General features: G+C 40.0%; 2 protein-coding genes and 2 long non-coding RNA genes across 14 annotated transcripts; 2 read left to right on the top strand and 2 right to left on the bottom strand.

Moving 5' to 3' along the window:
- Positions 1–510: 510 nt before the first annotated feature.
- ANKRD17 (ankyrin repeat domain 17) lies at positions 511–97881 on the top strand. 10 transcript variants are annotated; one of them, XM_065061661.1, is made up of 34 exons: positions 512–1197; positions 45925–46075; positions 46688–46844; positions 49564–49711; positions 49998–50145; positions 51236–51469; positions 53421–53515; positions 58704–58941; positions 59359–59550; positions 59971–60080; positions 60912–60999; positions 62607–62734; positions 63217–63360; positions 63931–64033; positions 65554–66303; positions 73099–73244; positions 74470–74581; positions 74758–74903; positions 76923–77065; positions 77807–78020; positions 79178–79353; positions 80152–80314; positions 81063–81158; positions 82362–82478; positions 84706–84877; positions 85654–86101; positions 86502–86657; positions 86869–87018; positions 87515–89169; positions 90961–91158; positions 92274–92522; positions 94454–94629; positions 94971–95135; positions 97016–97881. In XM_065061661.1, the coding sequence occupies exons 1-34, from the start codon at positions 841–843 to the stop codon at positions 97073–97075; spliced, it is 7785 nt and encodes a 2594-aa protein (XP_064917733.1). In that variant the 5' UTR covers positions 512–840; the 3' UTR covers positions 97076–97881. The 10 variants fall into 10 exon arrangements, with proteins under 10 accessions (XP_064917735.1, XP_064917733.1, XP_064917734.1 ...); XM_065061662.1 differs by having other exon boundaries at positions 73096–73244; positions 91042–91158; XM_065061660.1 differs by having other exon boundaries at positions 73096–73244.
- On the bottom strand, positions 48397–57302 carry LOC110359947 (uncharacterized). 2 transcript variants are annotated; one of them, XR_010472343.1, is made up of 3 exons: positions 57084–57302; positions 56052–56162; positions 48397–48578 (listed from the first exon to the last, which is right to left on the bottom strand). It is a non-coding gene; the product is annotated as an uncharacterized LOC110359947 (long non-coding RNA). The 2 variants fall into 2 exon arrangements; XR_002415513.2 differs by lacking the exon at positions 48397–48578 and adding an exon at positions 54779–55123.
- Positions 97882–101268: 3387 nt separating the features above from the next.
- On the top strand, positions 101269–107346 carry LOC102095185 (cytochrome c oxidase assembly protein COX18, mitochondrial). Its single transcript, XM_021289995.2, has 6 exons — positions 101269–101614; positions 103123–103223; positions 103727–103890; positions 104995–105107; positions 106142–106249; positions 107027–107346. The coding sequence occupies exons 1-6, from the start codon at positions 101321–101323 to the stop codon at positions 107198–107200; spliced, it is 954 nt and encodes a 317-aa protein (XP_021145670.2). The 5' UTR covers positions 101269–101320; the 3' UTR covers positions 107201–107346.
- A 2098-nt stretch (positions 107347–109444) lies between these two features.
- Positions 109445–112559, bottom strand: LOC135579374 (uncharacterized). The gene is made up of 2 exons (XR_010472342.1): positions 112324–112559; positions 109445–110375 (listed from the first exon to the last, which is right to left on the bottom strand). It is a non-coding gene; the product is annotated as an uncharacterized LOC135579374 (long non-coding RNA).
- Between the last annotated feature and the right edge of the window lie 9326 nt (positions 112560–121885).

Below are 121885 nucleotides of genomic sequence, written 5' to 3'. Positions count from 1 at the left end.
AGACTGTGGGGCTGGACAACGCCAAGTCTTACCGCTCTGCCAGCATTTAGTCTGATCATGTGACTCAATATCCCGCACACATGAGAGGCCTGGCCGCCGCCTCTCTCCGACTGAAGCTGCCCCGCCAAACCAGCTTCTCTCTTCGCCGGGGGCAATCGCGGGGTGCCAGCGCCCACCATGGAAGCGGGGCGCGGCAACACCCCCGCCCTTTCCCCTTGCTCTTTCCCTCGGCAGCAGCAGCAACCCCGCGGGAAGGGCAGATCGCCACCCATCCGCTGATTGCCGCCCCGCCAACTGCCGCCGCATCGCGCGCCCACGTGTCCTCACAGTCGTACCCCTGACAGAACTGCCCAAACGCGCGCACGCGCGGGCGGGGTTGGGGAGAGAGCGCGGCGCGAGACTGTCTGCGCTGGGGGCGGGGCGAAGGCGGTGGCGAGCAAAGAAACGGCCGCACGGTGCCGCCGCCGCTGCGGCGGGTGATGATGTCATTGGCACTTCCGGCGCAGTGACTGAGGCACGCACGGAAGGGGTCGCTGCCAGGAGGGAGCCGCGCCGGAGCGGGCGCGAGTCTGGGAAGGCAGGGTGGGAGACCGAGAGAGCGCTGGGCTGAAGCCGCGCGAGCCGGGTGGCGGCGCGGGGGGGGGCGGGCGCGAGGCAGAGGCGGCCGTTGCAGCACGAGAGGCGCCCGTCGCTGTTGAAGGCGGCGGCGACGACGACAAGTATCGCGAGAGGTGGCGCGGCGCCGACGCTAGAGGTGACCGAGACAGCGGCGGCGGCCCCGAGTGCCTCATCCTGTTTCCCGACCGGACCGCCGGCTCTGAGCGAGGCGGATCGGCGGTCATGGAGAAGGCAGCCGGCGCGGCAGCGGTGGCGGCGGAGGGAGGTGGTGACGGCGGCGACGCTGGGAGCGCCACAGCGGGGCCCGGTCCCCCTGAGGGGCTGTACGGTGGCGCAGGCATCTCGCCGCCGTCGTGCCCGCCTGGGGCGGCGGCGCCTCGGGGGCTAGTGAGGGTGTACGACCTGCTGCTGAGAAAGAAGGTGCCGACGAAGGCAAAGCGGAGTGGGCGGGCGGGCCGGCCGGCCAGCAGCAGCGAGAGCGGCGGCGGCGGCAGCGAGAGCAGCAACAACGGCAGCGAGGAGGAGGAGGAGGAGGAAGACGAGGAGGAAGAAGAAGAAGAAGAAGAGGAGGTCTCTGAGGTACTGCGGGGACGGGCGCCCCCCGGAATGGGGAGAACGGGTCTCCGGGGGCCGTGGGAAGGCTGCGGAGAGGGGGCTGCGCCGCCTGGCCGCTGGGTGGGAGTGTGAGGGCTGAGGGGAGGCCCTGGGGGTTGCCCTACTGATCCGGTTTCATAATTCCTCCCTGCTCCCGCCTCCTCCGCCCCCGCCTCCCGCGGGGATCTGCCGCAGAGGCAGGAAGGGGGCAGCACCGCGCCGCCCCGGGGAGGCCTCGTGGCGGGGCGGGACCAGCAAGCGGGCACTCGGGCACGGTGGGGTGCCGTTGCCCAACCGGGCCTGGTGGGAGGCTATGGCCCGCTCCCCGTCTCGGCAAAGGCGGCGGGAGCCGTTGCCAGTGCCCGCCTGCACCGCCTCACCTTGTGTCCTGTAGGGGGGAGGGGAGGCGGGGGGTGTCCATTTGGTGGGCTGTGGAAAGGATTCGGGTTTGCCCCGGGGCTTGGGGTCTCCCAAGGAGCCTCTGCAGGCAATGGCCTTGTCTCTGGTTTTAGTCATGTGTAGTTTTTGCTGGGCTGTGCTGAAGGGTGCCCCTCAAAGTGCCATATTTTAACTGGGAGCAAAACTGGGAGCAGGAGGGCTTGACCATGGGGAATGAGCCAGGAACACCGGGATTGAGGCTTTGGAGATAAGCCTGAGCTCTGGGTGTGTTGCTAGAAAGCTGTTTGCTCTCAGAGTCATGGGAATAGATCATCTTGAATAAAAGTAGGTGAATTTGCAGCTGAAGCCAACGCTGCCTTAGAGTCCTGGGTATTTTGCTGTCACCCAATGCATTCTCTGAACCTGATGGCACTGTTTCATTGCGATGTTGAAGGAAGCATTGTTCACTTGCTCTCTCTGTTAGGTTTTTCAGGTAGGGATTGCTGGAAAAGGCCTATAGAGACTTGAAGCCCTTTTCTTATTTGCATATATAGTCATACAGTTGCTTTGCTGAGATAGTTTTAATTCTGTAACCTTCTAAGCTGAATATTTACTTCTGCTTTTTTTGAATAGTGTCCTTTAAAAAAGTCTGCTTCAAGCTTGTAAGCTTTTCTTTTAATTTCATTTATTTAATAATTTCATAAGTTCAGCTTTTAAGTGGTATATCTACTTTTGTGTTAGAAATTAAAAAGAGCAGGAAGAAAGAGAAGGAAGAGTCTGATAGGTTTAGGAAAGGGCTGGGCTATGGTGGTGACAGGTTTTTCCATGGTTAAGAAGCACTCTGTTTTATTTCTGCTGCAGTTGATGCAAGAAGTGTTTTATCTAACTTTGGTGAGAAAGATTGCACAAAGTGAGCACGTCTCAATTAACAAGTAGTTATGCCTGGTGTTTTGTTTCTGTAATATTTATTTTTAGGGGAGAGAATACCATCATTTAGGTAAAAGTATTTGAAGTGTAGGACTTGTAAGATGGGCAGCCATGGTCACGGATGTCTTGGACTGTGCCATATAGCAGTCATGTGGATACTTGAAGAGCTCTGTTACTCTTGAATAGAGTCTGAGTTTTGCTGTGGCAGTGTGTTGTGAAGGGATGAAGGCCCTCTAATGATTTAGCAGATGCATTAGTTGACAGTTAAGCATTGAGGTGAGTTGTATGTGAGAGCAACCTTCAACAGAATTTGTGTGAAGTGCAACTTTTAGGCAAAATCTTGTGCAGATTTATTTTCTTGTCCATATCTACTCTTCCAAATGGTGCCTTATACTGGTGGCTTTCGAATGGTATTGCGTATGGCATGATGAGAAACACAGAGACAGCTGAGGAATATGTGTAATTGTAGGCAATGTGAGCCTTGGCTTGTGTGCTGTGCCTTATGTAGCCATAGGTACCTATTTAATATGCTTTAAGAAATGCAGAATGAAAAAAAGTTGATCATTAAAATGTCATGGGGCGGCAGAAGAACACTGAACTTGTGTTTGATGGAATGATATGTGGTTTAGATACTGATAGTTGGGAAGGCAGTTTTGGCATCTGGAAGCTTCCCTGCCGTTTTTATCTTATTCATAGCAAGTGAATTCTTTCCTAGTCTGGATGGTCTGCAATTACATATTAAGCAGGGTTAACTAGTTGATAAAGAAGTTACTGTTAATTGAGTTAATTAAGTTCAGGATATGTGAAATGTGTGCTATCTGCTTCATTTAATAATAATTCTTTTTCTTGATCATTCAGGTTGCTCATAAAAACTGTTCTAGTCTTCCACTGACTTCAGGATGAAATGATGCAGCTTAGTGGAATAGGCACAGCTGAAATCAGTTTTCAGTAATGTGAACACGAGGATGGCCTGATTAATGGTGTGGAGGAGCTAACTTCAAAGTAGTTCACAGTGGGTCCTGGGAAGGAAATGTGTTCTGAGTGTTCTCAGTGAAAGGGAGTTTTCCTTGTCTGAAAGCAACCTGATGTTTAATTTTGGCTTTTAAAAGCTTAACAAAAAATTAGTTTGTGCTTCTGCTGTGGAATTTTTGTTTGGATTTTTTTTTTTTTTTGTTTGAGTTCCAACTTGACATATGCATAGCCTGTGTAGCTTTCAGCAGTTGGATTGTGGTCTTCTGACCACTAGCAAGCTGGAAGGCACACAAAATTAAAAACACACAAAAATTTTTTTGTTTTTCTGTAAATGGAAACTATTGTGGAAACACAGCATAAGATGGTGTTCCCTCTGTCATGGTAACTAAGCCCCAACAGAGCTGCTTGCTGACTCCCCCCCATTGCAATGAGGGAGAGAATCAGAAGGTTAAAAGTGAAAAAAATTGTGGATTGAGATAAAGACAGTTTAATAGGTAAAGCAAAAGCTGTGCATGCAAGCAAAGCAAGGAGTTAGTTCTCTGCTTCACATGGGCAGGCGGGTGTTCAGCCATCTACAGGAAAGCAGGGCTCCGCAGTGAGTAACAGTCACTTGGTAAGACAAATGCCATAACTTTGAATATCCTGTCCTTCCTCCTTCTTCCCCCAGCTTTTATTGCTGACCATCATGTAATCTTGTGTGGAATATCCCTTTTGATCAGTTGAGGTCAGCCATACTGCTCATGTCCCCTTCCAACTTCTCGTGCACCTCCTGCCTTCTCACTGCTGGGGTGGTGTGAGAAGCAGAAAAGGTCTTGACTGTGTAAGCATTGCTCAGCAATAATAAAAACATCTCTGTATTATCCAGAGTGTTTTTCCCCAAATCCAAAACATGGCCCCATAGTAGCTACTCTGAAGAAAATTACCTCTATGCAAGCCACAATCAGCACACCTCCCAAACACTCAGTTCGTTATCTCTGTAAACTTAAGACAGTTTGTCTTAGGCTACTTTTTGCCCTTTACGTGCTTAACACATAAAGAGTTCTTCAGTGTCTCAAGTGAAGTACTTCTAGATTTGACTACTAATGAGACAGCTTTTAAAACTCAAGAGTATAGCAGCAGCAAGTCAAAGGAGTTAAAAACCTGGAAAGACCGTAAATCACAAAAAACCCATAACTGTGAAGACATTGTTTGGCTCAGTTGTTGCTGAGCTGATAGAATGGAATAAAAAGTTGTAATCAGATATTTTCATCTTGGTCAGTTTCTAAACTCTGCTAGGTCTCAGTGTGGAAGCATAAGCACTGAAATTAATTTCAGCTAAACTGAAATTTCATACCAACAACTTAATGAGCTCCTGCTACAATGTTCCTGACAACCTTCAAGGTTGCTTTTTGAAATTGCAGCAAATTACTGTTCGCCAAAAAACAACATTCTAGGTAGCACAGTCCAGTATTGTCTGTAAATGGCAAATTGTCTTTTCATTAACTGCCCAATAATAAAAAGGATGGCAACTCTTTTCAGCACACAGGAAGAAGGATCTTAAGGTAAGAGAAAAATTACTGTAGAAGATCTATACCAGTTTGCATGCTTCCTGGCAGAATTCTGGACTTAGTTTATCAATGATTGTGTACAACAGGCAAAATTGTTTTGTTTTCCTAGAGGTAGTCTCATAAACTGTTTGAAGAGCTGTATTGTTAAATAGGACTGTACTGCCACTTTGATCAGGTGATAACTCACAGAGTCTGTGCATTCAGGCAGTGACATCTTAGATGCTTAAGACTGAGATGAAGGGGCACCTCTATTCTTAATCAGAATTGTGTGAAGAGTGTTGTTGAAGATTACTGTATTCTTGGGCCTGTCTTTTCATTGCGTCCCTCATGGGAAGATGCTTTTACTTCTTAGTGAGGCTTTGTACAGTCTACCTTCCACCACAATTTATCATAACTGATTATTACTACAAAAATACGTGAAAAAAATACACAAAGGTTGAGACTTCCAAGCTTCTTAAAAGAATAATTTTCAGGAGACAAATCGGAAAACCCACACAAATCCCACCCAAAAAAACTGGGGCTGGGAGGAGCATGTTAGATGAATGAAAGTTGACATGCAATATGGAGCTTGAGAACATTATTATTGTTTGAGAACTTTATTATTTGCTCTCTGTTGTGTGGGGTTTTTTTGTTTGTGTTTTGTTGTTGGTGTTGTTTTTTGTCGTTTTGTGGTGACTTTTGTGAAAACATGGTTTAGCAGTTCCTCTGAACAAGCTCCAATAAAAAAACATGCATATTGCAGGCTTCTTGATAGTGCTCTTGTATGTACAGATTTTGTTCAACATCTGTATTCAATAAAGATCAAGTACAAAAAAGAGAAGCCCTAGTAGCAAGTTGATACTTAAAAATCTGATGTCTAGGGTGCATTAGGACTTCTCTTATTAAACATGGAAAGGTGTAATTGTATAATAATAATAATCTGTTTACAAGCTTATTTCAAGTATTTGAATTTACAGAATGTTTGCTGCTGGCAGTGAAGTTTGTAATTGCCTTTCCTAATATATCCGTTTTAATAGTTTGTAGGTTCTGTTTTTTCCTTGAGCAAAGAGTTTTGTGACGATTAGATGTAGAGTAGTCTTGGATTTGTGTGTGTTTCCTTATGTCATTTCTGTAATTTTTTCTGACTAGTGTATTTTGTTACTGGATTCTCATATGACATGCAAATGAGCTTTCCTAAACATAATCCTCAATAATGTTAGTCATACCTGAAAGTGCTACCTTATGCAAAGAATGTTTTTTAGACTTCTTGGCTGTTTATTAAGCCTTCTTGGTTTTACTTGGACCTCATGGCTGCTGCAAATAAAAGTTCAGGGTTTTTTTCAGCTGCATTTGAATTAGTAATTAAACTAAATTAGATTAAATGAATAAAACAATATGCTACTGGTCCTTGAAAATTTCTTTGTGCAGAAGAAGGTACTCTTAACTATTTTAGCTTCACATATAAGGTGTTAATCTGAAAATATGGGCTTACTGGTGTGATTTCAAGAACGTCACAGGCACATGGTTGTAATACTTAAATTGTAAAAGACTTTAACAGCTTAAGTGTTAACGAAAGATGTTATTTTATAAGTTGTTGGGTTTTTTAATCCCAACTGTCTTAATTAGAATCCTGGAGTAAGGCTTTTGGCTTCTGCTAAAGAGCCAGTAAGTCATGCTTGACCACTGTATGATACATGCTCTGTGCTACCATTACTTTCATCTTCTTGGGGTCTCGTCTTGTCTTGGGGTCTCGTCTCGTCTTCAAATACAAGACAGAACACACAACTAGTTGGGCTCTGGCCTTTTTAGTGTGTGACATCCTGGTACACACAGTCTCATATTCTGACTCGTTTATGCTGTAATTCTTATGCTGTAATTTTTGTCTGACAGTTTTTTCCCCGTATCATTTTGTTTCTTCCCTTCAAAACAAGAAATAATAGTAAAATCCTTTAGGGAAAAAAGCAAGCGTGTGTAAGACCTAAGGTGATTTTGGCATTTTCCTCATCAATATAGTTAGTACAATGTATAACATGGTATAGCAATATTTACCATACATCATTTGAACTGACATGACTGGAAAAACAGATAAGGCACAGGGGCGTTCATGGCAGACTGCTTTTCCATCGCTAGAAATAACCTTTTTGTGACACTTCAGAAACCCCAGTCCTCACCTCTATATTGTATACTCCCAACACAAAGCCCACTCTTAGAGAAAATATTTTAACTAAGTAGGTCCTTCAAGTGAGTTTTTTTGTTTTACCTTGCGTGAGGGATGTGGTAAGTATTATATGATGTAATATAACTGTTAGGAGTTTAGCTGTATCTGAAGATGAGTAGAATTAGAGATTGCCTGGAAACATGTGGAGGATGCTTCTCAGAAATGCCTGACTTAACAGGGCTGAGAAGGCTGTTGGTAGGTGAATCCTGCAACCATATTTCAGAACAGTGAAATCTGCTGTAACTGACCACAGGAGGCATTAGCCCAAGATATTTAATATCCCTTCCTTCTTTTTCACTAGAGTAAGTTCCAGCAAAATCAGCTTGGAATACTGGAATAATGATTTGGCTGGCTTTGCCATTCCTGGCTAACCATCTTTCAGTCATTATTGGCATCACCTTGTAGATGATATGGCCTCTTATCTAAGGATTTACATTAATAGAATTCATATGCTAGTTAGGAGATTGAATGTACTGTTACTGGCTGAGGTGCTAAGCAAGATTTAGTGCCTACATGTGCATGACCAAGAATCTAGGTATGTAGAGCTAGTAGATGATGTCTGGTTAGACGTAGCATATTGTAGAATAAAAGTGTGTTTTGTGGTGTTTGTTTTTTTTTTTTTTGTCTACTCTACTTAATTGAAGTTATTAATGAATATATGGGTTTAAGAAGTCCCCTGCATAAAATGACCATGTCAGAAGGTGGAGTTGGATATTGGTGGTACCATGTCAATTTGTTTACTTCCTCAGATATTTCTTCAGGAAATGTCCATATAAATCTAACTTCTGTGTGCAGGCAGGAGCCAAACACCCAGTATTTAATGTTAATAATTTAATTCTTTAATTATATTGCTGGAAAAGATTTAGTGGAGATGAGAGAATTTCCTCATCTGTCAGATTTGAAGGCAAATGGGATTATGCATGTTTGTTTTTTCCTCTGTCTGCATTTTAAAAACAAAGCTACTGTGCTTGTTTAGGATATGGCTGATTTGGAAACTGAATTTAAGAATTGAAAAAGTCAATGCTGCATATCCAGGATCAGTAAGAAGGCTTTCTTTTCAAAGTTAAAGAAACAAGGCCTTTTCACTTTGAGTTAAATAATCAAATTGCTGTTGGTTTTTTTTTTTTTTATAGTCTATTAGACCATTTGAGGCAGCATTGGTGGTTGCCTTGGTAGGCTTTGTATTTTTTTTTTTTTTTTTTTCTGAAATGATGTGCTTCAGGTTTCTTAATGGTATGGTATTTTAGTGACTAAGTTGAAATAGTGTCATAAACATGTGCTGTAACTGTAGAGCTTCTGCAGCTGTGTGGGGTTTTTGTCATGTCAGTGATTTTTGATTTTTTAAGAATAAATGCTAAGTGTGTGGGTGGGGGAAGGACTTAATGCTAGCAAATAGTTTGGATAAGGTCATTTAGGGGGGGAAAAAAGAAGTCTTCCTTAATGTGTGGTTAGCTAATAGTTGTGTACCAGGCTAAAAAAAATCAGCAATGAAACCATGTCTTTAAAAAAACCAAACCAGTATGTCTTTATTATATCTATCTTTGTGCTTGCAATATTTTCTTTTAGGCTGAATATTGTAACTATGATTTTGTTTGCGTTACTCAAAACAGGTTTTGACAAATTCAAATTACTGGTCTTTGATGTACAGGTGTTTTTCCTCTGCTGTATTTTAGCTGAATCCTCAAGCCTTAGGAGTATTATGGTGTATTCTAGGAAATAAACAAAACCTTGTTGGTTTTTTTTGTTTTGTTTTGGTTTGGTTTTTTTTTTTTGTTTTGTGTTTTTTTTTTTGTTTGTTTGTTTGTTTTTTGGTTTTGTTTTGTTTTTTTCTCCCCCCCCCTAATTTTCCTGCCCTTCCACAATATCTTACCTTGAATTAGGTCTCTGTGGTGTTAATCAAGAATGGATAATGTGTCCAAATATGCAGCTATTCAGATGATAGAAGTGGAACTAAAAAGAAGTTTGGAGTATTAAGAAGTATAATGAAATGTCGCTATTTAGAGTATCAGTTTGGGGTTTTGACTTCCATTCTCCTCTAGTTCAACTTGAAATAGTTAAGAAGTTGAGTGTCTGGATTAATTGTTTTAGGTTAAAATTAAAGGTATCTTTAACGAAGTAATGTGACTTCTTTTAGGTGACAACCAATGATAGGACAAGGAGTAATGGGTGCAAACTGGAACAAAAGAGGTTCCAGTTAAATTTGAGAAGAAACTTCTCAGTGAGGGTGACGGAGCACTGAAACAGGCTGCCCAGGGGGGTTGTGGAGTCTCCTTCTCTGGAGACATTCAAAACCCACCTGGACACCTTCCTGTGTAACCTCATCTAGGTGTTCCTGCTCTGGCAGGGGGATTGGACTAGATAATCTTTCAAGGTTTCTTCCAATCCCTAACATTCTGTGATTCTTTCTACTGCTGGGGAGGTTACCTTGTCTTTGGGCTCAGATTTGTTTCCACTTAGTGAAAACAGTGATTGTTTGTAAGCCTGTACATCTGTCCTTCTTTGCAGGAACTGTTTTGTGGAATATAGCCTCAGCAGGAGAACATCTGAAACCTCTCTCTAGGGAAGGGAGTGGTTCAGAGCTAACAGAAGGAAAGTCATTTTTATCCTCCCAGTTTTTCCAAACACAAGAATAGAACTAAATACTTTTTAAAATGAGAATTTGGAGGTCTTAAGTACATTTGTGTCTGGCACGTATTGGGTGACTCACATGCTTTCCTGTGTCTGAGCCTTTACAGTTTCAAAACTTTAGGTATTCCTCTCTGTTTCAGTCTTGTCCTGGAATTTTCCTTTTTATGCTGTTCTGCAGGTGTGAATTGTTCTCCTCCACAGAACAGTGAACAGTGCTTTAATGAAGTTTAATTTTTAAACTCATTATGTGACTTAGCTTTTTTCCTGAAGTGTTTGTTGTTGTTCAGCTTTTGTGTCAGTGTGCATACTAATCCCACTGAAGTTGGAGGAATCGTGCTTCTAGGAATGTTGCAGTCAACACACTGCCCCTCCCTCCTCTCCAAAAAAACCCCACAACAAACAAAAACAAAACAACAGCAAAAAACCCAACCAAACAAATAAAAACCCCAAAACAACAAAAAAAGCCCAACATTCATTGCTCTTCCCGGCCACTTGGGAAAAAATCTTGTTGAAAAAAGCTCGGCAACAGAAAAAACATGTTTATACTCAATCAGTTCCTTGATCCAGTTTGTCAGACAGTCGCACAAGAGCTTCTGCTGACACAGGGAAGAGCCAGGAGCTATTCATTTAAATGCCTGTCAAATAAATACTTGTGTCATCTTTGAGGACCCAAATTTTTGCATGAAAGTGATAAGTGGTCCTCTTGATGGTTCCTTTGGATCTTCTGTTTGAAAACACCTCATACAGTCTTGGAAAGATAAATTGCGTAGAAATTTCTTTTACATGCGGTTTTAAAATTTGAAAGCTTCTTGACATCAAATCAGCCTTGACTCTTTCTTTGTCTCTGGTATTTGTTAAGGTTTTTGAAAGCAGCATATTGAGGATGGGGAGAAAGAGGAACAAAGCAGTATTTTCCTAAAATGTCACCATACTTTTAAGTATCACCATCACTGCTTTTATGTCACTTAGTGCAGTGCAGCAAAGGAGTCGCATAGTATGCCGTCTAGCATGAAATAGTCACAAAACGTGGTTGTCATTGGTATGGTAATTGTAATATGAACAACCAAGCTAGTTTAAAGAAAGAGCGCTTACCATATTAACAGTCCGCTAGATAGATGAACATATGCCTTCTGCCCACCTAAGTCACTAACAAAAGTGAAAGTTGGCATAACAGCATGCTGGTATTTTTGTGAAGCATCAGCTTGATGAAGGATCTCCTCAGTGATAAATACAGTGGCAAACTTCATGTGCTAAACTTTCAAAAGGGCTTTTCTGGAGCCCATGTGCATGGGAAATATTTGTGCTTCTACAAGAACTTATGTGTAAAATCACTGTAAATTTATTTGTGTCTTTGAATTGAGGTGGGTTTTCAGAAAGGTGCTAGTAAGTGCACTGAAGTTGGATTCTGCAAAGATATTTAGGATACAGGATGGCATAATTAGTTGATCTCTTAACCTAGCTCTGTTAAGAGTGGGGAATCTCTTCCTTTGAGCTATTCCCAGCTGTGTATTTACACTGCTTGTGTTTTGCCAGCTGTCTTTGGAGTGGGTCATTGGCCTGTGATCTGTCTGGAAGGTAGTGAAGTGGGTACCAAGGGGGAAAGGAAAAGAGCTGTGTGGAGTTTTTTGTTTGATTAGTTTTTCAGTCTGGAACTGAGGTGTTATATCAGGTTGGGACATGCCTTGTTCGCTTTTATGGGGCTTCATAGATTGTCTTCAGCCAAGCATTGATGAAACAACTCTGCCAAGCACAGCGTTTGTTATATAAGTTGATATAGATGCTAATTCCTTCTCTGGTTTGAAACTACTGTGTGCTGTCCTCTCCCAGCATTGCTTAGTTATGTCAGTGAATGACCAAAGCCTTGATTAGCTTGCAGATTATCTTCATTAATTTCATGTACATTACTGGTATTGAAGAAGCTCTGAAGTAGTATTACCTAGTTAGCACTTGCTGGTGTGAAATAGACTTGGAATAAGCTTAGCAGTAGTATTCTCAATGGACTTAATGTAAATAGCCCCTGTTTTTATGTATTAAAAAATCACCAGAATGTTTTTAAGACAGGCAGATGTCTTTGGTGGTGGCTTTCATTGGTATCCTGAGATGGATATTACAGAGTATGCAGTCTTTCCAACTCATTGGAATACTTATTAATGGGAGTAACTTCCGCAATGTATGTGGTAACACAAGTATTGGGTACACAGTCTGGGACATATTAAAATTTTTTCTTAACTTTTTTGAACTTCCAAAGCATTTTTTAAGATTTTGTCTTAGTAGAATAATGCCTTTATACTCTGTGTGTATGCTAAAATTTAAATACAAACAGTGGAGTGTAGGAACGAAATAAGGACTCAGCAAAACAAGTCGATTCAATGTGAATCACGCTAAAGCCATTTATTACAGAAACAAGTCTCCTTATATGCGTAACTATATTTTAATCACGCGTCCACGCTCCAAGCATGGATTCACTAAATGAGTATCGTGGGCTGTCCATGCGCTGGAGTCTCACTGATGATATGTCCGATGATTCACGCCACGCCAGGACCCCGGTGATTGAGGAACGCCCCTCTCTCTCACAGCAGATTCTGTTCTCAGCTTCTCTAAGAGGCCTTGAGATTCCTTTGAGCCTGACTAATTCAGCAACAAATCTTTATCTATCAAAACCCCTCCACAGTGGAGGAGAGGTTCTGCTATGGGAGGGGGTGCATGTGTGTTGGATTGAAAGGGGAACTCATCCTCAGCAGTCAGGGTGGTGAGTGTTGTCTAGCTGTGCTGCTGAAGACTGCCAAAGACTCTTCGGTTTTGGACTCTTGAAAACCTTTATGGTTAGTTTTCAGCTAAAATCAGGCTCTTACTACAAGTGCATCTTGAATTGAGGAGGGCAGATGTTTGTGATTTCTTAAATATTCTGGTAATCTAAGATGAACTGAATCTGTGATTTTATTTCTGAAGACCCAGCAGAGCTGGGGAACAAGAGGTATTGAACTCCAGTGAACAAGCACTGTTGAGCTAGAGGTATTTCAGGCTGGCAGCTGGTTAAGCTATGCTGTGCAGTCCTCTGTGTTTACTGTGTTCAGGAAATGCTGTGTATTCCACTGTGCAGTCTGCCGTCTGTGTTGATCTTCCAAGTAGCTTCAGATGAAACAAGAAGTGAACAATCATATTAAAATAATATAGTGAACACAGAAGTCTCTCATTGTTTTTATTCAGCTGATATATTTCTCCTTCAGACTTTTGTAACAGCTGGTTCTCTGTTATATTCTAGGTTTGGTATTACTGTCAATTAGTGAAGTAGGTATTTTGGTGGGTTTAGTCCATGAACTTGAAGATGCCAGCAAAGTAACTGATTATTGGGAGCTTTGTAAAAGAAAACTTGTTTCCATGACGTTAGCATAGATCTCAATCTGATGTGAACCAAGTCCAAATTCATTATGAACAGCCCACCTGAAAGCAGAGCTGTTAGAACAACTGTCTGGTTTACAGCTGGGAAAATGGAGACAAGAGCATCCTGATACAGCAGATTCTGGATTAAAATTTGACATAGAGTTACTTTATATCAATGTTCTTTTGGTTAGGTTATTATGCATAGAAGAAAATGATGGATTTAGCCACTTTAAAGGGGGATGAGACTTTGATCTAGAAAGTGGCTTATTCTGGTTCAAGGCTTCGTAACTCCTTGTGGGGAATGTAGTTGCACTTAAACTACTCAGGAACTTCCAGTGGCTTACAGCTGTTGACTGTAAAAAGTGCTTAGGTTTAAAACATCAGACAAGTTCCAACGTGTTTTCACAATTGAAGAACTGGAAATAAGGAACTGGCTGCTTGCATGTTGCATTCAGTCCTTTTTATGGTTATAGAGTCTTACATTATTATTTGTTCAATGTGTTCTGTGAGTGCATAGCTAAAATTGCCAAAATAGGTCATGTTAGAGCAGGTATAAGAGAGAACCTCTATATTTTGGACCTTGCTTACAAATATTAACCAGGTGAAAATAAAGAACAACTTTGCCTGAAGTAGCTGTGTTCTCCTACTTGTGTACCAAAGAGTGTCCAGATATATCATGTGTTCAAAGAGGATGGTTTTGACATTGTACAAAAATTCTCACATGCTAATGTAAAGATTTCTTGCATTAGTACCTAGCTTAGAATTCAAGAAGCGCTAGTAGGGATGTTGTTGAACTGTATGTGACTCCCACATGTGAGAAATTTTTATTCTGTTTAGAGGCCATACAAATACTGCTTACATTATACATCACATTCCTGTCACCACTATTTCACATGTGAAGTGAGAAAGGAATATATTTTACTTGATTTGAAGAAGGATCCTCCCTGTCCCAAATGGCTGTCTTTGCTGAATGTGTTTGCTGTCTTTCATGTGTTTAGCCCAAAGCCAGATTTCTTCAGTGCATTGGAAGTTCTTGGACTAAAGGCTTGGAACATTGTGTTACCTACTGAAAAAATGGACTACTTGAAGTGAAGAACTGAAAGGAATTTCTTACAGGAAGCTCCTTTTAGATAAGAAATTGTGCCAATAATTTTACACTTCAAATGGAAAACACTTTTTAAATGCTTAGTTAATGCTATGTAAGTTTGTCCCACTTCTGTAGCTTTGTGTCAGTTTTATTTGAATTTGCATGGGCAGCTCCCCCTTAAGGAAATTGTAGGGACTTCTCTAATAATTAGATAGAAAATGTACTGGATAAATAAGGAGATGAATCTGCAGGAATATTTCTTGCCCTACTTGTTTTTTAATGATATTCTAGTTTAGTCCATCTTAAGGGCAGTGCTATATTTGAATAAAGATATGTTCTTACCTCCTTCTTCCATGTTTAGGTTTGCCTTAGAGAATTGAAATCCAAAATAATAGGGCTGATGTAAACACTTACTGGGGAGGAAGGCTCTTAGCTGATTAGAAGCGTTTCTCTTACTCTGCCAGCATGCTGCTTACTAGACTACAAAACTCTATTTAGGTGTTGGTTTCATTTATGCATAGATGAAGACTCATTTCAGAAATATTTTTGTTGTGCAGTGGCCTTCTGTTTAGAGATGGATGGTGTAAGGACAAGAGGCTGCTAATAGAATTTAAGACTGTTAACTTGTGAGTCTTGAGTGTTGCAATCTCACTTTAGATAAAGCTAGTTTTTGACATCACTTTTTTGAGAGTTCCTGGAAAAAGTGCTGTAAGCTGGATGCGTTTTCTTTGAGCTTACAGCTGCTTTTGCTGAATCTTTATAGTTTCCTGATCCTTCCTGGCATTATGTTGCCAACTTTTTTCAGTTGTGGGAGTGACTGCCTTTTTTTTTTTTTTTTTTACTGACCCTTGAATGAGAAATCTTTGAAATAGTACTGCAGTGTGAATGCCAATATCGCTCGACTACTACTGGGAGGAGAAAATAGCTATTTGAAAAGGGTTCTCTCTGGATGTGGAGTCATCATCTTCCCTGATCTTACCAGAAACTGATAGTGCATGCAGGCTGCCAAGTATATTTTGCTAGAATAGTGCTTCTGTTAAGGGAGAGCAGTTCTGAGAAGGAGTGTGTGAAGGAAATCAGGCAGCTTTATCCCATCAGACAGGTTATGAACATCCAAGTCTGTCAACAGTCAGTCTTAATAGCTTATGTTTTTTTTTTTTTTTTGTAGTCTTCTAAATTGACGTACAAAGCTCCTGGTGCGTTTATCTTAGTACCTTTAGAGGCAGTATAGTACAGAGACCTTTCAAAGATACTAGTTTACTTGGGGCTGTGGGAAGCCTAGGTCTCAGGAGTACCACATTAGGGCCTCTTGAGGAATACAATTTCATGCTGTCCAGCTCTATATGCTTAGCAAAATGAGTAAAATTTAATGAACAGAAAACAGGACAGTCTCAAATGCCTTGGTAGGCAGGGTAAAGAATATGCTGGACAGAAATAAAAATAAGTCTTGGGAGAAAGCTTATTTTTTCTGTGGGAGCCTTGGACAGTAAAGAAGTTGTTATATAGTTGTTTCAGAAGAAAAACATGCAAATTCTTTATAGAAAGGTTTGCTTATCTGGGAGGAGATAACAGCTGAAACAAGGGTGATATGATAATAAGGATAGGCAGAAAGAATCATCTTTTGATTGTAAAACTCAGTGCTTCACTGCAGTTTTTGGCAGAAAAGTTTGAAATGCCCCCCCGCCAAATTATAAAGATAAGAGAATAAAGATAAATTAGACTAATAGTGTGTATTAAAACTGGTAGGTTTTATCAGGTTAAATTTACCTCTCACAACAATAAAACATAAAGGAATAGAGTAGATCTCATTAGTTTTAAATTCACTAAAGCACCTACATGAAGGATCTTGGAAATACAGTCTGCCTGACAACTGTGAAGATGTGATAATTGGAAGAAGTGAAGTAAAGGAGAACAAGATGCTATGTGAAATAGTTAAAGCATGTGATGGTTGTGACTTCCTGAGGTTTGGCTTGAGACTGACTTGATTTTATGTAATCACTTATGACTGAGGATCAAGAGTAAGGAGTTTGAATCTGTCTGGAGAGACAAATGGCAACAATATGTTTAAAGCATTTTTTTAATATTGGCATATAAATGAGGAACCTTAGAAAATGCACAAAAATATGACTATAAACTACTACTAAGTAGAGGTCATGCTTTTATAGTTTAAAATATTTTAAATTAAAAGTAAATTGATATCAGAAGTAGCAGAGTGAAGAACATGCTTAGTGTCTTAGTGGTTATCTGAATTAGCTAATAGAGTGGTGAAAGGTGTGTGCACAGACGAGGATATGGTTCCAAATGAAGGTGGATAAATATTAGTGGAATTTTACAAGGCATTGAGCTTATCTGGGGGAGTTATGTACCCTGTTTGGGGAAACATTAAATTCTGACTTAGCAGGTTTTGAAGAAACTTCTGTTTTTACTCTCAGATCAGATTGGAAGACCTTGGCTAAGTCCAGCAAAATGAATGTGGGTAGGAGTCTCATCTCTAAAAAGTGAAGAAATGGACCAAACACAAGTCTTAAGGCTAGTATTAGCAGGAGGAGGAGGAGATCCACCAGTAGGTGGTGTATAATTGTGTGTTATTTTGAGTTGTTTACTCGTTAGTTATGTCTCCAGATAAGTTAGGTTTCTTGCCTTTTTTTTTCCTCTTCTTGTGGTAGTTTGAAGATGATTACAGTGACTGCATTGTATTATTTAGTATAGAATAGAATCATAGAATCATTTCGGTTGGAAGAGACCCTCAGGATCGTTGAGTCTAACTATAACCTAACCTAACTCTAGCACTAAACTGTGTCTCTAAGAACGCTGTCTAAATGCCTTTTAAACACCTCCAGGGATGGTGACTCCACCACTGCCCTGGGCAGCCTGTTCCAATGCCTGTCATGCCTTTCCATGAAGAATTTTTTCCTAATATCCAATCAAAACCTCCCCTGGTGCAACTTGAGGCCATTTCCTCTTGTCCTGTCACTTGCTACTTGAGAGAAGAGACCAGCACCCTCCATGCTACAGCCTCCTTTCAGGTAGTCATCCACAGCAATGAGGTCTCCCCTTCCAGCAGCCACCACTGTGATACGTTTTTGGGAGACACATGCTCCTAGATTTTGATAAGGTTGGTTGATTTTACGTGCTATTTTGGTGATCTACTTTTGCAACCTCTAAGACAGAATAAAGTAAGTCCAGACTACAAAAAAAAAAAAATCATCTCTTTGGAGTGCGATGACTTGTGAAGACATTGGGTTCATTTTGTTGTTTACTCTGTAGGTCACTTCTTGTCCTACACAGGTTTTTGTTGCTCTCCCCTTAAGCAGTAATTGAAGTGCTCTTCAGCTACCAGCGATGAAGCTTGGGACAGAAGCTATAAAAGGTTGAGTTCTCTGTATTGTATCGCCATATTTACTGTTTTCCTGCTGTTGACTTGGATGTTCCTCTTGTCCACATAATCCTTCAAAGAGAAGTTTGAAGCAGCCTTAGAAAAGCTATCCGAATAGTAGTTGTGCCATTGAATGCTTCTCTAGCATATAAACAACTGCTTATGTGTCTTACGTATTTTTGTTTTGTGTTAGAAGAGGAAACTCGATCATTTGAGAAGTTTTAATAATGGGGTTTTCCTTTATGTAGACTGCTTCTTTATGTCATGGGGATTTCTAATCCATGTGAACTAAGTCTTCTCTCTGCAAGTGTATCATGTCATATTCAACACTTTCAAATGTATTTTGTTTGCGGTAGGTGCTTCAGTTTTCAAGGTATTTCAGTAGTGGGTTTTTTGCATCTTGGTGCTTTACACTTAGTGGAAAGTAGGGATGTCACAAAATTTCTGTTGGAGACCCACCCTACTTTTTGCTCTGAATGCTCTGGGCAACTTAACTGATTCTATCTGAGGTCGTCTTTTTAGGGCTGTCTACTTACTGCTGGAAAGAGAAATACTTGGGAAGGTCATGCTGAGGGCCATAACTGAATTATACTTTATACTGTATTTAAGGGCTATTTTAAACTCTGTTGCCTTCTCAAAATGATTTGGGGTTTTTTAGTAATTAATGCACCTCATGGTTCTGCTGAATAAGGTGTTAGCATCTGTGTTGGACACAGTTTAAACAACCCACCCTTGACACTGAGCTCTGTGACTCTGAGAGCACACAAAAAGTGTGTTTATATGCTTTGGGACAGTTGGTGACCAGTACTGCTTGATCAGCTGTAACTAGATAACAATGTGCTTTTGTGATATAAGTGTGGGAATCGTCTGATCAATTGTTTAAATGCTTATATTTCTGAGTGCCAGAATCTGTCTCGGATCAATTGTCAAAATGCTGGTGATTCAGGGTGATGTAATCTGAGTGATGCTATTTCAAGTTTAGTGGTGGCCTGTGAAGATACTAGAAGATTGAACTAGGCATTAAAAAAAAGTCTGCTAGGTCTTGAGCGTTTATGTACTTTATCCTGCATGAACAATTGTGTTCTAGTGGATGCTTTTATTCTTTGGTCAAATTGTACAGTTTTCACTAAGCTTTAGTTACAAGTGCTATATCGGGAGCATAGCATAGAGTAAACCGAACTTGATTAATACTTGTCCCTGGCTTTGTCTTTCAGTACTATCTCAGGATTCTCTTTGGTCTAACACACTTCAGTGTATTGTGAAATAGGGCTTTTTTCCCCCTGTTTTTAAGCAGTGCTGTGCTAAGTTTGTCTCTTCAAGCTGTACCTCTCCTGCCTTCTGTGTGTGGAACATAAGGGCTTTTCTGTGGTTTAGGCTTGCAGAATGTAAGGGATGGTAGTAAAAAAAACATGGATGTGCATGCCTTGGACAGCTGCTTTGTTTTAAGGTACCATGTGTTCAGAAGAAAAGGCAGCTTTTTATTACTGGATAGTAGTAGATGAGAATGCTTAGTAGATCATGCCCTTCGTAGCAATGCAAAATAAAGGTAATAAGCTGTCAAATAGAAGCTGGGATGGTTCTGCAAGATAATTTTTTTTTTTCCTAAAAACAGCTAATTAAAGCAATTCATAGAGCTGGGCTTGAAAGCAAGGTAAAAAAAAGATTTGTGGTTACTTTTGCAAAACTTGAAAATATGCTTATGTATCTGTGTTGAAGACCCAAAATAACACAGTAGAAATACAAGAGAAATTAATTGTGGACATCTAAATAGGGTTTTTGTTGGTTTTGTGTTTGAGGGTTTATTGTTCATGTTTTGGGTATTTGTTTTTCTCCTCCCCTGCTGATACTTTTCTTGCAGGAATGGAAGCCTGCATTAAAGTCTTTATGTTTTACTGAAGTTGGGAATGGGCTTTTTGGAACTTGGTATTCCATGCTACAAATAATTTTTAATTACTAAGTGAAGCGGTGGATGCTAAGTGGCAAATGAATGGTTCTTCCTTAGCCTGAACCAGAGGGCTGCAGATGAAGGTCAGCCAGGAGAGAGGAGGAGATGAGGAAACAGGAGCATAAATGAGATTTAAGTATCAGGATTTTTAGTGTGACTAAAACACAGATGTTGAGTGTGACTTGCTTTCAGTGGAATATTTAGCTGGCTTAGGTTTGCCCTCGTTGCTCACATGTAGAACCTGTCTACTTGTGGTGTTTTTGATGGTGTTAACACAACTTGAGAAGTTCTGAACTTTTGGTTATGGTTTTGTAAGTTAATTTATGTTGTTGCAGACAGAACTCTGCCATCTTCCAAGTGGGACTGGAGGTGGTTCAGCTTTTGAGGCGAGCTTGTCTCTTCCTCTCATCTTACATTTGTTCTGTAAAAATTGAGTTTGCCATGCAAACCTAGTATACTGTGTTATGCTATCATTACATTTGAAAATGTTTTCAGTGTTGTCGTATGTAAAGTGTCTTAGTGCTGAGTTACCTGTTTTCTGCATTTTCTGTGATAGAAGGTATTTGTTAATTCTTTCTGATACTTGAAAGACTGACATTTGTGTATAATTGCTAGGCTGTATGTACACAGGATCTATTGCAAGGGGCTGCTAAGGGTTTTACAGATGCTGACCTAAAAGCACTTATTGAAAGGAACCGTGGAATTTTGTCCTGCGATTCCTTGCATGGAAACCAGTTTCCCGTGGAAAGCAGGCTGTGATATGTAGTTGTATGATGCATTTCCCTCAAGGCAGCTAAGTCTTCTGTGAATCTTCTTGACTATGTAATGCAAGATTGCTGAGCCTTCACTTTCATAGGTAGACGTGCCCCTTAAAGTTTGATGGGAAGTCAGGAAGGCACTACTGGAAGTGATCCTGCATAAAGTACCATTGTTAAAACAAACCTGAGTGGATTGAGGTCTGCTGTAAAGGTTGGCAATTTTCTTCTCCTTGGAGGCAACCTCTAACAAGGATAAGTCATTAGCTATTTTTGTGTGTCTGTGTTTGTGTGGTTTTTTTAAGAACTTTTTTTTTAAAGCCAACAGCTGGCTGAATAGCAGATAACTGATAAATCCAGCCATTACTATTTTAACTTGTCCAGTGTAATACCTCTGAAAGAAAACCTGACCAGCTGGACAGGCAAAATGCAAGCAAGAGTTCAGTAAGGTATTTGATGAATGGCATAAAATTCTTCTGTGATGTTAATTATGTAGGACATAAGTTCTGAAAACAGGCTCAAGACAAGTCAGTGTCAAAAAGAACCCATAAAGGAGATGCTCCTTGAATTAATTCTAGTAAAATAGTGTAAAATCTGAGGTGTTTCCTAAAGTGGCAATGTTCATGGACCATGTGGGCAAGTGTAGATTTTTTGTAAAACTGGGGACTTTTTGGTGAGTAGGTCGTATTTCCCATTTTTTTATTTTCTATTAGAGAACATGATTTTTTAGCAGTAGAACATAGCTGTAGCTAAAATCTAGGCTGATCAACTATAGATTCTCTTTGAGATGTTAGTAGTTGATCTGGTCAGCTGACAAAAACTTGCTAAGAACATTCTTTCTGTTGAGAAAGTATTCGTCCAATTAGAACACTTTTTTTTTTCCAAAAATGATGATTAAAAAAAAATTACTACTAGCATTCCTTCAAGTCAAAATGTGAATTTAAATTCCTTGTCCACTAGACCCATTTATGCTCTGCTGAAATGAGCTCATGAGGGAGAAAATTTTTGCAGGGTTGACAAGATTTATTATGCTGTATTTTTTTAACTGAAAATTAAATATTCTGAGAGCTGCAGGGAAGATTGGTCAATGATTTTGACCTGTTATGTGCAGAATGGCTATCACTGTCACCTAGTGTTTTAAGGAGCTACCACTTGATGTTTTGAGTGAAGCAGAGAAATGTGGAGATGATGATGGTTCTTGAAACCACCCCATGGAGATCTTATTTCATGTGATCAATACCTTGTTATTAAAGCTGATGGTGCTTGGGCAGGACCACAGTTGTAGTGAAGCCTGAGGAACAAGGGAGTGGGGATCCTGGCTGATCTGTCTGCTGTCACTTTCCTGTCATGCCTTCCATGAGGACGGTCTTTCCTAAGGTGCAGGCCTGTTTCTGAAGCCCAGAGATGTCACTGTCTCTGAGGCTCTGCAATGAAGTGAGGCTTGGAGATGTTGTTTGGAGTGGTGTGTGGGGAACCTTTCTTAACTGACTACCAGTTCACTTGGGTGGAGCTGGCTTGTTAGATTCTAGTAGTCTCCATGATGTGATGTTCATAATGTTACCTGAAAGTGATTCATTTTTCTGTTCAATGGTGACTTTACTGTTTTCCTTTATTATTGGATTTGCAGGCTGTTTCTAGAATCCTTGGCCACCCTGCATTGCCCTCAAGCAGTAGAGGAGAAAAGGATGGGGTGGTTGGAAATGCAGTAAAATAGTTGATGGTGCTGCAGTTAGGATGGGTTAGTTGATTTAGGAGGTTTTGCTGTAGTGGTTTGCCAGATCATAGCACAGAAAAAATGTGGGCCATGCCATAGAACAGCTTAATCTAAGAGCTGGTGTTCTTGAACAGATTTGAAGGGTTTGTTTTGTTATCAAGAGCAGTTAGAATAGGATGGCAGTAAATAGACTCAGGGAACACCACCCAAAGTGGATTTGTGAACTTTGAGTCAGAATGAATATGTAAAGTGGCTCCAGCAATGCTGATGTGTCCCCAAATGGTCTGTCAGACCCTCTCAACATAACATGACTGGCATCAGGCCTGTGTACTGGGAGGAAACATTGTGGAGCTCCAGCTGGGAGATCTACCTCATGGATGCAGCTGGGTGAGACTGCGCTCCCAGTTTTGGTGGCCACTTGGGCGAGTCGTTTGAGACCTCTGCAACACTTAAAAGCTCTTCCTTCTGTGTGTTTGTGAGTCAGGGGGCTTTGGGCAGGCCCATTGTGCTGAAACTGTGGGTGGCAGAGGGGGTAGATCAGGAGAAGCATCAATCACTGAATTAATGACTAGGGAAGGGTGGTGAAATGTATTATTAAAAACCTACAGGGAAGCTGGTTTCGTTAGGGATTTTCCTTATTCGTTCTTTTGGGTTTTATTTTTTTAAATACTCAGGTGCGCTTTGGAAGACCCAAGCAGAAGGTGGAGGCGCTGGCTGGGGGCTGCCGGCGGGGCGCTCCCTGTGGTGGGGGGAGCGGGACGGTGCTGTACCGGGGCCGCCGCGGCATCCTCCGCGCTAGAGTGGTAGGTGCCGACTCTGCGCGGAGTGGAACAGTCCATTTCCTGTTCCCGTGCGGGCAGCGGCGGGGAGCGAGCGTGCTGCAGCCGGCAGCCCATCCGCCCGTCCCAGCCACGGCGGGGGCCGGGAGGGAAGAAGGGAGTCATGGCCGGGCGGTGAGGCACGGCGGAAGTGGCGGCTTCCGTGATGGAGGCGTATGTGTTGGAGGACATCCTGGAGGTAGGGACGGGCGAGGGCTCCAGAACAAAGGGGTGTGCGGGGTCGGCTGGGTGAGGCGGCGGCCGAGCCCCGGGAAAGCACCCGGCCGCGGGGCCCCTGCCGGAGGCGAGGCTGGGCCGCGGAGCGGGGGCGCGGGGACCCGGGGAGCCCGGCTGCCCGCTCTCTCTCCCGCCGCAGGGCAGGCGGGCCCCTGCGGCCCCGCAGCCAGCCGGGAGTTGGCTTTGGATGCAAATGCTCACTTGGGGCCTAGGTTGGAGCATGGTGCCACCACGACAGCCGCCCACCCCTCGTCTCTCAGGGCTTTTCCCAGCACGGTGTCTGTGGTCGGTTTTTAGCTGGGTGGCTGAAGGGGCTGAACACCGGTGCTCCACGTATTCACTGTGTGTGGGGGTTACATTTACTGGAGTGTCGCTGGGGGAGGAGAGAGGCCTTCTGTGCCTTGTGGAGTGCTGCATGATCAGTGAGTGTTAACTGGAGTCCCTGTGTGTGTTGGAGCTGACATTGCAGTAAGATTGCTACAGCCTTTAGCCTTCTGCAAAACAACTCGTTGTCATAATTTTTTTTTTTTTTTTTTTGCCAGTGCTTCTGCTTCTTGCACTGAGTATGTGTTAGGACTGTATAATTACTGTGTTGCCAATATGCTTAAGTACAGTCTGCATTTACTTCCTCTGCAGTAGATCCTGCATAATGGCATTTTTCCTTCTTGAAACTGAAATTTGAAAATTTTCAGCCAAATGATGGGAAACTGCCTAGGAATATTAAAGTGGAACTTCTGTTTAAAGTGAAGCAGATCTTGATTCCAGATTGTATTAGCAGGTAGTAGCTGTAATAGTTCAAGGAAGTCTTTGCTGCTGCTGTGTTTTTTCTGGTTTTGCAAGCAAAAACATGTTTTCATTGCCAGATGACTTTTCAAAATATTTGCATGTAGTCTTTATGGTGACAAGAAGCTGCTATCCTACTAGCTGCTGTCAAAATTCAGACAAAACAGTGCTTTCAGCAATGCTTATCCTTAGTTTTTTAGTTTCCTTAATGATCATACTTCCATTGCTTTTATGTTGTTCTGAAGTATTAAAGTAACAGAGGTACTTTAGTGTTGGTGTTAACTTCCTTGTGAACATTGGAACTGTTTAACATAATTACATCCAGAATGTTTATACAACTTCTCAGTTTGTGTTTAAGAAACTGATACAGATGGATGAATGTTTTTTACCACTTTCTACCTGTGTCACTAGGTGTCTGGTGAGTTAGGAAGCCCAAAAACAAACTGGGCTTTCTGCCATCAGACCAACATTTTGGTGCTTCACTTGTTGAATGTTGAAAGCTTTTTCGTCTTGCCTGCTTACGGACTCATCCGTCCAACTGTTCCTGTCATGTGCAGCTCCATAGTATGTAAAAATAGTAAAATACTTGGTGTTTAATGTTCTTGTTTGGAAAGGCAACTCACAAATTAATTGTGTCAGTATAGCAGTATTCTGGGTTTGTGTATGTGAACTAAGCAATTCTGTCTTGCTTCTTGAGGTAGGATGCAGTGATTTTGATAATTTCATCACACATTCTTTTCATGGTCAGAAGACCAGTTGTAGTCACGTAAAACACACTTAAAAAATCAAGTTACCATATGGCTTGTCTGACTTTAGATATATTTAAACTACGACTGAATTAGTTGTTCATGAATCTCTGAAATACTCTGATAGCAGTAGAGGCTGTTCATAATTTCTGAGTGCCCTAGTAGAATTGGAATTGTCTAGCATTCCTGGTGGGGATTCAGAAGTAAAAATTGATTGTCCCAAGGCTCGTTTCTATTGTACCTTAAAACACACACCATGAACACATTGTTAAATTTTTCTATTTTAGGACTTCTTTTTCCCCAATATTTCTTTATTATCAGAAGATAAAACTAAAATAGCTCTTCAGGAAGTTTAAAGCAACTGCAGGCAAAAATGGTCCTTAGCCAAGAGGATTTCATGTGGTGTCCTGGCTGCTGTGTGTTTATGCCATCTTCGAAGAAGGTGTGCTTAATGGAGAATTTGAGGTGGCTTTGCTTCTGTCTGCTGAAGATGAACATTGTCTTGGCTATGTCACTAGAATCTGGCATGGAAAATAATGCATAGTGATACAGTTGAGTAAGATATAAGTTCTGTGGGGTTCATCTTTAGTTAGCTTCTGCTCATTTGGTTCTTCCGATATGTGTATCTTGGCCATACTTCTTTGATTTGTAACCGAACTGACAACAAGGCCTTTTTTTGTTGGTGTAACTTGTCAGTTTTTGGCTCATACATGTTAGTGGAGGAGTGATTATGTTACGGGAGATCTTAGTGTGGTATTCAAAGAAAGGCATAAACCTGGACTTTTTTTGTTGCTTGAGTTAGTAAACATAAAAATTTTCTCAGCTGGGAGAAAAGGAGGTGTGTTTTATCCTTACAGACGAGGATATGGTCTGTATTGTGCTGAACTTAGAACTGACAGTGCAGAAAATAGTTTAGGAAACTTACGAATGTAGAGGGCTGTATTTATACTCTGTGTGTTGATTTGAGACTTTTGAAGAGAAGCAGCCATGTATTCTGACCTTCAGGTTCTTTGAAAGCTTGTTTGTGCTTAAGAGAAATGGACTGAAGTGTAATACAGGTCCCTCACATGTGGCAGTTTATTAATGTCCTTAACATGTGCATTTAAAAAAAAAAATCCTTTACCTTTCTAGCTTAAGTATCTTTCATCTACCTAGAACTGAAACTCAAAGTCATTGTGAGCAAACCTGTATTTCTTATTGTGATATTAGGAGTATTTCCTACCTGCAGAAGTGTGTTATTTGGTGTTGTGTTTTGTTGGTGTGTGTGTGTTTGTTTGGGTTTTTGTGGTTGGTGGTTGTTTAGTCTTATTGTAGAGTAATGGGGAAATTTTAATAACCCCTGAGATATTACCTTGGTTGCTTTGTATGTAGCAGCCATTGTCATCAGTAAGAGGTGAGGTGGTATGAAAGGATCATCTGTTATACCTTCAGTAGTCAAGTTGCAGAGGATCATCGCTTATATGGCAGAGACTACACAAGACTAATGTCTGTAGTGCATAATCAAGGAGGCCTCTGCAATGCTGGTTGTTTTTTTTAACAGGAGGCTTTTAATTATTTTTTTTTTTTTAATTTTTACTTTCTCCATGATGCAGCTCGTCTTACTGAGAAGCTGATACTGGAGCTATGTTCATATAAACATGGAATAAATATGGTAAAATACCTTCATGGAACAGAAGTGCTGAGAAGCATTAAGGAGAGAGTAGAAACTGAAACTGGAGTAGTGATTTGAAGACACTTGGCTTTTTTTTTTTTTTTTTTTTTTTGGTAGTATTTGTAAACTTTGCAAAACTCCTGATCTGAAGATTAAAATCAGGTTTATTCTACAGTATTTCTGTTTAAGGCATTAGTAAATTTCCCACAATCCAGCTCTTAAGCAGGCTAATTCTTTCCCTGTTTCTCATAGTTTCTCTTAGTAATCTTGTCTTTCATTTTTAACCTGTTTTCAGGTCTTTCAAGAGTTTGCCTGTATGAAGACAGCACTGGTTACTAATGTGCTTCAGGATTTCCTAGTGATTCCTTGCAGTTGTTCCCAGGTGGTTTGTCAGAACAACTTCATGTGTTATTTTCAAGTGAGTTGGAGCACTGCTGTATAATAGTATTCCTTTTATTAAGGTGTCATTATTAAGTTGGGTCCCTAGCCAGGTGATGAATATTGGAAGCTTATGTTCCTGACTGGGTCCAAAGGAGTAGAATTTCTGAGTTTTGCTCCTGTGAAATCTTGAACCAATGCTAAGAAGAGGACCCCCACTTAAATGCTGTGAGGATGCCTGTCTCAACGATGCTGGAAAGTTGAATCGGGTGGCAAGGCAGCAGGAATGCAATACAGAGTGCCTTAAGTACATCAAGAGGTGGATTTAATGTGGTGTGGCTGTCAAGTTGTGCTGTTGTCTGATAGTCTGAAGTAGAAATGAGCTTTACTGGGATGCATGTTCAGCAGAAGAGTAGGTATGACCTTATGTTCAGTTAGTCAAATGCATCTGATCAGTGTTGATACACTTGTGTCGGACAGTAGCTAGCTGATCACGCCATAGTTGCCGTTTCAAGGTGTGGGACTAAATTATTCTGAGGTAAACGCATGTTCTAGGAGCTCTCTCTGGGTGAATGAGAACTCAGTGTAGCTGAATGTGCTTTGTCTGAAATGTTGTTTGGGAAGGAGGACTGGCAGAAGGACAAGTGAGGTGAATATTGTAACTGAAGAAACTAAAATCCATCAGCTGTCTTGTATTCAGGAGGTGGCACTAAGATCCCTAGCGATCTTCAGTGAAGATGAATAGGAACAGTCTTGGTGAGGTTCATCTCATAAGGAAGATCATGATGCTAGAACTTGTACCATATCCATGTTTGGCTGGTAGTATCACATAAGGTGTTTGTTTTGGTTTTTGTATGTTGGTTTTTCCCTCTTGTATCAGCTGGAGGAAAGAGGAGTCCATTTCTGAAGTCTTTCTGAGCTTACTGGCTGAGATATTTACATAGCTTACAGATCTATGCAGCTATTTATGTAGCAAGAAACTCTTTGTGCTGCCACTTGCTTCTCCTGGCAGGGTGGAGTTGACAGAATGATGTCAGCGTGACTGCAAAGTGTGACGGCAGTTACCAAAGCCCTGCTAGTTTGCCTGTTTGCAGCTTCATGAAGGTGAGTGCAAAGCAGACTGACGCTTCCTGGCTGATTCCCTAACTATCTGTATTGCCTTCAGACAAAATGTAAGGCAGTTCCCCTGCTTTTGAAAGTGCTCTCCCTGTAATCTGCTTCGGCCCATTTGCCTCTTGTGTGAGGCAAAGAGATCAGAACAAGCGTGTATATTGAGTCTTCTAGAAAAGAAAATACTAGGTTTGATTTCTGTAATTAAATAAATAAATGATTTCTTGGCATTTGTTCCTGACAGTTTTTGGTAAGACTGTTCTGCAGGGCAAGGAGCCAAATTTTCAGCTGCTGGATCTGAGTTCTGTGACAAGCAAGAAGTAAAAGGTCTGCAAGGGTCTCTTCTAACCCAGACTATGCTGTCTTTTAAGCAGCTGGCTTAAATCAGGTACTTCATGAAAAAACTGAGACATGTTTTAGACATCTTAATTTATTTTAGACTTTTCCCCCATATGTCCCCTCCTTAAGCTTATGTAGAAATACATAAAAAGGTTATTTTTGTGGCTGAGGTATTCATGCCTTTTTTCCTACATTTGTATAAAATATCTTCAAGCCTTTGCCTTGCTAGAATTTGCTGGCTGTGTTGTCTGATAGGAAATCATGCTCTAAAGCTGTAACCCACACTTGGAACAACCTCTTACACTGCCTCAGCATCAAAATAATGCAAGAAGGAAATCTGAATAACCTTATGAGCACCACCTCCTGTGCTGCACAGGTTGTGCCTGGTTTCTTCAATTTTCCTGCACTTAAATGGCAACATCTTTGCTGGTAGTTGATGGTCTTGAATATCTTATGTGGTGTTTTAGGAAGAAGTGTGTTGTTCCTGTCTCTCACTGTGGACAATTGTGTTCTAATAGGAAAAGTAATTTTGTACTAGCACTTTAGTTTGTGGTATCAGTGTAGCTGAATGTAGTTTGTGCTCAGGGGAGGGAAGGAGAGGAAACGACCCATGATACAGTTGTCTTACTGAGAAGCTGATACTGGAGCTATGTTCATATAAACATGGAATAGACATAGTAAAATATCTTCATGGAACAGAAGTGCTGAGAAGCATTAAGGGGAGATTAGAAATTGAAATTGTGATTTGAAGACACTTGGCACATAATTTTTATAGTTAGCATTTGAAGCAAATAGTGAAAAGGAAGGACTTCATTTAAAATTGCTTTGTTCTGCCATTAAACCTTGATTTTTTTTTTAATAAGACCTCTTTTGATAAGAGGGAAAAAAGATATGTTTGGATTTAGTCAAATACCTGTGCATTGCTTTTGCTAGCTTCACAAGTCTGATAATTTGCTGTATTTAAAAACTGCCCAGATCTCTTGGATATGGAGATGCTTTCAGTTGGGTGTGGCAACCAGAGGGGGGAAAAAAAAGGGGTAATTCATTTATTAAGTATATGTATCAGTAGTTTGTATTGAAGGAAAATTTGGTGACTTTCAAGTTTGTCTAAATTTTAACCTAATGATTTGAAGTTGTTAGAAATAATTCCCTCTGTGATCAGTTCCCTAGCTGTTTACAATAGGAATTCTAATCAGATACTGAACTAGACTGTCTCCTCCTGTAACCTTATCCTCACTTCTCATCAGAAGAGAACATTGGTAAACTAGACCATACCAGTTCCTTTTTTGAAAAAAATAATTCCATTGTCAATGCCAAAAAAGGAAAGGAAATGAGTATAACATTTCATATTTTTACTTGGCTTAGTTTTTATGTTCATAAGCGTGGACATTTGTTTTGGGACAGCTGCATAGCTGTTTTTCCATTTAACTTTATACAGTGAGAATGCCAGTAAACAAAACTGGAATGACTTGAGTAATTTCAAATATCTTGGCCTAACTACTCGTATCTTGCCAAACTATTTTTGCTTACCTTCATAGATGTCCCTACATAATACTTGGAATTGGTTATTCTTCATGATGAGCAACAATGAAGGGTGATTTCAGCAGAACAATTACATGTAGTAAAGCAGATGACCTCTAAGGACCTCTAGATTTTACTTTGCCTTTACTGATGAGTTAAATAGGCTGCAGACGGCACAAATTCTGAAGGCAATGTACAGGACAAGTTCTTTAATGTCATCTATGCAGGAACAAGAAAAAAAATATTTCTACAGTTTGTTATGCAATTCAATGGCATATAGCATTTGATATGCTTGGGATGAACCGTTTTCTTGGTTCTGATCTGGACTTAAAGCATTTCCCTTAAGGAGCCATTCTTCTGGCTCTCCTGTGCTCATGGATTTTAAGCAGTAGCAGTGTGTCTGGTCTTTTTGCTCTTTCCTAGTTTTGGAAGCTAGGGTAGAAGGGAATGGCAGCAAAACCTGTCTTTACTAAACAATATAGCAATTTTACTTAAACATTGAGGAGGTTGGAAACAAAATGCAAGTGTCTGCTATGTCTCAATCTCTTTTTACTAGTAGAGAAATGCTTGAAAACTCTGTCCTTCTAGTAAGTATATAGTTTTCACTGTATTGTATCCTTTTTCTTGTTTCTAAGGTGCATTAGTGTCATTGTGTCTTATCTGCTGATCACTTAATGTAACATGGCTTGACTAAAGGAACTGTCACCTACCATCAAGACAGATTAATTTTGGGATGTGCATAAGAAGTCTTTTTGATTCTTTTAGTCCCTGGAAATGGGACATGGTGTTAATACCATGAAGAGAGGGATGGAGTTGTTAGAGTTGTACAGTGGACTCTGATCCTCTGATCACTTTGATGATGGAAGGGGAAGTCTGTGGCTAAGCTAAGCTTCACATTGCATAGCTTGAAGGAAAAAAAATTGTTGTAGTGTTTCTACGTTTTGTTTTACATTCCCTCACACAAGTTGTTATTGTATTGCTGTGAAGAAGCAGATGCACAGGAGTGTTTCATTCATGCATAGGGAATTCTGAGTTGGACTGAAACAGAATAACTGTTCTTGCATTCGTCCTGTCCCTCCTCCACATGTTTGTGTTCTCTTCTGCTCCTTCATACTTCATTGCAGAACACTTGGTTGCTAGTGTGAAGAATAGCTAATGAAAACTACTTACAGAAGGGAATGATTTCCTGCCAAATTTCTGTGAGAAAACACGTGGGCAGCTTAAAACTATTTCTGTTTCAGAAGCAACCCGTGTTATGCAGTTCAGGTCACTTGCTCACTATATTTTATGTTTGGTAGCCACAGTGAATGACAGAATAAACTTGCATTTCCTTTTGGGGACTGTGGGCCTGATGCCTGAAATGCCCATGTTGGAGGACGTGCAAGAATGATCAGAACTGATAATCTTAGAGGGTTTGTGGTTTTTTGTTTTGTGGGTTTTTTTTTTTGTTTGTTTTGTTTTTTTGTTTTTTTAGCAGGAGCAATGAGGAATAAATAGACTGTTTAGGCGAACAGGAGTGGTAGTGCTGCTGAGCTTCATTTGTTTATTGAAGGCAGTGGAAATGCTGTTTAGATAAAAGTGTTTGTTAGCTTTGATATTTCAATATTTCCTTTCAAGGCTTTTATTCCCTTGTGTTGTCTTAGAAGAGAAAAATAGTTCTGGAGGGGAATATAGATTGTATGTAAGGGATAAAACAGGCAGACTGGAGTGGGAGGCAAACAGCTTTTCTTTCTTGCTGTGCTGGCAGATATGTCTGCCATTGTCTGTCTTTTCTCCTAAAGCAAATCTTCATTTTTGTGAGTGCAAGTAAAGAGACAGTCTGTTGCCATGGAGGGCACAGATAGGAAGGGCTTAGAGTGTATTGTGTGACAGTATCTTCTGTAGAGCACAATAGTGTTTTTTCAGTCCCTAGTGGTATTTTAGTCTCTTGGTTTTGGTGTTTACCCTTTCTAACATTGTGGCAGAGAGGGCAAGGAGAGAGCTGGTGGGTCCAGTGAGGTATGTACCTCACCTGAGGCTAGGAAGGCCTCTGCCCTGCTTTTATTTCCTATGCTTCATCAACCCACTGTGCTACTGCCACAGAATGCTGATTTACTACCCTGAGGCTGGTATATCATCCTACAAACAGTGAAGTTCAAGTTGGCTGTGGTTAGTGAACCTTTATACTAACTTCCATATAGGGTTCTGTTGTTATAAAAAAAGAGAAAATGGGATGCTTTGGGGAAAGCTTAAGTCTTGTACCCTTTACAGCTCAGTATGTTCCATTCAGAAATGTACTTTTTTTGGTATGCAACATCATTACTGTGTGATTTGGTAAAAAGTCTCTCAAGGTTATATACTGTGGTATCAGTATAACTGCCCCAAGCTTCTTTTACATGTTGCCACAGCTGATGTAATCAAGGTGTGCACTTCATTATGTGTGTTCAGTTAAACCCCAAGCACCCTAAACAGCATGTTAAAGCAAATAACTGGAATTCTTGCAACATAATGCCACTAGTGCTGGTTTGTGAAAAGCATCTCTGAAAAGCTGACCGTTCATGTAAACCCTTGGTGCATAGAACTGTTCTGTGCCTCTTCTGGACAGGTACTCTTGCAGTACTGCTTCTGGTTCTCCTTGAAGGGAAGTTGTTTTCAGGTGGGATGCTATTGAAATACTAAGCTTTTGCTATGCTTTCTCTGGGAAGCAGTTCATGCAAAGGTGTGGTATATATTATTGATCCAGAGCAGGAAAAAAAATGTGGGAGGCGAAGCTGTGAGAGTCTTTGCTTAAGTGATGCTAGCCTGATCTTGTGCTAGGGTTTTAAAAGCTTTGTGGCGCGGCATTTGGGTGACCCCCCCCCTGCAAGCTGTTCTGACTGAGGAAAACTCACCTGGTGGTTTTTATACATGAGGAGGAGTCTAAGGTGCCACCAAGAAGAAAACTTCAGTTGTTCATGCAACTGGGAAACTGGTTTTCCTTAATTTTGCTGGTAACTGAACAACTTTCTGATGGAGAAAGTGAGGTCTCTTTAGCATTATTTTTGTGTGCACCCTGACCCAAATTCAGTAATAGAATTCTAAAGCAAATTGGTGTGATGCAGAGAGCCTTTTAAGTGTGTTGGATTTGGCTGGTCAAAACCATAGCATTGTGGATTCCTTCTCTCGTGACAAGAATATGTGGTGTTCATCATGGCTGTGGAGCTGAGGACAGCTGGTTCTGCTGGCTGTGCAGCCATAGGTGCATGTGCACGTGGCCCTGGGTCTGGGTTTCTACCAATGCTGTCAGGGGGAGGGCCTCCTTCCAGCAAAACAAAGCTATTACTTGTGATGTTTTGGGGAGGGGGGTAATTTTAGAGATGGGAGACATGGTGTTCGTGTTAGTGAAGTGCATTAGGTGTTCTGAGGTTTAGTCCTGAGGGTAATAGTAACTTGTGGCATAATGCAAGCTATTTAATCCCTTATTTTCCCTTATCCCTTATTTCTCTTGTCCTGTGATCTGATCAATCTGTATATTTCAATATTTGTGTTTGGGATTGAAAATACATGGACTAACACGGATCACTTGCCCTCTGATGTTAAGTAAAATTCTTTTGTCTTAGTAGCTTGTCCACATGTGAAAAATTTCAGAGAATGGAGGTTTTCCTGTGCATGTATATTGCAGCAAGTGCAATGGAGTGGTCTGTCTTCTGTTTGGAGATACTGTGGTATAAATGAGCATGTGAGCTGCCCTCTGTTTTGGGTTAAGTTAGGCTTTAAGATCAGAGTTGGGAAATGTGAAGAAATAAGTCCTTTGACAACAGTTAGGGAATAGGAGTTAACTCCTGGTGGGAATTGTAGCTGATTTGCCACCACTGTAGTCATTTGCAGATACAGGGAGGAATGAAGCCAAGCTGACTAGGCTAATTGCTGAAAGTCATAATGACTGGGAAATGCTTTCTGGCAGACTTAGCATAGCAAATTTGAAGCATCTCTTAGTGAAGACTGGGCAGGTCAGTGGTTTTCCTCTTCTTAACCTTACAAATGGAGCATAATCTGTCAGTGAAAATTTACCATGTGGAAGCTTTCTCTTTGGAAACTGATTTTGCATGGCTGTAGAATTGTGGTGTTTTAAATGACAGATATTAAGAGATGAGAAGCTGGTCTTGCATATGATTGGCATGAATATATATTGATGCCTGTCCTCTTCCTCTGAGTCTACATAGTTTGTTACATTCAGCAACTTCCTTGGCATGGACTACAGAGAACCTGCTTTGTGTTATTTGAGGCCTGGCCTCATTGCAAAAAAACCAAACATGTTCAAATCCAAGAGATCTCCTCTTGTATTTACAGGTCTAAACTATGCTGTTACAAAGTCTGGGTGAAGGCAAGGCCCTGCAGCATCTGTCTTTATTGCTGCTAGCTTTGTCTACCTAGAACTAAGATGTTGTGTTTCCATTGTTGAGCTGTGCTGATCTACAGTCCTTAGAATAACAACTTATTTCAGCTGCAGATAGGCAGGTGTGCACAGTTCTGAACTGAAGCTTCAAAGAATCTTGGGCCAGTGAAATGAAAAAGGTGAAAAATACTCCAGGGAAAATGTGCTTGTGAGATGTCTGGTCACCTTTAGTTGTGCTAAGCTGCTCCAAAATCCCTTCTCAAAGGATTACCTAAGGGTCTTGATCTGTTAGAACAAAGCCTGAGAGAGTGGAGAAACAACTACTCATTGAGCTGTGAAAAGAAGGCTCAAGATACTTCTTGAAGAATCTGCAGGCAACAGAAAAGCAGACAAGTCACTTGAAGTTAACCAGTGATAAAGAGAATAAATTACTGTTGGGATTTCAAGCTTGTATCTTACAGAGATAGCAGAATTCAAACAATGCATTTGTTTTTCTGACAGTTCAGGATTTTATTTTTTTTTTTAAGTTTTCACCTTAAGTGTAATTTTAAAGGAGGATACTTCAGGGTTCTACATGAGTTGACATGGATCTGTCAGTGTAGCAAGGTGCTTCATTGTGGCTTGGAAATGCTTGTCTTGAGAATGCATCCATAAAATTTATCCTTGTAGTATATAGTCAAGGCAAAAGGTGAGGCTGGTGGAAAAATAACATGACCGATTGTTAGAGGAGGAGTTATTTCTTATGTACTCACCTTCCTTGAACAAGGCTTAAGAGAATAATTTCTCCCTTTAAAGTAGGCCAGCAAGGAGTAGCATGTAGCAGTGCACAGTAGGTCTGCTTAGGCCTTTCTCAGTAGTGCAGATGATGTTCAGAGATGCAATTGTTATTGTGAATTGAGGTGCTATTCAGGTAGATGTCCAAAAATATTTTTTTTTTTTTAAGGGCAGGGTCACACTTAATGTGCTTCCTAATTTTTATGTACTCAAATACAAAACGAAAAGAACTTTCATATAGCTAAGCTGTTCTATATTCCTTGTGTTCTCTGTATTTCTTAGTTCTTACTATTAGATCCATCAGAGCTGGCTGTGTCAGTGTGGGTCTGTGGTGATGGTACTCAGGATGTGTGTTAAGTGCAAGTTTACTCAGAGAGACTTGGAGTCCTTGAACTGTCCTTCAGGAGGAGGAGAGGTGGGAAAAGGTTAATATGCCATTTACAGAGCCAGAAGGCTTGTCTTAACAGAGCCTGTAATACAGCCTGGTTGGAGAAATGCCTGGTGGTCAGAGGCAGCATAACCCCTCTGAGCTTTTTACAGCAGCTGTAGAGAGTAGGCTTTGGTTTGTGTGGCCCTGTAAGTAACTTGTTAAGTAGCTTAAGTGATGTTTACCTCAGATACTTGAGAGAGAGTCTTAGGGGCTGCAGTTGTTGGAGTGTGACATTAGGGTTTTAGCACAGAGGGTGTTGGTCTCTTCTCACAAGTAGGAAGTGATAGGATGAGACAAAATGGCCTCAAGTTGTGCAAGGGAAGGTTCAGATTGGATATTAGGAAAAATATTTTCCTGGAAGGGTTTGTGAAGCATTAGAACAGGCTGCCTAGGGAGGTGATGCAGTCACCATCCCCGGTGGTGTTTAAAAGATGTGGTGAGGCTCTCAGGGACATGGTTTAGTGCTAGATTTAGGTGACAGTTGGACTTGATGATCTTAAGGGTCTCTTCCAACTAAAATGATTCTATGATTTGGGCAATAAGGGGAGAGGGTGATTCCAGAAAGCTCAGTTGCATCCATTTTTCTCTTCATGGTTGTTACATGCCCCCTTGGCTGTGTGTTTCTGATAAACAAACATTTTATTGTTTGGGAAAGTGTGCCAGTTACTTGCTAAGGGCAGCAAAATTTGCCTGTGCAGGGTCAGGTTGTCTGTTTACTATCCTTCGGTTGTCAGGGTTATTTCGCACATTTTGATTTTGTGATGTATGGGAACAGCCTTTGTTACAGGTGTTATTTGTCAGTGGCTCTGACGGAGACAACCACATCTCAGGTTTGGTCCAGAGGCAGCAACAATCTGAATGACTTATTCGTAGGCTGTCATGAAAGTTTTGCTTGCTTATATGGACAGTTGTTCCTAAGCCTGCGCCAAAAGAGGTCATTTATATCAAAAGTTATTGTTCAGCTTTTCTGTTGGGAGTTGGCGGGGGATAAAAGATGATGCATACTTGTGTTCAAATGGTTGGACTGTCAATGTGTCAGTTTTCTTACTGTTAATGTGGAAGTATTATTTGAAGCTGAATTTTCAGAAGCATGATGGCAGGTAGTTTTAGACTGTTTTGCTGATTTTTTTTTTTATTATTATTTTTGTGTGTGTTTGTTTTTTTTTAATCTTGTTATTCATGTCGCAGGACAAAATTTGTGGGTTTTTTTTTCCCCACATAAATGTGAAACTGAAACAGGGAACTTGATAAGATAACAAGTTGAGCTGTTGTTATTTTTATGTTGGCATGAAATCTTTCTTGCACAAACAATTGCGGCTGAATACTGGTTAATGCATAAATTTGCTTAAAGTGGAAGTATGCCAAGTGTTTGGAATGAAGATCTGAAATGGAACAAAGTCTTTCCTTGTAGTTCCACAGCCTTCTTGTAGCTATACATATCAGTCTGCCTGTTTCTCTCCTTTTATGGTGGTTTGTAATGCTGGGGAAAGGGAGTACAGAGGAGAGAATTCTCATGTGAATACATCAGCACCTGTCTTGTATCCAGAAACACACTGCAGTTATAATGCAGGTGTCCCTGCAGCAGAAACTGATGGTGCTGGTCATGAGGATGGTGTTATGCCATTTCAGCAGCATGGCCGGTTATTCTTCTTACCATTCCCTCTCCTTACTCCTTTTAATTGTTTTTAGCAGCAGCAAGAGAAATGGGGTGTATGGAGTAAAATGAAAGACAACACTGTTGAGATGTTCCACCTGCTGGACTTCAGATTTCTGCTGAACAAGGCATTTAGGTTTGGGGAGGGTTATTGCATGTCAGAAAGACAGCGAATGTGATTATATATCCAAGATAACTGGAAGTAATCCTTGCTGTATGGGAAAGGAATGCTGCTGTAAGACTTTGTGTCTGCAGTGACAATGCTGCTGTAGTAGCTGGGTAGGCTAATGGAGAATCATACAGCTTGTTCCTGGTTCAAGACAGATTTTAAGAAAAAAAAAAAAAGCCACAGAATCTGTAAGGCTAAAATTGAGTGAGCAAAATGGTCTGTTTCACTTGCTTTGGTGTCTGCTTTCCCTTTCAGTAACCAGGAAGCTGATGTTTAGATAAAGAACATGGTGTCTTGTGTAAAAAAAAAAAAAAAAAAAAAAAAAAAAAAAGCCAGTAAATCATGACTTCAGAGCTATGTCATGCAAATTAGGTGGTTGTGCTGTTTTGTTGTCATAGAAATGACAAGTAATTCCAGAGGCTTGTCTGCATTAAAACTTAAAATGGAAATTTTTATTTCATATGTACTAATGCTATGAAGATTGACATCTTAAAATGGCTTCAGACCTGTGTTAACTAAGTGTCAATTTCACCTGAAAACATGTAGCCATAGCTGAACCATATACCTGGCCTCAAAGTTTTGTTGGATAAAGTCAAAATCCATTTCCAGTGTTTTATTTCAAGATGTGTTTAAGTTGATTACTTTGGCTCAGTGTTTCAGATCAGTCTTTTTTCCATTAAGATGAGTTTCAACTGAGATGGGTTCTTGTTCGTTGAAAGTAAAAGAGGTATGCAGTGAAATCTTAAGTAGTTATTAGTCAGAGTTGGACTTTGTTTTATTTCCTCTTGTGTTTTCCAGTTGCAAAGTAACAGTATAAAAGCTGCTGTTCTGTGTAAAACAGACTTGTAGTGTATTAATGAAGCAAGCAGTGGAAAATTTTTTTTTTAAAGAAATACTAATGAAATTTGAATGAAAGACAGTTGTTTTATTGTTTGTTTTGTTTTGGGTTTTTTTGTCTTCTTTGTTTATTTGTTTTTTGGGGCTGGGTTTCTTTTTTGGTGCGGTGTTGTGTAATAACTTGGAACAATTTCACAATGATCCCCAAGGCTGTAGGAAGTGATCGGCAGATCTTCAGGAAAAGGTTTGTGTGCTAATCAAGTGTTCCCTTTGCAGCCAAAAATACTTGGGGACCTTTTTTCATACAAGCTCAGGCAGAAGAAAATCCTGAGGGGTCCCGATCCCAGACACCAAGGATGTTTATCAGCTTGTCTGTGATCTTCAGGAAAAGGTTTGTGTGCTAATCAAGTGTTCCCTTCTTGCTTGTGCAGTCCTGCACATTCAGTTTGTGAGATGGAAGTACTGTAGATCCAGGTCTCAGTAAGTAAATGATATTGACTGTAAAAACAATCTGTCTTGAAGAGAAGGGACAGAAATAATGAGCTCTCTGCCATTGAGGCAAAAGCTGTGATTATCCTGGATCTGAGTTGCTAGGGTGCAGGGGGAAGGTAGTATAACTGTGAGTCAGGCTATGCTGTTGACATGAGGAGTTCCCCATGTAAATCTGAACTAAAACTGTTCACTGTATGGGAGTTGTTTTAGCTGAGAAGGTGAAGACTCTGAAGTCTCCTTGTTCTTCAAGCTGGTAACTTGTCAATGTAGCAGGACTGAAGTTTGACTGACTTAGTAATGATTGCCATTTCAGTCTGAAGATGGCTTTGTAACAGGTGGCAGGCTTGAAATACTTTTGAAGTTTCCAGTTGTCTTCAGAAACCTTTTACTACTCTTTAAAAATTTTGTAGCTGGGAACAATCAGTTATTACAGCTCTTGCAAATTGGCAATAAATCCTTTTGTATGCAAATAAAAAATACCCGAAAGAGACTGGTTAAGGTCTGTTTGAGGTGGTCGGGTTTGCTATATGACAGTCACTAGCTCTTGCTTGTATGCCAGGTTCCTCAGAAAAGCTTTGTACGAGTCTTGGTTCTTATAGGATCTGTTTGGCAACCTCTGGGTATGAAATACCAAAGGCCCAACTGCCAAGGTAAAAACTTAGGAAATTCTAAAATTGTAATTGGTGCCTACTATGATGAGTAGTTAATGGGAGTAATCTGGCAGAAGTTGAGAAAGAAATCTTCTGTTGCATTTTAAGCCTAGAAGATAGAGGCTACCTTCAGCCTCGAGAAGAAGAAAAAACCTACAGAGAATTTTTTTTTCATGAAAGGCATTTTGGGGCCTTTCAAAACACTTGTCTTGGGATAGTTCATCCAAATCTGTTTTCAGATGCTGTTGTTTATGAAGCTTAAAATGTTCCATCCTGTTATGTTAATGAGTACAACTTGCTGTTTCACAGCCTTCAAGATTTGTTGTTTGCAGCCTAACTGCTAGACCCTTAAACTGGATTTCACTGTTTGTTACTTTAAGAACCATTTACTACTTTTTTTTGAGCATGTCTTCATGTGAAGCTTCAAGGTTGTGAAATAGTATATACAATGAAACACAGCTAGAAAGATGTTGCGGATGTTTGTCCAAGGGTGTTTGAGGATATTTGTGATGTTTTTTTGAGTGAGTGTTGTGGCTGGTTTTATCACACTGTGTGCTGAAACGTACCATAGAATTAAGCAACTGTTTGCTGCTGCCCTCCATCTCCATACATCTGCTTTCAGATTGTCCATGTCAGAGTAATATGGTGTAAATTTTAATAATTTATATGGAATGTGGGGTTTTTAATGTTTACTCTTTGTTAATTTCTGACTAAATGCTGGAAAGCAGCAGCATATAAATACTGTGTGGGTGCAGGATGCCCTTAAAGAAGATTATGGAATGGAATGGGCAAAATTCACTCCTAGGCTCTTGAAATCTGGTGTGGAACCTGAGGAGGGAAGGAGAAAATGGCTTTTTACAGCCTTTTTAAAATGCTTCTGGGTTGTCATTACAACACAGCTGTGGCTGAGGACAAACTGTAAAACTGGTAAACAAATGCTAGAGATTCTCTGTAGATTAATGACCAGAGGTATTCATGGCAGTTATATACTGATTAGATGGATAAATAAGTGACTTTTGTCTTTCTGCATTAAGTTCCAGTAGGTGCTGGATGTTGGAAAATTAACTGTTGTCTGCCATTGTTTGTAAGTGAAGTTTTAAATAGTTGCTTTTATTGTTCTCTACTGTTGATAAAATTTAGCTCATCATAAAGCTCTCCGGTAATGCTTTGTGGGCAACTGTATTGATATAAAGTGTAAATATTACGAAGTGTTGTATGTGGGAAGGTGACCTCTTAATGGTACCAAAGCTGTTTGTGTAACAAAAGGGCTTAGTTTTGCTCTTGGGTTCTTCTGTTACACTGCAACAAACAATATTAAAATTTCTTATCAATGAAATTCATACAGTATCACTGGAGTTGAATTGTGTAGCGTAGTACTGGTTTTTTATGTTTTAATGTGTATGAAGAGCTTTCATACCAAACCGCAATTATGCGGTAGGAAATTCTACTGAGACTAAGATTAGAGTTTGCTGTCCTTTCAGACTTGAGGTGTTCATTTAGGTATTGTGTTCCAATTTTGGTAGTAAAGTAACTTTACTAGTTGATTATGTGGTTCAAGAGGAGTTGTTTTGGTGTTGATTACTGGATTTCTATTTCATAAGTGTGGAAGATGTGAAGAGACAGTTGTTTGTAGGTGAAATTGAGTATTTTCTTCTCCCCCCCTTTCTGGCTTGATATAAGATTTGAAAGACTGATCTGTCTGTAGCCTTATAAGTAGTAAAATGGAAATCTGTAGGTGACTGACTCTGTTTCTTCAAATCCTTAATGGTTTTTTTGTGTGTGGTGTGTTGGGGTTTTTTTTTGTTTTTTTCGCTGAGGGAAGCTATGTGAGTTTGTTAGACCTTAGCTTGCATCTATATGAGGCCATATGGAGGCATATGTATGGATTTAGAAGACACTGGTGTGGGGATATGGGAGGACTTATCACAGTATCACAGTATGTTTGGGATTGGAAGGGACCTCAAAAGATCATCTAGTCCAATCCCCCTGCTGGAACAGGAACGCCTAAGTGAGGTCGCACAGGAACATGTCCAGGCGGGTTTTGAATGTCTCCAGAGAAGGAGACTCCACAACCTCCCTGGGCAACCTGTTCCAGTGCTCTGTCACCCTTACTGAGAAGAAGTTTTTTCTCCAATTTAAGTGGAACCTCTTGTGTTCCAGCTTGGTCCCATTACCCCTTGTCGTATCATTGTTTGCCACCGAGAAGAGCCTGGCTCCATCCTCATGGCACTCACCCTTTATATATTTATAAATGTTAATAAGGTCACCCCTTAGTCTCCTCTTCTCCAAACTAAAGAGACCCAGCTCCCTCAGCCTTTCTTCATAAGGGAGGTGCTCCACTCCCTTAATCATCTTCGTTGCCCTATGCTGGACCCTCTCCAGCAGTTCCCTGTACTTCTTGAACTGAGGGGCCCAGAACTGGACACAATATTCCAGATGGGGTCTCACCAGGGCGGAGTAGAGGGGAAGGAGGACCTCTCTTGATCTACTAACCACTGCCCTTGTAATACACCCCAGGATGCCATTGGCTTTCCTGGCCACAAGGGCACAGTGCTGGCTCATGGTCATCCTGTTGTCCACCAGGACCCCCAGGTCCCTTTCCTCTACACTGCTCTCTAATATGTAATTTCCCAACCTATACTGGAACCTGGGGTTGTTCCTGCCCAGATGCAGGACTCTACACTTCAACCTTGTTGAATTTCATTAGGTTATTCCCCGCCCAACTCTCCAGCCTGTCCAGGTCCCGCTGGATGGCAGCACAGCCTTCTGGCGTGTCAGCCACTCCTCCCAGCTTAGTGTCATCAGCAAACTTGCTGATAGTACACTCTATTCCCTCGTCTAAATCGTTAATGAATATATTGAATAATACTGGCCCCAGCACTGACCCCTGAGGCACTCCACTAGATACTGGCCTCCAACTAGACTCCGCACCATTGACTACCACTCTCTGGCTTCTCTCCTTAAGCCAGTTTGCAACCCACCTCACTACTCTATTGTCTAGACCACACCTCCTCAACTTAGCTGTGAGGATGCTGTGGGAGACTGTGTCAAAGGCTTTACTGAACTCAAGGTAGACACATCCACTGCTCTGCCATCATCCGTCCACCTTGTTACATTCTCATAAAAGGCTATGAGGTTGGTCAAGCATGACTTACCCTTGGTAAAGCCATGCTGACTGCCCCTAATAACCCTCTTATCCTTGATATGCCTTGAGATGGCACCAAGGATAAGCTGTTCCATTACGTTCCCAGGGACAGAGGTGAGGCTGACTGGTCTATAATTACCCGGGTCCTCCTTCTTACCCTTTTTGAAGACTGGAGTGACATTTGCTTTCCTCCAATCCTCGGGCACCTCCCCCGTTTCCCAAGACTTGGCAAAGATGATGGAGAGCGGTCCAGCAATGATTTCAGCCAGCTCCCTCAGCACCCGCGGATGCATCCCATCTGGACCCATGGATTTATGCATGTCCAGACTATTTAATTGCTCCCTAACCCAGTCCTCATCAACTAAAGCAAACTCTTCCATTCACCTGGCTTCATCTGGGGTCTCAGGGGTACAGGGCTCCTCAGGACAGCCTCCAGCAGAGTAGATAGAGACAAAGGCATCATTCAGTAATTCTGCCTTCTCTGTATCTTCTGCCACCAGGGCACCCACCCCATTCATCAGTGGGCCTACATTGCCTCTGATCTTAGTTTTATCTGCTATGTATTTGAAAAAGTTCTTTTTGCTGTCCTTGACCCCTCTCGCCAGCTGTAATTCTAAGGAGGCCTTGGCTATCCTAGCTGTCTTCCTACATCCTGTAACAACAGCCGTATATTCCTCCCAAGTGGCCAGCCCCTGCTTCCATAACCTGTAAACTCTCCTCTTCTGCTTGAGCATACCCAACAGATCCCTATTCAACCATGCAGGCCTCCTGCCTCCCTTCCTTGACTTCCTACGTGTGGGGATGCTCTGATCCTGAGCGTGGAAGAAGCAATCTCTGAATGCAATCCAGCTATCTTGGGCCCCTTTACCTTCAAGCAGTCTTGCCCATGGGATTTCCCCCAGCAATTGCTTGAAAAGGCCAAAGTTAGCCCTGCTAAAGTCCAGGGTTGCAATTCTACTTGCTATTCTGTTCCTGCCACACAAGATGCTGAACTCCACCCACTGCAACCCAGGCAGCCCTCAACTTTTACCGCTTCGACCAGACCCTCCTTGTTAGTGAGGATGAGATCCAGCAGCACTCCTCTCCTAGTTGGCTCCTCCACCATCTGCATGAGGAAGTTATCATCAATGCACTGGAGAAATCTACTGGACTGTGGCTGGCTGGCTGAATGGTCCTTCCAGCAAACATCAGGGAAGTTAAATTCACCCACAACAACCAGGGCCTGTGACTGTGAGGCCACTCTCAACTGCCCATAGAAGGCCTCATCAACTTCCTCAGCCTGATCTGGTGGCCTGTAACAGACGCCCACAACAGTGTCACCCCTGCCAGCCTGCCCCTTGATCCTGACTCATATACTCTCAACTCGCTCGTCATCCACTCCTGGGCAGAATTTAGTACATTGTAGTTGCTCTCTCACATAGAGAGCAACTCCACCACCACGCCTGGCTGGCCTGTCTTTCCTGAAAAGGGCGTAGCCATCCATGACCACATTCCAGTCATGTGAACTGTCCCACCATGTTTCCGTAATTGCCACCAGATCATAATCTCCCGACCGAACACAGATTCTAACTCCTTCTGCTTATTCCCCATGCTGCGTGCATCGGTGTACAGGCATTTCAGGGAGCGAGCAGAGCACACCAATTTCTCCCTAGGGGCATAGGAGGCCACCCGGTCCTCATCAGTTTTAGAATGCTGCCCCACTGGGACAAGCCCAGCTACAACCCCATCCCCCTTCGAGCCTAGTTTAAAGCTCTCCAAATGAGCCCAGCTAATTCCTGCCCCAGCATCCTTTTGCCCCTGCAAGATAAACCTTTCCTGCGTGACACTGTCTGGACTGGTGTCTTATAAAACCAACCATTATCAAAAAATCCAAAGCCCTGCCTGTAGCACCAGTCTTTGAGCCAGCCATTTAGAGACTGAATTTTCCTATTCCATCCCACATTGTCACTTGGAGATGGAAGGAGTGAAGAGAAGATCACTTGAGCCCCTGAGTCTTTCACCATCCTTCCCAAGACCTTGAAATCGTTCTTCATTCCCCTCAGACTATGGGAAGCAGCTTCCTCCCCATCTGTCTGGAAGACCAGCAGCGGGTAGTAGTCTGTCGGATGCACCAGTTTGGGGAGCTCTCTAGTGATATCCTTGATCCGGGCTCCAGGTAGACTACAAACTTCCCTAAGATGAGGGTCAGCTCTGCATATTGGGCCCTCTGATCCTTTCAGAAGAGAATTTCCTATTGCAATCACCCTTCTTTCTTTCTTATCAGAGGCAGTCTTAAGTTGTGAAGTCAACCGCGTCTTCCTATGTGATCTTGTAGGCAGGCTTGGCACCACCTCCTCACCTACCTCTTCTTCAAGATCCAGGGCCTCAAACCTATTATGGAGGGGCACCTGGGGAGACAAAGCAGGCAGGGAGGGGGGCTGCCCGTGATGCCGAACTGGAATACGCTTCCAACCCTCGTCGTGTTTTAGGTCCCCTACCTCTGCCCGACAGCAACGAGGGTGGGGCCATCTCAGGACTTCCACCTCTGTCTGAGAGGGCAGGAGGTCCATCTCCTTCTGGGGGGTACCTCCCTGGGACCTTTCTGACTGGCACGTCAGGGTGTTACTCCACCAGTCGATCTCCCTTTCGCGCTCCCTGATGGACCTTTGAGGATGTTAGAGCTTTATGAGGGGGTGTTTAGACTTCATCTTTATAATCTAATAAATGGTTTGATGTTAGGTCATAGACTTAGGGGTGTGTTTATGGAACTCTCAAAGGAGTGTTTTCTCTAAACTGCTTGACCCAGTCTTCCTTTGACAGGCAGTAGAAAACAAACGTGTATTAACGGCTTTTCCCTCTAAAATATTGCTCTCTTCCTTAATTACTACGTGTTTCACAACGACAGAAAGTGGAGAACACATGGCAATAGGAACTTGAAAAGAACTAAGACCACTTGGTATCTGTTTTCTGGAAAAAGCAGATCAAATGGGTTGCAAAATATGTTGATAATGTTTTAAATAAGTGTTTTCTTGTGAAACCCTTGTACGTTGCATATGAGTTGATCATACCTGGAACATGTTGCTGGTCTTTTTTTCTTAACTTGGATTAGGAGACATCAGACCTGAAAGAAGCAAAACAGCAGAGAATTTGTCTGCAGGTCAGAAGAAAACAGTTGACAAAAAAGTAGTGATGACTATAAGATTTTTCTTTTTGTGGATTTTGTTAATAGAGTTGAATGCCATTTGAGGGCAGGTTATTCCTTTGGAAGATGACTGGCTTGTGTGAAATAGAAAATTCTTTCTTTGTTATATCTATATATTTTTTTTAATTCTTTTGGGAGGAAAAAAATCCAAACTGAACAGCTTGCATAGAAACTCATAGCAGCTACTACCTTTAGGCCGTCTGGAGAGGTATCTATTTCACTTTTCCCTCCCTGTGTTAACATGGACTTGAAAATTGTAGAGTGCAGTGGGGAGATGTGAAATCTATCTTAAACTTTTCTAGTACAACATGTGGCTTCTACTCCCAGAGGAAATAGACAAGATGGTAGAAGGTACATTCTTTGTATGTGGTTTTGAGATGCCTCATTGCTTTCATTGGTGAAATAATACCACTTTGTGTCAACTGAGGATAGTTCAGCTAATAAAGTACTATAAAGGCAAATGCAACTGTGGGGGACTTTTGTGTTTTAAGTGTATTTTGGTCACTTATTCTTGAACCAGATCTGTTATTTTTCAGGTGGAATCGTTTATCTTAGATCAAGATGATCTTGAAAACCCTATGTTGGAAACGGCTTCTAAATTGCTTTTGTCAAGTACCGATGGCACTGACCTGAGAACAGTAGATCCAGAAACTCAGGCAAGATTAGAAGCATTACTTGAAGCTGCAGGTAAGTCCTTGTGTCCTACACAGGTTTAATCCTGAAGCCCTTACATATAAGACCATACTGGAACTGCTTGCTTAAGTCTAATCCATAGGAGCACGATATAAATGCAGAATATAAAGTGGTTTGAACTTGTCAAGGTTGTGCAAGTCATTGAAGAGAAAGAAATTAATTTAAAGCATTTTGAATTTTGGAAAATCAGAGTTTCATGTGAAGGCTGTGCTTCCAATCAGATTCCTCCTGTGAGATTTCTAAAAGCCTGCATAAAAATTGACACCTTGCCCTGGCTTGCAACCTTATGTGAAAGACTCAGCTGCTCAATGAGACTTTTTATATAATAATAGTTATAAAACAAAGCTTTACTAGTTGCATATATGAAATAGCTGTAACTAGTTGAAAAACAATGCCTTCTGTGGATTGGAGGGTTTCATTCATGTGTATCACATTAGAGTGCAGTTTTTAAGTTACTGTTGTAAGGAGTTAATCCCTTTGTTTTGGAAGCTGTAGTTTATTACTCTTGGAATCTTTCTGCCAACAGATCTCATAGGCTCAATTTCAACTTCTCTGTTTTCTCCTTTTCTGGCACGCATAATAATTTGTTGTAAATTGGAATGAAAGGAATAGGTAAGCTGTCTACAGCTGATGGTAAAGCATTCGCAGATCCTGAGGTGCTTCGCAGGCTGACTTCTTCGGTCAGTTGCGCGTTGGATGAAGCTGCTGCTGCACTTACCCGGATGAGAGCAGAAAGCACAGCAAATGCAGGGCAGACGGACAAGTAAGCAGAAATTTAAATTGAATTTTTTCTAGTCTTTTGCCACTTGCCAGGCAGCTTTTTATCACTTTTGTTTACAGGACAGTGAAACTCTTACTCAAGTGGAATTAGCACCAAGTTGTCACCAGCGATTCTTCCTAAAAGTTCCTGGACTGTTAAGTCTTGAAATGGGAAGTGAAGTAGTTAATATTGCTTAGTACTCAGAAATTGTGCTCCAAATAATTTAACTTGACAAACTATAGAAACTTTCTAAACTCTATTAAATAGTGTGACTTGGAACTGTATGAAAAAATAGCAAATCCCAAAATGAGTCATTCAGTAATAGCATGAAACTAGCTTTGGGACTGAAAAAAAAAGTTTCAGAGAACTTCACAGTGACTCTTTTATTGAGGAAAGAAAACGTTCTTGAGGAACTTGAGCCCTCACGATGGTGTGCAGGTTTCCTGGGTTAGGTGGGAGTTTGGACAGAGCCTCAGCCACAGAGTTGTTACTTTTTAACTGGACTTTCTGGCTTTATTTTTACTTCTTTTCGTCTTACTTATGTCTGCAGGAACAAAAAAGAAAGTTCCCTTCTAGGTTGTTGTTCAGCTTCGATAAAACAAACACAGTGTTAGCAGAAACAACTGAAGTGCTGCTGTGCTAGTTTGCAGTTTGCTCCTTGAATACTGAGTAACTTGAAAGAAACATTTATTGGTGTATTGATCGGGACATGTGAAGAAGAGCAGAATTGTTTGGTATTGCCTCTGCTTGTGTGTGTGTGTTCCTCCTTGTGCCCAGCTACTTCTTTTCCTGTGAACATTAGCAGTTGCCTAAGTTCTTACCTGGACAAGAGGATATGGGAAATAAAAACAAAGGTGGGAAATACAGTGAATAGATGTATTTGAGAAGTATTTCTCCATATATTACAATGGTGTCTGGCAGCACAAATTAAATATTGGGTACAATACACAAGTATGAGGTAGGCAGTCCTTACAAATATCCACTTTCAAATCTTGAGTATTGTAAGAATTGTTCTTCTTCATGTTGAGTAATAATACAGTTTGTAGAAGTCTTCAATCAGAGCACCTCCCTTATGAAGAAAGGCTGGGGAAGCTGGGTCTCTTTAGTTTGGAGAAGAGGAGACTAAGGGGGGACCTTATTAATGTTTATAAATATATAAAGGGTGAGTGCCATGAGGATGGAGCCAGGCTCTTCTCGGTGGCAAACAATGATAGGACAAGGGGTAATGGGATCAAGCTGGAACACAAGAGGATCCACTTAAATTTGAGAAAAAACTTCTTCTCAGTAAGGGTGACAGAGCACTGGAACAGGCTGCCCAGGGAGGTTGTGGAGTCTCCTTCTCTGGAGACATTCAAAACCCGCCTGGACATGTTCCTGTGCAACCTCACTTAGGCGTTCCTGCTCCAGCAGGGGGATTGGACTAGATGATCTTTTGAGGTCCCTTCCAATCCCAAACATACTGTGATACTGTATTTTTCATTCTGTTTTGAGAGAGTTCTGTGTTGATAGGACTACTTAAATGAAGAAGAGATCAAAGGACAGTGACTGTGATGAGGCCAGTTGTTTATTATTATTGATCCAGTTATTTGGAGCAGAATAGGGAAATATGTCAGACTTGAATTTTAGTTGTCACAAAGCAATAATTTTTTTTTAGAATGAAGGCAGTGTAGACAGAAGATAGTATCAGAGCAATTGAAAATGGGCTTCCAGTAGACCTTTTATCATTCAGTTCTGTTCCTGTCAAAAAAAAAAAGTGAAGAACTCATAAAATGACACAAAAGCTACAAGTACTCTGACTTACGCTTAACAAACCAGAGAAAATTACTCTTTTCTGCTCAGTTGACTGAAGGTCACGAGTAAAACGTCAGACTGCGCTAAAAAATTCAGGATCTTCCAGGACAGATGGGAAGTGATGTATTTTGTTACAGGAAAACAGTGATGCAGGTGATTTGTTTTAGCTTAATTTACAGTTACAGTACTGAACATAATTGATTTGTGAAGGTGAACAGACTATTTCCTTGTCCTCTTGTCCTGGGGCAAAAGAGAACATGAATGTAAATCTGAGTAGCGGTTGCTGATTTGGAAAGGAATACTCATGGTGTTATATTTACCTGTGCTCTGATAGTGTCTCCTTTACTTTGAACCTTAATTGAGAAAATGAGCAGGACAAAAGCTGTGTTTTCAAACTGAACTATGAAGCAGGAATAGACTGAGTCTGTATATTATATAGAAATTAGTAACATAAACCAACAGTGATTTGTTTGCAGTGCTATATGATAAGCCTTTCAAAAGGGAAATTTATTATTTCTCAGATTCTTAAATTATTACTAAAAAAGTCTTTGTATTTCTGTATGACATAATGCCATGTTGCATCTATGGTGTTGAGCAGTAAATCATGGTGTTTTAACAAGTTTTCTGCTTCAGTTTTATGTATTACATAATTTGATAAAGTTAATGGTCATCCTGCAGATATTTATCTTTTAATCTTGCTTTAAAAATTGGTAACAGGAGTGGTTTAGCAGGCACATTACTCAATTTTCGTAAAAGTGAAGTGGCAAACCTCAAGTGTAAAAATGGCACCTCTTTAATTAGCAGTTTTTTAGATAGTGTGTTCTATTTTGTTGACTGCATTCTCATGGTATGTTGGATTTTTGCTCTGCATGTAGAGCAAGTATTTGAAGCATAGTCCATTTTCACTTTTAAATGCTTTCTATCTTATTAGCCGCAGCTTGGCAGAGGCTTGTTCAGAAGGAGATGTAAATGCTGTGCGGAAGTTGCTAATTGAAGGACGGAGTGTGAATGAGCACACAGAAGAAGGGGAAAGCCTCCTTTGTTTAGCCTGCTCAGCAGGATATTATGAGCTTGCGCAGGTTGGTTTCCTAGCTGTTTGTACTATGTGTGTGTTGTATAAAAATAAGTGTTGAATTAATGTATTTCCAGTGTTAAGGTAGTGGAAAATGTCAGTTAATGGGCAAATGAAGATCTAAACATAAGCTGAGTGTTCCTGCTGCATTTTTTTGTGCTTAATTTCTTTAAGTGTAGATAACACAAAACTGTGTGTATGTGAAGGCGGGGGCTTTGTGCAGCACTTCAACCATCTTGACATGCTGATCTGTCACTCGCTTTGTTACTTGTTGCTCACCCTTCTGTTCACAGGTTCTTCTGGCAATGCATGCTAATGTGGAGGACCGTGGTATTAAAGGAGATATAACACCTTTAATGGCTGCTGCTAATGGTGGACATGTCAAAATTGTAAAGTTGCTGCTAGCTCATGGTGCTGATGTGAATGCACAGTCATCAACAGGTAAATAAGTGGTTTTGACCTTGTTGAAAAGGACTGAAAACCTGAGATATGCAGCGTGCAGGAAGCCTTGGAAATTTGGGAGGAAAGGCTCTCAGCCAAGCAATGCCAAATACTTGCTTGTGGTTTTAATATTTAGCTTCTGTATTTTATGAAGCTGTAAAATATTAGTTGTTTGCAGACATGTAAAAGGTGGGTAAGGTCAATTAGTATCTGAAAGGTAGTTGCATACGTAGGGTTTGTTTGTCATGCAGCATTTTAAGCATTAAGCATAGTTTGTGAAGTTTCTGTGTATATAGAAAATTATTTAGTGTCAGGTCCAGGAAGCCAAGGGAAGATGGTAAATAGGAGATGATGCCGCTTCCTGCCCCCGCCCCGCTCTACCGTGGCACTTTGGTAGGCATTTGGGTTGATGTGACCAAATGGTTTTGGGAAATTTTCTTAATTTATGTGACCTTGAAGTGGAGAGATGCTGTGTAGTCAACAATCATTGACAAATAAATTACTGACGCTGAATGACGAAGAAGGTTGGAATACCAGAAGACATGTCATTTTTGTTTTTTTCATTGGAGTAGCTCTGAATACTGCTTTGACCTTTCACTTTTTTCAAGATATCTTTCATAAAGGCATAGTCTTTGACTTATATTGAGATGTTCTTGTAGGTTTTCCATGGAGCTTGTTTTTATCTCCTTGTAAAGACAGTGGGCATTTTTTTTAGAAGCAGCAGTTGCTTCTGCTCCTTATTTTGAGCTTTTATTTTTACGGCATACTATTTCCCTGCTGATTAACAGGAGAAGGGATGGGTTTTTGTGACAGAAGCTGGGATTAGCTGGGAGAGAAGTGGGAAGAGGAGTGCATCAGTACAGTCTTCATGCATGTGGAGATAGTCACTTGGTTGGCACTGAGCTACTTTGTGCAGTTACTTGCGTTTTTTCCTCTCCCTATAGTTCTTGGTCTGTGGCTAGAGAAAAAAACTTGTTTCATAAGGTAGGGAGGTAAAAGCGATGAAATGGAGCGTAGTTGAGGTTCCCAATGTAGAAATGCTATCAAATTCTAAGTTATGTTTTCAAACCTTTTTCTCTTCTGGCTTTAGGCAATACAGCCCTTACATATGCCTGTGCTGGTGGCTATGTAGATGTTGTGAAAGTACTGCTGGAATCGGGTGCTAGCATTGAGGACCATAATGAAAATGGTCACACTCCTCTGATGGAAGCTGGTAGTGCCGGCCATGTGGAAGTGGCCAGAGTGCTGTTAGAAAATGGAGCAGGCATAAATACACATTCCAATGAATTTAAGGAGAGCGCACTTACGCTGGCTTGCTACAAAGGTATAGTACTGAATACCAAACTTGTTAACAAAGGTGTGAAAAGTGTGACAGGTGTGAAAGGTCTTTTCAAACATGTATTGATTTGGCTTTGCTGTCTAGGACAAAATGAACTTAAAGGCTAGAAATAGACACTTTCTACCGCTTTTGTCCTGGCTGTGATAACACACAGCATTTGGGTACCATACGTGAAATGATGATCAGTGTGAAGAGTGCAGGTATCAGGATATAAAACTTCTGTTAGAGTCTTTACAATTCTTCACAAGATTTCTCTTTTTTCTATTAAATTAGTTTTGAGGTAAGGAAATAACACACTTCATCATAAAGTAAGTATGGTAAGTTTTCTGTAATCTTACTAGATTTTACAAGATGCATTTGCTAGGTTCAGAAATTACTTAAAGAACTTAGCACTTGGAAAACACAGTATCTAGGACCTTGCCTTTTAGGTGTCAGTGCTTAGGTAATAGACCTTTCTTGCCTTCCTTAGAGTATTAGGCAGCTATCTTGCATCACCCTAGCAAGTTGTTTAGTTAATGTTTAATTAATAGGACAAATCTGTTCAAACAGCTGAGAAGTTGCTGTTACAGTCACTTAGGACTTGTTTTGGTAGGGCTATTAGAATGGTTCTTGGCATCATAGAGTAATTGATGTCGGCAGCAAAGGTGTTTCTTGTGGAACATCAGAAGATGGCCTTAGTCTTTCATGTGTTTTCTTTTACCTACCTTGATAAATTCAGTGCTGCCAAATGCCCTCAGAAGCCATCATAATTTCCTTTTGTGGTGGCTATTGGAGCAAAGTCTGTGAACGAGGGAAGTGAGACACCAAAACATTCCCTCCCTGAAAAAGTGCTTGGGCTCTGAATCCTGAAGTGAGGTTGGAAAGGAGAGATGAAAAATTAAATGTCTGTAATAAGTTAGTTTTGATATGGGACAGAACAGAAGCGAAGATGTTCAAGCTTTTATGTTTTTCCCCTTATCTGCATATGTTTTGTCTATCCCTTTTGCATCTGTGTTTCTCCAAATCTCATGTTTAGGTCATAAAAATATACTCTTTAACGTTAGGCTGCTTTCTTCCTGTAGTAGAAAAACATGTGGCTTTTGGGACCAAGAGGGTGCTGACTTCTCCCAAATCTAGTGGGAAGGGTGAAAAGGCAATGTAGCCTCATATTGGTCAGTACCTGTACTAATCATGGTGGTGTTAGGTGTATTTTTAGTGTTAAGGTTTAGCTGTGGTCATGCTGACTTACAATACAGCAAATTTTTTTTTCTTTGACTTGGATTTATATGCTTGCATGTTTTATTGGTCTTGCCTGTATAGTGAAGTTGGCTGGACTTGGCACACATATGAGATGCGGTGAACTATAGTCATAAATACACGGAGTGTTTGAGAGCAAATACTTTCAAAAAGCTGTTAGGTGTCCTTATCTTGGGAGGATTCTTACAGATGGTTGAATCACAAGAGTATACTTGGAAGTGTGAAGGTCTGAGGGCTGATGTGAAGTCAGGGACTGGCTAGAATGCCAATTATAGAAACAATAACCCTAAATCCTTAATGTCAAGCAAGAAGAGGGGAAAAAATATTCTCCCACACCTCTCTAAAAACAACAAACCAACATGCTGTAGATGGAAAAATCCCAATATCTCTGTACATAATAAATCATCATGAAAAATTTCTGGAGTGTGTACTACTCAGATCTAATATCACCTCAAGGAATGCATGTAGTGCAGATGAGATTTTAGAAAGTAAGTGAATTGGACTGTATTTATAGTAAATACACTATTAAGCTTCTGTGTATGTTGAATGCATAGATATGAACATGACTTTTGGGAGTGTTTCATGGGATTTTTGTGTGTTGTAAGATGGCTGTTACCTTAATTATGTACTGTAGACGTTTTCTCTGACTTGTGAAATGCACTTGCTAAAGTAGTTTCTGTAAAAAATTTTCTCCATCCAGGCCATCTGGAAATGGTGCGATTTCTGCTGGAAGCTGGTGCAGACCAGGAACACAAGACGGATGAAATGCATACTGCGCTCATGGAGGCTTGCATGGTAAGAGATGTATGGCTTTAGCAGCAAGGCATATGTACTTTCTCTTTCCTTCCTGAAGATGAACGTGAAAATTGCTTTTGGCCTCTTTTTGGTACACAACCTAACCATGTGATGTTTTGGTACTCTACTTGATGGCCCTTTGGTAGAAGAAATTAGGTGGGAGATGGGGAGAAATACGTGGCTGAAAAAGGGTACTTCCTAATTCAGCAAATTGAACTTGTCCCTCCTATTGCTAACAATGTAGTTGAATTCTTAGGAGACATAGGCTAAAACTTTCATCATGTGAGCATTGGCAGGAGAGGTCTATGTACCTGTCCTTTAAATAACTAGGTTTCCTAATGTCCAGCTGCACTTGTATTTTTTTCTCAAGCGGCAGAAGTCAGTGAGCAAGGCTGTGCTCACTTGTCCCAAAGCAGCTTCTGTAGGCTGCGTCTTTCCTTTTGTTATATGAGATTTGATTTTTGCCCTTCAATAGTCATGGAGGCCTGGTTTGAAACAAATATTTTTGTTATCAGAGTTCAGAGACATCAGTGACTTGAAGAGATATCAAGAAGTAAATAATAGTAAGTTATTTGAACAGAACCTTTTTTCTTTTGCTCTGTGCTCTGGGTGAGCAACTTTCAGTTGGTAAAACGGTAAAATCCTTTATTAGGGGAATCTCCAAAAAAATAACTTGAAGCAGAAGATTCTCAGTGGCTGTTGAAATGCTTTTAACAGTTGTAATGTGTGCTAAACATAGCGAATATGGTCATAACTGGAATATTAGAGTTATTTAACCTACCTATGTCACATTTAAGGGATTTGTAAGTGAAATTCTGCTCTGCCAGTGTAGGTGGTTGTGTTTAGATGTTGTTGTGCAACTTGTTTCTGTGTGGTTCACGTGGCCACTTACTCCTTGAAAGCACAGGTTCAGAAACTGTTTGGGAAGCAGCTAGGAAATGGTAGAGGAAATAGTTAACTTTTTACTAATAAGAGGACTTCAATGTTACCGCTTTGCACATCTGAGGCAATTGTAAAATGACAGCATAAAATAGATTACCTTTTTGTAAAAATGAGTGAGATTCTGACAAATCTGATTTTTGAATTACACTTCTCATCACAAAGGTTTCATTTGAGTACTTTTTAATACTGGAATGGTATAATTGATGCCAAACTTGGAATTCTTCCAGGCTTTCATTGTAAAGAAAACTAGCTAAATCAATGGCTTCAGATAGCTTTTTCTGTTTGAAGTACTGTTAGGCTTGAACAGCAATGTAGGTGGACTTGGCAGCATTGGTTAATGGTTGAACTCTATGATCTTAAAGGCCTTTTCCAACCACAATGATTCTGTGATTCTATATCTGCATCATCTTGAATGCATGTATCTAACGTGAAATCTGTTTCCTACGTATACCTGAGGTAAGAGGATTCAATTGTTTTGGCCTTTTCCTTTGGAGATTTCTTTTGATGATGGTGTAAATGTGCCCATTTATTCCCTTTATGTGTTCTCCAGGAATTTTTTAGACTTCAGTACCTCCTCTTAGGGAAGTTAATACACTGCCATGAGTTTATGAATGCTGGTCAAGACGAGAGGTTGGCAGAACTGAGAATGTTGTGAAACTTTTCCTGCTGGAGAAAAGAAAACAAACCAAAATGGAACAGGAATAGGCATCCCCCTATTTTCTTTGTTACCCTGAATTGCAATAGGCTGTTGTGCAATGCTTACTGCAGGTTTCCTCTGCTATTCAGGTTGCATAGCTGCAGCATGGGTATGTAGGTCAGTAGTTTGTGCCTTATGCCAACATATTCCAAATCATCCTTCTGAATATACACTTCAATGTAAAACTGAAAACTTGTGTTTTATGTTTCCTTCTTACCCACCACTCTAACTAGATTGATCATGGGTTGTTTTTTCCACATCATAAGCCTTGTGTAGTGTCTCGTGGATCTGTGGTCTTAGGGGAGTGACTCAAATCCTTATTTAGTCTTCCCTTTCCTGAAATAACTCTTAACATTCTAAAAATCAGCCAGTTATATCCATTCAAGGAAGTTAATGGTTTCAGATAGGGAAATAATTAGCAGAAACCATTACACTTCTCAGAAAGTCATTAGAAAGAAAGGTATATAGATAAACAGGACTTTAGCTTTTGTTTATCTCAGTCTGAAATCTTAATAGATTAACGATATAAATATCAAGGGTGCTGTCCTTGCAGTGAGTTCCCTGGAAGGTGACAATATTATTAACTTGTTTGATGTTACAGTAGCCACCTCCTTGGGATGGCTTCTTCACAGATGAGAAATTTGCAGAGAAAGCTGCTACTTCATAGTCATGGAGCAAGCCTTTTTTTTTCCTTGCTACCTTCTTCTGCCCTCTTCCCTCCACCAACAGACTAACAGAAGTCCATAAGACTTGCAGAAATGTTGAGATCCTTTTCTTATTAAAGACTTACCGAGCAATGGGGAAAAAAAAAAAAAAAACCTGCATCTCTTATTTCTGCAGGAAACTATTGTGATGTAGGAATTTCCACAGTGCTGTTCAAGTTGAGAATCTCATTACCTTCAGCTCTGTTTAATAGAAGGGAGCAACTTCTGTTGCAGTTTGATGTAGAGCAGGGCAGAGGTTTCTCATCTGGGTATGTTCTTTTCTGCAGAAACATTTGTTGCCTTTCTGTAACAGAAGAAAATTGCCTTCTCTAAGGTAGTGTTGAACTTGAGTAGATGTTTACAGAACTGTTTGTGTGTCTCACCCTACAAGCCGGTGAGACCGCTTAAACCTTGTCTTACAAGGCATTCAGGAAGACTTCTGACTAGCAGCTTTTTTCTAGAGGCAGCAGTAATACTGGTCTAATGCACATGAGTTGCTGGGCAATATGACTTGCCTTGTGGGAGCTAAAAGCGGGCTGTATAGTTTGCACTTCCTCTTTCTGAAGTAACTTCTGCAGTGAGGGCTGAGTACTGATTGCCCACAAATGGTTGATCTTTAAAATATGACTGGTGTACTTTTGCACTTTGTGATCAAATAGCATTTACAAGGCTTTTTAAGCTGTTGAAGAGCTGAACAGTACCACCCCAGTGTGAGGTTTGTTGAAGCAGAGGTAGAAATTACTCATGTGGCTAAGCAGTGGCAGTTATTCTCAAGGCCGCTTGGCCCATGTGAGAAACTTTGAAGCAGACCTTTATACTGCCATTTGCCATACTTGTCATGATTCAGGGGTGATTAGTGGGCTATCTTGCCAGAGCCTGATGGTTCAGATACCATCTCTGCATTTCCCTGAGGAAAATGGAGTCTTTCTTCATGGAGTCTTAAGAGCTTTTTCCCTAGAATAGTATTGTCATTTCATGTAATAGATGGATGTGTCCTAGTTAATAAGTCCTAGATACTTTTCAGAGAGAAGATCATGTTTTGCTCCCTCAATATCAGGAGGAGGCATAAAACACTTAAGAGAATGAAGCCTAAAAGTGTCAGATGCTGTTTTGTATTTTTCCTGGAAAAGAACTTTTGGGAATTGTAATTTCTACCTTGGCAAGGATGGCAATGACTACAATTTGCTGCCTCTTACTAGTTCACCTGAAATCAAGATGTATTTACCTTGTTCAGTGACAAATTCTGATAGCCTCCCATTCCTGGTAAGCTGCTGCTTTTCCTTTGCAGCCCTCCTGTGTTTTGTGTGTCAGGCCTTTTCCTGTTACGGTTACTCCAAGTTTGCATGATGACTACTTCCTCACAGAGAGAACCAGCTTGGAGAGTTTGTGCTGTTGTTGGACCGCAGAGACCAAGTTGGTTTCTGCCTCTGTCTAAACAAAAGCAGAACTGAATGGCAGTTGGATATGTCACTGTAGGGCTCCAGTGTAAACATATAGCTGAAAAGCCGCTTCAAATAGTTCATGAATTTCTAACATACTGAAAACATGGCAAAGACCACGTGCTCAGTTTTTTTCTTTGTTTCTAAACTATGTTGTGGTAAAATGAATTTGAGGATGTGACAGTGGTACCTGGAAAAACCTGCCATGATCCTGACAAGGGAAGTCTGTTGTTTAGGTGGCTCCTGTGATATATGAGGAATCCCAGACAAATGGCCTTGTTTTGGCTTTTCTTAAGGAAGGAGAAAGTGAAGACTTGACTCTGCTGTTTATTGGAGCAGTAGGTGAAATAGTTTTGCAGGAGCCAAGAGACAAGCAGTGTAATCGTGCACAACTATTTTAAGAATGGAAGGAAGCAAAATTGTTAAACTTCTAAACCCTATCCTCTCTTCTGCTTCCTTCCTCAAAAGCTGGTAATACGTAACATACGTACTGCATGGATGTCAGGGTGAAGTGTATGCCTGACTTGTGTTGTTTTTAAAACTAGTGATGAACTGCATTCTGAATGTTTTTTTAAAAAACAAACAAACAAACAAAAAAAAAACAAACAAACAAAAAACAAACAAACAAACACACCGCACAAAACATTGCCCTCTTTTTGACTGAGTGCATTGAGTGACTTAATGAAAGGTTTTGTGGTTTTGGAAAGAATATCAAAACATCTTGGAATGTCCTAGAAAAAAGGGGGTTGCCTTTTTTTTTTTTTTTTTTAATTGATTTAAGCTCTTCTAATACTCCTGTATCTTTTTGAGTACTTGTGTTGTTAGCTGTAAGTTTGGAAGAACACAAGAAGAAAGACATTTAAGTGGTAGCTTGATTTTTAGCATTTGTTTTCTTTGGCTAATGTGGTACTCTTCTGTGTCTACAGTCTTGAATGAAGAGGAATTCTGGGTGTTAGAGGGTTTTGGTACCATTCTTGTGGAGAAAGCAAGCTTTTAAAGTAGTGTTGAGCTCTTTCTTAACTACTTTTTTACTTTTTTCCCCATGACTAAGTTGTTCCCAAACACTTGAACTTGAGCCTGATATGAAGAAGTTGACTAGCTTGTTACTTACACCATAGGCAGGAAAGTTTGATTAGTGGTTCACAATATTTCAGTTTTAAATTGAGCATATTCAGTAAAACATGCTCAAAGTTTCTTCAGGTGTCTATTCAATACTAGATTTTTACCCTTTATCCAAATACTTAGGTAAAAGATTAAGCAAGTTTCATTGTGTTTTTGGACTTGCTTACTCTTTGCTTCCTGTGATTTCTGATGGAATTTGACTGGGTGACTACTTAAAGCTTTGGAGAATAATAGCAATTTTTATATGTTGACTGTCTTTGGATCTTGTTTTTTTGAATTCCTAGGATGGCCATGTGGAAGTGGCAAGATTACTTCTGGACAGTGGAGCTCAGGTAAACATGCCTGCTGACTCTTTTGAGTCTCCGTTGACCTTGGCAGCATGTGGTGGGCATGTTGAACTGGCAGCTTTGTTAATTGAACGTGGAGCTAACTTGGAAGAGGTAAACGATGAAGGATACACACCACTAATGGAAGCAGCTAGAGAAGGCCATGAAGAGATGGTGGCGCTGTTACTTGGTCAAGGTAACTACAGGGCTCCTTTATGTGGACTATAGTTCTTAGAATCATAGAATACTTTGGGTTGGAAGGACCTTAAAGCTCATCTAGTTCCAACTCCCCTGCCATGGGCAGGGATACCTTCCACTAGACCAGGTTGCTCAAAGCTCTGTCCGCCTGGCCTTGAACGCTTTCAGGGATGGGGCATCCACAGTTTCTCTGGGCAGCCTGTTCCAGTGCCTCACCACCCTCAAGGTGAAGAATTTCTTCCTTAGATCTGGTCTAAGTCTACCCTCTTTCAGTTTAAAGCTGTTAACCCCTTGTCCTATCACTGCATGCCCTTGCTAACAAGTTCCTCTCCACTCCCTTGTAGGCCCCCCCTTAGGTATTGAAAGGCTGATACATGTGTGGTTTTGGTGCTTTGTGTTTTGGTTTTTTTTGAAGGAGCAAACATCAATGCTCAAACAGAGGAGACACAAGAAACTGCATTAACTCTGGCTTGCTGTGGAGGTTTTTTGGAGGTTGCAGATTTTCTTATTAAAGCAGGAGCTGACATAGAACTTGGTTGTTCCACACCTTTGATGGAAGCTGCTCAAGAGGGTCATTTGGAGCTAGTTAAATATTTATTAGCTGCAGGTATGGAGTAATTTTGTTAACTGTTTTGTCAAGACTTAATGTAACCTTAAGAAAAAAAATATCTTTTTCCATATTCATTACGTGTTCATTAGCAGCTTCTTGAAGTTGATGGCAAAAGTTTGTAGAACCTTAAGTAGTTTACTAATTAAGCTATTGAAGATAGAGTTGATGTAAGCTCCCTTGAAACTGAAATTCTAGGTGTGTTCTGTGTGGATTTTTTTTGTTGTTGTTGTTTTGTTTTAGTGTTTTGTGAGTTTTATTTATTTATTATTCCTTTAGATTTAATTTACCAGTTTCATAGAAGTTGGGTTGGAAGGGGGAAGTTAAGTTTTTATCTGATCTGGTAAAGATTATGAAGAAACTTGCATATTTTCTGTAATGAACTCCATAAACCTTACATGCTCGTTACTACTGCTTCAGGGGCTAATGTGCATGCAACAACAGCAACAGGTGACACAGCACTGACATATGCCTGTGAAAATGGCCATACTGATGTAGCAGATGTCTTACTTCAGGCAGGTGCAGATCTGGTAAGCCATTACCTTCTTAAAAAAATATAGTTAGGAAATAAAATGATGCATCTGTTTTTTGGTTTGTGGGTTTTTTTGGTCCTGTATTCATTGCTGTAAATTTACTGCATTGGCTGTTATTGTTATAGTTGTATTCAAATTATCCTTTAACCTTTTCCTTTTAACTGAGAATTAGTGATGTTTTTCTAATGCATTTTAGACTGTTTAATTACCTGAATATGCTGAAATGAGATGCAGGACTTGGGTGCTTAGATATCTAAAGTATTCTCAAGCCATTCAAGATTTCTTGTACAGAAAAATGTTTGTGTTTGTTTGTGTTTTTTTTTTTTGTCATGTGCAGTCCTGAATGGTATTCAGTTGGAAATGTTGCACTGATTATGGGTTAATATTAGGACCTGCAAATTTTGGTTCCTTAAGCAGCAAATAGTTGATAGTTCTGATGTGATCTATATTGTATACTTTAATGGAAATAAGATAATACAGGTAAATACATTTTTACATTTCAGTAGGGTTGTATGTCAGTATGTTATCAAAAAGTGAAGTTAAGCATGGCAGAATGCATTTTGTTTAACTATAGTCCCCACCATATGCTTGAATGCTTCTTGTTTCATACCTGTACAAAGGTGGGTAGATACTCTAGTTTATCTGCAAGAGACACTCAGTTGAAATGTTATTGCAATTTTGTTGTCTGTAGATTGTAAAATACTGAAAATGGATCTTCCATTTCTGCTGTCTTTCCATTAAAAAAAAAAACCAAAATGGCAGAATTGCGTCCTTTTACATGTGCTGCTTTTGAATTTTCAATTTTAAGCCTGTCTTTATCTGCTCTAGGAGCATGAATCAGAAGGTGGAAGAACTCCTCTCATGAAAGCAGCGAGGGCAGGTCATGTTTGCACTGTTCAGTTCTTGATTAGCAAAGGTAAGCGTGTGAAGAGGTTTTGGTTTTCCTACTGTAAGAAATGCATGAAGTTAAGTATGTGTCAGTACTAATAATGTGACTTCCTTGGATTTGTTTCAAATAATTTAACTTAAGTAGGTTATTGCTTCCAACTAAGCATGTAATGATCACCTCTGGATTCTGGTGAGATTAGTGGGAACTGCAACTACTTCTAAAATAGCTCTGTTTCAGTCTGTAAATTCCTAGTAAAAGCAGCAACAGTAGTAGTGGTTACTGGATGTTAAGGAAGCTTCTTTTCCCTCGGTCGCATGCAGCAAAGACTCAGGCATGAATTCCGTAAGTTCTTCCAAAATAAATAATTTATTTGTGTGGTTCTGCATAGAGCAACTTCAGCAACTTGCCTGGGTCCCCATCAGTAGAAAAAAAACAACTTGGACAATTATAACCCCACAATCCAAGCCCTCACCCCCCATGTGTCATTCTGGGCTAATTGCAAAATTAGTCTGGGGTCCCCCGTTCTTCATTGAACCTTTTCATTTTTGTCAGATGGACTATCAGTTAAAGTTCTGACCTTCAGTTGCTGTTTTCAACCCACCGCTGAGGAAAAAAAATTTTTGGTAGTCGCCAAAATGTGCTTCTGTTAGATGCTGCTCTGTTCCTTATCTCTGGGAACACAGCTTCCCTTATCTTCTAGCTTGAAGACTCTGCCACCTTTTTTACATAATGAAGCAGAAAGTTCAAAGGCTTACTACTTATGCTAAGCGAATTCTATATGAGCAGTTTCAAACCAAGTTCTGTAAGTGGTATACCCAATAGTTCAATAAACTGAAGCAGTCTGTTCCCTAACACTGTGTGTCTCCATGCTCTTTCTGTAACTTTTGAGAACTGTGTTTGGCAAAGTTTAATTTCAAGTGCCTGTTTGCTTCAAAGTTTTGACTGTAACTTGCTTTATGTTGTCAGAACTTATCAGCTTCAGCCAGTGGCACTGTTGAATGCATGGAGTTGATACAGATCTCAGAATCACTGTTTTCTTTCTCTTGAGCTGATACTGAACGGTTTTTCTTGTACCTTGTATGGAGCGGGACTGGCCTAAAGCTTCCAGTGTGATGTAGTTTTCCCTATGTAGATTGTAGACTAAAGAAGCAGAGCTACAACTAGTCATCTTCTTGCTGGTACTAAGATGCATGGATCCACATGTTGGATCTTAGCACTTTTTTTTAGAGTCATGGTTCTGGCACAATTGCTGGCAAACTTCAAGGCAGTAGGTTCACCTGCTATGTGGCGTCGCACACTTACCACCATAGCCATATGAACAGTGGGTTTGGAGTGCTAATCCAGGTAGGGTTGCCCTTTGTTTTGGAGCCATATGTGCCAAGAGTTGAGTTACCTTAAAACTATTAGGCAGCTGGTAAGACCTTGGGTTCAGTGACTGTGACATGTTAAATGTTCCAATGCTAGTAACAATTGACTGTTCAATTTAATTAATTTACCAGTTTTAAGATGGCAGCTGTAGAGAACTAGGTTTTCATATTTAAGAAAAAAGTTAACTTTCTGACACTTACGGTAGAGGAGATCAGGTTGAAGTTTTCTTCTTTTTCTACATCATCTTTCCCCCTCTGTTTTTGAAGGAGCAAATGTGAATAGGACCACAGCTAACAATGATCACACAGTATTGTCGCTGGCCTGTGCAGGAGGTCATTTGGCAGTTGTGGAGTTACTGCTAGCTCATGGTGCTGATCCTACACACAGATTGAAGGTTTGTCACTCAGCTACCTTACTTTGCTCTGAGATGGTCTTAAAATTAATTATATCCAAGCCAGTTTGCTCCCTTTATATTCTGTGCAACTAACCCAACATGTCATGATTTAAGTAGGATTAAGATCCAAACCCTAGTATTGCCATGAGCAGGCATTTTCCTCATGAACATATTTATAGAAGTTTGATTAGGAGTTCTGTGTGTTGATTACTGTGAATGTAAAGGTTGCACTCCAGTTACAAGGCTGTAATTGTGGAGAAGGAAGGAAAATTTTAAGTAGTACTAGGTTTTTTTGAAATTATATTAAATATTTCAATATTTCTATATTAAATGAGTCCTTAAACTGAGATGTGGACTTAATGCAGATTGAATGAATAGTTATTAAAGTAGTCTTACTCTATATTGTGTTGTGTCTTTTGTACTTTTTCAGTGTTACGTTTTGATGATACTGTTTTCTAAATCTGTCATCTTTCCCTCTTTAGGATGGATCAACTATGTTGATAGAGGCAGCAAAAGGGGGTCATACCAGTGTGGTTTGTTACCTTCTAGATTACCCAAACAACTTGCTTTCTGCTCCTCCACCTGATGCTACTCAGCTGACCCCACCATCCCATGATTTAAATAGGGTAAGATTTAAGGGCTGTGGATCTGTTGGTCTTTTTTGCATTTCTTCTTGTGGCTTACTCAAGAGCTTACAGATGAGGAGTCGATCATGTCATTTCATGGACTGCTGAGCTGTAGGTGAATACAATGAAAATTGAGCTGTCATGAAAATGGTGAAGACTTTTTGAGCATCACTGTGTAGTGCCTTTGTTGTTCTTCTTACTGCTCTATAACTATTATTGGAAAAGATGAGGAAAAAAAATCCCAGCAAGTGAAAAGGTCTGCTTTAATGAGGCTCTTAAGAACTACATTTGTATCCAATTGTGGCTTGTCTTTGCTTAACTTAAGTGTAGCACTGTACCATACCAAGATGAGTGTTGTTTGGCACTTAATTTCCTAGGTTAAAAGTGCAAAGTATATGCAACTCAGATGATAATATGGTTAAGTATTGAACTCAGTGTATTAAAAGACTGTATAAAATGTTAGTAGTTACCATGAAAGGTTGCTTTTCAAAGAGGTTTTGCTTATCTTCTGTTGAATTATAACTAGATCGGTGTATGAGAAAAGTAATCTGTTAGTATCCAACATTTCAGGCTCCTCGTGTACCAGTGCAGGCGCTGCCAATGGTCGTCCCACCCCAGGAGCCTGACAAACCCCCTGCTAATGTCGCTACAACCCTTCCCATCAGAAATAAAGGTCAGTCTTAGTTCTGGAGCTTATTTTCTAAATATCCTTCCTTAGTAGAAGATAGAGGGTTGCACTTCTGGCAGAGTAGTTCCTGTGAAGAGTGTTTATGGATTCAGTCAAACAAACTGTAATATTTTTTTGAGGATTGCTTATCCACCAAATATAAAGTATCAGTCATTTAACCCTGTGATCATAAAGTGTCAAGAAATCTGCCTAAGTAAATGTTTAATATATGTATTAGTCTGACATACTGGACTAATGCAAAGTGTCACCCAGAAGCCTATAGAAATTTGATCACTGAAGTTGTAAAAACAGAATTAATCTCCCTTTTGTAGCTGATTTGGAAGTTGTGTTTACTTAGGATAGCAGTCTTGGAGCGGGTTTGACTGATTTGGTTGAAGGTGGAATTTCTTGTACTACAAAATAGTTAGTCTGATGTGGCTCAGTTCCTCCTAGGACTAAATTTGCATCCATTTTGATATCAACTTTTTGACATGTAACACTTTCTGTACTTAAGAATTCTCTTCCAAAACATTTTTTATCAAGGATCAGCAATAGTGCAAATACAGGCGTGCATGTCATAAAATTAATACTGTGTGTGCACTTGTATTGTTCTGGAAATACAGCGAGGATGACTGGAAGAAACTGGGCACCTCCACTGACTCAAATCCTTGGTTTTGATTTGCCTTTCTCCCTTCAAAATTAACCAATTGTTCCTTCTCCAACTGGTATGGCAGACTATGTCAGCTGTGTTACTGTGGACTTCTTCATAAAAGATGAAATGGATTAGTCCATCGCTCATTCTTAAAGGAAGGCTGAAATATTTGCCTTGCCTGGGCAGAGAGCTGAGTTTTGACACAGGCAAAATCATGTCTGCTAAGGATAAAATGTAGTGGCTAAACATACCCTGTTAGATCATGTTAAATATAAATGAGTCTCCTGGTTTCTAGCGTTGTCAACTGAGCAAAGCTGAATACTTGTAGTGAAAGGATTCAGTAGTCCTAGAAAGTGTAGTTCTTCCAAAAATGTACTGAGTTATTCACAAAACTGGTGGCTTAGAACAAGTCACCTGTCCCTCAAGATGCTTTTGCATCACTTTTGCTGTGCTTCAGGGCTGTAACCATGTTTGTTTTAACATGATACCAGATGCAAAACATCAAGTAAAGAGACAGCATTTCCTTTCTTTTTTTCCCCACTTATCTTGTAGCACCACTTTTTAACAGCGGCTCTTATCACTTCATTTGACAAAAGGGTAACAATTGTTGGAGTAAATATGTCAACACAGCACAGGGTTATTTGGAATGTATGTGCAGTAATCTGTAGCGTTAAATTGCAATCTGGCTGCTGTATTAAAAATTGATAGTGACAGATACGGCTTTCTTTGAGGGCCTTACAGTGCACGCTGACCTTCTATGGATGCTGTGTCTTGGTGCACAACTGGCCATTTAGCATCCCAACAGTAGGTCTATAATGAGGATGCCATTCATATGCACTTCCATTGGTTCTGAGGGGGTTTCTTTTTCACACAGCTGCTTCTAAACAAAAGTCCAGCAGTCATTTGCCAGCAAACAACCAGGATGTACAGGGTTACATCACCAATCAGTCTCCAGAGAGCATTGTAGAAGAGGCTCAGGGCAAGTTGACAGAGCTGGAACAGAGGATAAAAGAAGCCATAGAGAAGAACGCTCAGCTGCAGTCCTTGGAATTGGCACATGCTGACCAGCTCACCAAAGAGAAGATTGAGGAGCTGAACAAAACGAGAGAGGAACAAATTCAGAAGAAACAAAAGATTTTGGAAGAACTACAGAAGGTGGAGCGAGAGTTACAGCTGAAAACTCAGCAGCAGCTAAAAAAGCAGTACCTAGAGGTAAAAGCGCAAAGAATTCAGCTCCAGCAGCAGCAACAGTCTTGCCAGCATCTGGGACTACTGACTCCTGTTGGGGTAGGAGAACAACTCTCAGAGGGAGACTATGCACGATTACAGCAAGTCGACCCCGTCTTACTTAAAGATGATCCTCAGCAAGCTGCTGCACAGACGGGTTTTGCACCAATTCAGCCTCTGGCCATGCCACAAGCTTTGCCTCTGGCAGCAGGTTCCTTACCTCCAGGGTCCATCGCAAATCTTACAGAACTGCAAGGTGTTATAGTTGGACAGCCAGTGTTGGGCCAAGCACAACTAGCAGGGCTGGGGCAAGGAATACTGACAGAAACACAGCAAGGGTTAATGGTAGCCAGCCCTGCTCAGACGCTCAATGACACGCTGGATGACATCATGGCAGGTGGGTTTATATTGTTATGAGCAGGTATAATATTTGCTTGAACAGTTGAGGTTATGTCCACTTCTTTATGTGTATGTGTTTGTGTATTTCTGCTAGCTCTACAGCAAGTACCACTAGTCTTCTGATCCTTGTCTTTAGGAGTTAAGAAAACTAGTTTGAACTTTTTGATTTGCAGGGTTGCCTTTCCTTTTGTTTTGTTAACTGGTGCATGTTGGTTAGGTTGTTATAACAGAAGAGGCATTTTAAACTCTTTGTAGTTTGGGGGGATGTGCTAGAGTCTAACAGTTCTTTTTTTTTTGTTCTGTGTGTAGCTCAGGAGCAATGTCTTGACAATAGTTGTTGTTAATACTTTGGACGAGCTAACTGGGAACTGAGTTGGAGCAGTTGAAGTGGGTTTTGAGCAGCTATAGCACTGCATCAATCCTACAGTGTGTAAGGAACCTTGTAGGTTTGTCTTTTAAATGAGAGCTGCTCTGCTTGGACTTGAATAGCCTACCCATTGTAAGCTTTTACTTCTGCTTGGGAAAAAAAAGATGGTAATACTATGACTTTTTAAAATGTCTACTCATAAAAGTGTCTGCCTTGCCAATGAAAACCAAATTTTGCCTTACAAATTCTTTAATGCTTTGGAGATTTCTTTACCCAGTTACATCAGTGCTTTGCAGCCTTAAAAAGTAGTAAAGGAAAATAATTAAACAGGTTTTAAATACCGCAGGACATGTGAAATGTTAGTGTTCCTTTCTTTTACATTTGCTTTCGTTGCACGTAATCCTTTGTCTATGTTAAAGTAGTTGCTGAAATAATCATCGTGACTGCTTACTTGAATACAGATTAACTGTTAGGAAATATTAACAGTCTCATCACTAAATCAGAATTTGCTGAGATGCTCTTGGTTAAGCTGATGAACTTTCATTTTTAAAAGTGCTATTTTGACAAGTCTGCTTTGTAAGGCATGTTAAGATGAGTGTGTGTTGGAGGAAAGGCAGGTCTCAGCAAACATTTTTGCCTAGAAATGCAGAGGTATGGAGCTGTGTACTGCAAGAGTTACTGGAGTACAAGAATGTTGCAGAGTAAATAGAAGATATGGTAATAGTTAAAAACACCAGGTGGTGTTTGTTTAAAATACATGGAACAACACTTTTAAAGCTGTGCAGTTGAAATTAGGCACACAATGAAGTAACCTGATGTTCAGGAAAGCCTACAGAGATTCTCCTCTGAAAATCTGGTGTTAGAGTTGAAGTCTAGACATACAGCTTGAAAGCTCTTGGTGGATAAAGAACAAAGTGGATGCATTAGAAAGTACATAACATTACATCCATCATGCCTTGATAGTTCTCTCACATGGAGCTGCTGAGGTACATATCAATACTAGCCACTTGGTTCAAGAAATGGAACAAATACGTTTCTTGGTTACTTAGGAATCTGTGCGGTGCACTTCAATTGTGCGTAAATATAAGTTTGAGTTAAGGTATTTGTAATGTGTTCAGCTTCATATAACACTGTGAGAATCTCTGGTTTTAGGTCATCTGATGAGTACCCAAGTGCTCAGGTACATCTTTTTGGAAAAGGTCAGGTATTTCCAATGTACATTTGAGTGAATGTTTTTGTACTGCTTTGTCTCAGTTCTTATTGTATGCATGCACATGTACAATTGGGAATGAGGTCAAAATTGTCTTCTAGAAGGCATTTGTGGCAAGTCTGTTAAAAACTGTACAGATGCAATTTTGTATCTGCTTTTCTGTCAATTTTAGGGTTATTTTAAGTGAGAGCAGGCAGGCCTGAGTATACAATTTAAGTGCCAGCTCAAATCTACATATTAGAATTCAGTGTGGAGGTGTGGTAGGCTCAATGTAACACAAAACATTTAAGCAGCAGGTATGTATTTTATTGGTAGCTTTGTGTATTGCATTAATTGGAACCCTGTAGAATATCTCCATTGACTTAAATCTCTGTTCCTGAGATGGGTTTAGTTCTATCACAGGGCTGTGTCTTGAAGCACTGGTTACAAAAAGAAAGCTTCGCCTTGTGTGCAGACTTAATCTCATGTTCATCTCTGGGCTTAATTAATTGTAAACAATTAGTTTGATTTTTGCCATTTTAAATTCTGGTTTAGAACAAAGCCAGGTGTGCACATGCTGATACTTGTGAGAAGCTAGTGTTAAGACATCAGTACTGCTCTAGAGGTCAAGTGCTGTTGGTAGGTCAACTCTGAGTGGATTTCTTGGGATTAGAGAAGCTAATTAGTGTTTCCAGAGCTCTGCACAATTTTCCTGGAAACACAGTGAGAGAACGTACTGAGTTAAGGGGTTTAGACGTTATTTTTAAGAAATAAATAGGGTGAGTTGAAAAAGTAGCAAATAATATTTTGGTTATAACTTTGGACTCTTTTCTGATCCTCATGAAATTCATGACAAGGAAATGGTTTGCTTGTCAGCTTCAAATGTTGGACAAGTTCTTTGCTTGCTTGGAGGCTAGTGAACAGAAGTATTTTTTTAGGGTTACTTATTTAACTTTTGAACTAAAACATCGCATATATTAAATGATGTGTTAAGGATATTTTTAAAATAATCATCATTTTTAGTAGCAAAGTTCTCTTAAAAATAACTGTTAAAAGGAGTGTGTCCAGTAACAAAGCCTCACAAAGAATTTCAGGATTTTTGAAGCACTTGATAAGATCAATTCCTGGAAGCTGTCTGTGGGAGGAGTCAGTTAAAGTGTAACTGTCTGAATTAATACATAAGAAAAAATATGCTTTGACTGCAAGTTCTTCACAGAAACTCCAGTACTGAGAAAATAAGGACAAAACACCAGCATCACAGAAAAATCAGTCTTGTTCCACTTGTGACCTGTGCAGGAGCTGCAGAAAGCCAAGAATGCAAGCTTTTTTGCATTGGTGTAACTACAACTGGTTGTTGGCAGTTCTTATGCTGTTCTTGGAAATTTAGGGTAAATGCATGTAGACTTTAGTCCATGGCATTCTAAGAGACTTTCATCTTTTGTTAGGCAGATGGTTTTGTATGGGACTGAGCCTGTGATAATCCGCCTTTCATACTGTAATGATCATCAAGACGACAGGCATGTTGTGGTTTTCAGGCTCTGCTCAAGGTGCTGTAAGTGCACAGAAGTAACGCTGTGTGTCTGTATTTGAACTCAGAACGTGACTTTGACTCTTACAATTCAAGGCATGTTAAGCATCTGAAGTGTTCTGTATTGGTTTTAAGCATATGTGGCAGCAACATAGTTTATAATAACTTGAGATACTGAAAGAAATTGGGAGCAGAGGAGAAGCAGCCAATGTGGAACAAGCCTTTTGAGCTGACTTGAAAGAAGTTGGAAAAATCTGAGGTATCTGATATGTTTCTTGTAATGTTTGTTGGTTGGTTGGTTTGTTTTTCTCGTTCTTCATCTTGGCTTACTCCAATGTAGTGTGAAACAGTGCTTTTATACATCTGCTGTTGACATTACAGGAGATAAGGAAAAAATGTCAGAACTATGCTGTGCCCACAGTAACACAATACTAGTAAGAAACTTAGTGGTCAACATAAGGATGAAATGGGATTATAAAGATGCTTGTTTTCTGTAACTTTGGACTTATTGAAAACACAAAAATATTCAAGGAAGCAGCGAACTTGGAACAGTGTGACCAACCCTTTCCAAAATGTCAGGTTTTTTTTCAGACACACCTTATGACATGTAGATCAGCGAGGAAAAAAAAATCCTGTTGGCTCAGATGTTAAGTATCTTGTGTTTGTTTTCATTTTTTGTTTGTTTGTTTTGGTTTGTTTTTTGTTTTTGTTTTTTTATTATTATTATTTGTCAGCTTGACTGTTTTAGTTTGTTTCCTGATACGAGGGCTTCATTTGTAAGCCAAATGCTGGTCTGGATGGTGGAGCTGCTGGGCTTGTGGGAGAAGGTAGCAGCTGTGGGGTTGTCCTTTTTTAATTTAAGCCAAGAAAAGGTTGAGGTGTCCAGAAAGAAATCAGTATGAAGAGCAGGTATGCCTCTAGTATCAGTAAGCACTGAGTTGGTTTCCAAACAAATGCAAAAGACTTGCGACTGGAGTAGTCAAACAGTGCTAGGAATTATGTATTCCGACAAAGAAGCTTGACCTTGTCTTATAACGTGATTAAGACCAGTTGCCTCATCCCATACTGAGGCATGTATATGCTAAAATATTCTAATAGTGAACTGGCTTTGAAGACTTCAGTAACCCAGGCATACAGTCATGATGGTTTAATGTCGAAATACAGACATCTAGTTGAATTTTGCCACTGGTCTATTAGAGTAGGTGGAAGAGTGGCAGAGGGGAGGATGAAGCTGTGACTGTCAGTGCTTTTAGATTTGATGACCAAGCTAGTTGGTTACTCTTTTCACTGCTCAAGACTGTTGTGAAAACCTTTTGGCTTATTGAACTTTTACTATTTTGGTTTGGACACCGTAAAGATTCTGTTCATTGCCCTTGGCATGGTCATTAATGATCTCTGCATAAGTGATGTTGAAATAAATATAATCAGAGTCATTACCTGTGAAAATTGATGTCTTGTGTTAGTAAAACATAGTGTAGGGAAATGAACTATACTTGTCCATGAATTATTGTTGACGCCCACTTGAAATATACTTCATGTGAGAACTGTAAGTCGACATGCATGTTCTCCTCTACTGTCATGCATAAAACCATTTTTGTAGGGGTTGTACAATAAGGCTTTGCTTTCTTAGACAAAGAGGGATGTTGGTTTTTAAACATCTCATTTTTTTCCCCTCTCTGTAACAACATAGGTATAAAAAAAATAGACTGCATCTGAATTGAGACCTTCCAAACTAAATTTTGTTGTTTTGTTGGGTGAGGCGGGGTTGTGTGGGTTTTTTGTGTTGTGGGGGGTTTGCTTTTTTTTTTAGGTCTAACAACTTTAATAGTGCCTCCTGTACCAGAGATGTTCTCCAGCCCCCATATTGAGGCTACAGCAGTAATACTTAGCAGCTCTTAAAAATACTCCTGCTACTGTAGCAGGGTTAGTTTCTTTCTTGTGTGGATGATTTGATGATTGTGATTTTTATATCATCCAAGTTAGTGTACATGTGGTTAGTGTACAGTCTATTTTACCATCTTTATCAAGTGAAGCATCTTGATCCTTTGGTGTTCCATTACTGTTTTATGCTGTGTGAACTTTGTCTTGGAACTTACAGAAAGAAGACAAATACACTGGTTTTTCAAAATGACTTGTCAATGACCATATGTGTTAAGAGGGAAGCAGGAGTTGAAACAGTCAGCTTTTTATCCTTGTGAACAAGGCTAATTCTAAGTTGTTTTTAGGTTATATTTCTAACTTACAGTCAGAATATGGAATAAGACAAGTTAAATACTCCACTGAATATTTCATTATGATCTTCAGTTACTTAGTTTCTGTACAGAACTCCCTTAGGCCATAGTTTTTGACCTTACATAGGACTATTTTTGGCTCAAGTTCTGTATGTTTCTTTTAATCCACACCTAGCATGATTTGTCTTGTGAGATGAGAATAGATTTCAAAAGGTACTCTGATATAAAGATCAAAGGAGTTTGAATCTTGGTTTATTTTTAAATCATACTTTCCATGTCATAAGTTGGGGATTCTTTGTTCTCCTTTCAATGGCATTTAGTAGCTTCTTTTTTGGCATTTGGAAGTCCAGAAATTAAATAAGTAATGGACTAAAAACATAGCAGCCTTGCAGAGGAAAGAATATACAAATTGTCATGGTAGAATAACATTTTTTGTGGCATCTGCTAAAACCTTAGAGCTTCAAATTTGGTAGAGGAACTAATTATCAGTGGCTGGTAATTGGGACATGACTGATAATTAAACCCATTTGAAAAATAGGACTTGAAAAGTTTGGGATACAGGGCATTGTTTCAGTGTTCTATAAGGTGGCATGTATTAGATGAATGGTGACAATATGTGGAAACTGCAGTTCTTAATTTTGCAGTTAAAGGTGTTTTTGTCAACTTGACAGGAGAAAGGTATGGTACTTAAATTTCTCCTTTTCTGATCACACATGATAAAGACCTGTAGAGATACTGGGGAAAAGCCGGGGGGAAAACACTTAATTCTTTCCAGGGCAAACAAAAAGTAGGAAAACCTAAAGACTGTTCTAGTTAAGTTTATACTTTTAAACATTATATATATGAAGCAAGTGTCAGGGAAGTATGACAGTCAGTGCTGTCTTGTTTCATGTCAATATACTGTCATCAACTGCGAAGTGGTATTGCCTTTTGCTTATGCTAACAGCCTTGACCAAAGTCCCTGCAAAATAGCTGTTAAGAAGCTTCCACTTCTCTGGTTTCAACAATTTCTGCCACGTGAGCATCCTGACATTAGCACTACTGCTTTTTTGTCATGTTTATGGGGGCAGGGGCAATGGGTGAAGGCCAGATGGGCTTTTAGATGAGAATCTTTCAAGTGTTTTAAGAAAAATTGCATAGATACCCATTGATTTGACTTGGTCTGCAGTCCTGTTACTAAAGGTATGGAACTCTTGGTCCAAATAATGACTTGTTGCAGGAAAGATCTTTGGTTTGCTTTTAAAAAAAAAAAAAAAAGTGATGGGCTTCTAGAAAACACACCAATGTGATAGTGTTTTGGGTTATTTTTAATCTAATGCAGTTAACCTTTTTCATAGTTGTTAAATTCAAAGAGTTATGTATTTGTGGAAAATAAAGTATTTAGGGTGTTCTGTCCCAGTATCCATATATTGTCTTGTTAATCATCTGAAGTAAAGTGGTTTACTTTTACTAAGTGTAGTTCTTCTGTTCAACAGCAGTGAGCGGAAGAGCATCTGCAATGTCAAACACTCCTACCCACAGCATTGCAACTTCTGTCTCCCAACCTCAGACGCCAACTCCAAGTCCTATCATTTCTCCTTCAGCCATGCTGCCAATCTACCCTGCTATAGATATTGATGCTCAGGTAAGCCTCCACTTGTCGCTGCAGCACAGATTGCTTCTACAACCCGAATAATTCATCAAGAGTAAACAGCTCTGTATAATGAATTGGGTTCTGGAGTTGATTTGTGGCTTTTAGGAAGTCTGTACCACTCCTTGGAGAGCTGCAACCTACTTTCCTCTGTGCTCTAGCTGAATAAAATAGAAAGTCTTTGAATGACTAAACACTTGTGTTTCTCAGTTCTTCATTGTCAGAGAGATTATGAGAAACAGCAAAGTTGCCTTCTAACAGAAACTGAAATTTTTTTCTGGCCTGGTTTCTTAAGACAAATAGACTTTAAAGTGTTGCAGTTTTTTCTGTTTTTTTTTTTTTCTGGTTTTTCTGTTTTTCTGCAGTGTTTCTGTTTTTTTCCAGTTGTGCTTTAAGTTGTTGGTCAGTAATCACCAACCTTGACAGACATGTGAAAGTACTGAAACTAATATTTTTTTTTGTAAACTTTTTAACAAGAGGAAATAATACAAGCCAGTAATTTCTCTTTCAAATAGCCTAGTGACCATTTAAATGGGTCATGGCAACACTAAAAAATTAAATGCACATTTTTTCATTGCAAGGGCTTAATAGGCAGAGTCAAGGTTGATAAGGGCTCTGTGCTATTACTAAGAACTATCTACCACTAGAAGTGACCAGTTGGAGACAGTGTATCAGTGCAGTGAACAACAAAAATTTAAAAGCAGAGTGTAAGCTCCAACATTTGTGTATCTTCAGTTGTTCTGTTGGGTTTGATTATCATGTTTTGTGGATGCGCTGTAGCTAATTTCTACTGTTCAGAGGCTTCAGCAACAGTAGTAGTGAGATTAAGAATTTTTCCTCTTTGGGTTTTAACTGGAGGGTTAAGAATTCAAGATAGAATTCTTTAACTTCCTTATACCATCTAAAGTTACAGTCAAGCACTGGTAAAGAAGTTGATCTAATTAAGAAAACATACATGGAATCTCAGTTCTTGTCAGGAATTGTTTTCAAATCTCCCAACAGAGCTGACTTCGGAAGTAGAATCCAGTTATCAACTTGAACACAGAAGATAACTGTGAGGTATCCAGTAGACATGTCTTAAACTTATAGAAGCTTTTTTATCTTGACACAAGTATAGTTGTACTTAGGCTAACAGGCAATATAACAGGGGTTGTAATTGAAAAAGAAAATACTTATCTTGCTGATAAGTATCTCTTGCTGATATATCTCTTTCTTTCAGACTGAGAGTAATCATGACACAGCATTGACACTTGCTTGTGCTGGTGGCCATGAAGAACTAGTGCAAACACTGCTGGAGAGGGGAGCGAATATTGAACACCGGGACAAGAAAGGTAAGTACCTCACTATGGCAATACAGACCCTCTCTTGTCTTCTGGTGCATCACAGCAAATAAATAGACAATAAACATAGTCTTTCTGTGAAGCTTTAAGGCTTGTTTTCTTGGTGGTTCAGCTTAAGTCATTTAAGTTATGAATGTGCACTTTTCAAACATACTTTTTAATTTCAGGATTTACTCCGCTTATTCTGGCTGCTACAGCTGGCCACGTGGGTGTTGTTGAAATATTACTGGATAATGGAGCTGATATTGAAGCCCAGTCTGAGAGAACCAAGGACACTCCCTTGTCTTTGGCTTGTTCCGGAGGGAGACAAGAGGTGAAGTACAACTTAAGTCTTCAAAAGCAGTTTGTAGATTACATATTGTGTCAGTATACCAAAGCAATCTTCCAGAAAAGTTATAGTAACTTAATTCACTATTCTGTTTCATGATGATGGTCTATAAAAAATATGCAAAGAGCTTCAGATTTCCTAAGTTATATATGGCATCATGTCTGATATAAATTGTCTTTTTGATTTTTATAAGCTGGACGAATGCTGTGCACGTGCCCTCACAATTGTAATCACTAGTGTATCATTATGGGGCTTTTACCAGCATAATTAGATGTACACATGAAGGCAAATGCGATAAGTGTTCTTGTTGAGAAGCTGGAGTTAGACATGAATCAGCTACATATATGAGCCAAGAGGGTTTTCTAGTGGATTTTGTATAGACCATAGGATATTGGAGTACTGCAGATGACTCCATTGTCTCTGACTGAAAACATGAGAAACTTTTTCCAAATGAGTGATAAAAAGTAAATGTGAGAGAAGGGTTTGTTTTAATGTTAGGTGAAATTACTGTATTCTGTGACTTAAGAAAACTGTCTTTATTTTGTGTTTTTTTCCTAATGGTTGTTACAAATTGGGAGTGTATAATTCTGTTAATGCTTCTGCTATTTGGATTGCAAAAGCTACAGTGGAAGCTATATAATCTGGTGCGGGATCACCTTCTCCTGTCTGTGACCATCTGGGAATTAATGACGTTGGAGACATCTCTCCCACTTCTGCAGGTTGTCTTAACAGTGGTACTATAGCATTTTAAAGGTGATTGCTTCCCTAGACAAAAACTTACTGAAAAAATTGGCCTGATTTTAGTGTCATTGGGAAGATTTCAAACGTTGGGGCTTTAGTGTGATGACCTTTACATGCTATCAAGTGAAGGGAAAGGCCTGTTTTTAATAAGCCTTTTAATAGCCTTTGTGACCAGCAACCTCATGCTGCAAATGTGAATTTATGCTCATCTTTTTAGAGCATATTTTGAGGAATCCATCATTGTATCTTTCATGGTTTTTGTGAAAGAAGATTAGAAGACACTGGCCTTTTTGCAGCACAGATGATGTTGGGTGCCCTCTTGCCCTAGTTTGTATATTTAGCAGTATATTTGTCCTGTGATTTCAAGGCAAAGTATTGTGATTGAAAAGCCCTTGACTTCAGCTGTGTCCGCCGAATTTAAACATGTCTTAACACTTTAAAGCTGAAAGTGTGGTATATTAAATGTTGCACTGGAGATGAGGTAGGTTTTCACCTCAGTGTTAATTCTACGTTGCTACAAAGTATTTTGGTCTTCTGCAGAAACTTCATTGCAGAATCTAAGCTTTATGTATAACATGGGGAGCTGCAAATTGTTTGAGTTGTGAATCTGTCTGAAAGGAAAGAATAAAATAAGTACTGCTATTGCTTTTGTTCGTATACAGAGAAATCCATCAAGTCCTGCAAGTGTTAATTTTTCTAGTGGCTCCTGCCTGCAATTTCTGCATATAATCCACACACAGTTTGTCGTGGTGTAAATAGAGAATGTAAGATAAAAGTAGGCAACTGCTTTCTTGTTTGCTCCGCAACTTCAGTTTAGGGATGTCTTGAACGTGACAGTGAACTGAGCTTTACAGTAGGACAGGACAAACATCAAGACTACTTTGTTTACCAGCTTCAAACTGAATCTCTGGTTTTGGCTGTCTTAAAAATGGCTGAAATAATCATTAAAAGTTCTCAATATTTTCTGGTTACGTGAGACAACTTGGTATGAATGTTTTAAGCATATTAATAAGTTATCATGATTGATTTCCTTTTTTAAAAAAAAATATTTTTCAAGTAATTTGTACAGTGGCTTTGGGGACATATTTGCAGCCTCATCTGTTAATGGAGGTGTGTAGAGAAGCAACTTAGAAAAATATCTTTTTTTTTTTTTTTTTTACTGTTGGAAAATATCAGTGATATATTTAGGCTTCAAAAACATTTGCACTGAATAGATTTGCAAGTTCGGGAGAAAACCTAATGTTATTTCCTAAAACACTGCAGGTGGTGGAGTTGCTGCTAGCTCGAGGGGCAAACAAAGAGCATAGGAATGTTTCTGATTACACACCTTTAAGCCTCGCTGCTTCTGGTGGCTATGTGAACATTATCAAGATTCTGCTAAATGCTGGGGCAGAAATAAATTCCAGGCAAGTTTCCTTTTCACCCTTTCTCTCATCTGTGTTTTTTTTGTTGTTTTTTTTGTTTGTTTGTTTGTTCGTTTTCAGTCTTATGGGTCTTTACCCTTTCCAAAAGGATTTCTTGACAAATATGTGGAGCAAAATTTTCTCTTATTTACCTGGTCACAGTGTCTTGTTTAGTATGTATTAGGCTTCTTTGCTATTAAGTTAGAATCTAAAGGTTTTGCCTCTGCTTTTTGAATACTGTTAACTTCCCATCTCCCTTAATGTGTTAACTTCTTTCCTGCATCATGCTACCGGTCTTCTTTGTTCAAAGATAAAAATCTTTCTTTTTGCTCTGGTTGGCATGCTGCTTTGAAGTTAGTTCTGGGTTGCATGAATAAAGTGTGTTACTCCTTTGTAGTTTAAAGAAAGCTTTTTTGTGTCTGTATGCGTGTATATAATGCTTTTGCATCCTTGGAGAGGTAGAAAATAGCTCAGCCATGCATTGCATAAGTCAAAGGCCAAGCAGAAGTCATCATAAGAGATACCTTTAAATTTGCAGTAGTTAAAAGGTAATGTGCACAGTATCTGTAAATAGAATTATTTGTCCTTAATAGTGCCACTATGAAGAACCTCTTATAGTTTCAGTAATAGTTGCTGTGTAGCTGTTCTTCTGGTCTCAGATATGTACTCTGTGTTCTCTATTTTGTTGAAGTCATTTCAGAAATGTGATTATGATTGAAAATTTTATTTTTTTTCCTCTTTCAGAACTGGTAGCAAATTGGGTATTTCTCCCTTAATGTTGGCAGCCATGAATGGGCATACTGCTGCTGTCAAGCTATTACTGGACATGGGATCTGATATAAATGCCCAGATAGAGACCAACAGAAATACAGCACTGACTCTGGCTTGTTTCCAAGGGAGAACTGAAGTGGTTAGCCTTCTGCTTGATAGAAAAGCAAATGTGGAACACAGAGCAAAGGTAAGGAGCAAATAGCTGAATAAGTCTCTGAAAAGAGATGCTTGGAAGTCATGACTTCTCTGTGGTCATCTGATTACTTTCTTGTCTTTTGTCCAACTTAAGTGAACTAGAGAATCTCATGTCTGCCGTGGATCAGTTATGTATTTCTGAAGCCATCTAGAAAAAGACTATTGTAGAGAAAAATAATGGCTTCACTCAGGGGTAGTATTTTGGAGGTCACACAGTTCATCAAAATATGTGTTTTTTCTGAAGCTATAATTAAGCTTCAGGTGCTTACAAGCATAAGAACACGGTAATTCATCAAGTGGGGAAAAAAATAGAAGTATCTAATGTATTCAAAAAAAAAGCTAGTATCTTTGCCTAGGTATAGAATCATTTTGGTTGGAAAAGACCTTTAAGATCATAGAATCCAACCATTTCCCCATTGTCTAATCTCTTGTGTCTGGCAGCTGCTTATATCGACAGTGGTGATGCAGAATTGAAAGTGAATGTGCATGTTTTAAAGTCTTTCAGTTGACATCGACTCTTTAAATTGAAGGAAAGACTGTCCCCTAGAAAAATGGCTAGAATATTGAGGGAGGAGAAGAAAGAGGCCTGCCACAGATGTGGAATTCTGTTATCCTTTCCCATTGTACGTAGTTGTTGCCACAGAGCAGCTCAAAAGGACCTGCATAGTACTGATTGCTGCTAGGTATTCTTCTGCTAAAGTTACATGTCCCATTGAACCTGGCCAGGTGGTTTCCAGATGTTACTGTGTAGGATCTCTTAACGAAGGCTGGGGATGTGATTTGTGTTATCTGGATAACACCATGGGTGATTTATGGGACTAGCACAGATAAGGATCCATCAGCACTAAGGGTTGGTTGGGTTAGTTTTGAGAAACTGTGGGCAGTGGGCTTGGACTTCATCAGCTCTGGGCAGCAGCAGACGGACCCTGTGCACTGTGCTGCTCAGTGGAAGCTCTTCATCTGCCTGAAGATGATTTCTCCTTCATAATGTCACTGAACTGTTACAAAATTGGCCAGGTAATAACTGAAATCCATACAACAGAACTAGAAATATGTTGCTGAAGTTGAAATTAATCCTGGCTCTCAAGTGAAAAATACTCTTTCCCCAAATATCTGCTAGTTTTTCCTGCTTGCTTGTTTTTTTTTCAGACTGGTCTCACACCATTAATGGAAGCAGCATCTGGTGGGTATGCAGAAGTGGGCCGAGTTCTGCTAGACAAAGGTGCAGATGTAAATGCTCCTCCAGTACCTTCCTCAAGAGACACAGCTTTAACCATTGCAGCAGACAAAGGGCACTACAAATTCTGTGAACTTCTCATTAGCAGGTACTGTATTTGCTGCTTGAAGAAAAACTTTTTGAATATGACCTTACTTAGACTAATCTTTCCCAATATGCAATAATATTCTCCAGTTGGGGTAGGGAATAGAAAAGGTTATGTGCCTGTTGACCATTGCTATGTATTTTTATTTATCAAAAGTTACTAAAGTTCTCTTTGGTATTAGAGTGCTGGCTTTTGCCTGAATGGACTGATTCAGTTTTTCCTGTCTCACTGAATTGGGAATGTTAGAAATAAAACAATTTATTGTGAAGTTCACATATATAGTACCTGTAATCATGACACATTGCCATTTTAGATGGTAGTGTTAAGTCCTTAAAGAACAGAAGATGTGCACAAAAGATATGTCTTACATGGTTTCAGTTTTAGATGGGTCACAATGCATATTCAGTGTAATTATGTTTCCTGAGCAGTGTTTGCGTATTTCATTTTCCAAATAGCAGCACTGCTTGTAGGCTTGCATTTGAAAAGTTGCAAGTTTTTCTGAGTAAGCTAATAAAGAATACAGTGTCCTGGTAGATGGGAGTTAACGAAGTAATTAGAGGAGCTTCAGAAACATCTGACACTGTGACTTACAGTATTAAAAATGTTTTTAGACTGAGTTGAGTCTTTCTGACACTGTCAAAAAGCTAAAAATGTAGTTTTGGAAATTGAAGCACTCTGTAAATACATGTGTTACATGTAAAAATGAGCATTGAGTTTCACCTTGTTGTTCTTATGTTGCGTGTCCAGTTGAAACATCAAATAAAAATTGGTCCAGTATTTTGATCATGTTTATTTTTGTAGAGGAGCTCACATTGATGTACGTAACAAGAAGGGGAATACTCCACTGTGGCTAGCAGCAAATGGAGGGCATCTGGATGTTGTCCAGCTGTTAGTTCAAGCTGGAGCTGATGTGGATGCTGCTGACAACAGGAAAATAACTCCTTTGATGGCAGCCTTTCGAAAGGTAGAATGTGAAGTTCAGCTTTGGTCTTAGTATTGTCTTGATCATCCCTACACAGCTATAATAAATAGAATGTAGCTGACAGAAATGACATATTTAAAAACACGTGAACAAATTTTAATATTTGGCATTGAATCTTCAAAAATAGTTATATGTATCACCTGTATAATATCTGTGTTAAGTTCTAGCAGAGATTTGATTTATAGGGACTTTACTGTGGCTGGTTCTCATAGGTTTTTTGAGAGGTGAAAATTGCAGTGTGTTTGTGCAGAGAGGGGGCAATATGCTGGGTGGGAGATTGGATTGGTTTCTGATGCAAGGAGAGGATGAGGATTTTTGAAAAAGTAGTGTGTTTTAGCTCAATTTGACTCAAGACATAATTGTTGCTTGCAAGGGAGTGTAGTACTGTAGTACTTGAAGAGTTGCAGATGACTGTACGAACCTGCAACTGTAAGTTACCAGAGCCAGACACATAAAAACTACTGAAATAAAAGACACAAGCATGTGAAAGTATGACTGGAATAAGGGCAACCTTGACAACAGGTATTCTAATTGCTTGTGTTTTCTTTCCTCATAAATGTGAAGAATCACATTGCACTAGAGAGGAGGTGACAGTTATTTAAAAAAAAAAATATTGAGAGGTATTGAAAAATCAATATTTTGCAATGAGTGCTTCAACTGAAGAGTTTATTAGCAAACCAGAAGCAACTGACTTGATTATAAAATTACTTCATTGGAATTTCTTTTTCAGGGTCATGTAAAAGTGGTGCGCTATCTAGTGAAAGAAGTAAACCAGTTCCCATCAGACTCTGAATGCATGAGATACATAGCAACAATTACTGATAAGGTGAGATTGCTAAAAAATATTTGAGAAGGAATAATGCTGTGTTTCAGCTTTAGAGTAGATGTTATTGAATGGTCTTTTAATTTCTGGTACACCAGATTTCAGCCAAATGATGAGTCCCCTTGGAATTTTTTAGAAAAAAATGGCAAAAAATGGGAGCATGCAGCCACAGTAACTTGTACACCTCAGTGCTGTGAGAACAGTAGTAAAGGTGATGTTATTATCCATACTTACTTTCAAGTGTTTTCCCAGTCATTATCTCAGCTTTGCATTCCTCCCTGTTGAGTACATTTGTACTGCATTTATGATGGCTTTGGCAAGGAGGTAGAGGTAACAGAATGAACTTCTACTAAGAATGCATGTAAGCTTAAGTATGAAGATTCACAGTCTTACAAAAAAAGTTTGTACTAGGCCAAAGACAGAAAACAAACTTGATGGCAAACTAATTTATTGTAGCTTATTAAGTGGAGTGCTGCTTTTCCCTGTGGAAATTCTCCTGTATTTTTTCATCTGCAGTTCAGATGAACAGGGCAAAAACTCTTGTAGTGGGAGAAATGGGAAGAGCAACTGGTGCAGAAATATGGGTGTGATGCTTCTTTTTGCCAGTTCTCTGGGCTGCAGCTGACTTTTCTTTTTGGGGGTCAGCTTCTGATGGGCATGTTGAGATTAAAGAGGTGCTAGTATTTAAATTAGCATGTGTTTTATTGCCAGTGACTGGAACCACTGCCTGCTTCCATGATGCTAGGCAACCTCTGCGTTTGAACATTTTTACTACTATGCAACCAGTATAGGTTTGTGAGTAGTACTAAAATACTAAAGTATTTCCAAAGTGTTTAAAAAAAAAAAAAAAAAAAAAAAGTAAACTTTATGATATTTTTATTTCTGCCATTGCTTTACCTTTCAGACCTTTCCCCTTTTATTTCATAAAATGTGTTTGTCTTTATAACAGGCATTGGTTATAAACAGCCTTTGTACTGTTTGTAGCACACTGTGACATAGATTATTGATTGCATGTCATACCTGTGACCATTTTGCAAGGTTGTGTTTAAAGAGGAGCTTACTGAAAGGAATTTTAAGTTATCCCTTAAACTCCCATGCAAGTAGTGCAACAGTCATTACATCACAAGTGTAAGCTTCAGAGCATATATTCAAACACGTGCAGTCTTACTTTTTCTAACAGTAGGTTGTCATACTTTATAATTTTAGGAGATGCTGAAGAAGTGCCACCTCTGTATGGAATCCATTGTTCAAGCCAAAGATAGACAGGCTGCTGAAGCCAACAAAAATGCAAGCATTCTTTTAGAGGAACTGGACTTGGAGAAGGCAAGTTGAAAGAGCTTGGATTTGTGAATATTTGATAAAATTCCAATTTCATGTTCCTTCAAGATAAGATCTGTGAAAATGCCTAATAAAGTATAGGAATATGTGTAATTATCATTATTTGGGTGTCTAGAACTGAACATCTGGTTGTTCAGATAATCTTTGAACTTCACTTTTTGACTGTTACTCAGATAAATTGGATCAAGAAACTCCAGTGTAACTGTTTCCTTTTTGGAGTAATATTGTACCAAAAAAAAGATTTCTTAGTAGAATTTTTTGGTCAAGTGCATTATAGACGGGCTTTTTCTAGTCCTGTAGGTATGGATTTCATGTCTAAACCATGTTTTGTGTCTTAAATATAAAAAAAGTACTAATAATGTTAATAGAAACCATAGTACTGTAGTAGAAGTGTAATGGAAAAATCAAAGGACGACTGTAGTGTCAAACAAGCACATGCTTTTTATTCAAGATAGCTGAAATTATTTCATGTTCTAATCTTCGAAAGGGAGATGGGTGTTGTTTGGACTGTACTGCTGAGACATACAACATTACATGAAGAATCCTGAAAATACATCTTGGAAAATTCTGACTTAATTTTGTATGGTGTCTGCCCTATGATTCTACACTAACCTTCTCTTAACATGAGTGAACAATCTGAAGTCATGGGGAATGGGAGAAGTGCCTGAGGACTGGAGGAAAGCAAATGTCACTTCAGTCTTCAAAAAGGGCAAGAAGGAGGACCTGGGTAACTATAGATCTGTCAGCCTCACCTCCATCCCTGGAAAGATTATGGAAAAACTTAACCTTGGAGCCATATCAAGGCGTATCAAGGATAAGAGGGTCACTAGGGGCAGTCAGAATGACTTCACCAAGGGGAAGTCATGCTTAACCAACCTCATAGCGTTTTATGAGGACATAACCAGGTGGATAGATGATGGTAAAACAGTGGATATGGTCTGTCTTGATTTCAGTAAAGCATTTGACACAGTCTCCCACAGCATCCTCACAGCTAAGTTGAGGAAGCGTGGACTGGATGATCGGGTAGTGAACTGGCTGAAGGAAAGAAGCCAGAGTGTTGTGGTCAATGGCGCAGTGTCTAGTTGAAGGCCTGTATCTAGTGGAGTGCCTCAAGGGTCAGTACTGGTGCCAGTATTATTCAATATATTCATCAGTTACTTTGACGAGGGACTAGAGTGCTCTGTCAGCAAGTTTGCTGATGACACCAAGCTGGGAGGAGTGGCTGACATGCCAGAAAGCTGTTCTGCCATCCAGTGAGACCTGGACAGGCTGGAGAGTTGGACGGGGAAAAATGTAATGAAATATAACAAGGGCACGTATAGAGTCTTGCATCTGGGCAAGAACAACTCCAGGTTCCAGTATAAGTTGGGGAATGACTCTATTAGAGAGCAGTGTAGGGGAAAGGAACCTGGGGGTCTTGGTGGACAGCAGGATGACCATGAGCCAACATTTGTGCCCTCGTGGCCAAGAAAGCCAGTGGAATCCTGGGGTGTATTAGAAAGGGGGTGGTTAGTAGGTCCAGAGAAGTTCTCCTCCCTGTCTACTCTGCCTTGGTGAGACCACATCTGGAATATTGTGTCCAGTTCTGGGCCCCTTAGTTCAAGGAGAGGGTCCAGTGCAGAGCCACAAAGATGATTAAGGGAGTGGAGCATCTCCCTTATGAGGAAAGGCTGAGGGAGCTGGGTCTCTTTAGCTTGCAGGAGACTGAGGCGTGACCTCATTAATGTTTATAAATATGTAAAGGGTGAGTGCCATGAGGATGGAACCATTCTTTTCTCGGTGACAACCAATGATAGGACAAGGTGCAATGGGTGCAAACTGGAACACAGGAGGTTCCACGTAAATATGCGAAGAAACTTCTTCTCAGTGAGGGTGACAGAGCACTGGAAGAGGCTGCCCAAGGGCGTTGTGGAGTCTCCTTCTCTGGAGACATTCAAAACCCGCCTGGACACATTGCTGTGTAACCTCATCTAGGTGTTCCTGCTCCAGCAGGGGGATTGGACTAGATGATCTTTTGAGGTCCCTTCTAATCCCTAACATTCTGTGATTCTGTGAAATACATAAAAATATGGATCATAGAGATTTTAGCTTCTGTTCCATAAAAATGTTAGTGTAAAATGTAGTTTCAGCTTCTTAGGAAATAGAAATAATTTGCATTTCTTGAAATGCGTGTGGCATATTGTAATCCTGTTCTGTGTACCTGACTTTGTAGCTAAGGGAAGAAAGCAGGAGACTGGCTTTGGCTGCCAAAAGAGAGAAAAGAAAAGAAAAGAGGAGGAAGAAAAAAGAAGAACAAAGACGAAAACTGGAAGAAATAGAAGCAAAAAATAAAGAGAATTTTGCACTTCAAGCTGCTCAGGAGAAAGAGAAGCTAAAAGCAGAAGGTACTTGAAAATGTTTGCCTTATTTTTGCAACATGGCCTTGATTTTACTCCTAGTATTAAAAATGTCTTTTCTTATCAAAACTTGAATGCAGCCTTTCTTGTGATCTGCTGAGCATTCCTTTTATTTACCTTTTGTATTAAGCCTGTAGATCAGAGTGGTGGCTTTTTTGGTGTCTTGCTGTGACTTGGAGCTGCTAACATCAGCTGCAGTGAGAGTTTCAGGTTAACTTTACAATGGGGGTAGTATCAGCTTGTTTTGCTTCCAGGTCCCAATACATAAAACCAGATGAAAAAAATGGCAACATGGAAATTGCAAATATCTATCCTTGTCTTATCCATTGAAGCCTGGCTCTTTTGTATCTTGTGGCAATGAGTTTCATATGTATACTGTGAAATGGTTTTCACTGTGTTCCCTCTGCCATTCTGAAAGACAGGGAAGAAGTGAGTGTTTTTTGTTGTTGTTTCGTGTGCTTGTTAATTGTTTGCGTCTCTGTCTTTCCCTGAATTCAGTTTCACATTTGTTAAATTGCATTTGTTCCATGTTAAGGAAATTTTATGAGTTAGCATAAACAAGGGGGAGAGGCTCCAGGGATATGATGTATGTAATAGTTTTACAGATGTTTGCCTAGTTAATGGTTCTGCATGTTTCTCAGAGTTTTTTGTAAAGTTACTAATGAGTCATTGGATAGGACAGGTGTGATTTGAAAACCAAAACTGCACAAGCTTCCTTGAGCCAGCTAAATTAGTGTGTGTTTTTTTCTTTACTCTTCCATCAGATGATCCTGAGGTCCCAACGGAGCCTCCAAGTGCTACCACTACAACCACCATTGGTATATCTGCAACTTGGACAACTTTAGCAGGTTCCCATGGGAAGAGGAATAATACTATCACCACAACAAGTTCCAAAAGGAAAAACAGGAAAAACAAAGTAACCCCTGATAATGTTCAGATTATATTTGATGATCAACTTCCAATTTCCTATAGCCAACCAGAAAAAGTGAATGGTGAATCCAAAAGCAGCAGCACTAGTGAAAGTGGTGATAGTGACAATATGAGGATTTCCAGCTGTAGCGATGAAAGCAGCAATAGCAACAGCAGCCACAAAAGTGACAATCATTCTTCCACAGCTGTTCCTAACACACAGAGCAACAAAAAGCAACCATCAGTTCTTGTCACTTGTCCAAAGGATGAGAGAAAAGCAGTTACTGGCAAATCATCTGTAAAGTAAGTTCCTGTGACCATGCATACAATTTCAAGATGGTCGTTGCCCTTTGTTTGAAAATTGCACCCTTGTCTTCATGGACATGTGTTCTTAAATGAGTTATTAGGAACTGTATGAGGCAACATGTCCCTGCTGTAGTGTGTATAAATATTGTTGTAGTATGAACTTGAACTTAGTAGGTTCTGAAGCAAGAACCTTCATTACAAATATGGAATTTGAGAATTGTTGGGGTGTTTTGAGATGTAAGCATTTAAGTTCAAGTAGCTTCTTAATAATACTGCTTTTGTACTAAAAGAGAAAATGAGTAGGTGGGCAATGAATAATGAGCAAAATGCAAGTCAGCCGCCTTGATGATATTTTTTTTTGTGACTGCGTATTAACAGCACTTGGTTTCTTTTAAAGGTTGTCTGAAGTTATTAGTGAAGTGACGAGTAATTCTTTGTCTACTTCCACAAAATCTGGTCCTTCTCCCCTTTCTTCTCCAAATGGAAAGCTCACCATTGCCAGTCCTAAACGTGGTCAGAAAAGGGAAGAAGGATGGAAGGAAGTTGTGAGAAGGTGAGCAAGACATTCCTCTGACTCCCTCTGGTTCATGTAATTTTTCAAAATGTTTTGTCTGATGTAGCCCTCTCTGAGATTACTGAATGTGTTTATTTCTAGTAGACTTAATGTGTTTCATAAAACTGCTGCTACATGGGTTGAATCTTTATATAGTTGTTTTGACTAACCAGCTTCATGCCATTGTTCATGTTGTTTGCTTTTTGTATAGATCCAAGAAGGTTTCTGTTCCATCAACCGTAATTTCCAGAGTCATTGGCAGAGGAGGATGTAACATCAATGCAATACGTGAGTGCACCGGAGCGCACATAGACATTGACAAACAGAAGGACAAAACTGGTGATAGAATAATAACTATAAGGTAAGCAGGCCTCTTGATTTGCATATTCTGCAAGGATTTTTTCATTGTAGCACATGCTTCTGTGTAGAAAAATGAAAAGGCTTGACCTCCTTATCTTTTGCAATATAGCTTTGAGACAGTCAGTTCTTTGAGGCAGGGGACAAATATGGGATGGGGAAACAGAGAACAGCTGCCAGTTGGTACCATCGTGTTTCTACAAAAGAAGACTTGTGAGATAAAGTGGAGGAGGTGTAAATGCAGGACTCTGTTTAAACTTGTTTAGATTTGTCTAAATATATAGGTGTATATGGGGAAGCAAACTTCTTAACCACTTGGGTTTCTGGGGGGTTAGGCTTCTCAACTTGATCTTAAATGATCATCATCTGTAAGAACATGCCCAGTGCAGTTTTCAGATAGGATCTAGCCTTCCTTCTGTCATGTTAGAGTCTGTGTTTGAGATATTTTGCTGTAATGTAAATGCTTTAGATGTGCTTTTGTTTTTCCCTTCCATTTGTAGGGGTGGCACAGAATCAACAAGACAGGCCACGCAGTTGATCAATGCTCTGATAAAAGATCCAGATAAGGAAATCGATGAACTTATTCCAAAGAACCGCTTGAAAAGTTCAGCTGCAAACTCCAAAATAGGGTTGTCAACACCTGCCGCCTCTACAGCTGCTAACAGTTCCCTTGTGGGCCTTAAAGTGACCACTGTAGCTGCTTCGTCAACATCTCAGACTGCCTCTGCACTCACTGTGCCTACAATTTCTTCTGCATCCACTCACAAAACCATTAAGAACCCAGTGAATAATGTGCGGCCTGGCTTCCAAGTTTCTCTTCCATTAGCATATCCTCCTCCACAGTTTGCACATGCTTTACTTGCTGCTCAGACTTTCCAGCAAATCCGTCCACCTCGGTTGCCCATGACACACTTTGGAGGTACTTTCCCACCAGCTCAGTCCACATGGGGTCCATTTCCTGTTCGGCCATTGAGCCCTGCAAGAGCTGCCAACTCACCTAAACCTCACGTGATGCCTCGCCATAACAGTCAGAACAGCAGCGGTTCTCAGGTGAATTCAGCAAGTTCTTTGACAACTAGTCCAACAGCTACAACAAGTACAAGTTCAGTAGCTTCTACTGTGCCTGGTTCTTCTGCAAATGGCAGTCCAAGTTCACCTTCAGTCAAAAGACAGCTTTTTGTCACAGTTGTGAAGACATCAAATGCCACAACGACCATGGTGACAACAACAGCGAGTAACACAAGTACAGCACCTACAAATGCCACATATCCAATTCCTACTGCCAAAGAACACTACCCTGAATCTTCCCCATCGTCTCCTTCTCCTCCTGCACAGCTGGCAGGTGTTGCCAGAAACAGTCCTTCTGACTGCACAGCACCCTCTCCAAATAAAGGTGCACCTTCGTCTGATCCAGAAGTGGGTAGTCCACCAGCAGTGGAAATGAGCAGCTCAACCAGCAGTAGGCAGCTCAGTTCTGGTACCAGCAGCTCATCTGTGCACCCTGTTCAGCAGCAGCCTCCTGGAGCTCCTCTGCAAGAGGCCAGAGCCCCTCTTCAGCAACCTCAGGTTCCTACACCAGATCCTCGAGTGGTTGTGCCTCCAAATTTAGCAGTGACAAGCTCATCTGCTCCTTTGGCAGGTCCAACAAATGCCCCTATGACGTATCCCGTGTCTCAGACATCAGTAGGATCTTCTCAGCCTGCAGCTAAGATGGAAACCCCGGCCATCAAACCACCTGTCCATGGAAACAGCAGTGTTCATAAGACTCCAGCTCATGTGCAAAATGCTTCTGTCGCAGTCCTCAATGTTAATCACATCAAAAGGCCCCACAGTGTTCCTTCTTCAGTGCAGCTTCCTTCTACCTTAAGTACACAAAGTGCTTCTCATAATTCAGCCCATCCAGCAAACAAGTCTATGGGTAACAATTTCAGTGCTACTTTACCATTTGGGCCCTTCAGTACATTGTTTGAAAACAGTCCTTCATCTGCTCATGCCTTCTGGGGTGGTTCTGTAGTTTCATCTCAGACAACACCAGAGTCTATGCTATCAGGAAAGTCTTCATTTTTGCCAAATTCAGATCCTTTACATCAGTCTGATACTTCCAAAGCCCCAGGTTTTAGGCCGCCATTACAGAGGCCACCTCCAGGTCCCTCAGGTAAGTCTGTGTTTTGTGTTCATACCTTAATAAACATTTAACTAAACTGCTGTGTGTTTTCGTTTTGTAAGCATAACAGTTTTTGTCAGCTTTTGTGGTAATTTGTAGTAAATTGTTGCCTCACCTGCGAAGAAAGGGTGCTGTTGCATAGCTTATTGTTGTTTCTGTAAGCAAAGTTAGTTCATCTTTGTTTTAAAGTTCCACCTGTTGAATCTAATTGCTATTTTGCAGCTGATAAATTTGATGAAAGTTGAGCTGAGGCATTCTTTTTTGCCATGCCACTCTATTATTCTGTCACAACTGAGATAATAAAACATTTCAGTGTTGTTTCCACCTCCCTTCCCCACCATCAGCTAATAACTGCTCTAGTTCATGATAACATGCTTTTTGTCCTTAGACTGCAGAAAAATACACAACCTCTTCCAAATGCTAGGTTTAGACAAAAATTTGTGTTTTGATGTGAATTCATTGTGAGACGTGTGTTCTCTTAAATACTAAATTAAATAAGGTTAATTTGACTTGGTGAAATTTGTAGTGAGATGTTTAGCCTGCAAGCTAAAGTGCAGGCTAAAGCCTCAGTGCAAGCTGAGGCCAAGGAGTTGTCACAGAACTTTTCTGTAGCCTCCAGAAAGGGGACACACAATTTGTACTATCTCTGCCTGTTTCAGTAGGACCTGTGAGTTGTTTATGAAGTTGCTTATGAATCTGGAGATGTAACAGATTTTCTGTAACTTGTGAACGTGGTGTTGAGTAGCTTTTGAGGCAACCTCCATGAATTTTGCCAACTTAATATACTTCTTAGCGTTTAGACATTTGTGCACTTGGGCACTGTGTATCACTTGCATATACTTGTCGGTTCCTGAGTAAAAGCAGTGTTCTACCATGGTCCTGCTGTTGTATCAGCAATTTTTCTTTTGGAAAGCTGCAAATACAATAAATTAAGTTCGATATGTCCATAGCATCAGGAAGAGTTACATGAGTCCATAGGAAAGTAGCCCCTGAGAGCCCAGAAAACTTCACAAAAAATAAAGGTTGTGTCTTGATAAAGAACAATGCAGAGGAGGCAGGTGCTGTTTGATTCTTCTGTCTGTCACTGGTTAAGGGTTGTTGTAAATCTTCTGTTATTAGCTTTATGAATAGGAGAAAGATGCAAATGCCACAGCAGTTGGGTGGTAGCAAGCTTCTGTAACAGTTTTGGAACTTAACATTTTAAGATTTTATTTTTTCATTTCTTCACTGAGGAGAATATTAAGGGGGTAGTAATTCTTGTGAATTCCTTGCCTAATGTGAGTTGCTCTTTAAGAATTGGAGCCAGTTGGCCTTAATAAAATATAATTATCTAAAGCAAATGGGTCCATGGTTGAAAAAAAAAAAACACTTAACTGTTGATTGTGTATATAGAGATTATTCTTCTGTAAAATAAATAACAAATGGAGAAAGTATTCACATATTTAATATTTCCGCTGTTCTTGGTACAAAAATCATACTTACTATACCTGCAAAATTGAAATAACAGGTTAATAAAATGTTACTCATTAACTCTGTTACTTTCCAGTGTCCAGTTATATCAGAAAATATATTGAATTCCCTTAATTGATTTCCATTCAAGGTACCTGCATGATACATAAATCAAGAATGTTGCTTATGTTATTTTTAAAAAAAGGCAACAAGAAAAAACACAAAGCTAAAAAGTGAAGAAAACCCAACCCAACAAAAATTGATTTGATTAGTTTTCCTTCTTTATGGGACACCTCTTTACAGAGAAGTCACTTATTCCAATTTCTCTCACAGGTATTGTCAGTATGGATTCACCCTATGCTTCTGTAACACCTTCTTCTACACACTTGGGTAATTTTGCTTCAAACCTTTCAGGAGGTCAGATATATGCACCTGGGACACCTCTTGGTGGAGCACCTGCAGCTGCTAATTTTAGCAGACAGCATTTTTCCCCACTTAGTTTATTGCCTCCATGTTCATCAGCATCAAATGGTGAGTTCTAGTCAGTGGGAAACTAGTTGAGAATAGTTGTACAACTCAAGTGGACTCATGTACTGCCTGTTTTAGATGGGCTTCTCTAGTTAGGCTATTTTTAACTTCAGAGGTTTAGATATGTGTTAAACCTTTATGTAGTCACAGCTTTTTGACATAAAATTTTGCTGTGGAAGTTCTGATCTCTAGTGTGCTTTTTGTTTTTTAAACGGCTACGGTTTTGTTGTGCTATTTGGGAGATCCTTATTCTTGTTGTAAGTAACTTTGGACTGTTAAAGTACATGATATTCTTTTATTAACCTTAAAAGGTGACTGAAATGTTGGGTTTTGGTTTGTGAAGGTAATACTCCAAATGTGAGTTGTGTCAACTATGTAATGATTTTTTACTACAGCTAGCTTTGCTGTGGCGATTGGTTAGTGTTTCTGACATTCTTAAAACAGAACTGTGTAATGTATTCCAGCAGAAGATACTTAAGGCAAGTTCTCATACCATCCTCCATGGTTAGCCCCTGCAGTTTCATCTACACGGTTCTTTGGACAGAAAAAAAATAAGCCATTGAGTGGTGGCTTATTCAGGGAACAAGTTAGTTAGTTTTCCTGGCAAGGATAATACTAAACAAGTAAAAAAAACCCACAGAGAATGAAAGAAGATTAAAAATAATAATAATAAATTAAAAAAATAACATTTAAAAACAAAACAAACAAACAAACAAAAAAACACAAAAACAAATAAAAAAACCCACCAAACAAAAAACAACATGGGACTGTTGCAGTGATGCTTTTGGATATACTTCTTAAACCCTCTGTTGCTAATATGAAGTAACACTTTAGTTAATATTTTGAATTTTCTGTTGTGATCAGCTGTAGTGTATGTCAAGTAGCTGAGCTGGCAGGGCATGGTATCATTTATCTGAGAGACTAAACTGATGGTGAATGTCTCTGATCTGAAAGTAAAACTGCTAAATTATCTTGAAATGTTTTCTGTAATAATCTGGCACTAACAAACTCCCCATTTTTATTTGTTTGATGCATTTCTTGATACTAAAGGATAGGTTTATGGTGACTTGAGAAGATCTGGCTGTTATTACTAAGTGTTCTCGTTGTTTTTCTTGCAGAATCTCCTGCTCAGTCGGTGTCTTCTGGAGTAAGAGCAACATCTCCCACCCCTTCAGCAGTGTCCTTGGGATCAGAAAAATCTAGTAATGTTTCACAGGACAGAAAAGTTCCTGTTCCTATTGGGACTGAACGGTCTGCACGTATTAGACAAACTGGAAGTTCTACTCCATCTGTTATTGGGAGCAACTTAGCTGCTCCAGTGGGACATAGTGGTATCTGGTCCTTCGAAGGTATAGGTGGCAATCAAGGTATGTAGTGCTAATAGATGTCTCTGTGCTTGCAGATAACCAACAATATTGTGTTTTCCTAACTTGCCTTTGGAGCTGAAGGATGATGTAGAAGTGAGTGCCTTAAAATGAAGGAGTGCTTTTTCTGAAGGAGTTGTAGCGCTGACGTGTGTTTCCCCTCCAGTCCAGTTAATTGTGTTTTAACAAGGTCTCAGAAAACCTCAGGGGTCCTGGCTGTTATAACTCAAAGCAAGAAATAACAGGGAAAATGAAACCACAGGGTTTACATGGAAGAACTGAGTGAGGATCATGTGTATTTTCTTTCTGTTGATAAATAGGTGATATTGTACGAAAGTATTTAATCTTTTAGTTCATAGCCAAAATGCAACTTTTTGTCATGAGAATAATGAGATTTGTTTTCCTGAATTGGTGGTATTCAATATGTGAGTCTTCCTTGTTCTTTCAAGTTATGCCATGTGCATTTTACTAATGCAAGACTCTCAGCTCTCCTGTAGAATTCAGTATTTAAGAACTCATGGAAAACTTTCATTACTTGATGGGACAGCACTTCTCAGCAAACACTTCAGAAGTTTTGGATGCACTTTATAGGAGATTGCTGAATTTGTTTCAAGTTGGTTTTTGGGGGTTGTTTTTTTATGTGGTATTTTGTTTGCTTGAGATGAGGAGGGGAGGGAATCATGAGATGATGCTGGATCATACCTCTGGAGGGTATCTCAATCTCCTGCACAAAGTAAGATTTGCTATGAGGTCAGATGGGCTTGCTCAGGGTCTGAACCTATCTGCTATTGAAAGCTTTCAAGGATTAAAACTGCTCAGCTTCTTTGAACAACCTGTTCCACTGCTTCTCTGAGGAGTCCAAACAGCTTAGGGGTTTAGTAGACTGACTGTGCACATGCTTTGCATGCAATGAGTATATTGTCTTGTTTTTTCTTCCCTAAATACAAAATAGATAATATGTATCCAAAGCTGGTTTTAATTCCTCTAACAGTTGTTTTTTCTCTCCTCCCTCTTCCTCCTCCCCTCATTTTCCTCCCTCTTCTTCATCTTCTTCAGTCTGTGTAGTAAGCAGCTATTCATCATGAAGGCTTTAGAAACTCAGTATTTTTATGTGCATGGTCTAGGTATAAAAGTTGTGCTTTGTCTTTGCTTTGCTTTTGTAATGCTGCTTTCTTTTTACTTCATTCAATTACTTCAAGGTTTTGGGGTTTTGTTGTTTTGGGGTTTTGTTGTTTTGGGGTTTTGTTGTTTTGGGGTTTTGTTGTTTTGGGGTTTTGTTGTTTTGGGGTTCGGAATGGATTGGCTCTTGTTGAGTATTGAGATGGCTTAATAAATGTTTCTGTATTCCTTCTCTGACTGTCATCTCCCATACTAATTTGCTTACATTTTAATTTCAGAAATTGGCTTGCTGGATGTCTGAGGTTGGAACTTGTAGTAACAATACCAAGCTGCCTTTAATGAGTTCCTGTGATTAGAACATGAACACATGGCTCTAGCTGATCATTTTCTGATTTTGCTTTTCAAAAGTACTTCTGTCTCTTAGTTCATTCATGAAAGAATTCTAATGAATTAGAGCAAATAGCCTTCATAGCATATGTACTTCTTTCACAGCACCAAAAGGGCAAGGAATTGAGGTTTTTGGAGGAGGAAGAAGTTAGCACAAATGCCATCTTTCTCTTTCAAATGAAGGAAAATTGTAGAGGTGGTGCTTTGGTTGCATGTAACTGTTCATAACTCCTTGCTCAGGTGTTACTCTTAAGTACAGGTGCCATTTCTGATGCTCTCCAATCCACATGCCACCTCTGTTTTTAATGCAGGTGGATGCACAAGAACTGTAAGCTGAGCAAATGTCACTTTTAGAAATGGTGCAGTGTAAATGTTTATCCTGGAGAAGGGATGGTTTAATGCTATTCCTGTGTTGTCTGTGGTGTTAGATAAAGTGGACTGGTGTCACAGTGGAATGGGGAGCCACATGATCCACAGGCCCATGTCTGATCCAGGGGTGTTCTCGCACCAAGCCATGGAGAGAGACAGCACGGGAATCGTAACGCCTTCTGGTACATTCCATCAGCCTGTTCCTGCAGGATACATGGACTTCCCAAAAGTCGGGGTAATGACATTCTTGAACTTGATATGTACGATACTGCTCAATTTCCCTGTAAGTGTGGGGGGCTGACGGACAACATGGAGGTATTGTTCACTGTGCGGTTGAGTGTGTGTAAGCTAAGCACTAACTGGCCCTCAGAGTATTGTTCAAGCCTAGATCTAATAAAAAATAACTTGTCCTTGATGTAATAAATACATGCATAGAAAGGTTTTTCTTAGTGTTTCATTACTGCTTTGGGACTGATAATTTCTTTAGCATTAATCCCTTTTTCTGTGTGCAATAGTAACAGTGTTTATGAATACATACTAATTCTTGCTTTTTTTTTTTTTTTTCCTTCTCCTCAGGGTATGCCTTTTTCTGTGTATGGGAATGCAATGATTCCTCCTGTAGCCCCCATCACAGATGGTACTGGAGGCCCTATATTTAACGGGCCTCATGCTGCTGACCCATCTTGGAACTCGCTGATAAAGATGGTTTCAAATTCCACAGAAAATAGTGGGCCTCAGACGGTACTATTTCCATTTTTATATTCACAATTTTGTTTTAACTTAAGAAACTATGTGGTGAAGATAAGATCCTAGCTGTTAGAAAGTAGGAAAATACAGGGTAGTGTTTCTCCTTTTGGTCATGTCTCTAAGGAGCTAATACAGCCCACATACTCACTACAGCACAAAGTCCTTTTGTGTACTTACTGACAACTTCTAAACATGAGTCGTCTCCAAAAATAAGTGTGAATTGACCCAATAAAAAAAAATGGGCATCACTGAGTTAATGTAGTTTAAATGAGTGTGCTATATGTACTGCTGTGAACATATTTGGCCTTGGGAACTAGGAAGCTTTCTTCCCAGATGAGCTCAGAGAAGCTGCCTATTTAATCAGAATAGAGACCTGGTTAATTAATGTAGATCAGCTTTTTTTATTGTGTTGCAGGCAAGCCTAGATACAAAAGATTGGTTTACATAGTCTATTATACTCTAAATGATCGTGATTTCTGTCTGGGCATTTCTGTACGTGGGAAAACACAATTGATTTGCTTCTGTGTGAAAAAGCCCATTTATCTGACCTTAATGTACGCTTTCCCGTCCCAAAAAGGGAAAAAAAAAAAAAGCCGTCTGTTTAAAAGACAAATAGATGAGGTTCTTAGGAACTAGAATTAGGTTATGGTTATGTGCTAGAATTAGGTTATGGTTGGACTTGGTGATCCTGAGGGTCTCTTCCAACTGAAATGATTCTGTGATTAGGTCTAAAGGGTTGTTGCTAGGCCCTGAAAGGTCTGAGGTCTTCACACTGGGAGTTGATATAGGAAGGGAGTAAGCAGCTTTTCTGTCCACTGCTCTGATCTTGCCTGGGTTATAGGCTTGTCCATGAAATATGATTTAGGTACAGCGATTTATGTTCCCCTAAACCTCTTGTTCATATTCAGGCCAGACACCAATATTATAGTGGGTCATCCATAGCTGTTATGTTATATCCCATGTTTATGCTGAATTACACTCTGAGCTTTTGTTATACTGTTATTAAATAAGATATTTCTGGACTTAATTTGCTTTGGAATCATCCAGGCTGCAAGCAGGGGCTCCCAGCTCTGGCAGACCAGAGGTGTGCAGAAGCAGCAGTCTGTTTTTTGGCCAGAGTTCATGTGCCACTCTAAAGTGGCTGGTGACCATTGTGATGTGACTTCTGATTTAGTGAGAGAACTTTGTCCCCCAGAAAAGGCTTTACTTATCCTTGGGTTTCCCTGGAGCTGAAGGCGGTGTTATGCATTGGAGGAAAATAATTCAAGATGCCGGAAATAAGTTCTTAGTTGTGTGAGCTTCCTAAGGTAGAGGCGAAAGTCAGTCTCTTGGTCTGACAGCTGGAGGTCTTGAGGCACTGTCCTTGCAAATAATTTTGTGCATATGCAGAGACCTGTTAATTCTCCTTGAAGGTGGAGCTGACATGTTAGGAGGCTGTACTTTTTCTCCTGTGTCTAAAAGGAAGCACTTTTCCAGTAAGATACTATAAAATATATTAGATCAGTGTTGCTGTGGTGGAGGAACCAGTGGGTGTAAATAGCACTGATTGCTTTTGTTTCACTGTTGAAGGAAAACAGTTGGGCCTGGTGAAAGGGTTTTTTTCACTAAGTAGAAAGGAAGAGGAAGATGGAACATTTGGCTGAGGTGAACAAGTATAGGCAGAAGGATGAAAACCCAATTTCCCTCTTTTCTCACCTGAATTATAGCAGGATAAAACACAAATGATGGAAGTAAATCAGTGTAGTTTGATTGCAGTGTTGTCTGATGCTGGGCTTCAGTGCAGTGAAAACTGTCAGCACCGCAGTTTGAGTTTGACTTCTGAACTGTTTTGAGCAACCCCAAAGCACAGTGTTAAATGAAGCTTTCTCTTTCAGGTGTGGACTGGAACCTGGACACCTCACATGAACAGTGTGCATATGAACCAGCTTGGCTGAGCGGGATCAACTTGCTAGCCTTGAGATTCCTTTTTTGCAGAGGAAACCACAAATGGCCGAAACAGTTTATATGTTCCCAGATCATTCTACTGATGTGCTTGACTGAAGTGTGTAGGCTTTTTGCAGAAGAACTTACTGACTTTTTTCTGTGAACATTGTGACTGCCCATTCCCTACCATCATACGTTTCAACTTAGTTAGCCTTTATTCTTTCCTTTCCTTTTTTTTTTTTTCTGACATAACTTTCTGTTGAAGCTGTTCTTTGGCTGTTTGGTTTTAGTACTGTAAACTGCTTCTGAGCAAACACAGAAATTTAGCAAAATTATGTAAACATGATCCTGAAGTTTTAGAATGGCAAATAAATGTACAATTGTTTACATAACAAATGGCTAAGCAGAAAGTAAATTTCAATATGTCAGTATAGAGGCTCTACTTTATGTAGACTTAAATTAATGTGAGATATGTACCTTCATATTCAGAAATCTGGATGTTTCCTTCATACATTAAACTATTAATAAGCATAACTTTTCTACTTGTGTAATTTAAGTACAGTATAAGAAATGGGCATTATTAGAGGGCTTTTTCCAAATACCTATTGGATTGTTTTGAGAACGCATACATCAGTTGTAACCACATACAAGGAGTTTACATTTTTCTTCTGTGGAAGGCTCTTCAGCAAAAAGTGCTTGAGAAAATAGCCTTTTGGCACATTGAGAGTTGTCTCCACATGGAACTCCCCTACTTGCGTGGTAAACGTGGTAAATGTATCACGCTGCAGCGTCTATTAAAAATTATTCTTACACTTGGGTTGATGCAGCAAGGTCTGTTCTGTTCCATAAGTGCTCCCAGAGCTTCTGTTTGCTGGTTCCTTTTTTTGCCTTACAATGACCTTTCTATGCATATGTACTTGGTGTTAGTTCAAGACTACTTGCAGGTTTAGCAGAGCGTGTCTTGCTTTGAACTGGGTCACTGTCCTGTGAAGATTTAATTTGCAAAGTCCAAGTGAGAATTTCACAGTATCACAGTATGTTTGGGATTGGAAGGGACCTCAGAAGATCATCTAGTCCAGTCCCCCTGCTGGAGCAGGAACGCCTAGGTGAGGTCGCACAGGAACATGTCCAGGTGGGTTTTGAATGTCTCCAGAGAAGGAGACTCCACAACCTCCCTGGGCAGCCTGTTCCAGTGCTCTGTCACCCTTACTGAGAAGAAGTTTTTTCTCAAATTTAAGCGGAACCTCTTGTGTTCCAGCTTGATCCCATTACCCCTTGTCCTATCATTGTTTGCCACTGAGAAGAGCCTGGCTCCATCCTCATGGCACTCACCTTTTATATATTTATAAACATTAATAATGTCCCCCCTTAGTCTCCTCTTCTCCAAACTAGAGACCCAGCTCCCTCAGCCTTTCTTCATAAGGGAGGTGCTCCACTCCCTTAATCATCTTGGTTGCCCTACGCTGGACCCTCTCCAGCAGTTCCCTGTCCTTCTTGAACTGAGGGGCCCAGAACTGGACACAATATTCCAGATGGGGTCTCACCAGGGCGGAGTAGAGGGGAAGGAGGATCTCTCTTGATCTACTAACCACCGCCCTTGTAATACACCCCAGGATGCCATTGGCTTTCCTGGCCACAAGGGCACAGTGCTGGCTCATGGTCATCCTGTTGTCCACCAGGACCCCCAGGTCCCTTTCCTCTACACTGCTCTCTAATATGTAATTTCCCAACCTATACTGGAACCTGGGGTTGTTCCTGCCCAGATGCAGGACTCTACACTTTCCCTTGTTAAATTCATTAGGTTATTCCCCGCCCAACTCTCCAGCCTGTCCAGGTCCCGCTGGATGGCAGCACAGCCTTCTGGCATGTCAGCCACACCTCCCAGCTTAGTGTCATCAGCAAACTTGCTGATAGTACACTCTATTCCCTCGTCTAAATCGTTAATGAATATATTGAATAATATTGGCCCAAGCACTGACCCCTGAGGCACTCCACTAGATACTGGCCTCCAACTAGACTCTGCACCATTGACTACCACTCTCTGGCTTCTCTCCTTAAGTCAGTTTGCAACCCACCTCACTACTCCATTGTCTACACCACACCTCCTCAACTTAGCTGTGAGGATGCTGTGGGAGACTGTGTCAAAGGCTTTACTGAACTCAAGGTAGACACATCCACCGCTCTGCCATCATCCATCCACCTTGTTACATTCTCATAAAAGGCTATGAGGTTGGTCAAGCATGACTTACCCTTGGTAAAGCCATGCTGGCTGCCCCTAATAACCCAAGGCACCAAGGATAAGCTGTTCCATTACTTTCCTAGGGACAGAGGTGAGGCTGACTGGTCTATAATTACCTGGGTCCTCCTTCTTACCCTTTTTGAAGACTGGAGTGACATTTGCTTTCCTCCAATCCTTGGGCACCTCCCCCATTTCCCAGGACTTGGCAAAGATGATAGAGAGTGGTCCAGCAATGACCTCAGCACCTGCGGATGCATCCCATCTGGACCCATGGATTTATGGATGTCCGGACTATTTAATTGCTCCCTAACCCAGTCCTCATTGACTAAAGCAAACTCCTCCATTGACCTGGCTTCATCTGGGGTCTCAGGGGTACAGGGCTCCCCAGGACAGCCTCCGGCAGAGTAGACAGAGACAAAGAACGCATTCAGTAATTCTGCCTTCTCTGTACCTTCTGCCACCAGGGCACCCACCCCGTTCATCAGTGGGCCTACATTGCCCTCTGGTATTAGTTTTATCTGCTATGTATTTGAAAAAGTTCTTTTTGCTGTCCTTGACCCCTCTCGCCAGCCTTTTAGTCACCTTCAGTAGGTGTCACCTTCTTCACTTGCAGTTGCTTGGGGTGAACAGCGGTCACAGGAAGTCAGCTCAGGGATCCTGTGAGGCCAGTCTTGGTCATCAGTAGCACAAAGCTCTGCTCATGATCCCCATACAGTTTGTCTAAAAGTTTAATGTATTTTTGTGGAGGACAGTGTGGGCCAGTGTGATCTGTTGCTGTTTTTTCTGTGTGGAGGAAAAATTGTTTTTTTCCTTGATGTGTTGCTTGGAGTCAACCTTTCTGTTCTATGTTCTGAGGGAAAAAATCTGGGGAAGAAACAATCCTATGTACGTTAACCAGTCTGCTTTTAAGTCTGTAATTGAGGAAGTGCTATTTTGTATTTATTGTTGCACTCCTTTGAAAGGCAGAAGAAAACAAAACAAAACCACTCGTCCAAAGAAACCTCCTTCCTTATTAATAATGTGACATTTCTGAGGTGTCCAGAAGGTTTGTGCATACTGATGTCCATATACATTCCCACAGGTGATGCTCTAAATGAGAGCAAGCTCCTTTTTCCAGCTCTCTGATCATCTGAGATACATTGTGTAAAGAACTATATAGTTGCAAAATGGATACCAGACTGAAGAACTGCTAAGAAAAATGGTTGAAACTCTATTTTAGCACCTTGCTCTGAGTGTCCTTCAAGGCTTCTGTATGACCTTTTACCCCTCCAGTAGGATTTTTTTGTTTAACCCTTCAGTTCAATTTAGGATGACCTGCATTCTTACTCTGAAATAATCCTACTGAGAAATATTGCTCAGTATTTATTACAACACTCTACTCTGTGGGCCAGAAAAACAGAATCTGAGAATGGGGTTTCTTACCCATATTTTGTTGATTTGAAAAATCAAGCTGCAGCCAGGGGCCATCCTTCAGGATGCTATGTTTGTGGCATTGCGCATGTTAAAAATGATCCTGGGGATTTTTGGCAGGCTCCATGAGGATCATTTTTTTATTATTATTTTTACATGTACTGCTTTTTGACCAATAAATTAATAAAAGAACACACTCTGCTGAGACCTGGTAGGTCTTTAAGACAAAGAAACAAAAACTTTGAGAGAGGGACTGTGCATATGGAGGATCACTCAGGCTGAAAAGGCAGCAGCACCATGCAGCAACCAGCAGTTGCGTGTGTGCTCCAAGCAGTTTCTCTGCTGTTATGAGCTGTGGAAAAGAGGTAAGTAGACACAGGCACGGCACAACCTCCGACTCAATTTGCAAGTCTTTGCAGTGACCTCCTTGTTGATGAGGCATTGTTGATTGCTAATAGCCGCTGGGCCCTTCCTGCCCTCATTCATCATGGCCGGCGCGGGGCGGGCCGTCTCCGCCTGCGCATTCGGCGCATGTGCGGGAAGAGGGTGAGACCGTGAGGCTACCGCCTCATGACTAAGGGAGGTGTGAGCGCTGCGGCCCCTAGGTATGTGGCGTCTCACGTTGCCGCTGTGGCGGGGGGCGTGCGGCGCGGCCGTTGCTCGCGCGCAGAGCGGGCGGTTAACGGTCGCCGCGTTGTTCTCAGCGCCGAGCGGGAGCCCCGGCGGTGGGTACGAGTGGCTGGCGCAGTCGGCGCCCGTGCACTGGGCGGAAAATGGACTGGTGGCGCTGCAGGCGGCCACGGGGCTGCCTTGGTGGGCCGCCATCGTGTGCGGCGCCGCCCTGCTCCGCACAGCCGTCACCTTGCCGCTCGCCGCGCACCAGGGCCGGCTCCTGGCCAAGGTGGGTTCCCTGTGTCTTGAGGGTGGTGGTGGTGCATCCCCTCGCTCAGAGTGCCCTTGCTGTGTTGTGTGAGGGACCGACGGTCACCGCCAGCAGCTCTCAGGGTGCTCTGGGCGGAATTGCAGGTGGCCTGCTGTGGCAGACAGGACAGTAGTTCCTCGTGAGGGTGGCATTCTGTAACAAAAGGGGGGTGGTTTCTCTTGTGTGGTGCGAGTGTCTTTTTACAAAACCGCTGTTGTGTGGTCATGGCTGTAGTATCCCCTTTTACCGGCATTTGCTTGTGCTGCCTGTTGGCCTCATGTGGTGAAGGGCACTGCAACGCATGAGAGGTCTTTCTGTTCTTATAAACGTGTATTGTTTTTTACTTGGACACATTTAAGTCTAAATAAAACCAAAAAATGGGGATGTGTTTCTTTACAGTAGCTATATGTAAATCAAGGTGCTTTAGTGTGAGAGTTAAATGGTGTATGATAGGGACTTTCTGTGACTTGCTGTGTTAACTTAAAGCTCTTACTAAAGCTGCTCCAGTAAAAATTTGAAGTGAACTAGCAGTTTCAAAATACCTGTCTTTCTTCAAAAGTAAGTGAAACAGCTTAAGTTACTAAAGAAGTTATATGCTGTGCCTACAGTGGTAGAGGAACTAGTGGTATGAAGCAAGGCAACACGAACTTTTTGTGTTATTTTTTTAATCGACCAATGGGGACTTCAGGGTGGTACATGACAGCTGCTAGAACTTGAGTCTGATTTGGAATCAGGTGGATCTTTGTCCTTCACGGGTGCACTGTCTGTGGGTAATAGTGGCAACGGTCAAGCTGGTAAATGCAGCTTGTTCCTTGGACAATGGGTGTTCTTCAATGACTATCGTTCAGGAAGTATTACTGTAGAAGAGTTATATTTTAATTCTTTTCTTGCGGAGTGTTTGAGGCTTTGTGTGGGTGTTGGTTTTTTTGGGGGGTTATAGGGTTTTTTTGTCATTTGTTTTTGGTGGTTTTGTTGGTTTTGTGGGGATTTTTTTTCTGTGGCTTGTGTTTGGTTTTTTGTTTTTCCTCCTTGGTAATACTTGTTCATTATTTCTTTTTGTTGCAAAAGCTAATATTGTAGCACACTCTTGTATAGTGGGATCTCTTCTTATTCCTCAGGGCAGTGACTTTGGTGATTGCAGTCTTGCTGGGCTTCAAATCTTTTGAGGTAGCATTAAATGTATGGGGTTTTTTTATTAAATAGCTGGTCACAGTTTCTAAATGAAGATAGAAAGAAGTTTATTAAGAATTAAATATAAAATCTAATTATGTGTTTATTTCATTTAATAAGATTATTTTTGTAAGATTGTTATTGCAAGTACTTTTTATTAGTGTCTTCATATGTTAATTTTGTTTAAAGATTAAAGGTGTTCAGCTTTGCACTTTATCCTTCACAGTTGTTTTTCATGTCTGTACAGTGTCGGGTGGGGAGAGGAAGCGGTTGTTACATGGAACTGTGCATAAACATTTTTCCTTTTCTTTAGCTAGTTGGAAAATTTGCAGCCTGAGATTAAAAAGCTAGCTGAGCACCTTCGCTATGAAGTTTCTGTTCATGGAAGGCAGTTGGGTTGGTCTGAAAAGGTTGCCAGGTAAGAAAACTGATTGGATATCCCATATAAATCCATTCCAGATTTGGCAGGGAGAGAAAGTCCTACAAACTTTATAAATAGATTATGTTCTTGACCAAAGCTTAGATTTTCCTACCACTTCCCTGACTTGTTTGTGTATGTTTGTATTGCTTGTCAGGGCGTATCTGTTTTAAAGTCCTGAATCTGTGATGGGCTTATGATTATAGGGCCAAATACAGGATTCTTTTGTGGTCTTTTCTTGTGACTAAAGTTTCCATAGCTATTGGAGTATCTAAATGTTGTTAGGAACTTGACGCTTGCATGGTTATAAAGGAACAGGACTGGGAGTTGGCAAAGGAGAGAGGCATGTTTAAAGAGGAAAGAACTTCAGTTTTTCTAGTTACACCTAAATAAGCCAGTTTGATATGCCTGTAGAACACTTATTTCAGATTTTGGGAAGTTACTCTATTACAGGTATTGTAAGATGTTTTTTGGTTTTGTTTGTTTTTGTTTTTTTCTAAAAGGTTCCATTTTAAGAGAAACCTACGAAGGATTATTACAGAACTCTACATTCGAGACAACTGTCATCCCTTCAAAGCTACTTTATTGGTGTGGGTGCAGATTCCTATGTGGGTTAGCGTGTCCCTCGCTTTGTGCAACTGCAGTGTTGGTACCATGGACTCAGAAGGTAATTAATCTGAACAGACATACTTTTAAGAGTCATTTTTCCTTCAGTTACTATTTTTATAGACACTTCGTTGGTTAAATAACACAATCTCCTGAGCTTGATAAATAAGCTGATCTAAATACTACTTCAGTACTAGATTTTTAAGCTTAGCATAGTTTAAGCATAGATAAATATATGATTAAAATGTTTTTCAAGTATTTTTATTAGATACATTGTATATGTACTAGATTAAACCACAGTTCATTAATCAAAGAACTTGTGTCTGGACCACAACTCTACTTTTATTTGGTTTGAACTATTTTAGCAGGTATTCACAGCATGCAAAGTGTCACTGATCTCTACATACATGCTCTCTGTGTTCGTAATAGTGTTGTGAGCTTTGTAAGATGCGTCTTTAAAAGCTGTATTTGGGTCTTAGCTCTGGGAAACAATGAAACGTTTTCTTGGGCCATGCTGGCACTCAGTTGTTCAGTGGTTTTCTGAAGATGGTTACTAGGAAAAGAAAAATCTGTCTTGAGATTTTTCAGGTTCACAAGGTAAATATATGTAGCAAATTATGTTACCCATGCTACAGTACATTCTCTATTGATTTGTATTTTTTCGTTTCATGTGAAGTACTATAGACAAGTTGAACGTGTGGGTTATTTTTAAATAAAAGTACAGATATTTTAATTTTTTAGAAAAGATTTTGTAGTTTGTTCTTCTGAACAAAAATGTGAGAAATTGGTTTGTTATTAAGAAAAATAAAATTATTTTAAAAACATAAAATATGTAGTCACTGTAGGTTACTGCACTACGTATTTTTCTCATTGACATGTAAAAAGGTGCTTCAGATCAAGCTAGTTTTTCTCACTGGTTTACACGAATTGCTGGTTGTCATGAGCTAACTGGGACCTTGGCCTGCATCACCCATCATTTTTCACTTGCATTGATAGCACACTGCCTTGACATGTGATCTGTTAAACCAACTACTTTAGTAGTATTTTTCCTGTAGATAAAATGTACCTAGAAACTTGGATGATTTGACTGTAATATATGCTACAAGTTTGACTAACTTGAGGTAGCAAGTCATACTTCTGTTTTTTCTTTAAACTCTTCTTGTAGTTCAAGAACAGTTTTCAGCAGGTGGAGTGTTGTGGTTTAGAGATCTCACGGCACCAGAGTCCACATGGATCTTGCCAGTTGCCCTCGGGCTCATGAATTTGCTGATAGTGGAGGTATGTTGGGTGGAATATATAGGATGATTGTAAAGGGATAATTGTTTTTATAGCATTGAAAGACAATATTACCTGGTTATAAAACATGCTAACATAGTGATAACTTTGGATTATGAGTGGTTTAAATTCATTGTGCAGAACTGAAAAGTAACTTAATTGTTCTGTGCATTTGAATGTGTGGGTGTCTTGTTTAGAGATGACAAATCCTGATGTGACATTTCTCAGATGCTTTATTTCCTTTACTTGGGGCTCAGTAAAATGTAGTCTTGAATATGAAGCTTCTAATGATATTCTAATGAGCTTCCTGGGGTTTAAGCATCCAGAAGCATTTGTGGGTTTTATTGGTTTGTTCCTCCCAAGTAATTTGTTACTGCTTTGTGGTTGAAACTAACAGTATAATGTATTCTTAATACATTTAAAAATTCAGAACTTTTAAGATTGTCAGGGAGACTAATCAACAGAAACAGAAGGAAAAAAGAAGTCTTTGTTTCCTGTATTTTTGGGTAATTTAATGGAAATACTGTTCTTGTTTTTTTTTCTGTTAGATGTTCTCATCAAGCTGTAATCATCTGGATTTCATTCTTCTTTTTCTTCTATGTTGACTGAGACTGTCTTAGAGGGGGAAAAAGTCACTATGTGTAGAGCAGATTCTTCTTTCATTCCTTTATCTATCGACTGGGTTTGGTCTGTTTTCTGTTCATGGCCTTTCTCAGAGGGCTGTGCTTCAGGCTGAGGCGTTGAAACTTTTAGATGTGTGAAAGTGACTATGTAAAATTATGTTGCCTTCTCATGATTTAGTTGGGTAGTCTGCTAAGTTGGTACAATATTTTCTACTAAGGACTGAACATATAAAACATTGAAGATGTTAAATGAAAGATTGTAGTGGTACATTAATTGAAACGAGGGTGAGAAAGTGAAAATACATGAACCAGAGTGCTGAGTTAGAAGAAACCCTTCTGTTGCCTTTTTTTTCCTTTTACTTGTTTCAAAAATAATTTGTTTGTAATTGTGGGTCTCTCTCCCCTTTCTTTCAGATCTTTGCTTTGAAAAAGCAGGAAGTTTCCAGGTTCCAGAAGCTTGCTACTAATTTCTTTCGAGTGTTGTCAATAGTGATGATCCCTGTTGCTGCAACAGTCCCTTCTGTGAGTACGGTGTTTGCACGGTGAATCCCACTACCTGGGACTCTGTTATGTTCGTAGAGCTTAAAGAGCAGCCCAAATGCCTTATGTATTTAATAGACTATACTCTCTATCATAGTGTGCCCTAAATCAGATGTGTTCTCTGTGCATACATTTAAATTCTTAACACATATGAATTATTTTTGTCCAAGAGGAAAGAATCTGCAAACTTTCTGTTTCTAAACATCATTTTCACAAAGTAGGGCTTGGAATGAAATCCAGAGTGGATTAGCATCCTTCTTGTGATCTCAAAAACTGAAAGGAAAACTTGATAAAGGGACATAAAAATAAAGCTTTGCTAAGTGTTTGCTTACTCTCTGAGGAAAACAACATTGTTTTTAGATAAGGAAATTTTCCACAATCTTATTAAACCACTTTCATTGTTATACCAGGTGTTCTATTTCTGTTTATATTTGCAGTGGTTAGCAAAAACACAGCATCTAGCTGTTAGGCTCATTAACTTGTGGTCTGAAATATAGATGTTTAAACAAGTTTAATATTAATTCATGAACTGTTGTCAAACTTCAGTGTAGATTACTTTTTTCCCCCAGAACTGTTGAGAAAGAGTGAAAAATTCATTGGAAATTTAAGTCGTTATTGTTATTAAGTGGAGTGTCTTTAGGTGAGTTACTTTTCTCGGTAACTGGCAGTAACCAGTGGTTGTGGTTCATGAGGAGCTGCCCAAAATGGTAGTATTTTCGTTGCATCTGAGGAGGCTGAACTCATTATCTGTCTTTGCAGTCCATGGCGTTGTACTGGTTTTCCTCAAGCTTCGTGGGACTCTCACACAACCTGTTGCTGTGTTCTCCAACCTTTCGTCGACTGTGTTTCATACCAAGGACCAAATCTGACTCGGAGACTCCTTACAGGGATATTGTGTCTGCCTTCACTACCAAATACAATTTCAAGAAATGATGTAATTTGAAATGTTGGAAGAGCTGTCCCACAAAAGTTGCATGGGTAATTAAGTAGTGATATTTTATTTGAGATGTACTTATCTACTGTAAAATGGAATTATATTTATTTTCCAAATAAAGCATTGACTATCTGGTTGTAAAGAAGGATTTTTCAGCACAAATCTGTCTTTATTGGGAAGTTTCAAGGCTGGCGGTTCTGCAGTTAGAATGTTCAGTAATATGAGGTTGTCTCTTCAATTATCCTAAACTTAAGTTATCAGTTGATTTAATTTAGACACTGGTGCAGATTGATTTGTAACCAGGTATAATAATTTGATATTACAGTAGTTCATGTGATAGCATTCATAACTGTTCTGATAGCTGATTTCCTGTGACTGCAAAGTAAACTGATGTTTCATCTTTTGTGCATTAGCTTTGGAATTAGGCGGACAGGCTGCTTTTATAATTTCTGGTGATCATCTGTTGAGTGACAGCATTATGTTTCTTCCTGATCTCTTTTTCTGTGAATAAAATAGAGTGGCAGATGCTTATTGAGGCAAGTAGCAGCACTTTGAAAAAGAAAGAATGATTATAAGAAACCAAATATTTAATTCAACTGTATATCAAATATTTTTTTTATTTAAGTCCTAAAGCTAAATTGCAAATATTTTATGCCTTAAAGGATCTGTGTTCAATATAGGCACTTCCTGTAAGGGTATTCAATTCACATTTCGCCTTGCTTTGCGTACATCTCAAGTCAGCAGACTGCATTGTTGTGAAACTCCTGCATGCACAGAAGTCTCTGCAAGTCTGATCTCATTAAGAAGTCATCTTTTTTCCCTTATAAAAGCAGAAACATAATAGAGGGCAAAGCATCATGTGGATTCTTTGCTGTTGAATGGTTGTCGTAATGCAGAGTCAGGATGATTCATGCTGTATCTCTTAAAAGTTAGTGCTCATTAATCTTTGATAATAGGAAGTGATTTTTAAATGATGTGGTTTTTTGTCACTAGAGAAAATGAATTAGCCCTGGGAGAGAGAAGCAGATAGAAGACCAGGCAGATGTAGACAACAGTAACAAGTCAATAGTCACATGTCTTTGTCATAGTGGAAAGAAGTAGTCCTTTGTTTTATGTATTTGGTTAGGTTGTTCCCTGTCATCCTGACTCTGAGCAAAAGATGGGGGTTTATCAAAGTTTGGCATGTTATGAACTTTTAGTTGTCATACTGCACTTCCATTTTTTCTTAATCACAAATCCTTAAACAAACAAACAACCTTTTTAAAGCATAAAACTGGGAGCATATTCAGTATTATGGATGGTGTATTGCCAGTTACTATATAGGTCAAGATGAGAATGTGAATTTGTGGTCCTACACAGGTGATGCTGAATTTCTAGTAGCATCCCATCCTAAGAAGCAACAGACTGATTGTAGCCTGGTCTGTCATATCAGGGGCTCAGTGATCCTTTTATCTACCTGTTCCTTCTTATAAATCCCTGACTTGCATGGGGTTTTTTTCCCACCTGTATGCATAGTGTGTTTAATAACATACTGCATTAATCTCTATAATTTTTAGAGAAGAGCAGCAATTGAAGTTTAAAGTTACACTGTTCCAGAATATGTAGGCCTGAATTTTTTTGGTTGCTATTGATTACTATTTCCGTAAGGCTAATGGCAAACTTGCTGTTCTGTAATAAGGTTTATTTCCTCAAAAGATATTTCCTTTCTTTTTGACATTTTAGTCAGATGTTGTAGTCTCATTTGCAAACATGTATGCAATTTTTTAATACAAGAAGATAGTTTGATCTTTTAGTGAGTAGGTACATGTACAAGATTTTGAAGGCTGGTGTTTGAACTTATTATGTTTTGTCCTTTTAAGTGTTGTGGAATGACTTGCTTCACAATATTGATACCAGGTCTGGCTGCATGGAGGAAGGAGGCAGTGAAGCTCAGTGAGATACAGTGCTCTTGATTTTACTCATAGAATTATAGAAAGAGTGACTTTGTATGCTTTTTGGCCTGAAATAGTATAGCATGATTTAGTGATTTTGTTAATCCTCCTATTGAAGCCAAAGGCAGGTTTTTCCTTTTCTAAAATGGCAACAGGGTAAGACCTCAAGGGCACAGTTGATAATTTTCTTATGCTTGGAGTAGTCTCATGGAGTCTCTACATTGGTCTCATATAACTAAACATGTCAGGAGAGAGCCCTTCTTATTTCCGATAGATTTATAATTATTTTATAATAAATTTCACTGAGGTAGATTGTGTGATATATGTTTTGTTTGTTTTTTATTTTGATTTGGTTTGGTTTTGTTGTTTTGTTTTTCTTCTGAGTAGAACATTCAGGTATAGCATTTGCTAAATACACAACAAAATACTCAAAATTAATAAAAACTCAAAAGTGTATATAGAAGCACCCTAAGGTATTAGATTTAATAGGAACTTGCCTCACAGGTAAGCATTTTTAGAGTTAAGCATAAGAAAGGTCTGGAATGTTTTCAAATCTAACAAAAATCTGCAAGACTAAATGCAGACTCAGACTTTTAGGACTAATAAGGAAGTGCTCAGGAGGTGACTTAATCCACATGTGTGTTGTTTTTCTTGTTTGCTGCACTTTCTTCTGAAGTACCTGTTGCTGGGTGCTGCTAGAGGCACAGGGGAGGATGACAGACACAGTTTGGGTACAACTGGGGCCATTTGTGGCATGGAAAGCTTGTAATTTCTGCCATGGTGACTTTGCAAGCTGGAATTCTCTGTGCTGACTCTGACCAACTCCAGTGCTCTCTATGACAGGGCAGTTGCTCTTGTGTCATTTACTCATTCAGATAAAATGGCCAAGAAGACTTATTCATGTTTAGAAAATATTTGCAGTTGTCAGGCTGATCTTTTGAGTTTGGAAAATATTAATGGTCTGGTTTTTGTCCTTTCTCCTTACTTTTATGAGTAGTCAGAGTCTGAGATATTAGGCAGGTGTGGAGATCTATTTTGTCTCATTTGTACATCCTTGATCCCCCATCTACATGGTAGAAGTCCAGGAAGGCTGAAGCTGTTTTATGTTGGTGATTATATTATTATTATTCCTCTCTGGAAGGGCATTCAGTCTTTGCTCTGGGGTTTACTATTGTTTCTGTGTTGTAAAAGAAATGCGTATGGAACTAAGGCTGGGAGGTCTTTAAAATCCAGATGGTTCAGACTGAAACAAGAAAGAAAGAGAGAGAGACTCATTAGTTTACATGTGATTTTTTTTTTTTTTTTTTTAAAGTAAATATGAGGCACAGCTATTTAACTGGTTGCCACCTGGCTTTTGGAAAGACATCATTCTGGGCTACTTTGGCCAAGGAATTTCAAATTGGCTAACACCTGGTAAAATATGTGCAAGGCACACAATAGTTTATTATCTTTTTTGTGGAACAGATACTGTCACAAATGAAACTGCTATTCCTCAGAAACACGGAATGTAATAGAGGAACTATGATACACCACTGTGGAGAGCATAGCACAGATCATGGTTTATACAACTGACTTAACATAGACAGTTTTATGAAGACAACTATGTTCCTTTGAAGGATCAGGTAGGAGTACTTAGTTTTAACATATCTGTTGTGAAGGTAAGAATTTGGGTTTTTTTGGCAATTCAGTACCTCTAATGTAAGAGTTATTATGAGAGGGATTCTAGTTCTTTTGATATATGTATGGGAATTGCAGAAGATTGGGCGAGGAGAAGAAAGGTAATCATGCTCAAGTGACCCACAGCTGGGGTATAAAGAAAGCACATCCATCACACTAATTGTTTTACTGACCTTGTGTGCTTGACAAGCAGAACCTCTGTGTGAGATAACATAGGCCTGAGAGAAACCCTACGGTACCTTATCATGTCTGAGATCCTGCTTTGTTTTGAGAAAGAGCAGAGCACAGCAAGAGGCTGCATCTGCTCTAAGCCTTTAAATATAGGTGAGCATACCCAGCCTAACGATCTTCCAGCAGGGCTAAACTTATCAGCACCCGAGTCCCTGCTTACATCGCCTCTGCCTGGGAGCTTAGGTGCGGCTACAGAGATCCCCCAGTAGAGAGATAACTAAAATAAAACTTGCTCTTTCAATTGCATTCATGGCCTCTGGCTCTTCTTGCGACATGCCTGTGCTTGTGTGCTAGTTTAACTGAAGTGAATCCTAGAGAGAAATTTTTGCAGCCCTCTGAGTTTTGGTTATCTGCAGGTTCACAAGTTTCCTGGGAACAAATAAACTGTACTATCTATCTTGTTCCGGCTGTGCCAGGTACCAAAGTGACAGAATTCTGTTTTATAAAATGTAGCTGCATTCACAGTAAAGTTTCTAGCTTTTGTTGCAGTTTAATTTTCTGAATATGCAAAATAAGAGGTTGTCACGGAGACACCCCACAGGTCAATTTAAGGGACAACAAGGTCCAAAAACAACTTTTATTGAACCGGTGAAAAAACAGGGTTTTAGCACTCCAAAAGTGACTTAAATACAGGTTCGGATATCAGTTGAGGAAAATTATTGAGACAGCAGCTAATACAACAGGCGGTCCACAGTGTGCATGCACGTGGCTTTACCCAAAACAATGCCGGAGCCGTCCCTGAGTCCCGGAGGAATACACACTTGCCTAAACACGGTGCAGGATTATTTTTAAAGAGATACACGCACTTGTAGTGAGTACGGGAAGTGTACACTCACGATTCTGCGAGGGTAAATTTATAATACGCTCGCAGTCCTGCGAGAGTTAATTTACTTACACGTGCAAGTGTGCACGGAATCCTACACGTGCTTACGTGGGAGCACGGGAGGAAAATACACTCGCGATTGTGCGAGGGGCTCTCGGCGGCCACTCGCGATTGTGGGAGGAAATAATTTATACACATGCTCGTATTGGGCACGGAAAGTTACACGTGCAAGTGTGCACGGAAGGAAAATACACTCGCGATTGTGCAAGGAAATAATTTAAAGTACGTGTGCAAATGTGCACGGAAAGTTACATGTGCATATGTGCACGGAAGGAAAATACACTCGCGATTGTGCGAGGATTAATTTTACACGCGCTCATATGGAGCGCGGAAAGTTATACGTGCATATGTGCACAAAAAGTATAAATATACTCGCAATCCTATGAGAAGTTTTACTTACACACATAGCGGCAAGGCAAGCGGAGTCCCCATCCCGGGGAGGGGGGCTCTCGGCGGCAGCATCTTGCTCGTGCTCCGAGAGACCCGCGGCAACGGGCGGAGTCTCGGCGAGAGTCCCGTTTTTATACTGGCTGATCAGATCTGACTGTAGGCATTCTGGGAGCTTCTCTGCACCCCTACACTGTCTGTTGGTGCCCCTGAAGCCTCCAAACATCACCCACACTGGGCGCGGCTCAGTGTCCCTCGGCACTCCCTTCTCCTAATGACCCTGGCCAGGGTGCTCTGGGGCCAAACAAAAGAAGCTGTTAGCCTCAAGTAGCAGAGAAAGAGGGAGATGTGCCCACTCCTTCCATACTGAAAGAGGGAGGGGGAGAGAGGGGGGGTTGCATTCTGCCACAGAGGTGCACCTGGGTATTTGAGGGGGAAGAAAAAGCAGAAATTGTGGTTTTCAGAACACTGGTTAAATGGAAAATTTGGTGTGGTTCCAAGTTGTCAATTCATAGAGTTATTTCCTGAAATATCCTGACTCTAAAAATAAGGAAGACTAGATGTTTCAGTTTTTTGTTTGTTTGCAGGTTTTGGTTTCATTTTAGTTTTGTTTGTTTTTCATTTCTGAAACATGTAGCCATTGTTGACATCATGCTTTAGCTGTAAATACAGACTGTAGTTCTTCATGTCTAGCCACACCCTTGCATTACAGTAGCTACTGTACTTCATTTCATGTCATGCCAATGGAAGAAGTGTCTTAGTCTTTCCGTTTATTGCTGGAGCAGACAGTGAGTCAGATCTCAGAAATTTCTACATTTGATTAAATTAATGGTGTCTGTCAACATAATCCCCAACAATCAGTTTTCTGTAAAATAAAAACAAGCTTCTAATTTATGTTTAGTTTCTGAACTTCAGCCAGTAGACCCTGTTCCACAAATACTTTATATACTTTTAAGTACAATCAGAAGCACTGGAATTTCTAAACTTTTTTCTGGGGGCGGGGGGAACACACCACCTCCCAAATAAAGTAGAAGTTCCATAAACGCCAGGAATTTCTTAAGAACATTAAGCTGATCTTCAAACAGTAGCAGAAATAAGGAAAGTTCAGTAACTATTTCACTATTTCTACTTCATCATATTGGATGAAAAATCTGGAAAAAGGGACTATTAAATAACATTAGACACGAAATATACATGGATTTCAACCTCAAAGCTGTTGAAGAAAACAGATGGGTCAATTGTAAAATAAGCTGTAAGACAGGAAGTAAATGTTCCACCCTGGGTTGACGAAATCCATGCGCCTCATACATGCTTCAGTCTTGTCTGAGAACAGATACTGCAAGGCTGGAAAGAGGGAAAAGTATTTTGTTAAGAAAACAGTATATATTTTTCTGTAAGGAATGTTTAACGAAGAATTGTTGTTTTTACATAACTGAGGGCCTGGTGCCTGACCACAGCAGGGGGGAAGGACCAAGCTACATAGGACTATGAATCCTTAATGTAAAACACAGTCTTTTCCCAGAATATATTCTGACACCTGTATAAATACCGATACCTGTATTTACGAGCTAGTTTAGGGGGAAGTGTAACCGAAGTACCAGGAATCCATATTGATAAGGGAACGGTATTGTATGCGTTGGGGTAGTCTGTAAACCCTGAAGTACCCAACCAATGGAGAACAGGGGAGGGAAATTGTGGCCAGGATTTTGGAGGGATATAAGCAGGGGCTTTTTTCCCTGTTAGGTGTGCCTACCTTTAGGTAGAACACCCGGTCTTGCAAAATCGTTATTAAAATATGCTTTGCAGAGAGATCCTGCCTGGGCCTATTATATTTGCAAAATAATTCTTTCCTACGCTTTCCTACATACATTTATACACACACACCCCATCCTATCTTTCTTTTAGCCTTTCCACCACTTCCACGATTTTAAGAAAAAATGTTAGCTGATAGTTTTAAGATTAAAAGTGGTGGCAGTTCAGTGATTTGACCACAATTAAGAAATTTTTCCTGCTGTCAGTGAACTTTTTTTGGATTCCTTTTGAGTTAAAAGTAACACTAATACTGAGTGCTGAATAATCATGCTTCGGTTCTTATAGAAAGCTATGATTCCTGTTTCAACCTCATGAGACGAAGGAAAATAATGTTGAGATCATGTTCCATGTAGTTTGAGTCTAGTTCTGTACTGATTGATAGTTTAATTGGTACATGCTATAGTGACAAGGCCTACACACTGACAGATCTAAAACAAAACCTGAGCTTCTTGTGTAGGTAAGTCACAAGTAGACAGCCTTACTTTGCAGACACCAGTTGCTTAAATGGATAACAGGCTGTGACGTCCTGCCCTCGGGTATGAGTGAGGGGAGAAGTGACTCAGGTTCGTGGGTCATCCTCTTCCCCCCCCCACAGCTGGAAAACAGTACACACAGTACTTAAGGTCCGCAAACAAAAGGCTTTTATTTCACAGCTTGGGCCAAATGGTATATGATTCAGTGGCAGGAGGATTTATGTTATTACAGATTCAATCGGTAAACATTAAAAGTTTGTGGCATATGTGGGGCTGTAAATCTTACGTTACTATGTTACGTATAAAAAGGAAAGCAAAAATGTAGAAGTATGGGAAAGAGAAAAGAGAGAAAAAGATTTCACCATCCTTATGGCTCTGCTTTATGTGTGATGGAGTTGTAGTCTCGGGTCCAGTGATGTGCAGTGTCCTCTGGTGTCTTGTTGTCTTGTTCAGTTCATGTGGTGGGCAGAGTGGTCCTCAGGATGGTGGGTGGGCACCGCCAGTGCTTGTGCACGGTGGGCCTTAATAGCCCTCTGGGTTGCCTGCTTGCATAACTTTTGCTCTTTTGTGGAGGTGTTATTGTGAAAGAGAGAAAAGTCTGGGGGGAAGGGGTGATCGCAAAAGATCGACAAGTCTCGGGCCATATTTGAAGGGTCTCAGCTTTACCCTTTGTGCCATGCTGGGCGTAACAGAAGGTGGAGCTATGTGCCCTCTGGCACATCCCCCACCTCCTGTATCAGTCAGCCAGCCTGGTCTGTGGCTCATTGGCTTGTCATTGGTATGTCAATTGCAATTCACCCTATACTGAATATATAATCTCCTGTGCCTGGATGAACTGTTTTTGCCACAATGTTTTGGCCGTTATCCTTATAATGACACAGGCCAAGAGTAGAAATGAGCTCATAGCACTTATTGATTGATTAATGTCAGGTGTGACACATTCAGTGTGAGGAATCATTGATTGATTAATGTCAGGTGTGACACATTCAGTGTGAGGAATCATTGATTGATTAATGTCAGGTGTGACACATTCAGTGTGAGGAATCTTTGATTGATTAATGTCGGGCATGACACATTCAGTGTGAGGAATATCCATGTGAAATTGCAAGACTGAACATAACATTTTATTCTGTAGCTTGCTTGCTCTGTAATTTTTGTCCCTTTCTCCCTGAAGCCTGTTAACTGTGCTTACTAAAAGTATCTTGAAGCATATCTGAAAATCATGATGAGCTTCTATACGTGTCTGGATATTATTCTTTAACTGGTAAGAGAAATTATATCCAAAACCAGTAACTGCTTTTTACATAAATTCCATAGACTTCATCTCTGTTTAAGGAAAAGGAACAGGAGAATGTTCCATTTTATAGGAAAACTTCTCCTAGTCTGTTTTGCTAAGCCTTTAAATTAGCATTAGTTAATTATACATTATCCACGTCTTTGCTCCTTTTTTCCTCTTTGATTTACGAATACCTCTCTTGTCTGCTTTTTTCTTGATCAGAAACACTATAATAATTGTGTAGATTAATATGTGTATGTGGATTTTTTTTAAGGTATTTTATGAGTATGTGCCCTCCTTACCCTGAAAACTGACATGTTTAATTTCAATTGCTTGATTTTAAAATATGATAATGATTTTTAAATAATTATAGACTTGTGTGTTTTGCGTAAATACTGGCTTTTACTTAGAGCTTCTCCTTTGATAAAATGAAGGGTAAAGAGTTAAGTATTTATTTTAGGTTTTTAAAGGATTCCAAGTTTCTACTTTGATGTAAACTAAATGAACAAAATATTGGGACCAAAATTTTTAATACAGCATATGAAGCATTTATTGAAATAGTGGTAGTGGCTTAGCAAACTGAAGGGTAAGTAATTGCTCCATGTCCCCACCAGTTCTGTTACTTGCATTTCTTAATCTTGCTGCTCTTTTCCTTGGTCAGCCACTTCACCATTTGTTGTGTGATGGAGTTGTAGAATCCTTTTTCTCCTACAGTTGTATTTTGGCAACCTTGGCAAACAAATCTAGCCTTTCAAAAGGGTATCAAAAGTTAAGTTTCCATAGGAGGACATTGATCTAATTGGTATCACTAACAATATGTTGCAACACTCTGCAGATTATATATATGTATATGCTCACACAGTTGTAACTTTACAGGTAGGGAGAAGTATGGTTTCTGACTGATTAGAACAATTCTGGAGAAAAAGCAAACTGCAGATACCGTACCAATAATTGTACAGATTTGGCTGTTTTACCTGTGGACATGTTTTTACTGTCTGGTTGTGAATCTCAGAACATCAATTATATAGCTGATAAATCTGTCTGCTGCCAGAATAATTCTTAGACCAGAAAAACCTCATGTGTGTGAAACTGTAAGTTAAATGAGGCAGCAAAAAGCATCTTATCTAATGATATCTAAGAACTCAAAAACTGCAGGTAAGGAGCTCACGGTGCAGGGTCAGAACTGATAGCTAAAGCCCTTTCTAGGGTTCTGTCAGATGTAGGAAATAGTTTCTAGATTTTTTGAGGGTGTTACAGATCTTTTGGAATGTCATATTGTCATTCTGACTCTGCTGAAGGTGTTAGAAGAAAAGGTTTTACAAAGGTGGAGCGAGGTTTTGGCTGGTAAGCAAGGCAGTAGGTGGAGCTGGTTCTCCGTGCAGCTCAAGAAGCAAAGTTCCCTTCCACTTCTTCAGCACGGTTAATTTTAAATGGGTTCAGGTTTCCATCTTGGGAACAGGGCATGCTGAAGCTTCTGGGCAGGGCATTAAGCCAGATACATCTTTTTGATAGAAAAAAAATTACATGGGACTTCTTGGGAAGCTTAAAGAGGGTCTTGAAACCGATAGCTGAAGAAACACCTCTCAGATCAACAAATCTGTCAGGAGACCAAGTGTTTAGTACATGAAATTGGCTTTTTTTTATTTGCCATTCTTCTCAGTGTATTTGAAAGTGTACCGCTTTCTAAGATTTGAGTCACCCTAGGGTTCGGAAGAAGTATCATCTTTGTTTTCTTTGGGATTATGTCTGTGCTGGAGCAAGCACTATGTGGCATATATGTGTAGAGAGAAACAGCATGCTTAGTAGAGTTACATACAGATATATAGATAAACTTGCACCATATATTTTCATAAATGTATTTTCCTATATGCTATTCCTATCATGTATCTGCTGAAGAACCAGAAGATCCTTGGTTGACCCAGCAGATATTTGTCAGGTACCGGTTTAAATGCAGGACTTTGTTGTCAGCAGTGATAAACATTTAGATTATATGCTTTGTGGCAATTAATTTGATATATCGGGTACTATTTGACTGTCCTTGTTTATTTCTGAAATCCCTGAGCATCCATTTACAGCAGAAAGATTGCTGTGCTGAACTCAAGCCGGCTTATACCTAGCTTTTGTCTGTGACTTTTATGAACTATTTTCTCTATCACAAATAGTCACTTTCAGGTCTGAGCAAACTGTACACTGTAGATAAATGTGAGAAGCTGTGTACAAATGAAAATTTTCACTCACATAAAACTTTAGCATTAACTTTGACACGGTTAGTTTGATGGCTTTACCGTATGAGCAAATCTTCAGTGCTATTTTAGCAATGTATGAGTGCCACATTCCGTTAACCTAAATGATCTTCACTTATTAATTTTTTTTGCAGCCTTTTAATTCTGCTTGACTCATGAAATCACACCCAAGGTCTGCCACAGCAAGTGAGAATAAGGTTCCTCTGAATGTATTTGGAGATTAATTTCTTGGAGCATTATTTTAGGTTAAACCTGAATCGGGATGAGGGTTGTTGAAATCATGCAGCTACATAGGGGGTAGTTTCAGTTAGTTAGTTTTAGGGGTTTTTTAGTTTTTTTTTTTGGGGGGGTGGGGTGGTTTGTCTGGTTTGGTTTGTTGGGGTTTGTTGTTGTTTGTTTGTTGTTGTTGGTTTTTTTAGTTTTAGTTCCTTCCTAAACTTGAGGAACTTAAATCAGTCAGATCATATTCAACTAAGTACAAGTTCCCTGGATGTGTTCTGTTCTGATAGAGTTCAAAAGTTCTGAGAAATCATGTATGGAGTAGAAGTTGTAGCCTTCGTTGTCTATATTGCTTTTCTGTTCCCAACCCATAATGCAGAACACGCATGAAAACTTTCTAAGCCATTATGAAGCATTCATTAATACTAATGCAACACAGAAGATAATTCTGCAAGCATAAGTCAAGAGGACATAGGGCAAAAATGAGAGAGAGGTAATAGAAAATAGTTTTTATGGTTGGTAATACTTTCAATCTACAATGAAAAGAAAAAAGGCCCCATTTTAAATGCACCTTGGCTGCCCCTGCTTAGCCCATGCAGGTGGGTTTCCTGTATATGCATATAGCCAGGAGAGCCTACTTATGTACATGCTGCATACTCCCTTCTTAGTTTAAGGTTAATGAAATTTAAAAGTATAAGTTTTTACACATCATAAATGTTTCATTCTCTGTCTTGAAAATACAGCCTAAATGCTGAAATAGTGCTGTGCTGCTTGTTAGTTTAAATAATTTTGACCTCAAAAAAAGGCTGTGTGCTCAAAAGATTACCTCCTTTTTCAGCCATGGTAATGACTCTGTACTAAAATCCTCATCTTGTTGTCTGATGCTCTGTCTAGTGAAAAGGGTCGGAGCTTTGTTGTTTTCCTTCCTATGATGGTAAGGTAATTCCTTCACTTTCAGTCTGCATTAATGAGACAAGATTAGAGAAAAGACAGATCTAACAATCTGTCTCAGGCCCAACAAGCTTGCCATCTGTGGAAAGGAAGTAGTCCCTGTGAAAGACTATATCCTTTATGCCACCTTCTAAGTGAGCGACCTTGCAAGTGGTTGTGTCATGCTAGAGGGTGTGCTTTTGCAAATAAACAGAGGTGCAATTCTGGAGGAGGAATCAGAAAAGAACTGTTGCTGTGTTTTCCGAGAAACAGAATTTAAGTGTCTTGAAAAAGTCTGTATAATATTCTTTCTGAATGATAACAAATTATGTAAGTAATGTGATATATAGCTGTGTTTGGTTTAACTGTTTCTTCACCTATTCTGCATGCTTCCCATTCTGGCTTTACTAAAAACCATGAAATAAGTAAATTACCAAAACCCACTAGAAATAAAAGGTGAGGAAGGAAAGAGGAGAGAAAGGAGGAGAGAGTTTCCTTCTTACTTTCCCTCTGTTTATTAGCTTGAAATACTGTAAGAAAGATGAGTTGGTCAGTGTCACATTCGAGGTGCAAATGTCAGTGTAATCTAGCACCATTTACAGAGTGCTAGAGGGAAGTGCTGCTGTCTGCCACAGAATTTGAGACTTGGTCAGTCCACCTGGTTGTTATTTGTGGTTGTTTTACTGGGGAATCCAAATTCTCAATTCAAAGCTGACTTACTAGAGTGGATTTCTTTAAGTGCAAGAATTTTTTCAAGGGCAAAGTGTCACTTTTGACAGTTCAGTTCCACAGTTTCTGGAAATACAGTGCTTAAGTATTTTTGAATATACTGCTGTACACATGGGAGTGCTCAAGCTATAGTTCACGTTGTAACTTTTGGACTGTCAGGGTTCTGAAATCTAGGGCAAGCAGGCAGGCCTCAGATAAAAACATTTTTCTTCCTGTGACTTTCATCTTGATGCTGTTTTAGAACTTAATCAGCCCATCCCTTTGCAGTGTACACCACTTTTCCACCTCGTTGCTGTGTCCCTTTGAAGTAACCCAGTGTTTAGTACTGCTGATCTTGAAAATAATGAAATGAACTTGCTAGCTGCTTCCTCTTTGAGGTCTGAGAATGCCAAAGGGAAATTAGCAGATGTCAGGACAATCCCTCTTGCTGCCTAGTTGTCTTTGCAGAGCCATCTGTGCATGCAGCCATGTCGCCAGCTGGGCGACATGTTGGACTACCTGTATTTCCTTGATCGGACTTATTTCTAATGTTAAATAAAATACTACTCTTTCCTTTGAAGCTCAGTGTATAGCACAGACTACCAGCAGCTGCTGTACTCCTAAGTAAGGGTTGTTGTTCCTCAAGTTAGTATTTTCTCAAAAGAAAGAGGAACAGGCCAACGGGGAATTAGCACCACATACAAACTGGCTGAGAGAATGTCCTTAATCCCTTTTTTTTTCATTTTCTTTTCCACACTGCTTTGTAGTTTTAGGACTAGTTTTGGACATAATTTTGCAATATCAGAACTAGGCATTGCTGGATCTCTGAGCAGCGCAAGTGTGGTCTAGATCAAGCTGGACTATACAGCTGCATTGGTGTCACATCAGAGGACACAAATATGGACTTCATGCTAACATTGGGGCTTTTTCTTGCCAGCATCATGTCAGCTATGGGAGGACAGATGATACTAGATCTAGCAAAAAGTTCGTCACAGAATGACAATGCATGCTGCAAGCCTGAAGCTACAAAGTTAACCTGTTAAAAAAGTTGGGACACGTGTAAATTGACAAAGTGAGTTCATAATAAGGGATTGGTGCTTTTCATTGATGTCGCTGTGATATCTTTGATCTATTATGAAGAACCTTGAAGCTTTATATATTAATAGGTGTACTGTTTTGTGAAACAGGGATCCTCTGTGGGTTTCTAAAAGCAAGCAATTTTGCTATATTGGGTTTTTACTCCCCTACCATACCTTTCTCCTGGTTTCCATCCCAGTAGCTTTTTATTCCTTGTTTGCAGTGCTGAGAGTACTGTGACATAATTACACAGTGAAGAGATGTGGTGTACTTTAGTGTGAAAATGCCTGTGAAGGTCTCTGTCACTTGACATTTTCTGTAAAGTATTCATGTTTTTGGTGCACACCATTATGCTATGGTGCTATGGGTTTTGGTTTGGGTAGGGATTTTTAAAGAAACCTGAATAAATTAGGTTCCTAACTGTAGTGCAAATTAAGGTGAGTGCACACATCCCTATGTTCCTTATATTGAAAGAGTTGAGCTTTATAGACTCATTTATCTAATTGCCAGTTCATAATTTGAATGCCTTAATTAACTTTGCAATTGAAGTAATGTTTTTTAACTTAATGTTTTTTAAGTTAATGGTTTTTAACTTGCTTGATTTTAATATGTTCCTCTACTTCTGTGGCAAAGAAAAAAGGTAAGGCTCCTTCAGGAGAGGCTGCCACTGCTTTATTTATAGGGACTGGACTTCTAGGTGAGGGTAATAGCTAGCCACAGGCCCCAGATGGCTTTCTTTTGCCCACTGCTTCCTATATTTGGGAAATAAGTGTTCCACTGGAAGAGGAGACGGGTCCCCTCTGGCAGTGGGGAGGATGCCTGTCTGAGTCTCCTTGC

This window comes from Columba livia, chromosome 4, assembly GCF_036013475.1.
Source record: "Columba livia isolate bColLiv1 breed racing homer chromosome 4, bColLiv1.pat.W.v2, whole genome shotgun sequence".
Lineage (NCBI taxonomy): Eukaryota > Metazoa > Chordata > Aves > Columbiformes > Columbidae > Columba > Columba livia.
Note: the sequence above shows the minus strand (reverse complement) of the source record. Positions and strands in the feature narration are given on the sequence as shown.

Coding starts and splice junctions, on each gene's coding strand:
- ANKRD17 (XM_065061660.1), top strand. CDS start 841: ATGGAGAAGGCAGCCGGCGCGGCAGCGGTGGCGGCGGAGGGAGGTGGT. Junction 49,712..49,997: donor GATATTATGAGCTTGCGCAG/GTTGGTTTCCTA, acceptor TTCTGTTCACAG/GTTCTTCTGGCAATGCATGC. Junction 53,516..58,703: donor CGCTCATGGAGGCTTGCATG/GTAAGAGATGTA, acceptor TTGAATTCCTAG/GATGGCCATGTGGAAGTGGC.
- LOC102095185 (XM_021289995.2), top strand. CDS start 101,321: ATGTGGCGTCTCACGTTGCCGCTGTGGCGGGGGGCGTGCGGCGCGGCC. Junction 101,615..103,122: donor AGGGCCGGCTCCTGGCCAAG/GTGGGTTCCCTG, acceptor TTCTTTAGCTAG/TTGGAAAATTTGCAGCCTGA. Junction 106,250..107,026: donor TTGCTGCAACAGTCCCTTCT/GTGAGTACGGTG, acceptor CTGTCTTTGCAG/TCCATGGCGTTGTACTGGTT.